This window comes from Struthio camelus, chromosome Z, assembly GCF_040807025.1.
Source record: "Struthio camelus isolate bStrCam1 chromosome Z, bStrCam1.hap1, whole genome shotgun sequence".
NCBI lineage: Eukaryota > Metazoa > Chordata > Aves > Struthioniformes > Struthionidae > Struthio > Struthio camelus.
The window spans coordinates 2,469,830-2,613,508 of record NC_090982.1 but is presented as its reverse complement, the minus strand read 5'-3'; the positions used below and the strand labels follow the sequence as shown (position 1 = coordinate 2,613,508).

General features: G+C 44.1%; 2 protein-coding genes and 1 long non-coding RNA gene across 9 annotated transcripts in view; 2 read left to right on the top strand and 1 right to left on the bottom strand.

Annotated features, from left to right (window-relative positions):
- Window positions 1-23,847: 23,847 nt before the first annotated feature.
- Window positions 23,848-41,275, bottom strand: LOC138064656 (uncharacterized). Of its 2 annotated transcripts, none has more exons than XR_011137896.1 (3): window positions 41,090-41,275; window positions 40,371-40,501; window positions 23,848-25,912 (listed from the first exon to the last, which is right to left on the bottom strand). It is a non-coding gene; the product is annotated as an uncharacterized lncRNA (long non-coding RNA). The 2 variants fall into 2 exon arrangements; XR_011137897.1 differs by lacking the exon at window positions 41,090-41,275 and adding an exon at window positions 40,616-40,728.
- A 60-nt stretch (window positions 41,276-41,335) lies between these two features.
- On the top strand, window positions 41,336-114,427 carry SHB (SH2 domain containing adaptor protein B). 6 transcript variants are annotated; one of them, XR_011137895.1, is made up of 9 exons: window positions 41,602-42,291; window positions 55,086-55,175; window positions 61,940-62,057; window positions 73,216-73,296; window positions 78,527-78,742; window positions 91,570-91,741; window positions 96,217-96,336; window positions 111,677-112,334; window positions 113,277-114,427. XR_011137895.1 is itself a non-coding variant. In XM_068928252.1 (8 exons), exons 1-8 carry the CDS (start codon window positions 41,701-41,703, stop codon window positions 111,858-111,860), a joined length of 1,572 nt encoding a protein of 523 aa, XP_068784353.1. In that variant the 5' UTR covers window positions 41,602-41,700; the 3' UTR covers window positions 111,861-114,427. The 6 variants fall into 6 exon arrangements, 5 of the variants coding, with proteins under 5 accessions (XP_068784356.1, XP_068784353.1, XP_068784355.1 ...); XM_068928252.1 differs by having other exon boundaries at window positions 111,677-114,427; XM_068928254.1 differs by lacking the exon at window positions 55,086-55,175 and having other exon boundaries at window positions 111,677-114,427.
- Window positions 114,428-141,309: 26,882 nt separating this feature from the next.
- IGFBPL1 (insulin like growth factor binding protein like 1) overlaps window positions 141,310-143,679 on the top strand; it is a 23,005-nt gene continuing 20,635 nt past the window's right edge. The window contains exon 1 of the mRNA XM_068927787.1: window positions 141,310-141,802. Coding sequence (XP_068783888.1) covers window positions 141,310-141,802 — 493 coding nt within the window. The remainder of the gene's footprint in view (window positions 141,803-143,679) is intronic.

Below are 143,679 nucleotides of genomic sequence, written 5' to 3'. Positions count from 1 at the left end.
AGAAACACATGCATGAGCTCACTTTTATTTGTACTTCAGCTTACTCTGCAGTTCAGTTTTTCCCCATGGATTATACTTTCCACCATATCCTTTTCTGTCACACAGTGGCTCATTTGCATGCAAGCTCTGTTTCCTACTAGGGCATTGTGTTTTCTGCTGGAAGGGGCACAGAACTGCATTTGTCTTTCAGGACAGATACTTGACACATGGAGCCCCCAAAGAGAATGTGAGGGAATCCAGCTTTATACCCATGAAAGAAATGCAGTTATTCAGTGCCTGGGGCAACTTGGGCATCATCACAGTGCTTGAATGTTTTCTGCACAGTCCTGTGATAATGAACTAACCCAGAACTGCACATACACAGATAGTCACAAAGAACATGAGGCAAACGTCCATCCTATCCTTTCAGTGAGTTCATTGTCTAATCCAGGTCATGGAGTTAACTGAGAAAGGGAAGGAATGTTGTGGAACCTTGACACTGTTTCAAATGGAGTTTTAAAGCAAAGCCTCTGAAAAGGGAAGTCTATTACTCCTGTTTCTTGGCACCTTCTAACTGCAGATTTCTCAAAGAGCACAGCTCGGTGCCAGAGCTGGAATCTGAAAAGAGTTAAGTGTTTAATGACATGGACGTTATTCATAGCTTTTCTGATGAAAATATTGAATGTACTTAAGAGCTTAGGAAAAGTATTTGGAGTCAGATCTGATTTCTTTTCAAATGCTCAGGGCAGACGAAGGCTTCTAAGCTCTGTTATGAACCTTTTGGCCACCTATCAATATCCCGAACGCTGTGGGTTCTTGTGTCTAGGATTAAGTCCTGCAGAACTCGTCCTCAGGGGCACTTAGCAGTCTTCCCCACACATAGCAGGGAGAAGTGGGGTGATGACTCCTCAGTTCAGGATGCTGAATCACCCAAGGCAGAATTCTTTAAAACCATTTGTCTATGATAAAACGCAGTGCCCAGAGGTCCAACATTATCCCTGGTTCAGGTCCTGGAGGACCCACAATACTACACACCTATCTCCTGAGCTGCCATTTTGTTCTGAAAGATGGGGAAGTGCTGTACGTTTTGTTGCGGGAATTTTGATAGTGAGTGACCACAGTGGACGCATGGGGAGAATTTTAGTATGTTTGAAATACCCTCATGGCCATGAGCAAAATGTAGATTAAAAGATTAAAAGGCCAGAAGGTCCCAAGCTGAGCAGCTAGTCTGAGCACTGCTGTATGACACATAGAGCTGCTCCCTGAATTCATTCTTATTTGAAACAATCTCTGAAAAGAAAGCAAACAAACCAGTCGTGTGGTTAAAATGTCAAGGAGGAAAACGTAACAAAGCCATAGGAAGATGGTACTGGTGGTGTAAACACTCCTACACAGTTAAAATGACTTGCTCTTAACTCCAACCAAATTTCTTCATCTTCAATTTTCATGTGCAGATTCACATTCTGTTGTGGTCTTTAAGATATAATGGAGCTCAGCTGTCTTTGTGGTAGGGAAGGTGATTTCTAATTCTCCAGAACGGGTGCACTTTCTGCATAAATAAAAATGAACAAGAATAAATGGGGTATTGCTGTGTCTCACCGCTATTGCACAGCTCTGCTCAGTTCATGTCAAGCACCCTATAACTAGGCTAAATTAAGTTATCCAGACTGATTAAATAATTACTTATTTTGTTTTTATTTGAGAGTCTGATGAATAGCTGAAGCCTATAGCCATTCTTTCCATTAAAAAATGGTAGTGTGGCTTTCATAAAGACAGAAGTAGCTAAACTTTAGACAATTTGATTCCAATAATACTGAAAAATAGCATTGTTCCATAAATGTAATAAACTATAGTGTTTCTTAGATTCTTGTTATTATTTTGATCATCTGGAAATCCTTTTATATTTTATTATTTTTAGAGTGTGTGTCTGTGCGTGTATACATATATATACACACACAGGCATACATGCTCACACATATATAGACAGAGAGAAACATACCTGCCTTTAAATATCTACACACACATACACACGTGTGTCCGTGTTCATCCAAAAAGAGAGGAGCATATATTCCAATATATCCAATTTTTTAGTATTTTCAGTTGCAGTCCTGATTTCATGGGGAAGTTACTGTATGTGTATGTGTAACATGTCTCTGCAGTAGAGGAAGACTCATTTCAAAGACACTTTAAAAAATGTTAACCTATTTGTAATAGTACCTAATGAGATTCTTTTATAATTTTGCTTTTAATACTTAAGCTTAACCCTCCACAAGCTTTGTTGTGTTAAAGGTACAGGAGGGTGACATCCTGTATTAAATTCTTCTGGTGACCTTTTGATCTTGTGATTGTAATGCAGAAAGTAGGCAACTCCTTCTTGATACTTCCTTTGCCATGAAAAGCCGAAGAGAAGTGCCAGTACAAACATAAGGGTTTCTTATAAGACATATAAGAACAGTTGCAGTGGCATTTGTTAATTCTGTGTTACTGATAATCACTTTCCAGAAACACCGCAGCTGCGGTACGCAGCTGCAGAGCCTTGTTCCTAAGGCTCAGCAGCTGTGATGTGGTGTTGCCTGGGGGCTAGGTGGGTTATGCAAGAGCAGTAGCGCATGTTGTAAGCAGTGGTGCATGTTGTGTTTTAGCTCCTGAGGTTACATGGAGCCACTAGAAGAGCCCAGCCTCACATTCCCAGTAAGCCAGGCATGGACAGGAGCATCCGACACAACGAACTGAGTATACATGATTGCTTTCTCTGTCCAGGCTCTTTTGCTCCTTCCTGCAAGCCCTTCTCCAAGGGGCATCACCCAGGAGTGCATGGGGTGTGAAATGGGATGAGGTACGGACAGTGCAACATGACCCTGACAGGTGTCAAGAAAGGCACCGATTGCACTTCTCTTCTTTCCCTTTGCTCTATACTTGCATGAGATATGGCATGCACAGGCATAGGACAGCTGAAGGTCTGTAGGTTGGATTGTAGGTAAAGAGGATCCAACTGGTAGTCCAGAGTGACTGCTCACAGGGAGGGGTGAGGGGGTGGGTGTCTCCTTCCAGTCTTTTGCCAGCACTGGAGGAGGAGAGGGCTGGTGCCAAGGAAGATAGGGATAATGAAGCACAAAGAGCTAGATGATCCATCTTACTGTACTTCACTCCAGTGTATGGTGTAACCAAACACCATATCTTGATGGGCTTCAACAGACAGCATTGGATCCAAATCTTTCTGTGGAAAAGGTAAGAGAAGAAACTGCCAGCAAAGGACCTTCACTGCCCTGGCTCAAAGACTCTTTTACCTCTGTGGAGAGGCAACAGAGTGCCATTGTGCCAGGAGAAACTATAGTAAAACTCCAGTACAAGGCCAGGAGGAAATGTATTTTCCCTCTTGATACCTCATGTGGCTTCTGGGCTGTTATTTTTCTTTCATCATTTCCTGAAGTACTAGAGATATATTTTGCCTTCTCGTATTGTATGATCCCATCTCGGGATCTCCCTGGAGTTTAAGCTAATAATTTCCTGCTGTTGCATGGTCTTAGGATATTTTCTATGTCCTAAATATCTCTGCTGAATTTCCACATTACGGTTTTCTACTGCAAAGCTCAAATTGTAACTGGGTTATGGGAAGGGCTTCATAGACCTTGGTAAAAAGTCGGGGTGGGACAGAGAATTTATGAGGCTTTCTGTGCCAGAGACATGTCACATGTGACAGTCTTATAAACATGGCTGGTTTTACATCTCCCAATAAAATGATGGGGACTGCTCCAGGAGGCGCCCTCCTGGAGTTCTCTGCTCAGTTACAGATTTCTTTCCATGGCTGTTCACTGCATGCTGTGCCCGGTTTCCGTTATGCTGGGCCCATGTATTTTCCTGAGCCTGAGCAGGCTGCAGCTTTGTCTCCTGCAGTCCTCTGCCTAGGGCTAGGCCTTGCATATTACCATTTAATGGAAACAAAAACTGTCACGCTATCTGTGCTAGGCTTGCAGGACAAGTAAGTACTCTCTCCATAGCCTGGTCAGCAGTGTGAGGAACACCATCAGAATATAGCTGCCCTCTTTGGAGCCGTGTGGAACAGATAACCTTATCAAGGCTCTAAAAGCAAGGATTTCTTACGCAGGCTGGTACAGTATGCTGCTCTTTTATCAAAATTATTTGCTCTTGAGAAGCATTTGGGCTGATGCTGGGTCCATCACTGTGGAAGGACACTGGTTCCCTTGTATTAGAGTATCTCCTTCCTTCCTGGGACACAATCTTCCTCCTTCCTGTGCCCATTTTGTCAAATAGGAAGCATGTCTTTGTTGTAACAGCCCATCTACTGCCGAGGCTTCTGAAGAGGATCCTGAGATGTTCTGAGAATCTATCCCGAGAGTTTTCTCCAGGGCTGCAGGTCAGCTTTTCATGCTGCATAGTCTAGCTTTTAGGACACTGCTAGCCTTATTTGGAGTTGTTGGTAGTCTTTAATGACTCCTTTACCAATGGGCAAATATAGTCACTTGCCCCTCCTTAGCTCAAGCAGCAAGGCACAGCACAGAAGAAAAGAAGCAATATCCATATCTGCTAGGTCATTCCTCGTTCCAAACCTGTGGCATACAGCCTACATGGCAAATGTGGAGAAGCTGAGGGAACTGGACTTTTTCAACTTGGAAAAAGGAAAATAAAGTGGAGATCTAATTACTGTCTTCCACTGTCTAAGGAAGGAAGGTCACAAAGAAGACCGAGCCAGACTCTTCTCAAAGGTGCAAATACTTTCCAGAGTGAGAAGAAAAGGAACAATAGGTGTAAGCTGCAGCACAAGATATTCTCAATGTACACCAAGGAAAATGTTTTCCCTGTGGGAGCAATGTAGCTCTGGGACAGAGGCCATACCAGAACCAGGGACAGAATTTCCAGTCCGTCACACAACAAAGCCGGCCATAAGAAAGGGGCCTTTTGTTACAAACCTCCAAGTGAATGTCAATCTCTTGGATATCAGGGTGCAATTGCTACACAACCCAACTTGAAGAATGCTGAAGGGTGAAGTCTTTTTTCAGCCAATCAAATTTTAAGCAGCCAGTCAAACTTTGCCTGGCTCTGATGAAGCCCCTTTCTTTAGAGACAGGCAAGTTATTCATCCCCTGGGAGCCAGATGGGGGAAAAAAAATGCATTGTCTGCTTCTGCGTTGTCTGTTGCTGCATGTAGAGTGCTGAAAGCTGTGCAGGTTTCCACGTAAGTCATCAGTGCTGTGCTGCTCCCTTGCCTCTCCCTGTAAAATAAATCCTCTCTAAACAGGATAATAATGAAAACACTTGAAGGAAGTCACTGCTGAGAATTTTGCCCTTGAGGAATAAGGTGTCTATGCCAAGATACATCTGGGTGAGAGAGGGAAAGAAATCTAACAACAAATTTTCTTGAATGACAGGAGAGGTCTGTCATACTGAGCCTTAACACACAGGTCATGCACAGTTAATACCATTCCTCATGCTGAGCAGCTACTTTGCTCTGTGGTGAGTGGCTTATGCCAGAACAGAAACTGACATGGTCTTCCTCATCTCAATCCTCTAGCACAGCTCGGGCACCTGGGGAAGGTTCAGGATTCAGAAAGTCTGGAGAAAGCAGGGTACACATTCTTCACTAAAGTGCTGATAGTAGAGCAGTTGTCACAGGCAAGAAAACATGAATGAGATGCCTGGGGCTGGGTTTCAGAGATACAAAACCTGGTGGTCTACTTTGTCTACTCTGAGGCTCCACAGACTATGGATGTATCTGGAAGCTGGGACCATGGCAGGAGAGAGAAAACAGAGGAGTGAAACAGGTCTGACCAGCCACACCTAAAAGTACAGAACAAAAGAAGGCTTTTCCTGAGGCCTTCCTCTTGGCACCCCTTGAAAGGGACAGGGAGGCAAGGGGACTGGAGAATATAGCCATGCCAAATCAGGCGTGGGGAAAGTCCACACAAAACACTGGAGGTCTTTAAGACGAATCTCCAGGGATCTGCACTATTCTGGCAATCTCAGGCAAGGTACTGGAGGGACTGAAGAGCTTGCCTGTCTTTGCAAGCATCTTCCCAAAGGCAGTACGCATTCCTCTCAGCTTTAAGACTAGCACCTGAAGTTACACTCTGGAGAGCAGAAAATGTGGAGAATGACAGGATGAATATAAAGAGAAAGAGAACATTGAAGGGAAGAGCAAAAGAAATGAAACAAAGGCAAGTTCTTGTTTTTCAGGGAGATCATCGGAGCATCTCTCCCTGCAACAGAATGAATTCTCTTGCGTGTCATGGAGTGGAGATCACTAATCCTGGTTTTGCTTTCCAGCTGGCTGCTGCCCTGCATCAACACTGAGCTTCCCGTGTGATAGTGGAGCATGATAGGTGGATTGAATTAGTTCTGTGCTGGGGGCTGAAACTGGAAATCAATGCAGTTCATCCATCAAGCCTCAGTACTGCCCCTGCAAGGAAAGTCACCAAGAATGGCAAACTCTGCCATGGCCTCATCCATTCATGGACCAGTTCAGAGAACCTGCCTGGATAGGGAGTCTTGTTACCACAGTAGACTGCTCAGTTTGTGAGACACCCCTAATTTTATGCCTTCAACCTCTCAAAACTTTGCCATGAATTAATGTGACATTCTAGTATGAAACCTGCACAAATGAGTGGCTCAGTCTGGGAGCAACAGAGGGTTCAATCCAGAAATAATCTCACAGATTTACATACTTAGTAAAACTGGGACTCAACAGGACTAGCTGTCACAAATGAGTGAATAGCAGGAATTCTCATTCCTATTGCATGGTATAGCAGAACTCTAGAAATAGTAGAAGGAAGGAGAGGAAACTTTGAACAGTGACAGCCTCTGCTGGATAAGGCTTAAGTGGAGGCAGAGGGCAACATGGGAGGCGGAAGAGAAACTGTATCAGCTGAGATCATTGGAGAATATACTCATGAAATTCCTGGTTACACTCCACTCTCATATGGAGGTGCTGGCAACACCACAATATTTGCTCTCTCCAGTTAATCATCTACCTGGATCTACTCTCATTTCCTCGAATCTTTGATACAACATGACTCATAGAACTAACAGAGACTGAGGAATAAGGGAGAGAACAGCCAAATCTGGCAACACCACTCACCAGACCCCATGCAAACAGACCATGTGGTTGCATAATCCGTTTAAAGACAACTGCTGTGGGAGAGAAGTTCTGCTGCTCTTCTGTGGTGCTTGCAAATTTGATTTCCACAGGCATGAATTCTGAATTCCTGCAGTCTCCAGGGAGGGTAGCAGATGGACTTCCTCCAGGGTACTGGTTTCCTATTCCACAATGCTAGTATGGATTCTAGTGGAGCTACTATTTTGTGCTTCAGGTGCAGAGCCTTGCAGTGTATGTAGCTGGCTGTGGAAGCTAATGACTCCCAAAGTGAAGGGAGTCAGAGAACGGGCCCATGGTCCTTTTGGCTGGGGTAGTCTGGATGTTTTTTGATTAGCACCTGCCACCAAGGACAGACATCCAAGTTGGGACCTGAAGAGCCTGGCAAGAGTGGCTTGGGGGTTCCTTTCTACATTCTTTTACTTTGATCTGGATTTTTCCTGGGGAGGTTTGTGTGAGTAAGAAAATGGCCAGAACTGTATCTGTGGAGTAGCTAAGAACTGGAGGTTTCAGGACCTGCTGAACATTGGCCCCAGCTCCAGCAGTACTGGTTGGCAGATCATTGGATTCCTGATCTTTACCTCTGTTCCAGCATAGTAGGAGAAGGCAGAAGCACCAGATAAAGGCCTAGCACGTGTATCCTCTCCCTAAGACAGTGCTGGAATTAGGGTAGTAGAACTCTTGGCACTTTGCACTGCTCTCAGCATATTTTCTGCTCTGGGCAATCCATCCAGCCATGGACTGATAGGCAGACCAGCCCCTGTGCTAGAGGGTTATCACTGGTTAGTGAAAGACCAAGTACCTCATCAGCTGAAGGGGAAGTACTTACAGGTTGAAGTCACATTGACAGGGAGGTTAAATCAACCTTACTCAGAGGTGAGTAAACAGAAGAGGCTAGGAGTTACCCAGCTGGCTCTAGATCACAAGACGTAACGGCAAATGTGTTGGCAGCGAGTGTGACAAGCCTTGACCTTACCCTTCCTCAGATAGGTCATATACCCTCAGCCGGTAGGCAGGAGGCTTGTTTGCACATTACTTCCAAAGAAAGCACCCGTGAAAAGGTTCCTTTCACTCCACCTCATTTATTTGTAGGCGTATTAAAAGCAAACGAATCACTCCATTCATTCCTCTCGGAATAAGACTGCTGATGCTGCTATTTCAGGAAGGGGTTCATTACCTTAAACCACAGATAATTGTGGCTGATCCAGTGCAAACTGAGAATTGCTCTCTTATTAATTTTCACAGAGAGAAAACTTTGACTGTTATTATTTTGAGAAGCATTTCAGCAGCAAAGATTAAGGCTTGGCTGAAATGCATTTCCCTTAGGAAATTAGTAGCGTACTAACCTCTTCAAAGTAACAGTGGTGCAAGTTCCTGTCTTGACTCTGGCAAACAAAGACATGTAACCTTTACATTAGCATTCCTATTGTTTAGCACTGAGTTGAATGTCTTGGATGCTTTACTCTGGCTTTGTGTCAACTTTGGTGAAGAGAATCAACATCACCACCGCGGCTGAAGATAAGAAGAAACATCATATAATTCACTTGAAGGAAAGGGGTGACCTAGCTTCCGGCAAATTTGATTTACGCTAATTCATTAAGATTTAAGTAACAATGAGTTATCAGCGTCATGTAATACTCTGGATGTGATCTGGACAATAATCATGACGCCTGCTTTGTCAGTTGGGGTGGTGCATTTGATCCTTGCAGCGGTTTGTATCTCAGAGATAGATAATTGTGTGGGAGTGGTTTTACGCCATAGAAGCATATTTGCTCTTTCTGAGGGACTGAAACTCCTCCCAAATAATTTTGCTTGTAGTACATGAGGAAACTCATTTTAGTTTGTCCTCTGTGGGGTAATTCCCTGGTCTCAGTATCAGAAGCAAATGACTGTTAAACACACTAGCCAAAAGCTAGCTTTAAAGTAGGGAAAGAGAGCGGAGGGAGAGGAAGACCAACAATCGAGTGAGGCAGTGATGGACTGAGTTGGCAAGCAAAGGCCGTGGAGTGATGTGAATAGGAGGGAACCTCATAATCAACAAAACTGGACTGGCTGGGCTAAAAGGGGCCCACCGCAAATGTATGCGCATGAATAAGCTTTTGTGCAGAATGCTCTTATATGCTTTTGGGGAAATCAGCATAGGGGTTTCCACTCTGAAGTGCCTGTGCACTAATGTGTAGAACATGAGGGCTAACAGAAGGAATTAGAGGTCTGTGTGCAGCTGCAGGGCTACAATCTCATTGGGATCGCACAGGGATTTGGTGGGATAGATCACACAACTGGAGTGCTGTGATAGAAGGATACAGGCTCCTTAGGAAGGACAGGCTAGGAAGGTGAGGAGGGAGAATTGCACTTCATGTAAGACAGCAGCAGGAATGCATGGAGCTCTGCCTTGCGATGGACGATGAGCCAGCTGAGAGCTTCTGGGTTAGGATTAGTAGGCAGACCAACATCGGTGATGTTGCTGAGGGTGTGTGCTACAGAATGCTTGATTAGGAAAAAGTAGGAGAGGAGGTCTTCTTCAGAAAACTGGAAGAAGACTCACTTTCTCAGGTCCTAGGGGGGCTTTAATCACCTGGATATCTGATGGAGGGACAACACAGCAGAGCATAAGCAATCCAGGACATTTTCTGAGCGCATTGATATAACTCGGGTGATCACAGAACTGATGAGGAGAGGCACTACGCTGGACCTCCTGCTTACAAACAAGAAGGTACTGGATGGGGATGTAAAAGCTGGGGACATCATTAGGTGTGACAATGAGATGATGGGGTTCAGGATCCTAAATAGAGAGAACAAAGCAAGAAATGAGATCATATCTCTGCTCTGTCTTCAGGAAAGCAGACTTTGGCCTATTCAGAGTGCTGCTTGGAAGAATCCCATGGGATATGGCCCTGGAGAGAAAAGCACTCCAGGAGATGTCATTACTTTTTAAGGATCACCTCCTTCAGGCTCAAGAATGGTCCATCTCAAGGTGCAGGAAATAAAGTTGGCAGGAAGCCTGCCTGGATGAACAAGGAGGTCCTAATTAAACTCAGACATTAAAAGGAAGTGTACAAGAGGTGGAAGCAGGGATAGGTGATCCAGGAGGAATATTGAGACAATGTCCAAGCTTGCAGGGATGAGATTCGAAAAGCCAAAGCTCATCCAGAGTTGAATCTTGCAAGGGATATGAAGGGCTACGAGAAAGGCTTCTACAGGTATATCAGCAGCAAAGGGGAAGGCTAAGGAAATTGGGGGTCTGCTGTTAAATGGAGCAGGGGACTTGCTGGAAGTGGACACAGAAAAGGCAGAGATACTGAATGCATTCTTCACCTCAGTCTTTACTGGAAAGACCGGCTTTCAGGAATCCTAGGCCCCTGAGAGCAGATGGAAAGTCTGAAGGAATGACAACTTATCGTTAGTGGAAGAGGATAAGGTTAGGGAACATTTAAACAAACCAGGCATAAACAAGTCCATTAGACCTGACAGGATGCAGCCATGAGTACTGCCTGATTGCATTTCAAGATCACTCTCAGTTATCTTTGAGAGGTCATGGTAACGGGGAGAGTTTCTTGAGGACTGGAAGAAAGCAAATGTCACCCCTGTCTTCAAGAAGGGCAAGAAGGAGGTTCCAGGGAACTGCAGACCAGCCAGCCTCATCTCAGTCCCTGGGAAAATGATGGAGAAACTAGTCCTGGATACCATTTCCATATAGGAAGATTATTGGAGGTAGTCAGAACTGTACACTTCAGGGCAGTCCAAAATGGAAAGTTGCTGCACCATCTAGTCAACTGCTTTGTTGCAAAGGTGGCTAGGAATTCAGTGAATCACTTCATTTCAATTCAATCTGTTGTCTAATATCGGTCGACTGTCTTTTCTATGCAGACCACAGAATACTTGAAGTTGGAAGAGACCTCTGGAGATCATCTGCTCCAATCCCCCGATCAAGCTAGAGCAGATTGCACAAGACCATGTGCAGTGGGGCTTTGAATATCTCCAAGAATGGAGGCTCGCTCTGATCAACCTGTTGCCATGCTTGACCACCCTCACCATAAAAAAGTGTTTTCTTATGTTCAGACAGAATTTCCTGCTGTGCCCGTTGCCTCTTGTCCCGTCACTGGCCACCACTGCGAAGAGTCTGGCCTCATCCTCTTGACACCTTGACATGGGAGCATCAGACATTTGAAAACATTGATTAGATCTCCCCAGATCCTTCTCTTCTCCAGGCTAAACTGTTGCAGCTTTCTCAGCTTCTCTTCATATGAGAGATGCTCCAGTTGTTTAATCATCTTTGTGGCCCTTTCCTGGAATCACTCCAGCAGGTGCTTGTCTCTTGTGTACTGGGGGAGCCCAGAACTCAACACAATACTCTGTTGTGGCCTCACCAGGGTTGAGTAGAAGGGAAGTATCACCTCCCTTGACCAGCTAGCAACACTGTCTCTAATGCAGCCCAAGCTACCACTGGCCTTTGCTGTAAGGGTGCATTATTGGCTCATGTTTGGCTTGTTGTCCATCAGAATCCCTAGATCCTTCTCTGAAAAGCTTACGTCCAGCTGGCTGGCTCCCAGCCTTTAGTGCTGTAAGGAACGATGCACCAAATGACTTTTTCTGAGGGATTTCTTGACCACTCAGGGAATAAATGACTTCAGCGCATTTGGTATGTATACAGGCACAGCCAGCTGCTTCAGTGTTAAAACTATAAGACAACCCTGAGTGTCTTGTTATAGTTGAGATTCCTTAGCTCTTTCCACATGGTAAAGACGAAGGCCAAGGGAATTGAACAGCAGCCCACAGCTCCCTAAGGGTGGTTAAAGGATGACAGGGTCAAAGTCTTCTTGGCAATGTCAGATGATACAACAAGGGTCAATAAGCACAAGGTGCAGCTTGGGCTTTCACGTTAGACACAGAGACAATATTGCTGTCCAGGAAGGTGTTTCGGCCCTGGGAAAGGCCTTTCTTGTTGTCCTTGACATCTCTTGGCAGATTTAATTCCAAATGGGCCTTAGCCTTCCTTGTCGCATCCCTACACACTCTGACAATGGCCCTGTATTCCTCCCAAGTGGCCTGTCCCCTTTCCCACATTCTGTACACTTCCTTCTTCTCTTGGAGTTTTGCCAGGAGTTCCTTGCTCATCCACGCAGCTCTCCTTTGCCAAATTTCTTACTTGGAGGAGTGCACCCGTCTAGAGCCTGGAGGAGGTGATGCTTGAATATTAACCAGCTTTCTTGGACCCCTCTTCCTTCTAGGGCCCTACCCCAGGAGATTACCCTAAGTAGGTCCCTCAAGAGGCCAAAGTTAGCTCTCCTGAAATCCAGGGTTGTGATCCTACTTGTTGCACTGCTCCCTCCTCGTAGGAGCCTGAACTCCACCCTCTCATGGTCACTGCCGCCAAGGCTGCCCCCAACCTTCATGTCTCCAACCAGGCCTTCTTTGTTAGTACAAGGTGCAGCAGCATACCTCTCCTCGTTGGCGTCTCCACCACCTGGGTCAAGAAGTTATCCTCAATGCTCTGCAGGAACATCCTCAAATAATGACCTCTGCCCTTCAGTCCAGCTCAATATCAGAATCCTTGGCTTAGATTCAGTAGGACCAGAGGAAATATTCACCAATAAACTTCAGTGAGTAATTCCCACTGGATCTTGAGAGTGCTGTGAATTCCTTTGTTTTATGGGCTGTGGAGTCAGTTGTTCAGCAATGGCATAACAAATGTCTTTTGCCTATGTCTCTTCTTGCATGAAGGCTCAGCCACTTTGGAGCTCATTGCCATTGGGCCAGGCAGTGAAGTTGATACCTGGGGACATCCTTGTGGGACAGAACAGGGTGCAGTGAGCAGAAGGCATCTTCTTAGGTGGTAACTATGGAAAATAGTGTGGAAAATACGCCCAACGGTACGCTTGTTGCAAAGGCAGATAAACACTCATTATGAGTAGGTGGAAAAGTCCTGTTGTGGAAGATGCACTGCAGTTTTCCCCAACACCATCACACTCTCCATCATCCCTTTTATCACAGCATTCACCCTTCAGGAGACACTGCTCATGTATGGTAGGCGTATGCATCTGAGCTGATGTAGCCCTTCATTTCTGCATAAAAAAATTACTACTCCTCTCATAAAAAGTGAATTTCATTAAGCAGCTCTGCTCTGCCAAGCAGATTGGTTTGTAAACTGAAAAAAGCAATTTTTAGTGAAATCTCAGTGAACTCATAATTCCCCAATCCCCACTGCCCCCTCCCATTCAGACTGCAGTGCCAGACAGAGCTGCACAGACAAGACAAAAGCCACTTGTTTGTCCTTGGCATGTAAGATGAGAGGCTGCTGGAAGCAAATCAGACATACTATTTCACTGGTTGTTTCTCCATATGCCCCACCACAGGCAGGTTATCAGATCTTCCCAGCTAAGGTGCAAGATGATGGTAGATGTTTCTGCAGGAACAGAAAAAAATATATCCAGAAGTAGGACTTCATTGGCTTGTGTACAATGTGGCCTGTCTTGGGAAGAGGCAGCTGGGGGTGGAGTGGTAGGTTCAAGCTCTCTGTGAATCCTCCTCTGTAGGAAGGACAAAGTGTACTGGAGTGCAGAGGGTCTGCTGTCAAAGTAATATGGATCTCTGTCTAGGAAAGCTGGGTGTTCTGTGCTCCACAAGTAGGAGATCGTTAAACAGTTAATCAAGATATTCTGAGCATGGTCAAACTCAGATGGCACATTCAGGCCCACATCCCTGTAGGAGGATGATTCCCTAGACTAGCTAAGGCAGGCCTGGTCACTGCTTTAAACGCTCTACCAATCTTGCACAGGCTAAGGAACCAATCAGTCAAACACATGTCCAATGCACAATGTCCAATAAACTGTGCCTTCAGATAGTTAAAATAATAATTTCGCATTAACCCTGATGATCACTGGACGGCTCAGAGAAAGGCAATGAACGCATGTGGGGGAAGGGGACAGCCTGCATAGGAAAGCAGGGTGTGAGGTCTTGGCAAAGTGTCTAGGGAAAGGTGTCTGCACCTTTGGGTTCTTGCTGGTGTCTTCAGTGCCAGAAGGATTTGATTTGGAAAGATGAAAGTGCATTTTCATTATTTTGCAAACAAAGAAAAGATAAATAAAGCAGAGCATGTAAATAAAATCATCATTGCCAAGGTTGTGGACTGACAGTGGGCATTTGCAGTATGGCACTGCAGGTAACTTACGGCTGAAGAGATCTTTAACACTCCTTGCTGCAAGATGCATGTTTTCTCTTCCCTGCAGAAATCTGATAAACACATTTATTTTTGCAAATTCATAGTGGAAGCACAAATCAGGAATCTTTAGCACCAAACTCTTTTAAAAGTTAAAGAAAAATCTCCTGTCTTCTCCATGTGGGCTGTTATACTCTTTTAGGTGAAATGTGCTTTATCCAGTGCAGCACTTGTCTGCATGCAATCAAATAAGAAATAATAACTGTAGCATGCCTGTAAGCTGACCTTGTCTGTGCTGTGGCCTACATTTTGACAAAAAGTGCTGAAAGCTAATTCTTGACAGATATAGCTCCTGAAAATGATGTGCTTGATTTAAAATGTGAACCCCATGAGCTGATGGTGACCTTTAATCCTTCCTGAATTTAGCCTTTTTTTTAAGGAAAGACTAAGTCCACTTGCAAAGCACTTAGTTCATTTCAGCTGAGCTTGGACACTGAGGTATATGTTAGCTTCAGAACAGCAGGTTTTCTATGAAAGCTGAGAAATACACCTTTTATCATGCAGTACACCAGGTCCCTGACATGCTTTCTGTCAAGAGTTGGGTTTTTTTGGACTGTGGCATAGTAATGTTACTTCCCTAAAATGGAACACAGAAGGCTGTTCTGGAGCAAAGAAACAGGAGGCAGGGTTGCATTGCCAATACAAACAATGTAAATATAATCCCAGATTGAGTTCAATATTTAAATAATGGTACTGGCTTTGGTTTATTGCCCTCAATCTCACAGACTGTCAGCACTGGAAATGAAAGTTGTTCTATTCTAGGAGACAGGGAACAGATCAGGGCAGGGAAGCAAGGAGCTTCCATTCCATCCTCTGAAAGAACTGTTCTTGAAACAGGAACTCTGGCAAAGAGTTCTTCTGATCTGTGAAGGGACCATGCTAAATGGCTAGACAATTACAAGTACTGTTCTGATTAAAGGTGACGGGTGAGTTCTACAGCTTCAAGGTCTTTTATCTGGCCTTAAAGATGTGGGAGGTGTCAAAGCAATTTTGAAGGAACAAACAGTTAAAGATAGTCTTATATGGCACTGAGAATATATGTGAGGGAATTCCAGAGATCGGTTGTGCTGAAACAAGCCAGCTGCCTTGTTTTGATAATCTTGGTTTCTCTTTGGAAGGAGGGCTTACTGCCTTAAAAATAAGAAGAAGAACTGGGGTTATAGAAACAAGCTGAGATTCAATAGTACAATGTGCAGGTCACAAGGACCAGCAGATCTTGGCTTGTCAGTGTAGAAAAATCAAAGCCTTGCAGTCAGGGAGAAGTCTGGCTTCTGTCCACATATATGGTCTCATTATGAGGACAAGCTTTGAGCCTTGACAAGTGTTAATCTGCCCAAATGAGCTGACATGAAAATGCACCTGCTTGGTCATGAAAATGCATTCACCTAATACAGGTTGCTCCTTTTATACAAGTCAGGAACACAATGTATTCAAACCATGGCTAATACAGAGAAAGGGGAACGTCTGTGGCAACCTTTCAGGCATATTTCACTGCAGATTCTGGGCTCAGAAAATTCAATGTGTTTTTTTCCTTATTATTTTTTTTTTAAGAGCCAAAAGCCCATGGAGAGTGCTTCACGTAGCCAAGAACAGCCAAACTGCATTGAAATAAAGATCTTGGCAGCATAGCAACCTGTCCCTTCCAGGGAGCAGTTTTATCTGACTGGAAGAGTACATGATATTTCTCAAATATACACAGCCTTCAGTGATTTGCAGCTCAAGGGCTGCCTGGTCCAGAGGTAGCATCTTTGCTTTTGAGAGTCCTTGGCACCGTTTTCTTTGAGTTTATTCAGTTGGTTTTTGAATCCATGTAAGCTTTAGCACATACAATTAAAAGTTCCAGACCTTTCCTGAAAGTTCTTATCTGAACTTGTTTCTTTGCTCTTTGGAGGAGCAGAATAGACCCCCATCAGTCTGTTCTGCAAGATGAAAGTCTCTAACCTATTCTCTAGTCTGGATTTGTTGGGGGGCTACTTGGAAATCTGGATGGAGAAAACAGAGTATCTTTAGAAAAGATAGAGTATATCCCTGCTTTCCAGAATGGAGATTTCTGAGCTGCAAAGGAGATCTTCAGCAAAGTGAAGTCTGCCCCAAAAGAAGGAATAGCATTTTAAAATACAGGAAACTCCAAACTAGTTGCTACAGGCAGAATAGAAGGAGGGGGCTGGTGCAGATCTCCTGCTTCATTTTTCCTTAGAGGAGCACCACTTAGAGGAGCACCTTAGAGGAGATTCAGAAAAGATTCTGTGCAGCTTTTTCCCTTCCTGGCCTCATTGACCTCGAGCATCAGTCCAGATGAATACTGAAAAAAATCTGTGCTGCAGACAGTGGACACTCTGGATTTAATTACCAGATACCTTTGGAGAGCCATGCAGAAGTACTTGCTACTAACTAGCTTTTGGCCAGCTCTAAAGCAGATGCCTGGAAGTCTAGTGAGAGTAAGGAGCAGATAATGATCTCCACATCACAAAACATAGTTGTTGGCTAAAAGAATGCACTAAGCAGTGCTATTGCAAAGCTAGTTGGAAGTGCTGTCTTCCAGTGGCTGATCCATCTATCACAACAGAAATCCCTAGTCATAGATTGCGAAGGCATGTGTATTCTGCAAAGTCAGATTGTAGGGCATGTGTATTCTGTGGAGTTTGCACTACGTCTGCGGTATATCGTCTATGTACATTAACTGCTACTTGGATTTATCACTGTGAAACTAACACTGTGTTATAGAAGATTATGTGTAGGGATTCTCCAGGGCTCTCTTTCACCTCCCTCTCTTGTGAAGATATTTGTTTATCCCTTCTCAGGGTCTTCACTCCATGGCTTTAGAGCAAAATAGAGATAGTGCTAGGCTCTGCTTCAGCAAGTTGGAGACTAGGGCCTGCTCCACCCCTCTGGAGCCATTAAGCCCCCCACCCCAGTCTACCCCCTAGCAGGGCAGACTGCTAGGGCTGTCTACCCTGCCCCAACACCTGTGTCCTGAATCACTGGCCAGAGAAGGGGAGGGCTGATTTTTTCTTCCCCTGGAGCAAAGGGCCTGCATTGGCTCTGAATGAGATGTGGAGATGGAGGCTGGTGCACAGCAAAGCCAAGCTGGGCTGCATGAACCTGAAATGTGAATATGTGACCCTTCAGGAGTATTAGTGTCTAATTATTTTGGTTTTGTTCAGCATCATGCCTCTTACTACAGAAGGTCCCGGGTCTTGCTACCTCAAGAGCACTATCCCCATGGCCTCCCAGGCAAGCCCATTGATATTAGATGTGCCCGGTGTTCTCCTGTAGGTCTCTTGTTACACCATACAACAATCTACACTCACATCTGCCACGTTCCTGGCACCAGAGAAATCAGAGCAAGGCAGTAAATTAATATCCTCACTGCCAGGAAAGTCTTGGCAATAGTCTGCCATTCTCTCTTGGCTACTAAGGCAGAGCAGGCTGGCATTAGCCACTTCACTTCTCTCCTGTACTCCAGGAACCCAAACCTTGAGCTGGCCCTCCTTTGGCCACAAAGGGATGGCTTACTTTGCCTCTCCTAGCCAGTGAAATTGTAGCGTTTGGGCTGGCTAGCAGCTTTCTCCAGCTTGAACTCCACCTTTCCCCAGTTCCATCAGGTTTGTTGGCCTTTTGAAGTAGCTAAGACTTCAGTAGCCCTGAATAACAGTAAAGTACTTTAGTCTAATTACTCTGGACAGTGGCATGCTGGAGACATTCTCTTTTCCTAAAAACACCAGAGTTCTTACTTCCCTTCATTATCTAAAAGTAACCAAACTGTATAACTCAAAATTCAAGATACAGTTGCATTTATCCATTTGGTCCTGACCATGTCATTTCTCAGCGCCAGATGGCTCTTGTGGCTGATCCTATGCCATGTCTGAAAGAACCATTATTTGAGTTTCTCTGTAGCAAATCAGGCTGGGTGATCAGGATGTCCAAACAGTAGTAGTAACACCAAACAGTGCATGTTCTCACATTTTTAAAGTAGCTACTGAATGTGTTCTTGCAGAACAGCTGCTCAGCTTCTCAGTAGCTGTGAGGAGGGAGGGGCTGCAATGTATAACTCAGCACGTGGCACATTCTCTTTTCTGCAGATTACACAGTCCTTAGGTTTAGGAATACTCATGCAATGGAAATCAGTGTCATGGCTATATCTGCACATTAGAAGGAGATCAACCCAGATTACTAATATGCCGTCTAGCTAATTGTGAACAAATGTAATTGGTGTAGCTCTAATGAAGATATGATACAGATAGGGCAGGCCATCAGCTAGAGACTCCCTAGCCACAGGAAAGATCTGCTCTGGAAAGGAACCAGATACTTAAGGAGAGGACCAAAAGCTTTTGATCTGCCATGAAGAAACCTCTCTAGATTAAGGAAAAAAGGAGATTCCAAATGGCTTTGCCGGACTCTTCTGAGTCATCTACTGTCTTTACTGTTTTGAAGTCAAATGCCCTGTGTATTAAGTGCTGTGTTCCCTTAGCGATCCAAAGAGCAAAAAACCAAAGCAGTTGTCCACCAGCCTTTAATCTGATATTAGTATGTGGTGCTGGAAGCACAGGACTATCCTCCTGCAGAGACACCTTTCTACAGAGAGCCTGAACATAAGGCAGTGGAACTCCATACTGCAATAACATGTAGGGGATAACTCAGTCTCCCTTCCTGGTGCTGTGGTAACCCAGTTCACCTGCACAAAGAAGCCATCTACTCACATCAGATCCCAGCTTATTCAGTGAACATGATGAATCTTTCCTCAGAAATGGTAAAGTGCATTCAACATATGCCAAGGTATTTAATTTTTTTCTTTAATAAGACTGAAACTGAGCAATCTATTTTCAGTCTATTATTCTTCTTTCCTCAGCCAGCAGCAAACAGAATGGAAAAGAAAACAATTTGCATTTCATGTGCGTTGTTTGCTGTGGGATTATTAAAACCCATTTTGAAAACCAAGTACAGGAAAGCCTTAGCTACAGGTGCCTGCTCCTTTTGAGTCCATTTCACACCCCCTGCCTGTGTACATAGGCAGGAGCCGCCCTTGCATGACCAATTGTCTAAACACTTCCACTTTGGGTAGCATGCTGCTGAAGTTTAAGTGCATGTAACCAGCTTGCAGAGCCTGTTTGCCGACTGATAGATCAGAAGATTAAGAATTAATAAGGAAGAAAGAATTCTGGATTAGAGAGGGGAAAATTCCAGTGTAGCAACTGCTCTAATATGAATAAGTATACTGCTCCTGAGAAAAGTACTCAGGAGTTCAGAGGCTTTCATTTGCTGCAGTTCCCCTTTGAGATCATTCTTTCAATCCAGAAATGAAATTTCTTCTTTATGAATAACTGTATGGAAGGGACGATCTGAATACAAGTGAGAGGGACTCATAGCTTTCTCTGACCTATCAATAATCAATGAAATGTGAAAGTGCTCCATTGAAATTATACTGACTGTTTTTACAGCAAGGGCTGAAGGCAGAGGATTAGGGCCTTTTCCCTCGGTACTATGTTTTTTTCCCTCTTACCCTGATCTCTGCCACACACAGGATCTCCAGGATTGGGCTGTTGAGCAGCTCTATAAATTTCCAGTGCCCAGCTTAAGGCACAATTAAAAACTAGTCTGTAGGTAAGTGAAGTGTTTCAGCTAATCTGAATTTTTCTATCAGTCTATGTCTTTAGGGTAGAGCAGTCATTTATGTTTTAATGATAACCTAGATGCCAGACTCACATACTAATTTGGATGCAGAGGATAATCCAGATGCTGGACCATGGGCCTGACTGTCACAGCCCCTAAAGGAGAATTAAAATCACGCAGTGTGCATAAAAGAGTTCATACTGTGAGCTCTGGACCAGAGTGGGAGTAAGGTGTGCCGTTTGGCTTTGATATCTATCCAAACAGTAAGTGACAAGACATTCTCCAGCCAGTACTCAAGGAGAAGGAGTAGATCAAAAACTTATAAAAACTCTGCTCTCTATGCAGATGTATTGTCGTTAGCAAGCTATCTGTCTGCTACTTTGATGTCTGAGTTCCTGTTCAGGACAGTCTCCCACGCAAAATTTTAAAAGACAAGACTTTGTGTTAAGGGAAATGGCTTGATCTTCCAGCACACTGAGCACTTCCAACTGCCTGTGAGGAAAATGAGTCATGCTTTACATTTATGAATAATGACAATGGCCTGGATATTATGGCCCCTCTGTCTTAAGAAAGCACCTTTATACTGAAGCCATCAGAAACCTGTCCATACTGACCATATATCTGGGAATCCCTCCAGACAGAATGGAGATACAGTTCCAACAGCATGTGCTTATTACTAAGGGCAGAATTCAAGCCCATCTGATTCCTAAACGTCAGTTTGGTGGGCAAGAGTAAAGCAATGTGTGGCTGAACTATGTATGTCACGTATATAAAGTATATTGACCATCAGTTCTGCAAGCCGCCCTTGGACTTTAAAGCTGATCATTATCGTCTTATGAACCTCTACCGATAACCAATGTCTTACAGGCCAGGCTGCTACGTGACACCTGTATTAACCCTATTAGCTGTTATATAGATGATGCGTCTTCTTCATTCATAAAGGCCTAAATTCCAGGCACTGGAGATTTCCAAGTGTCCTTACAGGCAAAATTTGGGTTCTATAACCTTTAGCTCTGAACAGAGCGTGGGAGATGGGGAGATCCCACCTCAGATTGGGAGTACAGGGGATTTTGCAGGCTGGTTAGTTAGAATAATGCATTTATTTTCAAACTCAGGATATTTGCATGGAAACTATTAAGACATGGCTATGAAGTGCTGTGTAGTTCCATTCAAATGGGTTACTTTTTGAGCAGTGATGCAGCAAGGAGGAAGGGAAGGCAGTCATATACATTTCAGTGCACATTAGGAACAAATAGGCTGCCACAGGTTCCTGCAGTTACACCTATAGGTCACAAAATTTTGTGATCAGGCAGTCCAACTGCTTGCTTAGACCAGATGCCTCCCCCCATCATTCAGGCAGCTGGTGGTTGTAAAGTCAAAAGTATTTTCAGGACGAGTCCAAACCCTGTGTTAGTACTTTAATTATGCCTGCGTTGTTTTTGTGGGTATCAGCTGGACCAACTTACTTTAAATGAACATAAAATCATCTCTTCCTTAATCTGTATCTATTGGTAGAGTCACGCAGATTCACAAAGCAAATGACTGGGGTTGATCTGAAGAGGGCAACAGAGTGATAACGAGAACATACAATGTTCTGCAGCTGCATTTGTCAAGGGAAACCTTTCCTGGACTACAAATTTTGAAATCTGATAGATAGTAGCATGTCATAAATTCAGCAGCAGTGGGACCAGAAATGCTGTCATATGGGAACTCAGCAGTCACTTTGCATAATGATTTTCAGAGCTGGATTCATTTTGATTACCTATAACATAACGAAGCGTGCTTCTCTGTCAGAAGACCTGTGACAGAGGGAAGGAGAGAGTTAGCTGCCAGAGAGAAGGAGTTTTGCCTTTTATGCTGACAAAGGGGCAACAAATTTGCTTCAAGCTCCCCTCTAAACTGGAACAAAGCTGGTCATAACAAGCCACACTAACTTAGAATCAGCCAAATGCAAACAGGTTCTATCAAATAAACTTTCCCAGTGCTAGAATCGGGGAAGCTCAACCATGTATGGGCACCACATATGGTAAATATATTGCCAAGTCACTCAGGTAAAATAACACATGGGTACCTCAGTCATACCAGTAAACACACATTAGCTTATTGGTCCCTTTTCTTAGACTGCTACTGCTTTCTTCCTAGACGTTTAAAATTGAATCAGTTAAAGCACTAAAATTGAATCAGTTAAAGCTAGTGCTAACAGCAAAGAATGCTGGTAAGTCTAAGTAAGACCTGCGAGTCCTGGTGGACAACAAGTTAAGCATGAGGCAGCAATGTGCCCTTGTGGCCAAGAAGGCCAATGGTCTCCTGGGGTGCATTAGGCAGAGTGTTGCCAGCAGGTGGAGGGAGGTGATCCTGCCCCTCTCCTCAGCCCTGGGGAGGCCTCACCTGGAGTGCAGTGTCCAATTCTGGGCTCCCCAGGACAAGAGAGACATGGTGCTACTGGAGAGAGTCCAGCGGAGGCCTACAAAGATGATCAGGGGACTGGAGCGTCTCTGCTGTGAAGAAAGGCTGAGAGAGCTGGGCCTGTTCAGCCTGGAGAAGAGAAGACTGAGAGGCCATCTCATCAACGTGTACAAGTATCCGAAGGGGGAGCGTCGAGAGGATGAGGCCAGCCTCTTCTCCGTGGTGCCCAGCAACAGGACAAGGGGCACCGGGCAGAAACTGAACCACCGGCAGTTCCACCTGAACCTGAGGAAAAACTTCTTGACTGTGAGGGTGACAGAGCATTGGAACAGGTTGCCCAGAGAGGTCGTGGAGTCTCCTTCGCTGGAGATGTTCAAAACCCGCCTGGATGTGATCCTGGGCAATATGCTCTAGAGGACGCTGCTTGAGCAGGGGGGTTGGACTAGATGATCTCCAGAGGTCCCTTCCAACCTAAACGATTCTGTGATTCTGTGATTCTGTAATATTAAGCTCTGTCACCCCCAATATGTTTTATTGCGTCAGTGTAAAATATAATATGTCACTTCATAAAGAAGTTACAAAAGAGTGATGAATGAATTGGTTTACATACTAAAGGGTCTCCCCTTAAGGCCCCTCCTAGCACAGAGGTGCTAGGAACCTCTGTGTTGGTCCAGAATTGAGGCCCACGCTACACAGCTCTCAAAACAGCTCTCTGTGGTGTGGAAAACAGCCAGGATACCTTCTTTTGTTCGGAGGAAAGGAGGAGCCTGAGACGAAATCCACTGCAGGGTTAGGAATGATACTTTATGGATACACTCATAGCTGCATTTCTTTACAGACTTCATTAAGTGACGAGAAGCCTGGATTAAGCAACTGAATATCTTCAACTAATGAATCTGCTGGTCAGGTATGCCAGGCTATATTAAAGTATATTCGCTAAAAGATCTGCCTGAAACCTGACTAAATTCAAAACTCCTCAGGAAGCGAAAGGATAAGTTAAAATGCAGTGGGCTAGGCTCTTAGCCGATGGGAATTAACACAATCCTTTGATCCCATTCTCTTCCTAAATATATTCATGTTGCCTCCTTATCTACTTTACTGCTAACACACTTGGAGTCCTAGTTCATAATCTCCTCTGGAGCTGTCTACAACTGACAGCAAATGAAGAGACTTGCAAAGAGACAATGAAAAGCAAAATTTGCCCAATTGTCTCCAATCAACAATGAAAAAGGACAATCCAGACTGTTTTCTGGGATTTGTGTCAGATCTGGCCCCCTAGAACAGCTCAGAATGGACAAGACACAGAAAAACTGTACTCTTTTCCCAGTGACTGCCTCAGATGGGGGTCTTTCTTTGTTGTGATTAAGAGATCTTTCACCTCCCCCCCTCCCCCCCCCCCCCCGAACAAGAACAGAACTGTTACAGGCTTGCTACTGATGAGCATATGTGATATCATCATGAAGTGGAAAACTCTCCAAGCAGTTACTGAGCCAGAACTGGCTGCTTTCCTCTCTTTGAAAAATCCCTGCTGTCTTAAGGTGGACAGTTGCCACACACATAGAAAATTAATCCCTCAGTAATTGCAAATCTCTTTGTCCCTGTTCAGAGCACAGGTATCAATCACAGCCATGGGTGGTGAAAGCAGGAAAAAGGGTCAGCAGCAGTTAAAGCATAAGGAGAGTAGGACAGAAGAAGATGCATGGAAGCACTTTCACTATGAGCATTACAACCGTACTATTTCTTGAGCAACTTATTTTTGGCGCTCATAAATGCACAGCCATCACAACAGCATCAGCATCTGCTCTGAACATGTTTTTTCCTGTGTTCTCAGTCACAGGGAGAAGCTTAGTCCTTCAAGGTCTTTGACCTTGAACATGGTGACACAAAGGCTGGGGTTGGTCTCCACACAGATTTTAAGAATCTAGCAGAGCAGCCATATATATCCATATACACAAAACTTCCCTTTTTCCAGGCAGCTGCATTACGACAAATGCCTGGAATAATGTGGAGCCCACACAAACATCCTCCTGAGAGTCACAGATGGAAGAGACAGTTTCTCAGCTATTAATGGCCAGTTTATTTTTCGAAATTTCTGTTCCACCCTGCTCCCCACTTTCAGAAGGTCCATGGGTGATTATCTGAGAAAGCACGAGCGGGGAAATTAGTTGCTGCTCAAGAGCTGCAGTGTGCATGTAGGCTTTTATCTCCTGCTGATAGATGCCTCCACAGAGCCCTGTGTCTCACGGGTGGCAACAGGAAGGGAAGGAATGATCCTACTTCTGTTACGTTTGTGCCTTGAAGGCACTGTTAGCAAAAAGGCACTTGAAGGCACTCTTATACTGTTAGTACTTACAGCTGGAATTTGGCCAAAGCTGTAGCACAACTAACACAATATTCATCCTTTACTGTTTCATTAGGTAATCTTTTTTTTTTTTTTCCTCCCTAAATTGACCAGTTCCCCAAGATGGATGCATGCGCAGAGATTGTTACGAGGTCCTCAGGGGATAATCACTGCCCACTGGTTTCTCCAGGGCCAGACTACGAATATTCTTCAGAACATTGGTGAGCTGTCCCGGCTTCAGTGAAACTGTCCAAAGTCCAAAATGACTGTGTGCAAAGACAGAATCTCTGGCATTTGGGTGAGTTGCATTATTTGAACTGAGAAGTCTGCCATTTGACTGCATTTGAACAATCTCATTCTGTTTAAAGCTCATTTTAAGCTTTCCAAACATGCCAAAATGCAAATTTGCTGCCTTTAGACTACTACTAAGGGTAAGGCCCTTGTAAAATCTCCCATCCTGTAACATGGCCAAGTTTGGAGATCCAAAAGTCAGCAGACGCTGATAAAGCTGAGCAATTAAACTTGTATTGACCCTGGTGAAATGAAATATCTGATAGGAGGGCGCTGGCTCAAGAGATAGGCGTCATTTACTAAAGCACCAGAGCTGCCTTGTTTCCTCTGCAGCATATGCTACGGTGCAAGTCATTTCAACACATTGGAATGTTTTCCTTCTTCTTTGGAAGCAGAATTTCAGGCCTCTGCAATGCCTATGCATCTGTTTTTTTGGGAAGAGTTTGATTACTGTGAAACACTTTGGTCCTGTTTGAATATAGACCATTTTCTTCTTCTCTAGAAGCTAAGATAGAAGAAATTCTGTGACGTATCTAAGTGCAATAAAATACTGTTGTTGAGAGGTTGACAAAGGGCAGTCAGGAGCTACAGAGAAAACTGGCTTGTGTTCCTGCTGGAGTTTCAGGACTTGACAGGAAAGCTGTCAACCAGTGAACTCAGGAGCAGGAGAAAGGCTGCTCAGTCTTTGGCATCAGTGAATCTTTTTGTTTGTGGCTAAAACCACAGGGCAAAATCTTGCCAAATGTCAGGCCATTGCCAGTCAGAACTTGCTTATTCCAAAGTAGTCTCCTGGGCCACATAAAGGACTGTTGTTGGCCATTGCAGATATGAAGCAGCATCTGATCCGGCTTGGCAGGAACAACATTCTTCTCCCTTAGACCCACCACTAGCAGGAAATCAACAACACAATCTGTAGGCCCATCTTCCAACTGTGGCAGGAGAAAGCAGATGTCCAGTGAATCTGAAAAATCAAAATGGAGAAAATTAAGTTCAACTGAAACTGAAAAATGAGTTGGGGAGTGAAAAATGAGAAAATAGAAAATGAGGTGGGAGAAGACCTCTGGAAGTCATGAATCCAGCTGTCTGCTTAAAGCAGGGCTAACACCAGTGACAGAGCAAGACTAGTAACGTAATAAAATACTCAGTTTGTGCTGCAGTGTTAGGCAATGCTAGAAGTAAAGTTGCATGCTCAACACAATTCAATACCTTATTTAAAGGTGTTATCATTCAGCCTTTAATTACAGGATTATGCCCTGTGTTTCCACAGAACTCAGGCTCAATTAGAGCACAACCTGTATGGATTCCATATTGGGAGTCCATGTTCAATATTAAGTTCCTGTCTTTTTTCATACATGAAACCAGGCCTCATCCCCTACACACTGTTCAGACCAGCTCTCAAAACAGGATTATGGGATTCCTCCTATCTTTTGTCCCAGCAGTTGCCACCTGGGCATTTCAAAAGCATCCAGTATATGATCAGCTGGCCAATTGCTGAGGTTGAACTCACTGAGCTATGCATATATTACAGGAATGTAAAAATTTATCAGTGGATGTGTTCATATCCTAGAGTCTTTGAATTTCAGCTCCCCTGCTTTACTTCCTTGCCCTGTTCCTAAAGCAACTGATCACAGCAGGCTGAATATTTCTTATCTTGCAGATCTTTGTGTGTCTCTGCTCTAATTCTCTGCTGAGAAGCTGACTAGAAAAAAAGGGCCATTTCCAAACTGTGCCCAGAGAAAATGGGTCATTATTAATGTATGAAGGAGAATTTCTCTGATATTTTTATTGCAGAGTACAGATGTTGACTTCTGTAAAGTATTATGTCTTCTTCTTCATCACATTGAAAAAGTAATTAGGTATTCTGGGCCTGATGTGAAAACGTTAATGAGGGGAATTTTTTTCAACCTCTTCAGTAAATCTGACAGCTATTTGTGAGTTTCTGAATTGGCAATCACACACTAACAATGCAAGGTCGGACACTTCAAACAAGAGATGTTTCCTTATTAACACAGCTATTTATCCCATAAAAATTAGAAACAAGATGAGAATGGGGGAAAATCGTCTTTCATTCCTTTTTTGTTGTCAGAAGCCTCTAGGATTTCACTTTAAAGCTTTCAGAAATTATACCTCCTGAACAGTTGTTTATGCAAGTGTGATCTTGGATCCAAAATAATGCCATGGCACTACTACCAACAGGATGCACAACAGGTGCCACAGAACAGGAGCCTTGCAGATGACAAGCTGCTTTAGTGGAAGAATCTTCCCTTTTGTTTCTGCACCAATGGACTTAGCAGATGTGATCATGAGTCAAGTGAAAAATCTTCACCTCACTGCTAAAACAAGATGGGAATTTTCCATCCAGATATTTTATGGACAGAATAGCCAATTTCTTCCATGCTGATACTTTCGTGCCCCTTGAGACATGATGGTCTCTCCTCTGGTTGACCATGGTTCATCACTGCCTGGGGCTGGATATAGCCAATATCTAGGTAGATGTAGTTTATCAGCTTGTGCAGTATGGAGGGCTTTGGTGGAAAAAAAAAAAAAAAAACCTCTTAATGACCCATTCTAGAGCCAGTGAAATTTGTCTCTTCCCACCTGTGTTACACGTCCACATTAATGATAACCAACAAACAGTACTGAGCAACTAGCATACCTTCAGTGAATCAACTAAAGTTACAAAATTCAGCCAGCTCCTATGGTGCTCTGGGTTGTCATACAACCTTCTGTCATCCTGTCTGGGGGAATTAGCAGTTGTTGCTTAGCTAAGATTTGCTTGGGCAAAATGAATATTTTAGTGCCAGTTTTCTCTTTCCCGTCTGGAAGTTGGTGTGGAGGTCCTGTTTTCCCATAGTCTGGGTCAACTTTTGATCAGCTCTTTGCTATGATATCCAGTCATAACCCACTACTACAAAAATAGTCACCTAGCTCAAGAAAGAAATTTGATTCTCATGGTGTCCCAACAGCAGATATGTGAAATAAAAATGAGGGATGTGGCTTCACATTTGGAACCTTTCTGTTCATGACTACCACTAATGCAGGCATCTGCTTTTTGTGCTTGCAACTTGGGTTATAAGATGACAAGAAAAAAAGACAATTGATGAAAAGGTTCAGGCATACACGTGTAAACTTTGGAATGTAGTCCCAAGCTAACTTAGTCTAAAAAATCCTGGAAGTTGTCAAATAAAGGCTCCTAGGGGGCTCAGAAAATTTTCCGGTGGGCTCATGAACTGATGAGGAAAGCAGACACCAGGAGCTGGGTGACTTTAGTGCAGTTGCTGCTACCTTCTGAGATGCTGAGTTTGCTGAAGAAGGAAGTCTTCAGTGCCCTACAGTGGAACTGGAAAGCTACATCTCTTATCTTAGAGCAGGAATTTTGCAGACAGTCGGAGAGGGACTGAGATGGAAGATTTCCTTGGAAACTCCCTCCAAACCTTGACTGAGAAAAAGGCTTGCACACACAGCTACCCAGACTGGGTGATGCCAGACATGAAAGGACCAAGAAATGATTTTGAGAGCGCGTGCTTCCCAAGGAAAATGTGAGTGACAGCATTGAAGCTAATACTGCTGAAGGTTGTTTCAGTTTCCCGAGTATCTCAGTTGTGAAGAATGTCATACATACCTGTTCTCAGACAACAGTAGTTTACATTTGTTCAGCACCATTAAAACTAAATGCTTCTACATTTATGTAAAAATTTTATATGGAAATGACTTCTAAAATTGCTACTAAAATATCAAAATACGTGCTATGGAAATGTATTTCAACAATAGTTTTCAGCTTTCTAAAAGAATTTCAGCTAATACTGTGCTAGATACTTATCCCTGGATACTGAAATGTATCCCATAGAGTTACGAGAAAAATAAGAGAAGTATGGGGTACTATATGTGGGCCTAATAGCCCAGCACAGAGGAGGCATGAATCATGTAGAGTGACCATGAGTTAAAGTTGCATCTAGGTGTTACTTATCTGTCTTGATTTCTTTGAGTAACATCCCTATGGTGATTATTACTGTGTAACTACCTGCAAGGGTAACAGTCCCTTAATTGACATATGGAAGGTTTAGGTGGGAAGAGATCTCTGGAGGTCTCCAGTCCAACTCATGCTCCGAGCAGGACTTATCTCAAAACTATGTCATATTGCTCGGCACCTTGTACAGGTGAGTGTTGAGTCTCTCTGAGGATGATACCCTCACTCCTCTAGGCCGTGTCCCAGGGCTGCCCTCAGTCTCATAGGAAAGTGTTCCTTCTAAGGCCTTCTTCCTTTGTTCAGCTTGAACCCACTACCTCTTGTCCTTCTGCTGTGCACTTTCAGAAGAGTCTTATCTGTAACCACTCATTTAGGCAGTCAACAAGCAAGTAGATCTCCCCTTTGCTTTCTCTTCTTCAGGCTGAGCAAGACAAGTTAACTCAGCTTCTCCTCATCTGCCATGTGCTCCAACGCCCCTACCTTAGTCACTCTAAGATAGCTCAAGATAAACCCTTAAAAGAAACAGATAGTTTGCACTTTCCAGATGAATGAAGAAGTGATTATATCCAGAGTAGATATAAGAGTATAATTACTCTAAAGCTAGCTGTGGCTTATGCAGAAGTTGTTTCTTAATAGTTCAAGAAAGACAATCAGATATAAAGCATTAGACAAACAAAACTCATAAAAGTTAATGCTAGCATTTGTCTGCAACAAAACTCTTTCAGCTATTTGTTTTCAGAAAATGCAATTTATACAGAAAATGGCATTCTGACTTTTGCAAATATCCTAAATGTATATTGTAGCATTATGGCTAGAAAAAATCAAAGCGGCCCTGATCTTGTACTGGGAACCTTTCCACTCCAGGCAGGCATTCAGACTACAGACTTCCAGAGGTTCTTTCCTACCACGATTTCTGGGATTATCCCAAGACATTCATAAAGAATGTTCATTTGTGACAGCAGTTCAGTGTTTTTTTCTCCCTGGGATTCATCCACATTTAGATTGTGCAGAACAGAAGCTCTGTAAATTATCAATAATACAAAATCCAGAGAAAAATTTACACATTTGGTTGAAAAGAAATGCTTTTTTGGCAGCAAACTAGGGATATTGTTAAAATGTCCTGGTAATCCTTACAGTAGCATTAACGTCCTTATACCATCAAATGGGATATAATTGATTGTCTGCTTGACTGTTTTCAAGACAACATGTTAAGTACCTTGGGACTGTGACTTTGGTATCAGAAGTGTTATTTGCAGCTGATAACATGCAGGTGAATTTTGAGGGGCATTCTATGTCCCTGATCTATGACAGAAAAGAAAATGACCAAGACTATCTGCTTCCATTAATTGTTTAGTTCTAACTCTGTCATATAGCAAAATCTGTTACGGATAAGCTGCCATTTGATCTTTAATGTTGCATAACAAAAGTTTTCAATCATTTTCCCTTGTCTTCCAAAGGAGTTTCAGAATTACCAGAAGATATTCCATCTTGTCAGCCTTGAATACATGACAATGATGAGGCATGTCCTCACAAGATGATTATCTCTATATTTTTCAATCAAGAGGCTTTAAAAATGTTTCCCAGATTTTGTCAGAGTGCAGAAGCCTGCTGGTTTAAGATCGACCTTCAAATATATTCCAATATTTAAAGATTTAAAGAATTTTGCCAATAAATTTCCGGAAGACCAAAAGTACTGAATTATGTTAAAAGATGTTATGTTCTATTGCCACATGGTAAACTGATGCTTGCAGTAGTTGAGTTGTGTATTTGAAGACAGTGAGAGAAATATACATAATACATAAAACAGCTCTTTACCTTAAATTGTTTCTTAAACGAAGTATTTACTTACTTTTCTTATGTTTTTCTTCTGTTTTATATCCAAAAAAGGAGGTCTCTGAAACTAATGACTATCATTTGCAGATGAAGAAAAAAGCTTAATTTTTTTGCATCTCTCATTATTTTTCTTGAGCTTTTAATTGTTCTATCTTGTTCAGTGATCATCCAAAGCCAAATGGCCTAATACATATTTCATGTTTAAGTACTGAGCTCAGATGCATGATGATCAAATACTGCCAGTCCCCGTCAGATCAGGGTCTCTGAGCAATACAGCTAGCTGTAATTAATTTTTGTTACAATCTCTTACAGGTGTGAGAGGCCCTTCACACCTCAAGACCCTGGTCTCCTCTGTGGCTCTCACATCCTTCTCAAATGGTATCTTTTCCTGATAAGCTACAACCTAGAATTTTGGTGTCTTCAAATCAAGATGCAGCATTTATGCTTTTGAGAGAAAGCAGAACTTTTCTGCTGAAGAAGGCTTGTCTGGGATGGAGAAGGTGTCTGCTGATAATCACTGCATTATTTAGTAAATTCAGTAAATAATCACGGCTTTATTTAGTAAAAAAATAAAAACCAGAAACAAAAGAAATCAGTAAATAGCCATTGCAGAAGTATGGAAACAGCAGACCAGAGGATGAAATTATTGATCACTGTTCTTTAGCCAGCAAATGGCAGATTCAAGGGGGAAAAAAAGGGGAAAAAAAGAAAAAAAAAACAGTTGTGGGTTTTATGTTACCTATTGTTAGGTATCTACAGTCTCAGCACCTTTCTTCAGGCTAGTTGCCCCAGGCTCCCTTTACAACAGGTGCAGAAGGAAAAGGACCTTGAAGGTGTGTAGCCTAATTTGTTGCTTATGTCTTATTTTTTGCTTACTGCCTTAGGCCAAGATGAACTGCTGGCTGGAAGCACCTGTTTCGCTGCACTCACTCTAAATGGAATGCAGGCAACTCATTCACAGCAGACATCCACCACACAGATCTCTGGGCAGAACAGATCTGGGCACACATATCCCTCATCCCACATCTCTAAGGTCTGACGTCTACTCAAAAGGGAAGAGGAATTGCTTGTGGTTCAGACTTCTTGGTAAGATGGAGATATCCTTGCACAGAAGATTTTAGACCAGATTCCTGGCCATTGGTGAACACTGCTCTCAATATTTCCTCTGCTGAGGCTGACTTCTCTAGCTGTGGCCAGGCATCTTCTGATTCTCAGAAATTTAGTCACAGTTCTTCTTAAGGTCACCTTCTGTGGCAGATAATGCTTTCAAATGTTTGTTTTTCAAAGGGATAGGTATATTGTACCTGTATTCTTCCTCTGGAAATACTGAGATGTAAAACAACTTAAAATAGTGATCCCTTATTTTATTGATCAGCTGTGGGTCTGCAATAGTCTCTTTTGGGGCCTATAATTTCAAAATAGCTCATTCAGGAACTTGTTTTGAACTCAACTAACTTCACGCTTTACACTTTTATGATGCCAAGGGCTAAATCTGAATGCAAAGAAAATCAAACTACTGTATCAAAGAAAGGTGGGGCTATAGTAGCTGTAGGTCTTCATTGATGGCACGTGCATTCTTTATTTCACTGCAAACTCTGACATCTTCAGATAATTAATTACTCTTTGTCTACTTGCAGCCATGAAAGATCTAAATGATTGCTAAAAGCAATTTCAACAAAACTCAAATGCATGAGAAAGGGGAATGTGCTGAGTCTTTACGGTCTTAAAAATGAGAGCGTAATTCATAGCAATGTTGATGTTGATGTTGGTACCTTTGACCCCTTACTGTTCTCAGCCTAGCCCTTGAAAATGACCTGTGAGAAATCTAAGGAACACAGTACAGATCTTTGTCTTCCTCTTCCTTTTGATTGTCCACTGAAAATGCCTGAATTTGACAGCATAAAAAGGTTAGCAACAGAGCAAGGATTCTGCCTTGGGTGGTGGTGGAGAGGGATGGAGGGAATCAGAGATGCTGTATTGACTGTTCTTATATTAGAAAAAAATCCCAGAAAACCTGTGAAAAGTCATTAAAAATGACATCTTGGTATTCCACTTTTATCATGGAGGTGCAGGCAAAGCTGCCAAGCCACTGCCAACAACAGATTGATTGCCAGAGGTAGCAGAGCAAGTATAACTTCCTATTGTCTCATAGGAAGCAACGGGAAAGGAGAATGGTCTCTTTCCAGCAGTAACAGCTGCTCTGCTCACTCCTCCCATCACTTCCAGGGGTCAGCAAGCCTCGCTGAGCAGCTTTCTTCTGGTCTATATTCCTCAGGTTATATACCGACAGCGACAGCAGGCCTTCAAACCCAGCATCTTTCTCAGCATGTGGTATTCAATCACAACGTCTTCAGACAATGGTAGAGAAGAGGCAAAACGCACATCCCTCCCACCCCATATTGTGCTAAGGGGGAAGAGAGAACAGCAGGATCTTTATACCAGTCTGCCAAGAGCACTGCAGAAAGCTGGGCTGTACAGTTAGCAGATGCCAGGTCTACACTTTGAAGAAGAGAAGTGGACTGAAAGGAGAGAACGGGAGGGTAGAATTTAATTCCCCTGTTTTGAAATGCATGGTAATACCCATCAACAAGCAGTGTGTTTCTCCATTCAAGGTAATGTTAGCAACAGTTGTGGTTGAATAGCATTGTTTAGGGTGGGTTCAACAAGCTCTACACTCTGGCATTCTTAAATCATATCTGACAGCTTAATTCCTTTATGGAGACAAATAGCAGCATCTGCTCTTCTCCTCTGAGCAGCTAAAGAAAAAAGATCTTAAATTGCTTGCTGGATACTCATACTGAGTGGTGACATGCAGTGACCTCCTGCCCCTTCTCTAAGTATAAGTAACACATTTCAACTGCAGGGATGTGCCAGTCAGTGTGCTGCAGGCCTAGGATGGAAGCACATGGCGTTGGTTCTCCTTACAACCATCTGATAGCAAAACTTTGCTCTCTAGTGACTCAGGAGAGCCATGCTCTCTCTCTCCAAAGATATGTGACACGGTGCTCTATTACCTAGGGACTACCTGTCTTCCTGTTCTTCTGTGTTCTCCAGTTGTTTTATACCCCTCAACAACCATCTGACTAGAGCACGCAATCCTAATTGGAAATAAAGACTCCAGGTTTTTCCTGAAGAACCTGAACTATCTGGGAATGAATTCCAGAGACCCAGAATCTTCCTACCTTCCCTAACTGGACCTGTAAGGTAAATTTGGTGGTAAATATCTTGGAGCTGTTTCAAACCACGTCAAAATCCCACTGAGTTGATTCCATCCCAAATATGTTTGGCCTTTCATCCAGCTGGGTGGACTGACACAGGTTTGCTAGCTTATTGCCCTTTCTTATAGGCCTCTTCCAGCCCAAATGCTCATTATGTGCTAGTATCATATGAATGATGTCTTGAATGGATGATAGCGCATTCCTGCCCCCTCCATTTGCAAATCCTCTTCTAGCTTGATTCAGTATGGGCTACATGTCAGTGAGCTGCTGATTTGCGTGGTCAGACCTCTGCTCATTCAGCTGGCCCAACTAGGTGGGCCAGAATCTGAAGTTCTGCAGATTGTTGTTAACAAAGTAACACTGATGATCTAGTGAAGTCACTGCTACAAGCACATTTGGTCCTCTATACTCAGGTTTTGGGTTGTGGTTTCTTACTCTTGCTGCTGCTATAGCAAAGTGTCTTGGCTACACACGATTGCTCAAGTTTCCATCCTGTTCCTTAACTTAATGAGAACATTCTGAATTTGAATTCTAGCTCCCCAGTCGTCTTATTCTCCCCATGGCTACTCATCTGTGTCATTGCATCAGAACAATTCTCCAGTTCTCCTTCCTTTGAATGTTGAAGGAATAGTCCCTACCCCTCTAACTTCCACCACACTAGAGACTAAGGACTACAGCTATTTATGAAAATGAACACATGAATAAAAACAATAACCAGCTTCATAGTACTACATACATTTTCTGAGGGAGCAGAGATTTGACTGGAGTAATAATGAATACAAATTACAGAGAAGCAGGATAATCTGTTAGTAAAATGTGTCACTGCAAATGATTGCTGTGCCATGATAATGACAGCAAACTGCATTGTGGTGTTACTGCTTACTTTGGGTCACCTCTCTGCCTGCACAGTACTGCACCAGAGGATGTAATGTTATCGCCACTTGGTAGCAAACACCTCTCTATCTGTTTAGGGATGTGGTTCAGGTCAAGGATTGCCCTTTTGCCCTTCCAGCATTCAACCTTTGCAGAGCCAAGTGTCTGGAATTGGAGGAAGAGGTGCCAACAGAGCTGTTTTTGTTTTGTTTTTTTTGTTTTTCTCCAAAATTTTCTGTCTAGGGGAGGTGGGAGTTGGTGAAGCTCATGGAAGAATAGCATAGAGGAATGAAAATAACATTTTTCTTGCCTTATCATAGGCTAATATTTATTACCAGTGGTAGGTAGGAAAATTTCTAAGTATCCACATAAATCACAGCTGTGTTATCATGGAACTGAAGCTTGGATGAAAACTAGCCAGCAACTTTGAGCCACTGTAACTCAGCTCTTGTTTCCGTATCTGTGATTGAAAGGACATACTGTCAGATGCAGGGAAGAGAGTAAACTACAGGGGCCCTCAGTGTCACCCCACAATGGTGCAGAAGAAATATTTTTACAGAGGTTGAATACTGCACAGGAAAACCTGTATACTAATAAGCAAAACATGAGAGAATAATGATCAAGAAAGAGGAATTAGTACGTCAAACAAAAATAAATTGCACAAATTTTTCCAAAGCATTATGAAAAACAGTGGTCTCTTTTTAATGCAACGTCACTGAAGCTGGGAAGTCCTCCCCAGCGTTCTGCACTGAGCAATCCTTGTCATGAGCACACAGGACACTGCTGCAGATGGTCTCACCTACATTTTAACTGAAAAGGTGTTCCAGTATAATTGATGTGGCAGCTTTATAACCCTGAAAAAGACTGTGAAAAAGATTCTGGTAAGTCTTGTAAACGCTATTATTTGGAACAGCTAAAGTATGTTTAAATCTTTTAATGTGAAAACGCGCTGAACCTCTGGGTTGAATGTTATTACATTCACCAGGTTTGGAATTGAAGCCAGGCCTAGCTACTATCAGAGTTCCTTGAAAATGTTAAAATGATGGACAAAAAATAATCAGAGGATAGTATTTAGCCTTTCAAAAGCCTTCTGATATACTTTCTCACATGAGACTATCAAGGAAATGAGGTAACTACAGAGTAGCAGTTAAAGTCCTGTGAGGTATTAAAATCTGGTTAAAAGACTGCAAATGAAGAGAAGGAATAAACGGCCAATTCTCAGCTCAGAAAGAGGTTAATAACATCATGCCTGTGGGATCCATGCTAGGATTGCTGACGTTCACTAATAATTACCTGAAAAAGAGGCTGAATACTGAGCTGGCAAAATATGTGGTCTTAAAATTATGTAGGTTACTTACAGCCAGGGAAGAGCTTGAGGATCTTTCCAGAGGATCTAGGAAAACTGGGTAAGTAAAAAAGCACTGACAAAAGATGTTCAGTCACGTGCAAAGCAATACACTAGGAAGACAGTGTAAAGTAGCGCAACTGCTTTGGGTTTAGGATTAATAGTAACATCTCGGTAGGGGAGCCAACAGGCACATCATCTGCAAAATCTTCCTGTTGTGGCAGTGGAGCTTTGCAGGTCAGAGCATGACCTGCAGCACAGGTACACAGGAGTTTGGCAGCAGATGGAGAGGAGAGCAGCTTCACAGAAGCACAGAATAATTTCCAGAGGCTCTGTCCAAATCTCTAAACTTTGAACAGAGGGTCCCACCCCCTGCTCAAAGCTGGGCCACTGTAAATCTGGATATTCAGGGCCTTCTCCAAGTGAAGTTTGAGCATCTCCAAGGAGGCTCTCACAGCCTCTATGGGCCTCTCTACCCATGCCTGACTTCTCCTTACTGTGCAGAAGGTTCCATCACTTCCAGTGCCAGGAGGCCAGTGGCAGGCCTGGTGGGAAAGATGCAGAGGGAGAAGAGAACAGGTCTGTGCAGAGCAGAAGCAGTCAGAAATGCTGTAGTCACTGCATGTTACAGCAAAAGGCAGGGAGAGGAGCTTTCATCGGGTGACAGAGTTCCCCTTTATCCTGCTGAGGAAAGTCCACAGCTTAGCCAGCTAATGGTGACCAAGGTCCCAGTCAGGTTTTGCAACCCATGCAGAACCCTGTGCTGTTGCAGCTACACCATGGTCAGACCTAATCTAATTGTCCGAAGGCTGGCTGGGATTGTAGGGCACAATTCCAGGCTGCCCATACTCAGAGCGAATCTGTGATGCAGCACATATTGGTCACCCGGGCCAGAGATTTCCAGACTTAGAGGCACCTAAAGATGGAAGCGGATGACAAGAGGGATGCTTATCAACACCTGGGACCCTAATTCCAGCTGGACTTATGAGCTGCTTTTGCAAATTCTGCTTTTCAAAATCTGATCCTGAATAGCCCATAAGATACAAGAAAAGTGAAGTCAAGGGGACAGGGCCCATGCTAGCTAGTGGGGAGAAAGAGACAGTCAGAAGAGCAGAAGAGTCCCTTCTTTCCTGCAGCATGACAATGTGGGGGTATTTCTTGATTTTAAGAAACTAAAACCTAACTGCAGAATAATTACGCCCTCTATCCAGGAGTAAACTAGTTGCTGTAGGAAGTAATTTTGGAGAGCTGAAAATTCTGATCTTTCCAGTAATACCACATTTAATCATACATACGCAAAAGGGAAAACATTCAGAATTTTAATAGGCTATAAGTCACAAACTGGTCTGGAATCACTACCTAAGTATGATGCAACACGCACAGATAGGAATTCATTAGGGATGTCTGAAATATCTGACATTAGTCACCAAGAGAGAAGCACATCAGGAAAGAACATTCCTCTGTTCTGTGATGGCAGTTCTTAACATGTTGAGTGCACTTGATTTTTTTGCCTAGCCCAAGGCCGTAATTACCAGATGTACTGTCCTCCTTCCAAGCCCTGTTGTAGGTATTTCAATGTGAGGAGCTGATCAGTATAAAAAAAAGCAGGACTTGCTTTTTTTGTAGAATAGCTGTAGAGTTAGTTATGGCAGCACTGCTGAAAGTTTATTAATCCAGAAATTCTTTTCCTCTGCTCCTTTTTCTTCTTTATCTTAATTCAAAATGCAGTTAAAATTTATTGCAATATTTATTAAATATGGAAACTAGAAGCATGAGAGGAAACAAATGTCACATAAATTCCAGAGAAGTTGCTCCTTAGCTGCTTTACTTAATTAAATTGATATAATTAGTAGTTTGCACACTTGGTACAAATGAATGAGCGGAGTACAATAATAAACATGTATCAAGTGCCAACTCTTCATTTGGTCCCAGCAGAGATAAGAATCTCAGTATTACTTGTTCTCTAAGTTGGAACAAATTGCAAAGCCTGTCCTGGTGCTTCTACTGGAAGTGGGGCAGGGCCAGAAGCATGTGTTCAGTTCAGATCATAGCATTTTAGGATCTGTTATTTCCCAAAGAAGTTTTAAATTGTCTCTTTCACCACCACCCCTCCATCCCCAAGTGTGGCACAAAGGCATGCCAGAAGTCAACCAATAACTCATAACTCCAGTCAAAGTTCTGAAAGGATGAAGCCTCCAAAGTGCCACGTTGAGATGAGTCAGATCAGGAATTAGCAGTGCTGCAGGTGTGGACATACCCTCTAAGCGTTCTGGGGGTGGGAAGCAGCCTGTGCACATCCAGGGCTGCTGTGCTCTTTGTAAGTTCTGGCTGGTGCAAGCTCAGAGACTGTCATGCTCTGCAGGTAATAGAAACATTCATCTAATTTCTCTGCTTTGCCTGCCTTGCAGATTCCTTTAGTTTCGTTCACATTAGGTATTATTTAGGTTTAGCTTTTCCTGGGGCTATCCAGTCTCCACATCTTCCCCATCCTCCCCACCCTCCCTGAGATTTCATGGGAAGTGGGTAAAGAAAACCTCTTAAATATCAGATAAGCTTCCTTGCATTGGCAGCATTCTGCTCATCTGTCCCCCCCAGGCTGCCTGCCAAGGGGGTGCAGAAATTGTAGTTCCTCATCTTTGCCATAAGGGACAGCTGAGTTTGGGGTACTCAAATGGCCTTCTTGCCCCTCCCATGCCATGTTGTTGGAGGGAGGACAGGCAGAACAGGATTAGGGAGCTGCTAGGCTTCTGAGCAATGAGATCCTTGAAGTCTTAAGAGAAACGCAAACCCATCTTGTTTCAGGTCATAAATCAACCCTTTTGTAAAGGCCTTGAACGTGGCATTCCTGGAAACAGCAACTGCTGGGAGTCTTGCAACCCCCTGAAAGACCATGGTATGGGCCAGGTTAGAAATTGGATATCTGGCAGGGTGGGCCTTAGGCTGGAAGGTTGCTCTGAGAACTAAGGCCAGACATGGTGAACACACTGAGCAGATGGGTGGACAAAACTAAGAATGTAAAAACAGAAAAATTTCTGGTTGCCCAAACTAGCAAAGCAAGGATGTCATGTTCTTCTCCACACCAGCTGAGGGCAATGATGGAGGAAGTCCCCTCAGAAAAGAATTAGAATTAAACCCTATGTTCACAACACGGGGAGGGACGGGTGGCATACAGGTGTGCTTTCAGGAAGTCACCAGAGCATACAGACAGGCTCACCTTGAGCAAGTTTCATAATGATGGACAAAATCAAGCCACTTTGCATTCCAAAGAAGCATCCTACAGATAATGAGTAAAGTTAAAGTTGTCCATAAGACCAGAGAAAACCTGCATGTGACAATCCAATGCACCTTTAATTAGCTTGTGAAGACAATCGGCTTTGTTCAGCCCTCAAAAATCATTACTAGGGAGTGGGTGAATCAGATACATTTACATGTACGCCTCTGTCGCTGGATTTCAGTGATACAAAAGTAGAAGCAGTACACTAGATAGGTGACTTGTAACGACAGACAGGTAAGGGCTTCCGCTCTTCTCCATTCTAACATAAAATGAGAAGATTAAAAAGAGGACCATCTCCCTAAAGATAAAATGTATTAGTGCAAAACGTGACAAGATCCTGACTTCTTCGCTACATTTTCTGAAGACTATATAGCAGTCTTAGCCTGCATAGCAATGGTCTTTCATATCTTCAGAAGGAGATTACATCTCAGTTCTAATTTCAGGCCACCCTTCTGCCCAGGAAGCTTGTTCAGATCATTGCTGTTTGTATTAGGGACGTGTCCATGGCTTCCAATAGAGCTAGGATACCCTTGCGCAGAGTGTTGTCCTGTGTTTGCATGAATGTCCTTGATAAAGCAACAGGAAGCTGTTGCTTTATACAAAAGTATAGATCTGAGTATCCTTTTCACAATTTGGAACGGTTTAAACTGAAGCAATGAAAAAGATGAATTCCAAAAGGAAGAAAGAGGAAAAAAAAAATCTGTCGTTTGCGTTGGTATGAATTCTCACTGGTGGAGGCCTCTCAAAGATGTAAGTGCAAGGCCTTCTCCACCCTTATTTGAAGCTGACTTCCTCCTCTGCAGTGTTTGCAGGACAGAAAAATGAGGAAAGTCTCCCTTCCCAGACCGTATGCACAACTGAAGCACCACCGTCCCAAGTCGCACCTGGGTAGTCCTTTGGTCTGCTTACCTTGTGTGTTGTGGCAGAGGCACAGCAGACAGGCCCAGAGACATCCACCTAGGGACATTCCCCATATGCCCCATTGCATGTCCATCTCAAGTGGTCTCTAAAGTCAGGTCAAACCAGTGCTGAAAGCGGGGCTAAAGATCCAGGAGAGACAAACAAAGCAAGGCAGAAAGCATTTGAGAGAACCCGCTATGACGGATGTTCACTCTTGGGCAGATAAAGACAAAAACAGCAACAGCAATACTAACTGGTCACAACTGTGGCAGGCCAGAAAGCCACATATCTTTTCTGGCAATACACCGGCTTGGCAAGCATGATTCACATAGGCATCATCTCCTCGTCTAATTTACTGTAGCCCTTATCTAGGAATGCAAGCACAAACCAGAGAAAGACATCTACCAAAACAAAATGCAATATCCTGTTTGTTTAGCAGTGACAGTCCTGCCCAGTACAAGTAGGAGACTTCACCCCTCACCTCCAACAGGGCTTCAGTCCAAAACCACCATCCCACCAACATGGAAGTGGATGCACAGGCAGCAATACTGAAAAGGTCAAGGCTTGAACCACACAGGGTCATATCATCCAACGGGGCCGTGCTTTCCTAGAGGGTCCTACATCCCAAGTAACACAGGGAGCCAAGAGCGCCCGTAGCTCCTGCCTGCCCGTGCCCCCACCCCACCGGGTTGCCCTGCCCCGCAGAAGCCAGATCGACGCTTCCTCACTTCCCGCAGAGGCTCGCGGGTGCTACTGCAAGTCCCGAGGGCGGCGATGAACACCGGCGATGAACACGGGTCACCTTGGGAGAGGCGCTCGAACACCGCCGCCCCCCCGCCGCCGGGAAGGGCGCAGCGCTCCGCGCAGCCTCCCTCAGCCCGGCGGGCAGCGGGCCCGGCCCCCGCCCATCTCTCCCCGCCCCCGGCCGCGGCGGTGGGCCGGGCCCCGCATGCAGATACGTCCCCCGCCTCCCCGGTGCGTGCTGAGGTCAGGCCGGGCTGCAGGAGCATGTAAGCGCAGAGGAGCTGCGGCAGGGCGAGGTGGGGGGGGGGGGAAAGAGAGCTGTGCTCGCGAGAGCCCTGCGGCCGCGGAGGAGTGCGGAGCTGCCCCGTCCCATCGGGAAGTTGGAGCCCCGAGCGGAGGCTTTGGGTCTCTAGTGGCCGCAGCAGGGTTGGGTGTGCGCGGGGGGAGGTGGCTGACCCGCCCCGCCGCCCCGCTCCTCCATGCGGGCGGCGGCGGCGGCCCGCGGGGGCGGTGCGCAACGCTGAGCGGCTGCGGCTCGGCGCCGGGGCCCGAGCTGCCGTCCATGGGCGCAGCGTCGTAAGGGCCGGCGGCGACCATGGCCAAATGGCTGAACAAGTACTTCAGCCTGGGCAATAACAAGACCAAGAGTCCCCCGCAGCCTCCGCGGCCCGACTACCGCGAGAAGCGCAACGGTGCCGGCGGCGCGCCCCGCCCCGACGGCCCGCCGCACCTCCACCACCGCCACCACCACACCTCGCCCGGCTTCCAGCACCGCCACCTGTGCGACGACACCAGCGACCTGCTGCGCGCTTACCGCGCCCAGAAGGACCTCGACTTCGAGGACCCCTACAGCGGGCCGGGCTCGTCCCTGCGCAAGCTGCGCGCTATGTGTCGCCCGGACTATTACGCGCCCGAGGATGCGGGCGAGGTGGCCCCGAGGGCTTTCTCCACCTCGTCATGCTGCGCTGCGCCGCCCGCCGCCCCCGCAGCCGGCTCCCCGCACCTGTTTCGCAGCCACAGTGAGCGCCGCCCGGCCACGCCGCCCGACGTCAAGTACATCTCCCCCAAGCACCGGCTCATCAAAGTCGAGAGCAGCGGCAGTGCCGCTGCCGACAGCGCTGGCACGATGCTCAGCAAGGGCTGTGAGCAGCTGGCAACTCCCGTCCCCTGTGCTACGAAAGAGAAAGTAAGTGTGGTTCCCCTCCCCCCCCCCCACCCGGCAAAGCTAGGGAATAGGGCTGGGGCTCTGCCCATCTCCAGAAGGGTTGCTGCTGGTAGGTTGCAAGCTCCTCTTTGAATGGCTCTGGCTCTGGATGGTCTGGCCCTTGTTAACACCACTGGACAGGCAGGATGTGTGCGAGGCTTTGGGGGTGAAGTGACACCTGCTCCTGGCTTTTGAACTTGTCACCCTTCTGGCTGCCTGATGGGGCAGGCTTGCAGGTGTACCTACCAGTGTCCTGGCATACAAGGCACCTGGGTGCACCTGGGTGAAGGAGGGGGTTTGGCTGCTGTGCCGAAACACTTGCTCTGCAGATTGAATCAGTAAGTGCATTCAAGGGTCTTAGCGAAGACTCTGAGAGAGGAAAGTCACTTGCTGCCGTCCTGTTTAGACACCTGATGCAGCCTGAGGTAGCTTTGTCACCTTCTGACAGAGCAGGTTTGCAGGTGTACCCAGCTGTGCTCTGGGGATACAGCATACCCCCAGCTTTACAACTGCCACCGAGGTCCTTGGGTTGATGTGTTCCTGCTAAACAGGGCCTGAGTCTTTGGGGTCTGCTTGTGGAGTGTTGAGGAGCCCCATACTTGCGGGACAAAGTTGTGGCCTCAGCTCTGCTGCAGGGGTTGTAATGTGAATGGGGTGGCCATGTTTAAAAAAAACCAAAAACTCCAAACTGATGCTCTTCTGAGTTAAAAAGGAGAAGAAAACAGGCCTAGGAGGTGTTTGGAGCATGCAATGGGATGTGGAGTTAAGGGACCGAAGGGAGTTATCTTTTCCGTGAACTGCTGGGATTTAAGAGCGCCTTGTATGTGATCCAGGTGGTCACCTACAAGGTTGGGTTCCTCAGTGTTGGTGCTCAGTGGCTGACTAAACTCAGGAGTGCTGAACAGCTTTGGGGGGGTGTTTTCTGTTGCTACCTTTTTCTCAGGGTACTCTGGTATGGATGAGTATGGAGCATTTGACTTGTTTCTGGAATACGCGCTGATTAAAAACTCCTTCAGTGTCACCTTATCTTCCAGGGTGAGAACTGGACCAGTCGAGGAGGACGTAAGGGCTGCTTGGCCTTGCAGTTGTTTTAGTTTGTTCTTAAGCTGCAGGAGTGTTTCCAGTGTGGGGATTTGGATTTTTTTGTTTGCTTTGTTTTGTGTCCTCCTCCCCCCCCCCCCCCCCCAGTCATCCATAGCTTCTTGACAGCTGTCTGCATAGGGTGAGCTGTATACCTGCTCTGTGCTTGCTTCCACACATGCAGGAGATGATCTAATTGAATAAAGCAGGTCTCAAGGTCAGGGAAAAGTCTGTCATAGAGACTCCTTAAAAAGAATTGTATGCAATGTTTGGAAAGGTTTTCTTTCTATGTTAATAATCTGCAAATCTGAACATTCTCCTGCTTATGACAGGCTTCTGGTGACAGATCTAGTGTGGGCACATTCACTCTGGGCAGTAACTGCTTATCTGCTGAGCTTCTTATGTCTTCAGGTAACTGATAAACACACAGGAGAGTTTATGTCAAGAGAATGGCAGGCTGCCCCCTTTATAAGGTGACAGCTTGTCACACGTTTTCACTAATAACTTCTTTGCCTTTTAGTTCAGTGGCAAAAAAGGTGAAGTAGTTGAAAATCCTGTCTTACAGCAGTACAGTGCTTTGCGTGCCTAAGTGTGTTTCCAACTGGCATGTACCTGAAGCAAACTCCATAGCTACTGATCCAGCTGCAAACGTTCTCCTATCTTTTAGTGGTGGTTTTCTACCAGTATTCATAAAATAGTACAGACAGATGCAGTACTGGAAAGCACTGCGCTCAGGAAATTCAGGTTACGGGTAGGGAGCTTTGCAGAGGGAAGGAGCATTACTCATCTTGTAAGCACAGCATGTACCCCGCCACCTCTGTCATTCCTATGATTTATTTTTTTATTATCATGGAAATTAATATTTCTCCAGTTATGTAAGCTGGCATGTGCAACCTCAATGTAAAAGTCACGTCACAGGAATTCTAAGTATTTGCTAAATGTTATCAGTTTAAATGATCTGTGTGTACATGTTTAGGCATGAAGCAAGATTGCATTGATTGGTGACACATTTCCATGACAATTTGATAAATTATATCCTGTCCAGATGCAAATCCAAATAAATTGACTTGTCATGATGATGATACAAGATTAAAACTCTATTTATGTATTGTCCCTCACTGGAAAAGGCTTTCAGAAAAGTAAACTGTTGAAGTCACAATCTCAGGATATATTTTAGTTGTCTATCAATTGTCTGTGTTGAGACCCTGTATCCCCTTTTAAGGAAATACTTTCTACAGCTTCTTACTTTACAGAAAATAACTGCTTGGGGCAGGGTCTTCCAAGTGCAACTACTATTTTTTATTGGGCACTTTTTTTTTTCTTTTGTTAATCACCTTTCAATTTTAGACTTACTGAAGCATTTTTCAAATAGATACTGCATCTGTTGTCAAATGCTCTGGTACAAATCCTGTGACATAATTATCCAGCTCTTCCATTTGTCTTTTTCTAAGTCTATGTGCTGTTCTAAGCCCTTGTTGCAGGTTCTAAAATTTGTTTTGAATGAGTAACCTGTAGCTTTTAGAACAGAGTAATGCAAAAAAAAGATACATAACAGTTATGCCATAGCCAAAACTTGCTGTGTTCTGGAGAGGAAAGTAAGTACATGTGACAGGCAGGAAATGTTAAAATGTCTGAGAAATAAAATCAGCCTTGCACCTCAAAAGGTGAGTGCTATCATGACTCTCTACAGCTGTTCCTAATAAGTGGTAAACTTGGTAAAGTGATGGATGGTAGCTCTTTGATATTCTCATTCCCTTCCCTCCCCTTTTTAAATGAAGCTTTGTGTGGTGTCTTGTGGTGATGGGAGAACAGTGTTGCTGCTGTTTCAAAATACATTTACCTCCATTGGATTTGTCCTTAAACTTCATTCGGCTGAGGAACATGGAGAGGGGTTATGTTTTTTCTGTGTGCATTGAGTCTTTCACTAGTGTTGTTTGTCATGGAAGGAGTGAATGGATCTGATACAAGTGGATGATGCTTGAGGTAATGATTCAGGTAAAATTCAAAACATTTGTTTCAGGTCATGCATGGAGAAGTGGCTGAATTGTGTCTGTTAAGGTTAGAAATCAGTAAGTTCTCCACTAGCTTTCCTTCCCCTAGTACAGAGACACAGTCAAGGGTAAAGCTGGCTAACGTATCTTGAAAAATCTCTTCTCGAGAATGAGTATTGTCATGGATACAGTTTCAACCGGAACTGTAAGAGCCGTGCACTGGTTACTGCTAAGTACTGGTTACTGTTGGCTCAAATGAACATGCCTTTGCTGCATGACAGCCTTTGGAGTACAAGGTACAATTAGGCCAGGTAAGGACGTATTACTCCAGCCTCCCCTTGTTTTACCAGCTTGAAGCATCTCCAGGGCGCATTTTTTGCCCACGCTTCCTGATGTTACAGCACCATTTAGCTTGGGCTGAGAAGCCTGTAACAAATTAAAAATAAATAAAAATTATTTTTACTTTGGGAAGCTATGTTGGTTTGGGGAAAGGGAGAGATTCAAATGACAGGTTAACTGTATGATGAAGAGGAGACAGTCATTGTATACAATACTTTCATGCTCTCAGGAGAGAGATGTGACTAACCCTAGTTTGGAAGTCAGACATTGATGTCGAGCTAGCTTCTTTATTGGAGACAGCTGGTACAGTGGCATTACCTGTCTGTATGTCTCTTGATAGGCGCATAGATGCTTTGGCTGAGTATTTTTACCCACTCTGAAATGTGGAGTGCATACTGCACTCTTTTCTCACAGCAGTGTGGACAGCTTTTGTTAGAAGGCTAGCATGATGGGCCTCCATCTTTTTTTGAACTGAGCTAATGCAAATTTGTTAGTGTACTCATTCATAGCTGTTCCCCCCTACCTGTCCCTCATTGGTAAGTGGCTGGGTGTAGCCAGTCCTTATCAGAACCATCTGTGTGCTGCAGTTTAATGGTGATACCAGGTGACAATGACATCCTCTAATGATAAATAAGTGTTGACACTTGTGTACAATGTGCAGAGACTTTGAGATCATACTGTACTGAGAAAGCCCTGCTGCATGTTAAAGATTCAAATGACACACTGGCGTTTTCCTGTTTGGTTATATCTGTTGATACTTTTAACTTTTATATAAGGAGATAATTGCCTGAATATTAACCTTCTCAGCAATAGAACAAAGAGGAGCTACATGCCTTTCCTTCTGTGCCTTTCCTCCCAGTAGTGGAAATTAGATATTTATTTATTTCTATTTCACAGCCCTGAAATGTAAAGGGAGAGCTTGAGAGGCGAGCCTGGTATGCAATGATGATCGTGTGCAGGGAGAGAATTCCTTTTCTCTTACAATTCTGTCCCTCACTGAGGGAGAGAAGGTGAAGTCAGAAAATTTGATAAAAATGTTTTAAAAAAAAAACATTGAGGAAAAATCTGTGAATAGCATAGCTTAGTCTACTAAGTATGTTAGGAATGAAAGAAAACTTGTTTTTCATATAGGTCTGTCACCATGGAAAGATGATAGTGTTTAATGATCCAAGAACATTCAGTAAATGCTTCTGTGTACTCTAGCATCTCTAATCTTTTCTTTTTTTTTTCTTTTTCTGTTTTTTTTTTTTTGAATATGCAAGGATGGAACAGTGTTCTTCAAATGAATGCAATAACAGAGAAGCATGGTTTTCAACAAATTAGATAAGTAGTTTTTGTTGTGCCTGGCTGTCTGTGTTGGCTGATTAGCTCAGTAATCTGTTAAACTTTTAAGAGATACTGGGCTGGGAGAGAGATCCAGGGCAGCTGCTGGTATGCTGCAATTATAAAGAAAGGACAAATGGGGAAGTACAAATAACTACAGGCTGGTTAATTTAAAGCAGTCCCAGGAAAAAAAGAATAGCTGATTCAGGGAGCAAAGGAGATAAAATAATTGCAGACAACCTGCTGTTGCAGAAAATAGCTCTTATGTGCATGACTCTCTTTTGTGAGATTCCAGGCATAGCTTGCGAAAGTAACCGCAGAGGTAAAATGTATCTGGTATTCAGGAAGCTTTGATTTGTAAACTTAAGAGTACTGACTACAGTTGAACCAAACAAACCCAAATTGGCGACAAGGCCTGCATCTTGAACAGTGACGTGGCTGACATTTGGAACGAATGCCCAAGGGAGAGTGACCGTTGCCAAATATCTCTGAATTTGAATTGGTAGATTTTTTTTTGCTGTCTGTTTTTGGGGGGAGGAAGGTGTTTTTTGTTTACATACTTTAATTAGGTAGATTTGGGGGCTCCAACAATGCTGCTTCTCACAAAGTAGACTGCAAGGGAGATGACTGATAGCCTGGGTTAGAATTTGGGGCAGCAGCCGCTCAATTCCTCCAGTATGGATAATAAGACATTCCTGGCTTCCATTTTTAGTGCTGGCCTGGGAGATGGTTACTGCTGTGGCAGAGGAGTGAGCATAGAGGAGTTTGAAAGACGTGTAGCAGTACATGTAAGACTGGCAGCTGCTGTATTTGTGTAAGAACAAATGTGAAACTTAACATTGACTCAAGGGACAGAAACACGTGATAGGACCACACCACGAGTAGAATGTGTTGAAGCCTTCTTGTGTGACTTTTCCATTTCTGGCATTGTGTGATGCGTGTAAATCCATGAAAGCAGTAATACTTGAGGGGAAGGATGTCCTGTGTGAAGGGATACTTTTATGATTTTTTGAGACTTAAATGCTTTTCTGCCTGTCTCTGGGGCTGAAGAACCTGGCAGATAGTAACCAATGTATTCCATTGCAGCAGCCGCTTAGGATTTAAGAACTGAGATTGCAGCAGACTTGTCCTTTAACAGATGATTGTTTTATAATGAGCAGCATTTTGCTCTAGCTCTGTGCAGCAGAGGTAGAACTGTGCAGCAGTTCTGGATATTTAGTGCAGCAGATGTTGCAAGTTGCAAGATCCTTTTCCACAGGAGAGAGTGTATCTAATGCTGTAGAAAAGAGCTTGGCTGTGAACAGGTGGAGCTGATCCAATGGGAAGGTACATAAATGTGTGGCAGCAACTGTTATCCTGTAAACTGTTCAAGGCAGCATAGTCTCTGGCTTGATTTCCAAAGGTCTGAAGTACAAGGGCTGTGTGTAAATCTTGCACCTCTGCAGGAAGAAAAACTTAGTTTCTGTGGGATCCACCTCAGCAGTGTGCTTCACAGAGATCTTGCTGCTAGCGAAGCTTAGGGGCTAAAGCCATCTGCCTTGAAAGCTTCCCCCCATTCTACATGAAACAAGTACCTTTCATGCATTGCAATACACTATGAAAATGTTGCTTGAGCTCTTCAGGTCTTAGAAAACTGTGCTTATGCGCCGTGGAACAATATTAATATCTGCATATGGTTAAAACCTTTCAGTAAACATTGTGAAGATGCCTTTTAGTAAACATTGTGAAGATGTTTGTCTTATTTTTGTATCTGGAAGGTCCAAACTGCTGTATATGATCATGCAAGTGAGAATAACTTCAGTGTAATTAACAAAATCTTGTAGGTGGTATTTCAGGATGCACTGAGAAGCACTTGAAAGCTGTCTGAGCTGTGTGGGGTTTTCTAGATCCAAATATGCACTTCCTAAAGATCTTGAGCTACAAACAGAACTCAGTGTCTTATTCCTACGTTTAATCCATTGCAGCAGAGTGTCAGGCTACTCCTTTTTACATCTAGTTCCACTGAGACAATCTTGCTCTGTGCTTGTTGTTTGCTTTGGCACAGGGCTCTGGCCCATGAGCAAAAGAGTTAGAGAACGAGGTGCTGGAGACCGCTGACCTTGTGAACCTTCAGGACTGGCCTGGGCGGGGCCATACATGAAGGCAGCAAACTGTTTTCCCTAGCAGTTCATGGTGCTGTATGATAAAGCAGTAGCTAGAAATGCATTCTTCCACATATGCGAGCTGCATATCAAGGGACTATCACAGTATTGAGACTGGGAAGATATTCAGTAATTATGTGGGCCTGTGGAGTCTTAGTGACTGTAGAGCTGTTCTGTGTAATGTGGTCACTGTTTGAAATGATAGGCTGTTGAATTACAAATCTGCCTGGCTTCTGCAGTAGAGAAGTTCTGCAGTGGCGCAGCTTGGACTCATCTCAGCTCTGGGAGTCATCCATATTTTCAGGCTGTTGCAGAGAGAAAGAGATGCAGCCAGGGGAAGACTATGTGGATGGAGTTTGAAGCAATTGCACACTTGTAGATTGAGTGGTGGTCTTCTGGAAGAGGTTATCATGTATATCCTCTTGGAGAAAACACCTGCAAAACACTGAAACAAAGTACCTTGGTTACTGGGTGCTAGTGAAAAGATTGACTTGCCCCTTTTGAACTCAGGTATGCTCATTGAATCGTTTATTGGGAAACTGTAGCTGAAGGCATTCCACACAACCTTGTTCTGAAAAAGGCTGATGCTGCTCTACAAATGTCCATAAGGGAACTGCATAGAGTAGTGGACCTTTGTCCCCATTCATCCTGCGAACTGTGTCTGATGTCTATGGACCATGTTCTGGTCCAATAAGCATGCTGCATGCTTACAGCACTGCTATTTTTTTCAGTTTTCCTCTCTCTTGCTTATCAGAAGAGCATTTGAGACCATGTTTCTGTACTGGGCTATCTTCCCGAAACCAACAGCTCCACACTGCTGCTAGGGACACAGGCTCTGAGCTGTTATGTGCTTAACTTCTGGGCCTGTTACGTTGTACAAAGCGCTTTTTTCCTTTGGACTGAGAGTTTGAGAAATACAGAGTGTTAGGTCTGAGATCGAAAGTTCTACGCGAAAGCTTGAAAGAGAAGGGACAAGATTTTTTTCCTAAAACTGCTTGCTATTTCTGTCTTTCCTTGTATTGTTCGGCTATAATCTGTTGGTTTCACCTCTAACCATAGACACCTTCATCTTAATTTTTGTACCCGTGACCTGCTCCTGGATGACATGAACCTTTGTATCCACAAAGTCAAGTTTTGAAATAGTTATCAAAATAAATTTGGCAATGTCTGAAACAGGCATCCGAGGTTCAGCCTTGCTAACCACTGTTTTCAATTCAATTCTAGCTGGAAAAAAACCCCAAAACCTACTTGTGGCTACAGTGGCCTGCAAGGACTCAGGCTGTTTTTCATTGGAGGTGTGGAGGCCAGTTTAAAGTGAATTGCTTGTTAATATTTGACTCTTAAAAAAAATCACTGTGTTCTGGTTGATGTGGATGAAAAACTTCAGAATTTCTCTGTATCTATAGCTGAATTCCATATGTTGATGCCAAACAGTAACCTGTTTGCAACTCCTAAATCTCTTTTATTTTATGATGTGTTTTTCTTAAGGCCTTATCCTTTGACTCTGTCTCAAAGGCTTTTTTTTCCCCCCTTTTCTTAAATTTTCTCCATGTGACTTTGCAAAAACCCGGATAACTGAATTTCCAGTTATTCTAATCCCAAAGATGTGCAAGCTTTTCACAAGCTTCATTTGCAGGATCACTGAGATGGGTGTCAGCCACTTCCAGTTCATAATGTGGCAGTAGTTTAGGAGCACTGCCGACCGAGCAAGGGCTCTTGCAGCAAGCTGCAGAAGGAGTGTGTGTGGGCAGAATCTGTCTGGAATTCAGATCTTTCTGTTCTTTTGAGAGCCTTTAGGATCTATTTTCATCATTTGTGTTTTAAAAAACTGTAAAATCCAAAACAACAAAAGATAGTCTTAATCTTTAAAGAAGTGTCATAACAGTGATCCTTAAAAACACATTGAGGGTAATATATAAAGTGTGAATGAGATAGAAGTGGGTTCTGAATTTACATTAACACTGGCCATAGCTGTGCTGCAGATTGTGTGGCTAGTTTCTGTGTATGGACCTTATAAAGATTGTTAGATTGTAGCTTGGTGAGTCACAGAAAGTTCATATTATGGAAGACTTTGCATCTGAATGGATCCTGTCAGGTGACGTTTGAGTGGTCTCTTTCTTTAAAGCAAGTGCTACCCTTTCAAATACAGTCTCTGTCTCTAGTTTCAAACAGTATTCAGCCAACAAATTTTGGCCGTTTCTTCCCTGCAATTCTGCTTGCTATGGGTGCAAAAGGAGTAAATACGTGCTTAGTGTGAATCCTGTCAATCAAGGAGAAAGCATTAGTCCACTGAGGTTCAGCTTACTCTGGCAACTGTGATCTGTTGCTACCTCATAACTTACTTGTACTTCAGACTTCATGGACATTGCTCTGCCTTAAGCCTCCGTGTTCTATCATCAGTTTCCAGTGTTCCTGTCTGCTCTCCCATCCCCTGAGATGTCTGCACTACAGAAATAAGCTGGTTAGCCATAGTGCTTGGCATGACTGCCAAGCCAGAGATCTGCAGGAGATCTTGAAGAATGAAGTCCCCCTGCAGGCAGTTTAAAACTTGAAATCCATCTGAGAAGTTTGCTGCATCTAACAGCCATAAATCTCTGGCAAAAGCTGTGCAAAATTACTGAAATTATAGCAGTAACAAAGGGCATGAGCGGCACGATTCTCTAAATCCTGGCAGTTATTTTTCTATTCAGAGAATTGAACAAGTGACTCGGAGATGGATAAGGACCAGAGGCTTCAACCCTGAAGAGACTATCAACTGCCAAATGCTCTAAAGTTGTGGTAGGAAGGCTGAAAGCTACCAAGAGTGCTTATTGCATTCTTTCTCAGGAAGAGACAGGTGTCCTTCATGCTACAGGCTTTCATTTTTCTCCCTCACCATGAAGTTGCACAGGGAAAGTTCCAGTGGGGGACTTGTGGAGGTCTTTGGCTAGGGGCTGAAGCTCCTGACAGTCATGCGTGACACCACTCTGCAAATCACTAGAGAAGGTTGGATGGTTGATTTGGCCCATACTTCATTGTGATGCTATGCGTATTGAAAGGTGAATGGATGATCATCATAGCATGATTCAGCATTCACTGACTTGCACAGGTGTTGCTGACAGATTTCCAGCTGACATTCAGAGATGCATGGGAGGGCACATGTGTGCTGTTGTGTTGGTCTTGCTCCACTGGTGGTGAGTGCTTGATGATGTGGGACACTGAAGTCATTTTAGCTGCTGATCTGGCATGGAGGAACAGATTCAGAAATATGCAGTGCAGGGAGGAGAAATCAAGTGTAGGGGAAATCTGTGTTAGAGCCCTGAGCTGTGGTGTAGGGGGGTGGGTTTATCCTATGACTGTTCTTCTCTAGCTGAGTACAGACTAAGTGCTGAGCTCTAACGCATGTCTGGGTCTTGGAACAGACACGAGTAAAGCAGCAGAGTGAAGGAGATGCTGAACCTCAACTGGGGAGTTTGGGAGTGACTTTCCACCTAGGATAATGCAACGCTGTGAGCCCTGAGCTGTGCAGAGGTACAAGCTAACTGTATAAAGTTTGCCATCAGCATTATGTTTTGGGGAAAATTCTGTGTGGGGCTGTGCTTGCTTGCTTTTTGGCGCTGAGTGTGGAGAAGCCAGATGTTGCTGGCGGACTTGGACTTTCTTGACGTACCCAGGTTGCTATATTGTTCTTCCAGTTATGGCATAGCATCGTAGAGTGGCTCTGCTATAGCTTCTCCAGGATTGCTGTCACTCTGGAGTTTGCAGAGCATCTTCTGTGTTAGAGAAGTCCACATGCTAGTGCTGCTGCAGGGAAGGAGGAAGAGAACAGGAGCTGCTTCTGATGGCAGCTGGAGGTAAGACTGAAATACCCTGATTTCAGAAGTTGCCAGCTGTGTGCAGACCACTGGCCAGGACAGCAGAATGCTGACTGTGCTCCTCTCAGCCAGAGTGGTAGGCTGGGACTGCTTACCTGAGCTTCCCTGAGCAGGCAGAAGGGTCCCCCTGCCCTTCCCGAGCTCTCTAGTGCAGAAGCAGGAGCCGTGTGGCTCTATAGCTGCTCAGCAAGTTGTTGCCTTGTCTTTGAGAGGTCAGGTGGGGTTGAGGATTGCCCCTGGAAGCATCACTGCCTGTGGTAGCCATCCAGGTCCTAGCAGTGGAATGCCTTTTGCCAGCTTGCCTTTTTGAAGTGTGTTTTGCAGTTGCTCTGCAAAAATTCACTGCTTTATCTGTCTCTGTTGACTTCTGTCAGAGTGTATGCTCCGAAATGCCTGCTAGGGAAGAGGGTGGAAAACTCTATTATTGTTATGTGTCTTTGGCAATTCTATAGTGACGATTTTGGCCTGGTTCCAGCAGCTGACAGCTGCATGGGAACAGCAGTGAATCCTGCATGCTGTAGTCACAGCGTAGATTTCTGTAGATTTTCGTGTCAGGACTCATGTAGATTTTCATGGGGACCCTGGAGCATTCCCTGCTAAAACTCAGCTTGCACCCAGAAACAGGCATTGGTTGACCAAAAGTATTAGATGAATGAATAATCGTAGTAATGAGATACGTCCCTATGAATACACTTTTGTTCATCATTGTGCTTTTATGTTGAGCTAGGAATTCTAATTAAAGTCTGCAGACTGATAAAATTAATAAATGACAAGACAAGAAGGTATAGCATTTAACCTCAGAAGGTAGCAGCACAATCTGCAGAAGGCTAAAAGTAGCCTCTATGTAATGAAAGAGGGGGGGGGAAAAAAAAAAGATATCTACCTAAAGTGAATGTAGTGTTGGAGTATGCACAGATAGCAAAAGAAAGCAGGAGAAAAGGGTCAAAACGCAAAAATTGCACCTGATCGCGCTCAGATTTATTGGCTTACTGTATGGGTTCCAATTTTAAATGCAAGTGAAAAAATGCCTGGTGGATATCACATATTGCCTACAGAAGGATTTTTTTCTAAATTATTGAGCTAGGTGCAGAGCAGGAATCCGAGGAGATGTGTAGGGCTGTCAGTCAGTATTGCACTTGTATGTCTTCTGTCTCCACTGCACCTGAAATACCTGTGAATGGAATCTAAATGCATACTTAATCACATCCTCTGATGTACACATCTTCCTTCTGATCTCAGGCTGTTGCTGTGTTATACCAGTTACACTCATCTGTTTCATTTACATAGATTTTTGCCTCAAATTTAGTATTTCTTGTTACATATGTTGAAAAGATTTGTTGAAAAGATTTGTAAGCTTTTGAAATCTACATAATATGGGAGTGGAGGTGTATGTGTGTATATATATGTGTATAATACATATGCGTACTGCTCAAAGGCTGTGGAATTCCTATTCTTGCAGACTTTCAGTACTGAAGAACCTGGTCTAGCCTTGTCATTAGCCCTGCTTTAAGCAGGAGGGTGGTTTAAATATCTTCAGGGGTCTCATTGAACTTAAGGCTTTTTGTGACTCTGAAGTTCAGAAACTGCCATGGTGCCTGAGCATTGCCAACAGACTTTTATTTGTGTTAATATTGTGTATTCCTATAAGGATATTAATTCAGGATCTAAGGTATAGCTCTGTCAAGCTGGAGTCTCTTTCCTATTCCATACAGGAATCTTTGCATTAAGTGACTGTGAAGTTAATCAGACACTTTCTTCTGAAAAGGCAAAGGGGAACGAGTAGGGTTAGTTCAGGTCAAGTGCATGTGCGTGCAGTTGGGCATGGCTTGGTGAGTCAATGAGTGGGAGTGAAATTGTGAAGACACTAAAGCAGGGCTGAATGGTGGTGTTGATCAGCAGGAAGGAGAGGACTGTACCTACCTCCATAGAGAGTCTTCTGAATTTTCAAGTGGGTATATGCAGCAGATACCAGAGTTAAATACACGCACGCTAAAATACTGAGACCCTAGACATAGAATTGTGTAATGCTCTTTTCTGTCTGTTTCTAGATTTGGGCCACCATAAATCCAGCTTGCTTATTGTTATGTGACAGCCCAGATCTTATCTCTATCTGCAGCCCCCCCTCCAAAACTGCTCAGGTAAGGGAAAAGGTCTGCCTTGCAATTATTTACCCATCCAACTGTTGCAAACAAACTCTGTTAGCATTAAGACTGTTCTAATGTAAAATGTACGTGGAAGCGAAACCTTCTGTAGACAGAATAAAGTTAAGCAGTTTGTGGTTTAAAGGGCTTTTTAACTCTAAAGCAAAGGTAGGTGCAGTAACTCATGTAAGAACTTTTGTTGGGACTTAAGTAAATGGCTTTTAGCCTGGTGACTATGGAAGACTAGAAAGGAAAATGTGAATTAAGGTTCTTAGTGATTTCCCCCCCGCCCCCCTCCCCCCCCCCCCCCCAAATAATCTAACTTTAAAGGCGAGGCAGATGTTCTAATGAACAAATAGGTGGATGGTAATGGCTGTGGGACTTGTGGCCAGACTAATTGTCTGACATGCAGCAGTTTTGGAAAGTCAGCTAGTTTCCAAAAAGCAGAGAAGGCCAGGCTCTTTTCGATTGTATAAGCACATTTTGATAATGAGGAAGTAGCAAAGTATGTACAACTGTTCTTGGGGAGCAGCAAGAGCAGGGCTGCTCCACAAGGAATCACAAGCCAGGAACTAAGGCTAATCACAGCACAGGCCAGGCAGTGAGCTCACCAACAGGGCAAGTCCCTTGAGGTCTGAGCACAGCCGGGTTGGTCATAGTGATGGGGACTTAAGGCAAAGTGATGTATGTTATCAGCAATGTTAATAAGTGTCACATGATGGAAAGATCGTGGATTTGATCTCCATGATAGACTTTATGGTGTCAAGAAATATGAATTCTGAATAGAAGTTAGAAAAACCTGAATAGCAGCTCTGAGAAAAAACTTATTGTGGACTGTAGATGATTCATGTGTTTGCAGATCTTGCAAGTCATGTCTGGAAAACTATTTATGTATATTTTTATGCCAGCCTGATTCAAATGCAGGATATGGCATGTATAATAATGTTACTGAACCTTCTAAAAAGCTATTTCCAAGTTCACACTTTGAACTGAAATTATCCAAAAAAAAAAAAAACCCAGCAGCAACAAAACAGAAACAAACCTCCCCCAAACCAGGATTCTGGTTGGTTGATATCAGTCAGCACCAATACATTTTTGGATTCCAGTTAAACCTCTATTGTCTGTGGGGGGAGTGTTTTGGTTTTGGTGTTTTTTTTGTTTGTTTGTTTCATTTTTTGCTTATTGTATGAGGATGGTACTGGTGACAGGATTTCAAAAGTTGTGTGGGAATGTGGGAGACTTGACGGTGACTTGGGTAGCTTTCTATTCTCAACAAAGTGTAACGCACTTTAAACTTATTTCACCAAGTTTTCTGGTAAAAAGAGACAGGTAACACGAACTTTGTAAGATCTGCAGATTTGGGTTCTTTTTGCTGACTGTGACGGAATGTCAGCGTGCCAGCAGGTGGACTGTCTGCCTCTTTTTGCATGATGCTAGGATAAGCTGTGATGACAAGACTTAAGTACACTGGCCTGCTAGTCACAACATGAAGACCTTTTGGTTTCTCCTTATTTTTCTTGATTGTTGACTGTGTATGCTAAGTGAAACCATTGAAATGTTCCCGTAATTCATGCCTTCACCACTGAACAATGTGCAACTCAAGTCAGGAATTTACGGTTGGATATCTTAAAAAGTTCCTCTGGCATTTTTTCTGCGGCTGTAAAACTGTCATAAGCAGGCTCACAGCGAACAGGGGTACCTTATAGCTCCGCAGTGCGACAGCAACATTGTTCGTTTCTGTTCTGTCCTGTCCTGTGTAGCTGTCTGTGGGACATATAGCTAACTGAGTAAGAGAGCACATCAGTGTGTTTAAAGGAAAACCTTGCACACAGGGGGATGGGCAAAGCTGGTATTATTGGCTGAAGTCAGTTTACTGGTCTGGTTTGCAGCAGCACATCTCTGCTGAGGGAACTGAAACCCTTCTCCTGTGATGGGCATGAAACAGGGACCAAACTCCAATCTGTGTAGTTGAGGAATTGGCTTGGTAGCTTTTCTTTTTTAAGAGATGACGTGTGGTTAGCTCTTCTGTAGTTATGTGGTGTTAGCGATAGTATTTGGTGCAGCTTCAAAGATGTTACAGAAACTTTGGTAGAACTGCTAGCTTTCACGGAATTTGTAAGCAAGACTCTTTTTTCAGGTGGCTAAGTAACAACCCAGATCTGCCACATGCTCACCTTTACTACCAAAACAGCTTTCCTGGTGGTGTTTATGGTCTTCTAAATGCTACACAGTTTAAAAGTACTGCAGACGGCAAGAGCCTTTAGCACTTCTTAAACATGCAGACTACACTGTTATGAAGTGCAAGATGACTTTCCAGTTTTTTTGTATGCAGTTTGATCACCGGCTGAAACTAAATGCTTGGAAAGAAGGAGCAGCTGCAGCAGACAGGTAGGAATGTTATACACATTTTAAGGAAAGATGACTTGTTATTTAGCATGTCAACTGCAGAAATCTTGCAAGGAATATGACCTGTCACCTCTTGGCTTTGCTTTGCTGTTCTAGTAGTGAAGCAGCACAGCAGCTCTCTTTAAAGCAGAGTTCACAGTCTCTGCGTTCAAAAGAGTTTTGTAAGAACCAGTGAGGCATTAAAAACTACTTAAGCCGGGAATCCCTTTTCTTGTGCTCCTGTTACGAGAAAACAGGACAAAAGCAGCATGATGTGGGTGCACGGAGTGGGTTATTTACCTGCTCTGGTGCCGTAGAATGGGTTTCTGTAGGACAGGAATCAGCAGTCTGGATTGCAGGACAGCACAGTCCACTCTAACAATCTTGCCTTCTCTGAAGAGATAAAAACGTAGGTCTTTGATAGTAGCCCTTGGCAAATGCAGCCTTGTGAGACATGAATTTGGACTAGGTACAGCAGCCTGAAGCCTCCTGAGTATTCCCTAATAGCTGTGATTCCTTGTAACAGGAGTAGCCCATGTGAAAGGTGGCTGGATCTAGCCTAGGGAAGAGGCAAATTAACTGTGTCCTGCTCCAAGGTCTGCCCCTTTGTGTGGATTCCCTTTCTCGCTCTAAGGTCTGCCCTTTTGCGTGAATTCCCTTTCTAGCCAACAGTTACTTTTCCTCGGCATGTTGTGACCCCTTTAATCATATCTGGGGTGAATGTGGAAGAACCTGGGTAGCCTGAAAAGCTGAGACATCTAGGAGTGGCGCATTGGTGGACAGTGGATGGCATCTACTTCCTTCTTCTGTCCTGTGTTTGCCAGTCAGTTTGCCAGTCAGCGAAGGATCCATTTGGAATCCAGTGGAACAAGTTTAGCCATTTGCCTTGGAAGTGCACTTAACCCAACATGTGGGAAGGGCACTGCATGCAGACCTCACGCTAGGATCTCCTGTACTTGGCTGTGGCCTTTGGACCAAGGAAAACAAACAGCTGACTGAAACCAATTCGCTGGGCAATGGCAGAAAGGTTCTTGGGGAAGACCCACAACACTTACCTGGAGCACTGGCAAGTCCCAGTGAGCAGGGAGGCGCTGTGATTATCATATGGAGAGGCCTAGTCATGATTAGCAAAACCCCATTGCAGCACCTATAAGACATATCCTTGGTGAACAGGCTCATGAATAGGCTAGCCAGGTAAGGGTGGCTAGCCTGTACTTTGTGAAGTTGACATGAGGGGGCACAACAGCAATGTATTCATACCCAGTGACAGGCCCTACAAATGTCTGGTTTACTCTGTGTATCATGACTGGACAACTCTTGGGCTCAGAACCTCGTAGTTAATCAAAGCACTTTGTTGCAGTGACAAAGTCTGCACAGGTTACCTGAATAACTGGAGCATGTTCTGTCTAGTTCACTGTTGGCATCACTGAGAAAGCGTAGTTCAAAAGTTGCCTGTCATGTCAAAAGTGTTTGTCATATCAGTGTTTATTTTTTTGCAGCCCAGAGGATGCTTGCATGCTCTGGAGATGTGGCTTCAGATGGGTGGCCAGCTAGCTGCTTGGATTTGTCTTTGAAGCTGCCTTTGGTAGGGACATGTTCTGGCACCAGGCTCGTGAGGGGGCAATAGGTCTGTGCAGTGATGCTTGCTGGCAGGTCCTACTCAGGAGTCAGCTTCTCCTAGCATTAGTGCTGCAAAATGCACATTCCCTCAATTGTGATGTGCTGTGAGGCCGCCGGCTGCTTCTTAACCACGGACAAACACAAACCTAATGGAGATAGGCTTGCAATATGAGCTTGTTAAGGCAAAGGTCACTTATGGGATGAGGGTGTGAAAACTTGCATAGTGGGACCTCCTTTTCTGCCTGGGATCTCTGCAAACAGTAGAAATAGTCTTCCATAATGGGACTGTGAAAATGAGTTTAGATATTTACAGTAGGCATGTTACATTAGAACTAATGAACGTTTGAGGCTTTCAAGCCTTTTTGAGTGAAGGCTTCTTTTTTGAAGAAGTGGAAAAGCTTGAGACTTCTCAGAAGTGGGGAATTTGCAGGTGTCAGCAAGTATAGAAGAAATCCAATGATAGCATTTGTCAGCTGCTTTATCTAGGCTGAGAATTTGAAAATTTTAATGTAAATGGAAATGCTAACAGTTACCTGGGAAGCTTTCTGGCAGTTCAGAGCTGTAGAGCTACCTTTTATTAGGAAATAAAGATATAAAGCTCCAGGAAGGGAAGCAGATTGTTATTTCTGCCTGAATGAGTTTGGAAAAGAGAGCTTGGGGTTGGTGGGGTGTTGTGAGTGGAGGGGTTTGATCAATCTGACAAATGTGTTAGGTGACCTGTTTGGAAACACAGTATGATGAGCAGTACAGAATTTCATAGTGATTGTGATATTATTATGCATCTGGAGGGGAGGAGTTTGTACCCAATGTCTGAGCGAAGGGAGACTTTCGTTCCAGGGAATAGCATAGCTAGAAGATTTCCAGACTTTAACCTGCTACAGATTCAAAGACTAAGAATCTGTCCAAAGAATATGGATCTTCTAGTAGGTTTCTGTCCTTCTACAAATCATTTAGTTCTGCTGTTAGAAAGCAGTGTTTGTTTTGTTAGACGACTACTGAACAGCGAGTTAGTCATTTTAGTCCTTTTGTTAGGTATCGTGACCTCTTATGTTACCATTAAGTTTAAGGCAAATCAGTCTTTGATTTATCCTGTTTGGTAGCATTTTGTATGTATAATTTCTCTCCTAGTGTATTTTTGGCAAATGGAGAAGAACAAATATCAAATAACTATACACGTTGGGCCGTTTTCTCTTTCATGTTTTAGTACAGTTGTGCTAAAGACTGACAACTGTTAGGTGTAACCATCTGTAGTAGGAGAGCGGCAGGGAGCTTATGATGCAGCCCTGTCAAGAACTGATGGACGGTATCAGAAAACTAAACCAATAGCAGTTCAGCTACAGGGCTTTTGGAGATAAACCTGTTCTTGTGACTAGGAGAAATTGGTGTTGCATGATGCACTTTGTTGTCTTTGTGTTAAGTGTGTACAGCCACTGATACTTCTCTGACAGTATGGTTGATTGCTACTTGGGTATGTGTTGCCAGAGACAGAGGGAGGGAGCGATTTTCCTTTGATTTAGCTGTTATTCACAATAATGAGACAATCATTTCAATTGTTATGTGAAAGAAAGGATTATTTTTTGTCCCTCTATTGTCCTCATCAGTCTGATGGTTTCCTGTTGAAGGGAAGCTTTTAAGCACTTTAAATTATGAGTGGAGGAAAACACCCTTGATCTATAATTAAAACATCATCCCAAGATAGTGTGGGATTACAGTTGTTAACCTGTGACCGTAGGACAATGAAGGCTTGCTCTGACATTTTAGGTCTGTATGTTCTGTGAAGACAAATGCAACTTCCTGGGGCTCCTCCCAACCTGAATTTTTCTGTGATTCCGTGCGCATCGTGATTTGAAGAAATGGGACAGAAGTTTCCTTCTGCTTTCTCTTCTTCAGGCTCTTTGGTTGCCTGTGGTGCTCTTCGGCCTGTTCTGTATTGCATCTCTGCATCTCTAGAAACCAAGATTATCTCAGCCTGTTCAGTCATATGATGATTTTTCATGGGGCAATGGAAGGTGGTAATGCAGGGTAAGAGGTGAGCTTTTCTGTTCTTCAGTATTTCTGGTCTCCTAATGGAGGAAGGGAACTTATTCTTCTGAGATCATTTATTCACTACCTTTTATTGTCTAGTTTCACTAAACACAGGTAAGTGCAATGCTCCTTCAAGGGAAAGGATAGCACAGGCTGATCCAAGAAAATAAGCTTTAAGCAAAATCTTGTTTTGTGGCTTGTTGCTTTCCAAGAAAGAATTAAAATTATACATTTTTTTTTATTGATGCAGTGAAAGGAACAGCCTATGAGTATCTCATTGGAGAATTTTACCATTATTTTCTGTTGTAGCTTATCTAAAAAGGTAGAGACAATTTGCAAATGAAAGCATGCTTTTTTTGCCAAAGACAGACAAACAAAGACAAACTACCCAGGATGGAATATGCTGAGTAATTAGATCTTTGTCATTTGCCAGTCACAAGTATTGCATATTTTGTGCTACTCGGAAAACTTTCTGAAATAAAGACTGCCTTTGTGAAGTCTCTGGTTTGATGAACAGGAGCAAGCATACTTTTATTTCAGCACCAGTAAGTAGCTGATGTATGGCAGCTGTGAGTTTGTCTGAACCCAGATTGCACTTTGAAGATGGGATAGGATGCAGCTATGTGAAACTTTGGATTGTTTGTTTCTTTGTTTGTTTTTGGTGTGTGGCTTCCTTCTGGTTCACAGATCTCAGTGGCAGTTCCAGTAACAATTACTTTCCTGTCTTTCAGGTCTTGATACCAGATGACTACTCAGATCCGTTTGATGCCAAAAGTGAGTTGAACAAAATGGGGAAAGGGGAGAACACTGGCTATATGGAACCCTATGAAGCCCAGAGAATAATGACTGGTAAGAGAAGAGAATTGCGCATGTGCGTATGTGAAGTTTAATTGCATGGCAGTTCCCATGCAAATTACAACAAGGACAGAAATGTCCTTGGGCGGGTGGACCTGTGTTTTTGAAGATGCTCAGTCAGTAGTAAATGCCATGTAGGACTGTGTCTGCCTTGGCACCTAAATAGTCCTCTGGATCTAGCAGTTGAGTATAGATGGCTTGGACTGTGCTGGAGGAAGATGACAGTGAGAGCTGGAGTGTGCATGGCCCTGCTTGGCAGTGGGAAGGCTGTCACCTGTGTACATAGCAGGGATGGCTGAAGCGTAACACTGTACTGGTTCACTTTAAAGCAATTAGTCTGTTTGCTTGTGACCTTATTTCTCCATCTAATTTCAGCTTCTTAGTCCTCCCTGTAGTGGAGGAGGGCTGCAAAGCTACGTCATCATGTTGCTTTCTTCCTTGATTCTCTGGTGCTCTGTTCTTCTGTATCTGTGGACAAAACAGGACCTTTTTGGATGCCTTTAAGCCTTTAACTGCTATTCTTTGTAGCCTGCTTCCTTTGTTGTCATGTAGGGAGGTGGCTTATGGCAGTAGTGTTCTAAGAATTTGGACTGCTGAACACCCCTTGTCCTCTCATTATATGAGATGTATAATGTAATTATTATCCATGCTTTTTCCTCATATGATCTGCATCCATTTCCTACACATTAGCTTTGCAGTCCGCAAGCTTTTCTGGGGGCCTGGGGCCATATCTTCTGTGCATTTACAAATATTTGACTCAGGCGGCGCATACCTTTGTGCAGGATAAGTGGTGCATTTCTCAGATGTACAGTAGGTCCTTTTATTCTCACTATGTGCTGAAGATCACAATTAGTCCTTCTGTTGTGCCCAGTTAAGTTGTTTGTATGCTTCTCTTTTCTCTCAGGGACTCCTGCTTTGGCCCCTCAGGAAAGAGTAATCAGTGGGTGAAGATAAGGCAGTCCAAGGCAGGTGTTCCTACTTTTCTTTTTTTAAAGACCAAGTCTGAAGAAAGGCATAGGAAATGACCTGTAGACTACCTTGTTTGGAAGCTTTCAGTATCTTATAGAGGGATTGGGGGCGCTAATTTCTTGTTGGTGTAAATCTCATCTTGGCTGAGGAATCTTTTGAGTAATGTGTTGGTTTGAATGGATTCTCGCTACTTACACAGCTATGATGAAAGCATTTTTTTCCGCAGGAGAAATGTATAGTGAGCACTTGTAATTTTAGCTTTGAAGTTGACGGTGCCTTGATTTCCTTCTCCCTGTATTTAGGTCAAGAGCTTATTCTATCTCCTTTTCCGGAGGTAGCCATAATAAATAGGAGGATAAATAGGAGGTGGACAATACTGGGTGGATTAGCAGTTAATTTGTGTAGCCTTGCAATGACAAAACACTTGTCTACAACCCTCTTGGTCAAATTGTTTGGTGTAGCTAAAGTGCTGGCAAATCTGCTATGCACATAAATAAAAGCAGAAATATATATTATAAAGCGGATGTGAGGAGCTCTCAGATGATAAAAGTAACTTCAACACTGAGATTTAATTGAATATATTGATACAGCAAGTATGTTGAGTATGCCTTTGAGCTGGTAGAAGATGCTTGATAATCCCTGAAGATGCTTAGTGCTCTGACATCTGGGCATTTGGTTTCCTATCATCTTGCCCTCATGCTGATGAAAATAGAGAAAGTCTTCTGATGAACCTCAGTGCGATTAAGTTCTGTTCGCTCCCCTTAGTACTTTATTTGACAAATTAGAAACTATCCAAAAAGATGCCTTTTGTGTTGTCTCCCCACCCCAAGATTATCTGGTTTGCAATTCCCATGTGAATTCTGTTATCTAACTTCTGCAGAGTAGCCTTTCTAAAGGAAGCATTTGGACTTAGTTTGCCTTGGTCTCGAAATGTTTGCTGCTTTGCTTGTGATGTTTGTTTGCTGTGCTGTCTGATGGGCAAAAGTGTGTTATCCGGCTGTCCATTTAACCTCAGCTCATCTGGTGAAGTTCTTTTGTATTAGGACTGTATTTAGGATGGGTTAATCCCAGACTGGAATCTGCTTTCAACAGCAAAATACACTTTGGAGGAGAAAAAGAAAACAAAATGTTGGGGGGGGGGGCGCTTTGCCAGCTTTCAGAGCTAATCTCCATACTTTATTACAATTTCAATCTTTTTGTTTAAAAGCTGTAGAGACAGTATTAAAAATGCAGAGCACAGATATGGGGGGTACAAGCCTCTCTTGTAGATTGATAGTGAGGAATGTGCCGCATTTAAGACTTGCTACCCTTTCTTTCTAAGCAAGTTTTAAGGTATCTTGTTATAATCAACGATGTATAATCATTACAAAAAGCAAAGAGGTGTGCTTCTGCAGGAACTTAGGTATCAGCTCACACACTTTATCGGCACGGATTCAGCAAAGGGCCGTCATGCTTGACCAATCGGATAGCCTTCTCGGATGGAATGACTGGCTGGGTAGATGAGGGCAGAGCAGTGGACGTTGTCTGCGTGGGCTGCAGCAAGGCTTTGGCCACTGTCTCCCATCACATCCTCCTCGTAGGTAAGCTCAGGGAGCGTGGGTTGGATGAGTGGCCGGTGAGGTGGATTGAGAGCCGGCTGGATGGCCGAGCTCAGAGGGTTGTGGTCAGTGGTGCAGAGTCTAGCAGGAGGCTTGTAGCTAGCGGTGTCCGCCAGGAGTCAGTCCTGGGTCCAGTCTTGCTTGATGTATTGCTCGATGGCCTGGAGGAAGGCACAGAGTGCACCCTCAGCAAGTGTGCTGATGCAACTAAACTGGGGGGAGTGGCTGACACAGCAGAAGACTGTGCGGCCATTTGGAGGGACCTGGGCGGAGGGGAGCGTCCTGAAGTTCCACAAAGGCAAGTGCAAGGTCCTGCACTTGGGGAGGAATAAACCCACGCACCAGTAGCGGTTGGGGGTTGACCTGCTGGAAAGCAGCTCTGCCGAGAAGGAGCTGGGAGTGCTGGTGGACAGCAAGTTAAGCAAGAGGCAGCAATGCGCTCTTGTGGCGTTCTTGGCCCTTGTGGCCAAGAAGGCCAATGGTATGCTGGGGTGCATGAGGAAGAGTGTTGTGCCAGCAGGTCGAGGGAGGTGGTGATCCTGCCCCTGTCCTCAGCCCTGGGGAGGCCTCACCTGGAGTGCAGGGTCCAATTCTGGGCTCCCCAGTATAAGAGAGATGTGGCCCTTGGTTGGACTTGCGCCAGTAGGTCCTATGAAGGACCACTGAAATGATTAAGGGGCTGGAGCATCTGTCATACAAGGAAGGGCTGTGAGACCTGCCTTTCTGTTTAGCTTGGACTATTTAGCTTGGAGGAGAAGACTCTGGGAGGATGTTATCAATGCGTTTAAATATCTGTAAAGAGGATGGGGCTAGACTCTTCTCGTTGGTGGCCAGTGATAGGATGAGAGGCAATAGGCACAAACTGAAACACAGGAAGTCTGTACGTGAGGAAAAACCTTTTCAGCATGAGGGTAGCTGAGCACTGGAACAGGTTTCCTAGAAAGGTTGTGGAGTCTCTATCAGTGGAGATGTTCAGAAGGAACCTGGATAGGGTTCTGGGCAACATGCTGTAGGTGACCTTACTTGAGCAGGGGATTAAACTAGATGATCTTTAAAGGTCCCTTCCAACCTCAACCATTCTGTGAATCTGTGTTGTAGAATTTGCCTGTGCAGGAGGATATGTGGCATTCAAGGAGGCTTCTGCTTTTTCTATGTGTATTGAGTATGTGGCATTCAAGGAGGCTTCTGCTTTTTCTATGAGTATTAGAACGAGTTATGTAAAAAAAAAAAAAAAAAAAAAAAAAATTAAATAAATAAATAATTAAAACCTATTTGGCATTATCCCTGGAAAGTACAGTTCTGTAGACTGCAATTCCTTGTGATTTCATCATTGTCCCATCCAGGTATGGAAAGGACAAGCGGCAGTAGACAAACTGAAATGAGACGTTACAACTGAATGTAAGGAAAAACTTTCTCACCATAAGGACAGTCAAGTGGTGGAACAGGTTGCCCAGAGAGGCTGTATTAGTCCCTATCCTTGGATCTTTTCAAGACTGGACTGAACATCTAGTGCCTGAGCACTTGATCTGACCCCATAGCTGACCCTGCTTGGAGCAAGAAATTGAACAAGCTATCTTCCTAAGGTCTCTTCCAGCCTGACTTGTCCTATGATCCTGTAATTCAGCTGGAGCTTTCTGCAAAGGCTGAGATAATCAGCATGTACGAGGCTGCACATGAGAATCCGTGCCTGTTTGGTCTCAGTCCGTTTCCAGCTTTACCACTGTGACAGTATGCTCCCTATGCTGACCTTTCTCAACTGAATCACTGCTCCTGAGGCATAAAGAAGCACCCTGATGAAGTATAGCTTGAGTACATTAATAAATATCAGTGTTATGGAAGTAACAGACATTGGACAGAGAACATGCAAGCTGAAAGCAGTGAGTGTGGTTTCTGACGGCTGTTCACCACCTTTTCCTGGAATGAAGGGAGCGAGGCTGGACAGATGGGCTTGCAGGCTGGACGAGGCCTGCATATGTGTGGCTGGACTGTGTTGGCAGGAGTTCAGACTGCTGTCTAGCTGGAAATGTGCTGTGAATTCTAGGTGGATGGAACCACTGCTAATATCATGATGAAAACTCTGAGATTCTGCCCTTTCCCAAGATGGCAGTGCTAAAGTTAGTATCTCATTCGGATTCTTTTTAAACTAGTGAGAATTTTTTCTCAGAAGTACTTTCTTAATCTTCCTTTCATGTAATACTCCTTAATGCTTTTTTTTTTGTCTATACTTTACAGAAAAGTTAAGCTAATTCGAAGTAGATTTCTTAAGTGACTTCAATGAAACAGTAAGGCAAGTTGGCACAGCAGGTACTAGCTAACCACATGATGAAATGAAACGTAGTGCTGCTTAGAGGGAGGAAGAAACCTCTTCAGCTGTAATATTTTGTCATTTTTGCTGTGCTTAGCTTGCTGATGAACAGGTAAATTTTTTGTATGCTGACTTTGCATCCAAACTCAGAAGATCTGTAGTGGCACAACATGAGTGAAATCTCAAGCAATGCAGTGTGTTTCTGACATCAGCTATATTTTGATAGCTGCTGTTTCTCCTGGGTTTTTTTATTTGTTTTTGTAAGCCAAACCAGAGGAGGTTTTTTCATATTCTTGAATCTTCCACCTTCATTTATTTTTTGACAGTTCTAGGTCTGCTTGCCATAGAGGTTGAACAGCGTCTCATACCAGCTTACCAATCTTTTAATGGGGCTTCACTGCAGTGTCATAAAATGGGCTTAAAATGTCAATGGTAACTGCTCAGAAACCCAGCTTGTTTTGCGTGGCCTGCGTTTTACGGAGACTCGGAGACTAGCAACGCGATGTTTGGCTTCTTAACTTCTCTTGTTTCTGGCTATGAAGAGCTGAAAGGAGGAGCTCAAGTACCTACGGAAACTCAGGTGTTGCGTAAAATGATGAGGCTAATCTCTGCAGGAGGTTAGCCTGCCCTCTCTGTCTGGGGGCAGATAAGCCTCTTCCAGTTTTAGTCTGTGTTGGCATGCAGGCTGATGTGTGCATTTCTTTTTGTCACCCCTTCCCAAGCAAAGAGCTCACAAGCTTCCAGTCTGTGCTTGCTGTTGGACTGTGGTGGGTTACCATGGATTTCTTAAGCAGTGTCAACACTTGAAAGAAGAGGCTGCAAATGAGGCTTGGGTGGATTTAAGCTAGCTCGTGGTTCTGCCATACGTTTCATTGTATGGCCATGGCTTGGAAGGGGAGAGTTAGCATATAGCTCAGCTATGTGCAGCATAAAGTAGGCAAGCAAAACTGGTGCTACTGCAGGTCAACTTGCCTGGAGAAAATCTGGACTTGTTTTGAGATCAGAGTTGTGCTCATCTTCTGTAATTTAGAAAGCTGTGTGAAGAAGCAGTATATATATATTTTTTGGCTCTGGTCTCTGGTGCGGTGGTAGCTCCCCTGTGGTCTGTCGACTGTTTAAACTTGGCTGGGGTGGACTTCAAAGCAAAGAAGTTTGATGGAACAGCTGAGCTGAGCCCTTCTGAGCTTTTTCTAGACAAGTCCAGGAGCAACTGTTACAGCTGTAGTGCAGCCTCAAGTGGGTGAAGAGTTGTGTGTGTTGCTGTCTCAAATGAAATAGTAAGGAAAGAGAACAGAAAATGAAAAAATGTGATGTCTTTCAGATTTACCATTGCTTTTGTGTGTAGGACTGAGTATTGCCCTATCTGTTCCTTCTTCTGGCTTGTCAGATGCTCCCAATATTGCAGCATCTGCACTAACACTGAGAAGACTTGGCATCATATAGAACAGATTAACAGACAGCCTCTCGTAATCCCCTTTTAAGGCTTTTTCTTTATCTGTCTTAAAAATCAAAATGAAACACTTTCACAGCGACAAACCCATCTTTCCATGCTTGTCTCTTCAGATGTGATTTTGTGCAAACATTCTGAAAATATTTGCATGCTCTCTGGTCTAGTGATCTAGTGGAGCATATTGGAAGAACTGGAAAAGCTACCACTGAGTGTTGACTCAGTTACATGCAGCAAGATCATGACTAGAATAAATTTCTATGATGTGATATTTTCTGACCTGACCTAACTGGAGAATATCAGATGTTACTATTCACGATTTCTAATGCTTTTGTTGGAAGGAGCATATGGGAAGTAAGAAGAACTGATGCAGTGTTTGCTGGATTGTGCTTTAGTTTTCTTAAGAACACAATCTGTTCTTAATGCTGTTCTGCTGAATGCTAACCAGTTTCATTTGCTGGTATTAGATTTTTGTGTAAGCACATATGCTGATAAAAGATGACATGATATACTTTGATAAAACATTCCTAAAGCATATCAGTAGCTCCATAAATTCAAATGCGACTTTAGGTTCTATGCTATTTTATGAAAGTGCTGCCCCTGAGGGGAAAAAAAAATACTTGGCTAGCAGATTATAAGTGAGCTTTGGACTAAAAATTAGCCTCAGGTTAGGATTTGCCTGTGCAGTATAACAAATACAGACAAATCTGCAAAGAAATGCTATCATTCACAGGCTAGATGCTTCCTCTGAAGTGCAGTTCACACTTCCCTGTTGCTTTTGACTGTGTAGCCATATTGGAGAAATCTACTGCAGGAGTCTTGAGCATCAGTCCTTCTCCCTACTTGAACTTGGGGTGGACTTCAAAGCAAAGAAGTTTGATGGAAGAGCTGCAAGGAAGAGGCGCTCTTACAGTGCGTAGCAGCTTAAGAGTATGGGAATCCAGGGTTTTTTTTGAACCTAAGTCTCTCTTTAGCTGTATGGCACGTGAATTTTTGGATGGACTAGTCTTCAATCTCACCATTCAACACTCCTGAAAGGAAAGTTCGAGAGAACCTACGAACACACCAGTTGTTTGTTCTTCAGTTGCATCTCATGATTCAACTGGCTGTAGCAGCAACCAGAATTGACTGCTGGCCAAGCCACAGTAAATGTACAAAATCTTGATTTTTTCCGAGCAAAAAGAGCATCTCTGCTCCTCGTCTTGGTCTTTCTGGGGAATGTGTAAGGAGTGGCTGGGCTAAGAAGCATCAAAACTCCTCCAAAGAGGAAAAGTCTGCAGAAATCGTGAATTTTAAGACAGAAGTCATAATGTTTAATGACTGCTCATTTAACAGAAAACAGGCTGTTGAGGGGAAGAGCTATGTAGAATGACCTTCAAGCAACCAAAGACATTAAAAAGATTTCAACTTCTTTCATTTTTTTTCCTTCTCTCTTGAAAGAAGTCTGTCTGCAAGGCTGGATTCATTAGGTCATGTCCTTTGGAAGCAGTGGCGCTATTCTTCTAATCCACCAGAATGTAGGCTTTTTTCCTCTGTGTGTTTCTGAATGTTGTGATGTTCCCTCCCCACTGCTAACCCTCTGTCCTTCTCGTTCTCCAGCCTCCTCTTACCCCCCCCCCCAAAAAAAAAAAAAAAAGACTGCACTTCTTGTCTCCTCTGGCAGAGTGTTTCATTTGTTTGTTTTCTTTCTTTTAGCACATACTTTTTGTGGAAATTATGAATGGCTTTTGTTTCTGGTTTACTGATACTTATCATACAGGGACCTCTCCTTTCCTGCCCAGTATTCTTTCTGTATCTGAATTGTTGGAATCTGAAGTTGCTTTGGATGCTGTTCCCTGAGGTAATGAGTCAAGCCTGGAGTTTGGTAGGGGTTTCTGTCATGATGCAGGCTGTTTGGGGCTGTTACTTTTCATATGAGGAGGTCATGCCAAGTTCTGAAACTGAGGCAGGGGAACAAATATCTGTTGTTCATTCCTGGAAGCTGGCTCACATCTGAGTCATGTGGCCTCAGTTCAGAAGGAAAAAGGAGGGGAAAAAAGGCATCCTATCCAGCTTTTCCTGCAGAGAAATCTGTAATTGCGAGCGCTGTGAGGCAGTTGTTGTGATCTCGGAACAGCCTTCCTTGCTCTTAGGATGAGGTTATTGGTGCTCTCCTGTGCCCAGTGGATGGGGGGGGATCCAGATGGACCTGAAAGCAGAGCAGAAAGCAGTTGGACTTCTGGTGGTCTAAAGTGAATTTTGATTAGAGATTGAACTTGGCTTCTGTCGTCTGTCAGTCGTGAACAGACTCACACAGACACCATGATAAGTCTGCAGCATGAATTGTAAAATGTTGCCGGGTCATCTTGCCAAGATTTGCATGCAAAGAGGCAGTATCAGTGAAGGTGGAATAAGTGAGCAGTTGTCTAAGCTTTTCTGGGCTGTTTAGGAGAGGGAAGGTAAACAGATTCATCGAGAACAAATTTTTCTTGTTCTTGTATCAAGCTGATCTTTGCAGTAGCATCTGTGCTATGCCTCTGGCAAACTGGCAGGTTATTGGTTGATGTGTAGCCTGCCTAAACACTCTCTGCACTTAATAGGGTCACTTGCCAGATAAATGGCTGAAAACCTCAAGAGCATGTAGAGGGAAGAGCTTTCGGCCAGTTCGACCAGAACTGTTCCTGGATAGCAAATGGAGAGCACAAGGGAGAGTGAGATGGACTGAGACTTCCTAAGTTTCTTTTGGCTCCCACTGATAACTGTAGGTCTTCAGTGACTGGCTGAAGACCAGTGGCTATTGTCCACAAACAAGCCTTGATCTGAAGTCATGTTTCCAGGTACCCTTTTTTTTCCCCTTCTTTTGTTCTTAATATGGAGTTGTTCTGGCTATCTAAGCACTGTCTGTGGAAAGCCAGTGTGAATTAGCAAGTGCTCCGAGCACCTTGCAGACAGTCCTTCTGGAGCTTTTGAATGTAAAATGTGAATCAGCATTTCAAAAGCTGTGTTGTTCGTAACTCCACACTGTCTATTCTAGTTGTAGATTTATTAGCCTGTACATTGACTGCTGGAATGCTTCCCCCCCCCCCCCCCCCAGCATTGTGTTCGTACAGCAGAACAAATAATGGGATCTAGAAAAGGATTGTTGGTTTTTGTGCTTGCTTTAGTTAAACATTCAGACCCTTCTGAAGATAAATGTTTAGTTTATCTGTGCACCTTGAGGACCTGAAAGCAGGAAGATCTGTAATTTCCAGATAAAGCCACTTCAGTGCTCGGATCCTGGCAGCTGGAATTGTCTAATATGTTTGAGTGGAGCAAATATTCTCCCAAGTTTTACATGTTATATAGCTGTTGGCTGGTTGCTCTCTTGAGTGTGTTAGCAGGAAGGTAAATCCAGGCCACTAGGATTGGAGCTGTTTTAAGTGCCAGCTCTGGAAGGGGATTTGAGTTTTATCAGTGGAGGCATATCTAGAGGGGGGCTGTACTCTGAATCTAGAGAGGGATTAAGAAATCCTTAAAGCTGATGGCTGTGTTCTGTTCCAGCACAATGTTACAATTATTTGTATAAACCAGTTGATGATCTGCTGGCTCATCTTCAGATGGTTATGTAAGTGATGAAAGTGAATCGCATTCACTTGTGACTTTGCAAATTCTTATACTTTCATTCAGGTGCTTCTACCAACTACCACTGGTTGGAGGTAGGAGCGCTACAAAGTATTTCATCCAGTGCTATAGCAAAGATGGTGATGCTTTATCCACCAGTATGAGCACAAACTCTTCCTTGAGCTTTCTACTGTTAAATGGAGGTGGGCGTAGCTGAGAACGCTGTGCAGAATCCCAGTAGTGGAATTCTGTCCTAGTGCCCAAAGTTTTATTCCTAGGCTTGGGAATGCAAAGAGTTTTGAGAGCCCTTGTACTTTGCTTGAAAAACAGTTTCAGTGGAAGCCTTTCAGAGATCAGCATTATATGGCAATACTGTTTCCAGCACGTTGCTTTCATAGTCAGATCTATCTCACTTGGACAGGAATTTGGTCATAGGGAAAGCAATTGAGCTGGTAGGACTGTCACTGTAAATTCTGCACGAGTCCTGAAATCTATGGCAGAGATGGATCTGTTTTATCTTATTTACACCTGATATATGTGGGTCAATACACTTTGGAATCTGACACACTAATGAATCAAAATAGCTTATTAATGCTGCAGTTGGTTTTTCTGTAATTTAATGTGTCTGTATCTAATTACCTTACAAGTCTCTCTGTTTCTTGTTGGAGCATATGGAAATTACTGTCTGTTATCGAAGTGAAAAAGAGATCTCTATGCCTGTGTTATCACAGATGTTGTGAACTCAGTGTGTAAAATGTTGAAAAGCTTTCACTGTAGAACAGTAAAAGTTGAGGAAAAAAAAAAAGTGGGATTCATGTGATTTACTGCTTTGCCTCTTGCAGACTTAAATCAGTGCAACTCAACATGACTTTGGCCAAAGACTTGGAACCCTGTCTGCTGCTGCCACTTCTGTCCGTTTTCACACAGCAGTAAGAACTGCAGGGAAGTTCTTTACTTCCGCTTGAGCGGGAGATTCCCTTTTCTGTATACTGGCTGCAGGCAGGCAAGGTGTGTTCCTACTATTATACAGGAATGTGCTCTTCTGAATGCCTTCACTGCCCAGCTGAATCTCTGGCTTGTGTTCCTGTCTGGCAAGAGAAGAGAAGCACTCTTACCAGTGCTTAACTTCAGGGAACCTTTCTATATGTTATGTTCCTCACTTGGGTCTTACAGGAGGACTTCTACATTTTGTTTTTGTCGTATTTCATTGAAAGAAATGTTACAAAATGGAAATTTTCTTCTTGTTTTCCGCAGAAATTAAAAGTCTTAGAGTGCTTCCAAGGGCTGTGTTACTCTGTGAAGTGGCCTGTCAGATGAAGTTCAGTTTACTGCCAGGTGATTCTTACGGAAACGTTTGGCTCAGAGGTTTTTTTGTTATTTGTTTGTTTGTTTTACTTTGTCAGAACTTTTATTTGGAATGTGATTACATTATTTGACCCCTTGTTACTGGATGCTTTAGTTTGAGGTGAAGAAAATGTCCTTTGTCTCCTGTATATTGTAGAAGAATCTAGTTGTTCTATTGTCTGTTGCATCCTCTCAGACAGAAAGCATGCCCAGCTCTTGGATTTTGTGAGCATGCAGGACTGTCCTCAAAGTTTCCTTTTTTTGTCTTTGTAGATGTGCTGTTTTCTTCATGGCATTTCCCCTAAATATCTCTGAGCTCCCCTCAGGGGTGCCTAAGAAATACAGGGCATCTATGATTAATGATATTGGGTTATATAATGATATCGGTGGATTGAGAACTGGCTGGATGGCTGAGCGCAGAGGGTTGTGGTGAATGGCGCAGAGTCCAGTTGGAGGCCTGTGGCTAGTGGTGTCCCCCAGGGGTCAGTCCTGGGCCCAGTCTTGTTCAATATATTCATCAATGACCTGGAGGAAGGCACAGAGTGCACCCTCAGCAAGTTTGCTGATGCAACTAAACTGGGGGGAGTGGCTGACACAGCAGAAGACTGTGCTGCCATTCGGAGGGACCTGGACAGGCTGGAGAGGTGGGCGGAGGGGAACGTCCTGAAGTTCAACAAAGGCAAGGGCAAGGTTCTGCACCTGGGGAGGAATAAACCCACGCACCAGTAGCGGTTGGGGGTTGACCTGCTGGAAAGCAGCTCTGCCGAGAAGGAGCTGGGAGTGCTGGTGGACAACAAGTTAAACATGAGGCAGCAGTGTGGCCTTGTGGCCAAGAAGGCCAATGGTATGCTGGGGTGCATGAGGCAGAGTGTTGCCAGCAGGTGGAGGGAGGTGATCCTGCCCCCTGTCCTCAGCCCTGGGGAGGCCTCACCTGGAGTACAGTGTCCAATTCTGGGCTCCGCAATACAAGAGAGACATGGTGCTACTGGAGAGAGTCCAGCAGAGGGCTACAAAGATGATCAGGGGACTGGAGCACCTCTCCTCTGAAGAAAGGCTGAGAGAGCTGGGCCTGTTCAGCCTGGAGAAGAGAAGACTGAGAGGCCATCTCATCAACGTGTATAAGTATCCGAAGGGGGAGCGTCGAGAGGATGAGGCCAGCCTCTTCTCCGTGGTGCCCAGCAACAGGACAAGGGGCACCGGGCAGAAACTGAACCACCGGCAGTTCCACCTGAACCTGAGGAAAAACTTCTTGACTGTGAGGGTGACAGAGCATTGGAACAGGTTGCCCAGAGAGGTCGTGGAGTCTCCTTGGCTGGAGATGTTCAAAACCCGCCTGGATGTGATCCTGGGCAATATGCTCTAGAGGACGCTGCTTGAGCAGGGGGGTTGGACTAGATGATCTCCAACCTAAACGATTCTGTGATTCTGTTATTTAAAACCATTAAAATGGTTAGTGTGGCTACCATGGGGTTATCTGCTCATCCTGTGGAGCTGTCGGTCTGTTCTGTATGTGGGTATCTGTTCGAATTGCTCAGCAGATGGAAAGAATGTCAAGGTCAGTCTTGTATCTCATAATCTTATGCTTCCAGGTGTCTCAGTTTCTGTACCTTGCTGGTCAGTTTCTCAGTTTCACATAGGAGCCCAGACTCCTGGAGCCTTATTCTGTCATAACTGCTAGTTTGAGAGAATAAGAATTATTTGTGTGTCTCTTCTAGCCTGATAGTAAAATAACATCTTTGGAAACTGTGGTTGCTTCTTCTTCCATTAGCTAGTTAGCTTAATAAGCATAAATCTATAAAAATGCCCTTTGCTTTATGAGAAGCGAGAGTTTAAAGGACAAAAGTAACAAATCAGAACTTCTAGTCATTCAAATGTAAACGGAGAGTGGTCTGTAAAAAACCTTTTGCTCCTTTTTTTTTCAATGTATTTTTCATTGCCCTTGTGGCCTTTACAGTGAAAAGACTCTTGGCCTTCAAAGCCAGGCTTTAAAAAAAAAAAAAAAAAAAAAAAGAAAAAGCAGAATACACACACACACGCATGCACTTACCCTTACCCTCCCTAGTTTCAATCTTTTCCTATAAAAACTTTTCTCCTTCAGGATCGAAAATCTGTCATTTTACTGTCTGACCACAGGGCATTAAATAGTAGCCTATCGCCTTCTATTTTAAAGGTCATTTTTTCTGCGCAGTCTGATGCTTTTTACGCATGAAGGTAAAAGAAGAGAGCTGATCATCAGCTCCTGTATGGAATTATATTCACACACCAGGAGCCAGTGTTGTAGCTGTATTTGGCATTGAAAAGTAGCAAATTTTTCTTGTAAAATCTCTGCTTGGGTAGGACTATGGCTTCTCTTCCTTGGGAATACGCGCTTCCTTGTATAGCAGTGGTTGACTTCACAGTCCTGAAAGACAGACACATGCTGCATTTGTGACTTAGAGGAAATGAGATGCTTTTTTCACGCAGGAGAATTCAAGGAAGTACTAATAGTCCATAGCTGAGTATCAGCTGCGGGTTCTTAATTAGCTGTTTCTTAATGTAGCATAGTGTGTTTGAGCAGAATTCTTTTAGAAAGACAACTGAAACACAAGAACGGCATTTTATTTTTGGTGAGCTGAAAGTACTTTTTTCAAGCAAGCTGGATACCCTTGATTGTATTGCAAAGGTAGGAATGTTGTTGTTATTCATGACTAGGAATTATCCAGACCTTTATTACTTGTATTTTCATCATTGGTTTTGCTGTAGATTTCTTCAGATTTGCTGTATCTGTAATATATAAACTTACTGTGTTTTTCTAAACAGTAAGGACATTGTCCTATTGTAGATTTTTCACAGTATTTTTGAAGTGGTTTTGAGCCAGTGTACTGGCTTGTACACTTGTACTGGCTAGTACACTTCAGTGTACTATTCTTGCTGGTAGATGAATTGATGAGTGTGTTTTAGGGTTATGGAAAGGACTTCTGTAAAACTTTACTTCATTTGTAGGTTAAAAAAAATCCTCTTTGCTTTTCCATAAGCCTTTCTTTCTCTCTATCTTTCTTTCTTTATCCTTTTTTTTTTTTTTTTAATTAACTGTGGCATTTGCTGCAACTAATGACTTTTCTGTATACCAATCAGGATAATGGTTTCACATCCTGCTGCTTGCTTCCTTTTAGGGTAGTGTATCCAACTGATGGTTCCTGTATGGGACAACTGTTTTGTCTTGCTGGGAAACTGTTTACAATTCTGCCCACTTAAAATGAGGAAGAGCTAATGGGCCAGAATTTTTATGCCTGCTACAGAGTTTACCTTGCGACTTTGAACTTTTTTAGGATAGACCAGAGTGAAGATTGAAATATTCCTTGATTATGTCTTTTTTAAGATATGAAAATGTATTGGTTGAATTCTGGGTGTTTTCAGCTTGCTGCAGGAAACATCTCATAAACCTGAGTTCTTGAATACACTTCACAGGCTGGAGCATGGAGCCATGGTAGCAGTGCAAAGCTATGAAATACTTTAAGCAGTATGACATATCTATTCACAATTCTTTGTGCATGGCAACACAGACTTTTCACAAAAGATGAACACTTATCTGGCAGTTGTCAAAATCCATTTCCTGCTCGGCCTTTGTCCATCAGCGCAGTACTCATTTGCAGACTGTTATCTATTGAGTGTAGAAAAAATGAACTATAAACTGGCAGAGTGAAGTTTGCAAGGACGTTGTAAAAGTTGGTTTGCAGCCTACCTGTGAGTTAGATTGCCCCACACTGGAGAATGAATGCTGGAGGAACATGTTATGTGGGATGCAAGGTGAGAGTTACAAGTGATGCAACTTGCCCAAATCTAACTCCCTATAAAGTTTCAGTATGCTGTATGCCTGAAGACTTGCAAGAGTTTTCTATAGCCTAAATGCAAATTACCTAGCATGCAAGTGAGAACTAAATTAATCACTAGAGCTTGAAAACCCTCTTTTGTATTGTTTCTGCATAGCATTGACATGTGCGATAATTGACAGAATGGGAAGAGCTCCCTAGAGGTGTCCAGCCCGGTCTCACTCTGATGGGTTGAATGCTCACCGCAGTAGATCGAGCGGCCCTGACTTTGTCTAGCCAAAGCTTGTAAACCTCAAAGAATGAGGACCCGCTCCACCACCGCCTCCCTGGCAACCTGTCCCTAGCAAAACTGTTCCCCCAATGTCCCACCCGGATCCCTCACCCTGCATCTTGCCCCTGTTGCTCCTTATTGCGTTGCCTGGCACGGCTGAGAAGGACTGGGCTCTGATTGCCCTTCAGGTAGTGCAGGACGCTGTTAGATTTCCCCCTTAGCCTCTTCCTCATCAGACTAACCAAACCCAGCTCCCTCTGCCTCCCTCTGCCTCTCCACATCAGCCGAGCACCTCAGGCTGCTGCCTAGCTGGTGATGGCCCCTTTCTCGTTTTATCAACTGTGTGGAGGGTGGTGTGGGCAAACTGGACACAGTAGTCTAGTGGGTGCAGCCTCCTTGGGGGCAAGGAGAGGGCATGGTGGCTTCCCTCTCTATTTGCTGACTGTGTTCCGCCAAACGCAGCTTGGTTTGTGTTTTATCTTACTTGTGATGACAGTGCATTTGCTCCTTTCTGCTGAGCTTCAACATGTCTGTTTTTTGACAAAGTCAGTGTTAATTTAAATATATATTATGTGCTCCTTAGTACTGAAATAATGTGAGCTAAGGTCTAGTTACCACTGTGTGTCTTGCATTTTCTTAATTTAACCCCAGTTCATTTTCTGTTGATATTTTGTCTTCTCTAGGGGTAACTGCAAATAATTTTATGTCAGCATGTGTAAGTATTGTGGGATTTGTTTTTTGTTCTTGGTATCTTTGAGTTGCAGTTCCGCACTACCGCTTCTTGAAGACTTAACTGCATACATCAACATCACTGTTCTCCGAATTTATGTGCGGTTGCCTGTGAGTGCACTTTACACACACAGGCTGATAAGTACAGCTTGCTCCCTGTAATCTGGCTCTGTGCAAACTGGGGTATGTTGGCGGCGGCACAAAAGTGTGCTGCAGTTGTTTTTTTTTAGGTAGAGCAAACTGTTGCTTGCAGGCAGTTACTAAATGCAGAGATGCATTTGTAGTAGCTTGTCATCTGTAGTATAATTACAGGGATATTATTAAGTGCATGGAAGTTAAACTAAAATTAACAACTGCAATGATAAGGCATGGTCAGTAGTGACACTGTTGCAATTTTCTTTTTTACCGACAGAATTTCAGAGGCAGGAGAACATGAATTCCCATCAAAAAAGCATGCAGCTCTATGAAACACCCTATGAACCAGGAGGCAGTGGTGTGGAATCGGATTCTGAAAGTATGGTGAGTCAGCGTTTACGAGAAAGCAAGTTGCCACAGGATGATGACAGGCCCGCGGATGAGTATGATCAGCCGTGGGAATGGAGCAAAGTCACCATCCCAGCCCTGACAGGTAGGATTCCTAAATCCCAGTTAGAAAATTCTCTCTCGTGCATGTAGCATATGTACTGGTCCTTAGGAGAAGTTGAATATTGCTGCTTTTGGGGGGAGGAGAAAAGACAAGAAAGCTCTGAAAAGCAAATGTGGGTAGTCTCAAATGTTCACCTGCTATAGACATATGGAACACTCCTTTTTTTTGGTGCTTCAGCTGGACTCTTGTAGGCTTGCTCATCGCTTGATTCATGTTAGTACCCCCTTACCCCCTGTTTTAATGGACATGATACCTCTGGTGTTGATTGCTCTGTGGCTGTATGACAAGAGAGATGTTTTGCAACGTCCTTGAAGTAGTGAGCTGCTTCCTAAAGGAGCTGGATTAAAAAGTAGCTGTGTAGCATGCATGCAGTAACATGCCTCGACTCAGTGTTGTTTCTTGGTGTTTGTCAGGAGTGTTGTCTCCATTCTAATTGGAGCATCTCTCTAGATGTGTAGAATTTGTTCTCAGATGAATCCTTTTGAACTGCTGAAGGTCTTCTGCATCAGAACTTATCAGTCAAGGAAATCTCACATCAAACTGTTTGGCATCTCTGTGAACACCTGTGCTTCGTGGTGGTGTTGGTTATGGTCTACTCCTTCTTTCTCCCTGCTGCTGTATTGCAGCAAATTGCTGAGTGGGCTTTACTTGGCAGTGATGTGATTCTGGAGGCTGAGTTTTTTTTTCCTTGGTAGAACCACTGTGTCCCTAGCAAAGCTCAGCTGAGTCTGTTCCAGGAAGCTCTTGTGGGATGTTGCTCTGCCATCTCCCTCTTGTTGACATTTTCTGTTTAAAAGCTGTGTCTGGAAACAGGGTTGTTCCCTTTGGATGTCAGCTTGGCAGAAAGCTTGGGGAAGGTAGGCCAGAAGGAGAGCTGTGTGCAGTCACGATTCTGGGAGTGAGGAAAGAGATGTGGCTGTAAATGCAGGCAAGAAAGGGTCTTGGGAGCAATGATTAGGAATTGCCAGCGTGAATTTACCGTGTAGTAAATCCTGCTTGGTAAATCTCAGTGCTTTCTGTGCTGAAAGTACTAGACTTGTTGGTGCAGTTGGTGTATCTAGATGGATTTCAGCCTTCAACATGTGCTGCTGGAACACCCTTGTTTTCCAGTTTGGAATGTTACAATTTAGGTGAGTGAAAACCTGGCAGCTTTTCTGGACTCACAGGGTAGTGCTTAGTGATTCATACTCCTCCTGGAGGCTGGTTACAGGTATGACACCTCAAGGGTCTGTCCTGGGACCCTTCCTGTTTAACATTTCTGTCAGTGAGCTGGAGAAGGAGAGGTAACATACCTCATCAAATTTGCAATGGTATCAAACTGGGGGTATATGGCTGACTTTCAGAGGGACTAGGAGAGGCTGGAGAAATGGCCTGACAGCAACCTCATGAAATCCAATCAGTACGAATGCAAAGACCTGCCTCTGATACACACTAACATGAAGTACATTAAGTGAAAATGATTTCCCCACATGGACGTTGGCTTTGTGCTGAGACAGGAGTCCCTGTGGCTGTGACAACACACAGCAAGTAGGACACCTGGTGCAGAGAAACTCGCATGGAAAAAGGAGGCATGTGCTGCTCCTCCATTTGAAAGAGACGTGTTTGCCACTAACCAGGCTGATGTGGCTGTAGTCTTTGGGTGCTGTAGAAAAGGCCAGTTCTAGAGTGATACAGAGCTCTAGAAACTTACTCTCTCAGCAGTGGAGAACTATTACAGTATGGAAGACATTTGGCAAGTAACACTGATATGTTAGAAACAAAATATTTCGCACCTTGTCAGATGCGTGTAGATGTAGTCACTGCTGTGACTTTAAAACCAAACAAACAAACAAAAAAAAGGCCTTACCCCTGCTTTCCTGAGATGACAAAATTTTTGCATGGCCATTCAACCTGAGCATAGGAGAAGCATATCAGATTAACACAGAGCTCCTAGTAGATCATTGTGGAATAGCTTTCACTGTGCAGAAGAGATTTCAGGTTATCTGCATTGCATTTTGACTGTTGTACAGTGATTGTTCAGCATCTCCATGTTCTTGAGGAAATGTTTTGTTTCAGACAGTAAGCAGACCCATAAAAGCTGCGAGAAAAATGGTGATGCACAGCCTTGCTGCAGTGTTAATACTTAGCACAAAACACATGTATTTTATTTGTCTTCTGGTATGTAACTGAAGTGTGAAACGGAGAGCAAGCTCATACAGAAGAAGAAAACGCTGCTTAAGAGACTGTAAATTTTTGATTCTAAGTATATACTTGAGTAACACAAAAACAGCCAAGTGAAATATTACCCAGCTTCCTAAAGAAACTTATTTCTTAATTGAGTATAATCCCAAGAAAGGGAAGCCTGAAGAATTTTTATTTTTAGACAGTTTCTGGAGTTCTCGGCAAGAGGAATTTGTGGACCTCTTGAGAAGAGTTTAAGTGCCTTGCCGGTTATAGGCATCTCTGGGATCAAGCTATATTAATTTTGCAAAATAAAAATACTTGTCTGTGTACAACAGTGGATGTTTGTGTTGTGACTTGCTTTTAAAGGACATATTGGTGAAATAACTTTCTGAAGTTAGGACAAAGCTTTAATACTGTGGGTTGGCTTCCTTTCCAGTGTCATTCCATGGCCTTTAATTCAAATGCACTTGGTCCAAATATTCTTTTAGGTTCCAAAAACTGAATGCTATGGACTTCAGCTACTTTCAATTCAAATCACTTTGTGAAGGTGTTCACTTGAACACTAGGAAAAAGTCATGCTGCTTCTTCCTCGTGTGTAGACAGCCGAGCAGTTTCAGACATGTAGCACAGTCTGGACTAGTAGGTAGTTTGGGGTGGGGATGTTTAGGTCCCTGCATAGCAATGCAAGCGCACTCAGCTCTGACCACATGAGTATTCTATTAAAAAGACTGTGCAAGTGAGGATTGCTTATTTAAATACCCGGGACGTTATGAAGATTAGGAACATCTAGCTTTTGATGAGTGCCGGAAGGAGACAGTAAATCCTGAGAGTCTGATTTCACAGAGCAGGTCATCAGGTGGAGTGATGAAGCATCTTGATAAGAAAGGAAGATGCTAAGGAATTATTTGACCGTACAGGTCACTTTCAGCTCCTTTTGATTTAAATCAGCAACTTTAGAATTTGTTCCTGCCAGAATATTGTTTGTTCAAGTCTTGAAGTAATGAATGGCAGAAAATTGATCTTTGAAGTGTTACTAGTAGATAACATGACATATTACTAGGATGATTTCATCATCTGTTATCCTTTCTGAGCAAGCTCAGGTGTACCTGAGAGAAACTGCACAAACAGAGACTGGTATCTGTAAGAAACTCATTCCCATTATTGTACCAGCAAATCAGTCACTTTGAGGGTGTGCATGCCGATGTCTTGGGAATCTTTTGGATGTAATTTGTAAAGGATGCACAATATCTGCACTGGGGGAGATGAATATTTTTCACGTCTTAGGGACTGATAGTTAAGGTGAGTATTTGCATTGCCTTTTAATCTTTTTAATGCAGAGTGTTGTATTATCTTTTTTAAAAGACTGTTCATCAATCAGTCAAATAAGTAAGTTCAAGCCTATCAGCCTCCCCTCCCTGCCTGGCAAGGTGATGGAACAGCTCATGCTGGAGGTCCTCGCTAAGCATGTGGAGGACAAGAGGGTGATGCGGAGTAGGCAGCACGGATTCAGCAAAGGGCCATCATGCTTGACCAATCGGATAGCCTTCTCGGATGGAATGACTGGCTGGGTAGATGAGGGCAGAGCAGTGGATGTTGTCTGCGTGGGCTGCAGCAAGGCTTTGGCCACTGTCTCCCATCACATCCTCCTCGTAGGTAAGCTCAGGGAGCGTGGGTTGGATGAGTGGCCGGTGAGGTGGATTGAGAGCCGGCTGGATGGCCGAGCTCAGAGGGTTGTGGTCAGTGGTGCAGAGTCTAGCAGGAGGCTTGTAGCTAGCGGTGTCCGCCAGGAGTCAGTCCTGGGTCCAGTCTTGCTTGATGTATTGCTCGATGGCCTGGAGGAAGGCACAGAGTGCACCCTCAGCAAGTGTGCTGATGCAACTAAACTGGGGGGAGTGGCTGACACAGCAGAAGACTGTGCGGCCATTTGGAGGGACCTGGGCGGAGGGGAGCGTCCTGAAGTTCCACAAAGGCAAGTGCAAGGTCCTGCACCTGGGGAGGAATAAACCCACGCACCAGTAGCGGTTGGGGGTTGACCTGCTGGAAAGCAGCTCTGCCGAGAAGGAGCTGGGAGTGCTGGTGGACAGCAAGTTAAGCAAGAGGCAGCAATGCGCTCTTGTGGCGTTCTTGGCCCTTGTGGCCAAGAAGGCCAATGGTATGCTGGGGTGCATGAGGAAGAGTGTTGTGCCAGCAGGTCGAGGGAGGTGGTGATCCTGCCCCTGTCCTCAGCCCTGGGGAGGCCTCACCTGGAGTGCAGGGTCCAATTCTGGGCTCCCCAGTATAAGAGAGACATGGCACTACTGGAGAGAGTCCAGCGGAGGGCTACAAAGATGATGAAGGGACTGGAGCATGTCTGCTGTGAGGAGAGGCTGAAAGAGCTGGGGCTGCTCAGCCTGGAGAAGAGAAGACGGAGAGGCAAGCTGCTCAACGTGTCCAAGTATCTGAAGGGGGAGCGTCGAGAGGATGAGGCCAGTCTCTTCAGGACAAGAGGCAATGGGCATAAACTGAAACACAGTCAGTTCCACCTGAACCTGAGGAAAAACTTCTTGACTGTGAGGGTGACAGAGGCACAGGTTGCCCAGAGAGGTCGTGGAGTCTCCTTCGCTGGAGATGTTCAAAACCCGCCTGGATGTGATCCTGGGCAATATGCTCTAGAGGACGCTGCTTGAGCAGGGAGGTTGGACTAGATGATCTCCAGAGGTCCCTTCCAACCTTGGCCTTTCTGTGATTCTGTAAAGTGATTCTGTGGATATTTATCTGTGGTAGTGCTGCCTCTTTCAATCACATAAGGTCTTACCTAAGAAATACCATGTTCGTGTGTTTTGTAAACCTGAATTTGTCAGTGAAAAATTAACTTCCATTTTTTTGGGTGTTTTTTCCAAGTGTTTTTGTGTGTGTATATTTGTAATTGCTAAATTCCCTGGGTCAGCCTTATGGATGTTGGCACAACAGTAGCTTTCCTCTCATCGTTTGTAACTTTTGTGTTGCAAAACTACTGTTTAAAGTTCTGGCATGAGGAGGAGTTCTGGCATTATTCTGACCTGTTCAACTGAAAACGTGAAGTTTCAACATCTGTCTGCATCACTATTAACATAAAATTGCCTTTCAGCAAATTCAAGAACAAAACAGGAAGAAAAGCTTCTGCGTACTTCTCTGGGCAGCTCTGTCTCTTCCATCTAATAGCAGACTACTCTTATTGTGAGGATCTCTTTATTCAGAATTAAATTAAAACGTTCTGAAAATTCTGTATGTACTTATGTGAAATGAACTCCATTCTATTTTCCTGCACTGCAGTCAAATTGCAATTGTGTGCAAAGATAACAAGTTTGAGTTCTCTAGCACTTTTTGGAGAAGCTGATCTGATGTATTGTTGCATGATGTTTGACTGTCTTGTACTTTAAAAGATGAAGTCTTTCTCTCCACCACTCAAAAAAAACCAAACACTTGCTCCCAGGATTGCTGTGTAAATCAGCTCTTTCTCCATGTAGTGTAGTTAGGAGATGATGTACTACTGCCTGACAGCCTACCAGGGCAATGAAAGCAGCACTTCTACTCTCCTTCATATGAAGTTCTGGCTTTACGAGCATTCTGGTTTGTTGGTTTGTGAACAGGATGGGCTATTCTTGTGGGACTGCTTACATCATAAAGGTGATTCACTGATTGTAATGAGTGAGGCATCTGCTTTGGAACAGCTTAGGAAGAAGTGTGCTTTCTAAACTCTACCCAAGTAAATGTTTACCCTGCAGGTGAACCTTGAAGCATTATGCTTCCTTTGCACTTGTTAGACCATATATGGAATATTGCATCCAGTTGTGGGTGCCCCAGTACAACACAGACATTTATAAAACAGGACAAATTCAGCAGTGGGCCATAAAGGTAGTAAAGGGGCTCAAGCACATGCATGCTGAGGGAACTGGGTTTGTTTAGCCTGGAGAAGAAAAGGCTTTGGGAGGATCTACTAGCAGCTTTCCAATACCTGTGAGGAGGTCTTCATGAAGTCAGACTCGGATTCTTCACAGATGCAAGTGCCTGGTGGAAGATGAGAGGCAACAGGCATTAATTGAAGCAGGAAAGGTTCTGAATGGTTATAGGGGAGGAAAAAATCCCCATGAGGACAGTTAAACATTGGAACAAATTTCACAGAGAGGTTTTGCAGTCTCCATTCTTGAATATTTTCATTTTGGGTGAAGGGAAGACTGGATAAAGCCCTGAGCGACTTAGTCTGTTCTCAAAGCTGACTCTGCCTTGAGCAGGAGGCCTAACTAGAGTCCTCCCAAGGTCCCTTTCCACTTGAATTATTCTGTGATTTTGCAATGCTGTGTGCCATGATATTGCGACACTACAGAAATGGGAATGACTATTCTCCACAGAGTTCTACAGAGTTGCTATTCTGCAAACAGCCTGCTATGAATTACACTTTCCCTTTGTTTCTGATCTGATCCCCTAATAAGCAGGTGGAGATGGGCTTGACACAAATGTGTTTCTCATATAGCACAGTGAAGTAGAGTTGTGTGGATCTGTTGTGAAAGTGACTCTGCCTGTCTACTTCATTTGCTGTACATCTTTAGTTTGGGGTAGTTTTGGGTTTATTTCCAGCCTAAGCTGTTTTCTGTAATATCTACCCTGACAAATATAGGTGGGAGGAGGGGAGACATGGGTAAACATGAAGGAACTACTTAAAAAGAAAACTCTTGCTCAGTGTCTCCGTTCGTCTTATTAGGCTCCTAGGGAAGAGGACGTTAGGGAAAATTGATTTCTGCTTTCGAGCAGTATAGTTTGCTCTGGCATGTCCACTTTTAATAATTTTGGAGGTTGTGACTCAGTCACTTTCCGTTAAGCATATGCTATACTTTTTTTGGAAGCTAGATCTAAGCCACCATCCAGTTCTGCTGGATGCTGCATTGGCAAAAGAAATCTCTCTCCCTAAAGAATGTGAACTCCAACACGGAAGCCTAACCTGCTTGTGTAGCTTCTGCTAGGACACAGCTCTGCTGCTGAGCCCTGCAATGATGGAAGCAGGCTTGCGTTCAGACTTGCCTAAGCTGAATCATCACCTTTGCTGGGGCAATTAAAATGCTTGCAGGACTTTTTCTGGGAGGCTGTCTGGCTATGAGACTACTGCTTGTGATGTGGGATGCCTACTGTGTGTCAAGATAGGCTAATCAATTTGGCCATACTCAAAAGAGAGGCATATCACTAGGTTTGCACAGTGGCACAGTTGTTCTGTTACAGTGCTGGGAATTAATCTGGCAGCTGTGTCTGAAAGCTTCTGCTTTGGGTGTCTGCTGTGCTGTGGTCCTTTTTCTGGCGCAGATACTGCTGCCCTAACTAGGCTCTGTCTCCTGCCAGGTGAACCTGCCTACACTGCAGAGTAGTCCCTGGTAATCCTGTTTTACAGTCAGTGTGTCTGCTGCCTTGAGCTGCCCCCAGGATTCGAGGCAGCTCTACGTTGTCACAAGCTGTGGGTTTGCATTGGGTGTTCAGTGCTCTCTGCAGTGGCTTTCTAGGGAATTTGTGTTCTCCCTGTCCCTTCCTCATCCATGTCTGTATCTTGCCCTTCTTCCCTTCTTCTGCTTGTGGTCTTATCTTCCTCTCCCCTTTCTCATGTACCCCAGACGTGCCTAGTCTCTCTCATCCATCTTTCTCCTCCCTAACGCCTGGTCCCACACCCTTGCCTCTTTACATCTCTTTGGGATTTGCTTTTTCTTGTGTTCCAGCCCTTAATCCCTGCCACCCAAGACCCTCTCCTATTTTCCTTGTGTTTATTTCTGCCTACAAGAAAGGAGCCTGGTTCATCTGCATCCTTCCATCACCCTGGGCTAGGCCAGATCTCATAGATCTCTGTCAGCAGCAGCCATGGGAGGCTGAGGCATGAGGGCAGTTACAGCCCCTCAGACTGCACAGAAGGGAGGCAGGGGGACATGCCTGAATAAATGACCCTTAAATCTTTAAAAATGAAGTTCTTTAGGGATATATGCATCTCTGCAGTTTTTTTTCTGTGGTGTAGCCTATGGCTGAGGTTTTGCATTGTGAGTTGAGTTTTTCCTTGCATTTTAGCTTTGATAATTTTTCAAAGGCAAAGAATAATATCAGACCTACTGTGAGCTTCCCACACAAGGGTGGTGATTGTGTGCTGCCCAGAGGTCGTTTTTCTTCCAAAGTGAACCAGACATCTGAAACAGAAACTTCATTGTTTGGCAACACTGAAATACAAGCTAAATATTTTTACAGTACAGTTCTATGGGACCAGGGCATTTCTGTCGCCAGTGAGATCACACTTGTGTGCAGCTTTAATTGCACCTAGTTGAGACAGTTTTCTCAACTAGGAATACAATAGCCACAAAAATGACACTATTGATTTTAAAAGTAATCGTCACCAAGAATCATGTACACTCTCATGGAAATCCTACACCTCGTTCTGTATGTGTTATGCCTATCATATGAAGTGGCTGAGTTTTATTTCACTGAAAAAAGGGAATAAATTGATTATTTTCTACCACATTTATTTTCATTCACAACTCACTTGGCCCTTGTGAAATCTTTGGGCTTTGTAATCGTGTTCACACCCCTTTTTGGGAGGAGGTCTGTTATCAGGTGAATTATGAAACAGTATTTATTTGGGTATTGATTTTGAAAAAGGAAAGCTGTTTTTTGTTTCAATTCTTTCTTCATCTTTAAGTTTTTAATTTATCTGCATGTGCCTGTAAAGCAATTTGGCATAATCCTTCCAATAGTAGACTTTGATTTGCCTGTGTAATTTTCTTTTAAGGGATTATGTACTTTTCTTTTATGAAGATACACTCAGTTAAAACATGGCTTTTAAAAGTGACGAAGTAAAAGGAAATTTAATTGAAAGTACTGTGATATGTTTGAATAGGCTCACATATAGGCTCACATATAGGCTCACATTGGCATGCTGAGTTCTGTTTTGCAGTACTAGGAGGGTAAACTTTTTTTTTTTTTTGAGGCAAGTCAGCTATCTATGATTGGATCTGTCATTCAGGACAACCTAGTATGTCTGATAACAGGTTATTTGTTACAGATGAATGTGTCACGTGATTGGCTGCAAGCATAAATTCAAGCTACTTTCTAACCGGTGCTCATTGTAATTAATCTAAGCCTGGGCAATATCAATGTTTAAACAAGGTAACAGGAGCTACAACTTGTAAGTCTGAAGCAATGAAATGTATGCAGTGTGGAAGTTCTGCCCTTCTGCTGTTGTGTCTGATGTGCTTTTCTGACGTTTTTTGGGTGCTGTTGTTCTTCAGTGTAGCTTGCTAAACTCGTCCTATGGTTTTCTGTTATATTTTAACTGAGGTGGATTTCTCTGAAGAGCACAGCCTTGGCCTATGTGGTAATAGAAATGCTAGCAATGGGCAAATCTCACTTTACTGGTTCCAACTACCGCTGCTGGAAGGAGGTTGTGAACTTAAAGGTGACCTCTACTAAAACTTTTCTACTTTGAGATCCCTCTGGAGGGCTAGCAGAAATTTGGTGTGAAGTGCAGACATGATGAGCCTTGTAAATGTTTTTGATTGATTGGGTAGCCGACCTGGGAGACAAACTGAAATAGCCAGAAACACCAAGAATTATTGTGTAGTCAATTATTCACACAAGTCTGAACAAAACATTTGCTCCCCTGCAATGATTTCAAGACTTACTGCTGAAGCAGTGTTTATCAAACCTTGTTTCTATTCTGCAGATAGGCAGATGGGAAAGAGGCTGAAGGTGTGCATGACCTGTGGTGTCTGCTCAGGCTGAAGGCATTTTACCCACAGTGTGGCTCCCAAGAACAGCATAGAGCTGGTCTGCTGGTGTCATGTTGACACTTGCAGATCAGGAAGAGCATAGCCTTCCTCAGGAATAGTTGCTGTTAATGGCACTGTGGAAAGATGTGGCTCTGCTCCATGGAATGCAGCATGTTGCCTGTTTACGGCTTGAGTTCCTTCACAAGTAGATTTGGTTTTGTTTTGTTGGAGGCTGTATGGTGATGCAAGCAGGAAGGAAATAACAGCTAAAGCTGGTATGTATTCTTTGAAGGCTTTTATAGGATGAAGACAGCTCTTGTTAGACCGCCTGCTGAGCTCGGCAAACTGGTTTGGTTTGAAGGACTGAGAGCCTAGCTAAACGACAGGAACAAAGTATTTTTCTGGTACATAAGTCTGTCTGGAAGGGGAGATGGCAACCCTGGAGAGCCCATTCAAGAACATCAGGCTGACACTGGCACTTGAATATATGAGCCTTGATTCTAGGCTGACACATAGGGTAAGAGAAATATGTGTGAAATTTGTAAAGCCCATATCAATACTACTTTATAAAATAAATATCCCTCTGCTATGAAGGGGACCAGATGGCGCATTCATGGTCACTGCTCTCTCCTTGGCCTCCTTGAGGGAGGAACTGCAGATATCAAACTTGGCCACCTCTGCTGGGTGCAGGTGCTGGTGCACAGAAAGCTGGTGCCCAGGGCCTGGGAGACTTGAAACAGGGGAGTGCTGGCGTGTAACCCCCAGTGAGTTGTGGCACCAGCTGCAGGGTGAGGGAAGGCAGGAAGCATGGAGAAAGAGGAGGGCATGTAGCCAGTTCCACAACTGTATGGCCGCATAAACAGAAATGCCATGTCAATAAGAAGCTTTCCACGACAGCTGCCTGGAGCTGAGGTGCTGAACCTTTGCTGTAGGCGTTGCAGCTTTTGATGGGATGGACTTTAGAGTGATCTAAGATTAGTCCTGAGAAGTGTCACGTGGGTTCGTGCCTGACTTTGAGTGTCAGGCTTGCTAGTTTTAGTCTGCTATCCCTTTCAGGCTATTTCTTCCTGCCAGTTTAATTCACACAGACACACACACCAAAAAAACCCAAACCAAACCAAAACAAAAAAAAACCCAAAAAACAGGAGTCCAGAGACATGTCTGAGCTTTTCAGAGAAATAAAACATTCAGAAGTATCTAAAATTTAACTTTGTCTGTGCTACTTTTGACCATCACAATATTGTAAGGATATTGCATTTTACAATTGGAGTTATGGGTTTGTTTGTTTTGTGAACTAAATGTTTTTGGTATCTGAAAGATGTTGCTCAGTAGCCGAAGACATTAAGTTCACCAGTATTCATGAAGTTCCCAAATTATAGTGCCAGGTGTTTTCCTTGCAGCTGAAATAAGTGCTGTGTGTATGTTTCAGTGGCAAGTACACACATATCCTCTTTTTTCTTGTTCAGCTAATCAGCTTTCGTTATCCAGTAATTAAGTTAAATCTGAATTTCCATTTTCAAAATATAACCTTTGTATTTCTGCCGCGTAAACTTCAGAATAAGTTTGAATACATTTGCCCCACTTTGGCAATAATTTCTACTGACTTAACTAATTAGAGGAACAATCCACAACTGTCCTAAATCTCCTAACCTAGAAAAAAAAAAACCCAAAACTCTCAAACTCTTAAAACTCCTTCCCCATCCAATACACCTCTCTTCTGCGTGCATTGTGTTATTGAAGACTACAGCCATCTTCCTGTTGCATAGAGCTGCTTTAAGCCAGTAAGTCCTACCAGCCACATGCCTGACTGGCTGTATGTCATAAGTTGAGCTCTAAATGATGAGATCCCTAGCATGCTGTTGCAGGGATGCCGTTTAAGCATCCTTATAACATTTTTTTTTTCCCCTAGCTTTGCTGCTGATGGCTCTGTCTGTGTGCAGGTGTCTTGTAGCATTTGCCTCTTTACAGCAGTGACATTTGTTTTACATGGTCCTTGCTAGATAACCTGAAAAGCAGTAATCCGTCAGCAGCTGGGAATGTTACTTTTTGGTGATGAAGAAATAAAGCGAAAATACAGGGAGAGACTTGTGAAGATGGTGCGGGTAGCTCTTGTAACTGCTTCTGCCAATATTCTCTCCTTTGCTGAAGTGAAATTATGAATGCTTAGAATCTGTAAGTGTAGTTTTAATAGGCATGAGGATGCAGGTCTTGTTAGTATGTACTTTGCTACAGACTATGCTGTGTTCTGAGAAATTACAACTCTACTTATAAGCCATATTGCTTTCCTTGGAATAATAGAATTTGTGAGAGAAACTGATAAATGACATTTTTCCTTTTCATCAGTCTTTATACCCTTGCATTTCAAGACAAAAAAAGGCTTGTGCCAGCACTGTGTAAGTGGATACTTTTTTTTTTTTTTAAATCATTGCTGCTTGCTAGCATTTTTGATGTGGCTAGATGGGTGTTTTTACAGCCAGGTCACTGTTCCATACAGCTGAGGCAAGCTGGATTCTTGGTGCTCTCACCTGTTTATTGTCTTAATTATGCCAGGTGAAACAACTGAAAAGCTGTCTTTGATACTGTGAGGGGCAGTTCAACAGTATCATGTTGCGAGAAGAGAATATCAAAAGTGTTAAGATAAGCACTGGTCATTTTACTTGTGTTTGGAAGTATGTGGATTACATTAGTGAGTTTTGGAAAGGCAAGAGTTTTGAGACTGTACTGTGGACTGTTAAATACACCATCTGTGGAGGATGTGCAATTTTGTAGATAAACCACTAGATTTCATGCCAGTGGATGCATGTTTGTTTTCTCTGGAAAGTGTGAATGCTGAATGCTGCAGCTATTTTGGTCCTTGTTAACCTTACTTGCCTGGAGAAGTAACTATTGTGTATCTTGCAGCCCAGTTTAATGGAGGTGAGAAACGGCAGGCATCTCCTTCTCCCTCAAATGACCGACGCAGGCAGTTACGAGCACCCGGAGGAAGCTTTAAACCCGTCAAACATGGCAGTCCAGAATTTTGTGGAATCCTTGGAGAGAGAATAGATCCAACTATTCCACTGGAAAGACAGATGTAAGTAAGCCCAGTAATTGCTCTCTCCCTCTTTGCCCCCCGCTTTCAGGAGCAGCAGATGTCCTCCATCCTGCTGTCCAGCCCCTCTTCCTCTATATCCCCTGTGTTAATGCTCGCAAAAAGTTATTCTTATTAATTCTGCAAAGCTTAAGTAATTTCTTAAATAGGAACCTCTTTGAACTCACCTTGGAGATGGTAAATTTTATCTGCCAAGTCACATATGGCTTATTCCACTTTTATCTATGTTATTTCATTACTTTGGGGAAAGTAGGTGTGTATCACATACATCTGAAGTGTGCTTTAGAGCTTAATGAATTCCATATATTTATGGTTGTGTAGCATACTTCTGGTATCTCACATGTGCTAGCTGTAACACTGCTCTAGGGAGAGATTGATGAGACCGCTTACAGAGCTTTCAGAAGAGAGGCGGTTATTTCCACTGTGGTGTTACCGAACTCAGGATGGTATGTAGAGGTGGCTTTGTCAGCTCCAAATTCAAGCTATGGGGGAATTCTCTTGAGTGAATGTCTGTTATCCAAAAGGGTGACCTCTGTCCTGCCTCCCCTGACCCATTTGGATAGGCTGGTTTGTGTGCCACTGTCGTATACCATACGAAAGGTGCAGCATCAAACATGGGACTGGAATCCCATCTAATCCAAAAGAAAGGAGGAAAAAAAACCACCTTATCATGGTATAGTTTGTGATAGTTGGACTGTTATTTGTGGCCACTGATGAGTCCAAGAAATTCACACAGTAGGATGAGGGAACTGTCTTGAATCCATCAAAGTGGTTCTACTCCAGACCATAATGTTGTAAGTTAGATGGAAAATCTCTTTTCATAGAAGAGAGAGGGCATAACTTAGCATGCAGTTGAATGCTCTCTGAGTGGAAAAACTTTGTCCTTGAGTGGTAGAGTTAGTGGTGAATCCTGTCACACCTCAAATCCTCAATACGAGAGAATACTTGTGTCTGTCAGTTGTAGGTGAGGGAGGGATGGAGGTTCCAGAAGTTCCTTTTCCTTTGGCACTCTGTTTTTACATTCAGCACTCAGGCTCTTAAGCTTGAGAGGGAGAATAATATCACCCACATGGTATCATGTTCCACCTCATTAACCACAGCCAAAGCTTTGAGGCACCTGCTCATTGACAGCGGGTAGATGCATCTCCAACACAGGGAACAGCACCCTCTTTTGTGAAATCACTCACTGAATGTACTGCAGATAAGTGATTAAAATGCTAAATGTTTGTCTATAAAGTTTGGTCTTCAGACGTGACTAGTTCTAGCCCAAAAATACGTTTAAAATACTGCAAAAAGTTGAGCATACGATAACTAACTTTTGACTCTCATATAGGTTATTGTGTAGTTCACTCTTTTAGTATATCTGCTGAACGTTTTTGGTAACCTGTTTAATCCATAGGGCACTCTAATGTTCATATTTAGTCCTTAATTTGCAGTAGTCACAGTAGGCATGTTGATCACTGCAATTTAAAACTAAAGACTGCAGATGTAGCCCACTGCAATAATTAAAGGAGATAAAACTATTCATACTGGATTCTTTTTGGTTCTTATTTATGCAGGATCAATTGTGAAACGACTGTGCAATTAACAATGTATCAGAAAATGGAATAGCTTGGATTTATTGTACTGTAGATTAATCATACTCATCTGAACTGATCACGTTTTAGTAGTGAGAGCTCTCCGCAGCATCTACCAAGCTAGTCCCTTGTTCTTTCTCTCTACAGATATGGTCCCTGTTTTAGTGGAGAGCAGGATCTGGAGGAAACATGTTAATTAAGAAGTAAATTAGCAAAGTGTAGGCTAGGAACTTTCCCAAACAGACTGAAATACCAAGGTATGATAATATATCAAGCAATGAGTTGGCTGTGATTAAGGAATCCCTGTCTGTGAACTTAGTAGCTCATGGACACAGGGAAATTGAATGAAAATGTTCCACTTCTTCAAAGTAACAATGAAAAAAGAAAAGTGTGCTCTACTTTGTTCCCTGCATCTTGTGGAAAGTGAATCCCTCCCAGCCTTATATGCAAAATCTAGTGACTTCGTGTTTTGTTGTGACCAGTTCAGAAACAGATCAATGTTGTGCGTGTTATGAGCTATGATAACTGATTGCACCTACTTCATAACTGGTGCAGCTGTCCAGTCTTCAGTGGAGCTGTGGCCACTGAGAGCTGAAATCTGACCATTGACAAAATCAGGGACATCAAGAAGAATGTCTACAAGTCACAGGTCAGGATGCTTTCGATTAATCTTGGGAGGAGATTGTGATAAAGGTAGAAGTACATTGTTCTCGATTTGTATTTTGTGCCTGTATTTTTCCCAGCTATCTTAGAAGAAATGAAAATGTTCATGTTCTTATGTCTAACACTTTTTCACTGGTATGTTTCTGAAGTATCATTTCACTCTTCTGTGAACATATTCTTGACATTTGAGTCTTAACCTTTCTGTACGAGTATCTGTATGTTTACATTTAAAGAATAGACATGCCCAAGGAGAAAAGCTGCAATACAGTTGAAACAGCAGATTAGTCAAGAACTTTAAGCTGATTATAGCACCATGCTTATCTCTCTTGATACTTGGAACATGAACAGTCTGACTGTTTCTTCTCCACTGGCATGTGATGCACAAAGAATTATACTTCTGAATACTCACATTTACTCTTAGCTGTAGCCAGAAGAGGTTCTGTGAGTCATTTTTCAGATCAGATGTTCTCCGTCAGCAGTCCTCTATACTTTGTTGTTCTTCTCCCAACTCTATTTTTGAAAGTCAGTAGTTTTGTTTCTTGGAACCAACTTGATGCTCTTTGTCCATGAGCCTGAGTCTGTCCACTGGGGAACGCCAGGCCCAAAGAATAGATGAAATACTTCCGTTTGAATCTTGGGTTTCAGGACAGCGCCCTAGTTTTGGCTGGGCTTTTGTTTCATTTTGGTTTTATTTGCCACTTTCCTTGAGAGAACAGAAAGAGAAATGATTTATAGCAATAGGAATAATTTTAGATTCTTTCCCAGTTCCATTTTCTGATTGACTCTTATTAATTTAGCCTTCTTCTCTTATGCTCAGAATGCAATCTAGGCTTTAAATTACTTATTGAGAAATACCCTTCAGCAGTAAGTTGCTGATGGGAGAAGAGGGATCATTGTCTAAAAGCGATCATGCTTGTGCATCCTTCATTGCCGCTTGTGATGTGACTGAGCAGTCACAGCATCCCTTTATCTTGAGTATACGATAGTTTAACCTTTCTGTTTGCTTTCTCTAATGCAGACTCTGGCTGCAACAAGAGCAGGCACATGATAAATTTTTAATTTGATCACCATTTTTGTTTGGTGCATTCGCCAGATTCGACAACAGAGCTGATGTTAGCACAAGGTAGTTAAGAGCGTGACTCCTGTGAAAGGAATCTCTCTGATATTCACTTAGCTTTTAGGTAGAGCAGCTCCCTTCTTGGAGGAGGTTAGCAGGGAAATAAATGTAGAATAAATGTAAGGAAACAGTTTTGCACACGCCAGTCATGGTTCCTGGCACTGACTGGCAGAGAGCATTTCTGATGTATGCATCCTAAGCTGACAGAGTAGCATCTTCTCATGCTTTGAAGTGCAGCTGGCAGCTGCAGGAAGGGGGAGATTTCCCTTAGAGATGTGATTGATTCAGTGCAGTGCCGGGCACATTATGTGGCTGGGGAAAGTTGGGGGAAGGATCTGCTGTTCTTCAAAGCCGTTTATTACTGGATTGCAATACCAGCATACTTGATTACCGCATTACTTGATGCGGTGCAGCGTGTGTTGAAGAGATTCTTTACTTGCAATGGTCAGTTTAATGAAGGGTCTTCCTTTTCTCCTGAGTTTCTTTTTTCCCAGCGTAGAAGTGCTTTCAGAATTGGTCTGCCTTTTCCACAGATTTCCTCAAGGATTTTTTACTAAAAGCACTCTGGAATTTTCCCAACTGTATTCAGAAAGTGTCTTTGTCTTTGGTCTTCACACTGAGGAAACAGATACCCTTCTTTATGGTTTTCTCCTTTCTTAAAGATTTTTTTGCAAATCTTTTCCCGTATTAATTGTTTGTATTCTTCAGAAGTGGTTTTGTTTGCCTTCTGTTGAAATGCTGTTGTAGTATGAGGAAACAATAGAGTAAGTGTGTATACTGGGGGATCTGGTACTTGCAAGTTAGAGGTTACAATGTGCTGCTCTTGATGAGAATTTATTACATAAATATTTACATCAATCCTGTCACATGTTGTCCTGATCTAAACTTTTCCCTTCAGCAGAAAGGAATTACAAGCTGTCCCAAGCTTAATGTTAACTTCAGATAAGGCAAGCAATGTGCTTTTTATTCTTAAGATGTTAGATTTTTAAATATCGTTTAAATTTCATTTAAATGTCATTTATTCATACCTTAAAGGAAAAAAGTGGCGAAAGCGGTATCGGTTGGAATACTCATGTCTAAATCTCTCTGCTTTTTCCTAGATGGTATCATGGAGCAATCAGTCGGACAGATGCAGAAAATCTGTTACGTTTATGTAAAGAGTGTAGCTACCTTGTAAGAAATAGTCAAACAAGCAAGCACGACTATTCTCTTTCACTGAAGTAAGTACCTGTCAATAAAACATATAAATGTAATTTTTAAGCCATAACTTTTGTGCTGCAAGAAGAGAAAATGAGCCAGTCTGTTGCACCAGTTCAGTTCAGTAAAGCACCTAGAGGATTCGAGACTGGCCTGCATGATGTATAGTGATAATCCCTGATTTGGGATCTGATAAGAGATTTTCAGTCTTCCTTTGGGGCTCATTTAACAAAATAAACTTGGAGTTTACTGTGCATCTGATTTGAAATGCTACTGCTGCTTCTGCTTTTATTTCAGCTTTAGCAACTGTATAGTTTGGGATTTTATTCTTTTTTAAAAGGCTCTTCGGTCATGGAAGGAAAGAAGCTTTGTGTGGTTTACTGTGGTAGAAGTGGGCAGCGTTGTTACTGGTTCTTGCCAGGATCAAGGCTGAAAGATCTTCAGAATTAGGAAACGAGTCTTGTTGCAGTGTTTTAGTGCCACTTTTAACTCGTGTCACTTACTGATGAGGGTACGTTACAAACTTCAGCTTCAACATACGCTCACTTGCATTTCCAGCAGAGGAAGTTTCCAGGTTCCGAGGTTTTCTATGCATGAGAACAAGACTTTTGGCCTTGGTAGTGGGTATACAGGTGTAACGAGGATTGTTTCTGTGCTTTTTGTTTTCTGGGATAGGATCTGATGTGGAAAAGCCCTGTGACACAGGCCCACTTGCCTTGTTTACTGTTGTTACTGTTGACGGTCTGGCTTTTACACTGTTTCTTCACGGAGCTGTGCTAGAGGCACGTTTTTTCCTCTGGGATGATGGTAACACTTTCAAAAACAGCTCTAACGTGCACATGCAAAGAGGCGTTTGTACATTCTCCGGTTCACTAGAAATAAAGGGCCACATCTTTCCTGGCTTAGCCTAATGGTCTAAATAGTAGATTTCCGATTGCTTTCATATCCCTACTTTGGGTCGAGCAGGAGTGCATCTGTTACCCAGTTTTAGGATGTGGTCTGAAAGTATTTTTCTTAAGCGCTAAAACAGTTATTAAAATACAGATTTCTCTGTTACTGTTGTTGTGATCTCTCTGTAATACAGATGTCTGCCTTGAACAACTGGAACACTCTTGTTTTAGAAACTACGTTCAGCCCCTGTTGTCCCTTTTGTCATTTGATCTGTGCATTCTCTGATGTCATGTTCCTCCAGTTATTTGAAAACATTGGGGCATATATTATCAGCCATTCAGATATAAGTAGGCTTAAATTTTCCTTTTCATATTCTGGAAGTCTTGATATATGACTTCTGTTATTAAATCATACCATAGAACTACACTTAATTCTTATATCAGCCATGTGATTTTTGTTATCTAACCAGAGCACACCTTTAGGAAAAAAGCTAAGAAAGCTCACTTTCTGTGCATCTGCTGCAGTAGTTAATTACCCTTTCTCTGCACCACCTACATCTTTATTTCTTCTTAATTCTTAATAAATAAATAAATGCACATCTGAATGCTGGCCCTTGCGGGCCCTTTTGCCTGTTACATTAGTGAGATTTCCAACCCAGATTTCCTGGTAGTACTTATTTTAAATGTCCTGCAACTTGCTCTATGGTAAGGTAGTTAAATAGACTGACCTTCTCCCATATAGTTATCAAAACCAGAGCTGACTCTATGCTCTTGATGCAGTCTGTTAATTCTATGCGTCAGCGCCGTGTGATGTTCATTATTCTCCTGTGGCCCCTGCAGCGCTCACATAATCCTCTTGTGCATGGTATCACGCTCAGAATTCATGTCCTGTTCATTAGTCAGTGATGGTTATGTTCTTTGGGGTTTTTTTGTTTTTGTTTTTTAAGAGGAGCTCACCAGCGTTCTTTCTCCCAAAGTATCCAGCTGATGTTGTGTTGCTTAACCACAGTTTAGTTACCGTACAAACCCACTTGCTCAGCTAGCAACCAATTTCTATTTTATTTGGCATCTCAAGGACTATTATCACTTGCAAACTGCTCACAAAGTTCATGTCTGGTACCAGTGTTTTGTCACATCTGATTCTTACTCACTGCCATCTGGCTCTCCACCCCTTCTCCTCACATTTAGGACATGCCATGTAGAATTTATTGTTGTTTTCTAATACTATGTTGATGAGGATGGTTTTCCAAGTAAAGTAGGGTTAGAGGGGTTTTTTTTTTTTTTGATAATGGAGTAATGTTGTTCTTTAAGCTCAAATAGCTAAGTTTTTGGATAACTCTCTTGTTTCATGCACAATCCTTGTCTGAAAAATTTCCTCACAATCAGCCTAATTTATGACTACTTAGCTGCGGGAAAAGAGCCCCTGTTAAAGGGCCAAAGGCATGGTACTCTTTGGGGCTGTGATCCCTTTGCTCAGGGGAACATGATCAGTCTGCAGTGAGGTTGATTTGTGTCTACACATCCTTAACTTTAGGTCAGCAAGAAATCTCTTCATTAATTTCGTTGCCATGTAATCTTATATTCTTATTAGTATTTATCTTGCTGAACCTCCTGCTTCCTTCATCCTTTGTTGAAATGTGAAACACAATATATTACTCATTTCTAAAATAGGCAGTTTTCACCCTTTTCCATCTCTATTATTGAACTTCATATGCATTTGGCACTAGCTATGTGTTTCCTTTTCAGTATTTGTTGTTGGCCTTGTTGCAGGCTTTAATCTGAAATTCATTTTGCGCGCATGTTTTTTGCCTATTGCATTATTTTATATTTCCCTAGCAAGCCCATCTCTGGGCGTTGCTGCAAATACATACTTTTCTGGATAATCCTCCCAAATGATTGAAGAGTGAAATCCCTCAAGACTGAGGTGAAGTGACTGTCATGTGCTCCTTGTGTACTTTATGTCCCAGTGGGTTTCTAGCTTAAGTAGCCCTATCCCTTCTCCAGTGTGATGGTAATGGAGATTTCAAGCATGTGTGTCTTTCCACAGTTCTCTTGACTTCAGTGAATAGGCTAAGAGGTCTACCTGGGAGGCTCCTGGTGTTCAGGTGGTTTTGCCCTCTTTCCAGTGCTTCATTTTCAATGGCATTTATGTGAGACCATCAGTTTCACTTCTCTCTTTCACCAGCATGGGGGTATGGCTTGAATAGAAGAGATGCTCGAAACAAGGTGTGTGTGTAGAGTAGTCGAGGGGTTAACCAGACACAGTAGTAGCCAGCCATCCCCTCCTCAGATTATAGTGAGAATGTGTATAACTTAGTACTCGGTAGTGATTCTGTTGCAAGGAGTAAAGTTACTTCTGTTTGCAGAAAAGAGCCCCTGAAACATTCAAGTGCAGAGCAAAGATATTGACTGCTGTCACTGGCAGGCAGATAATTTCCATCACAATTGGTAAGATGTGATAAGATACTGGACTTGATGTTATAGGAAGAAGACATAACGAGAGTGCAGGCGTTGGGTTGCTGGCGTGATCATGGTTGGGCTTGTGTGTGGGTGCCCCACTGCAGCGTCTTCAGTAATGTCAGCCAGTTAAGCGTCTCTTTGTAATAATGTGCTTGTCCTACCACCACCACACTGGCATGGCCCTGTGTCACTGTACTATTCCAATGCCCCTCTTTCTGGGTTGGGCTGCATAGCATGAGAAAAAATGGCTTTGTTCGCTTTTCCTTTGACTGGCAGACTCAAATGTACTTGAGGGCTTCTGTGTGTTTGAGACATCTGTAAAGGCTTTGGGATGCTGCTGTTAATACAAATTGAATGTCCACAGTCAAATGTTCAGAACAGGCCCTCTCAGTAACAAACATCTATGTTATTTTACTTCTGCATTTGTGACATATGAAATGGAAAGTAGTAGCTGCAGCGCATCTATATAGATGTACAGTATTTATGGGGGATACCTGTTAATTTTCCATTTAATTTTGTTAATTCTCACCAGCCAAATGTTATTTACGCTTGTTATAAACTTGCAACATTGTCACTTGTTTCATTAACCTAACATAATGGCATTATGATACGGTTTTTGCGTCCTAGCTTTGGAGTTGATAGATGCTCACAGCTATCAATGTAACATCTCTCAGCTTCCCCACCTCTGTCACATCGCCTTGCGTCTCTCTGCTTTTTTTTTCCTGTCTTGCGCCTTTAAAATGATTCTTTTCCTAAGAACATGCCTACTGCTTATAAAGGAAGGGTATTGCCAGGGTAGATGACCGAACCCTCAGTGAGCTATGTGGTTGTATGGCAAACTGAATGGGGCCATAAGGCCTGTATGTGTGGTGGTCATATGTAAGCTAAGTCACTCTTAACAACAATTCATATCTTTTGTTAAGCTTCAAAAGTCGGGATTGTTGCCTTAAGAGAGGACTTTCATGCGAGGAGCTGGGAAATTCTGAGGTACAGGGGAAAAGGGAGTGCCACCCCATAGCTGGGCATGATAAAACAGTTTCTTATCACGTGTTGGTATGAGGCAAATGTTTGCCAGCCAAACTGGAGTAGTTAACGTTGCAGCAGAAGAGCTGGGAGATGCAGTAGATTGTTTCTTTATAGTCCAGCTGGATTGGATGTTTCCATCAGGGACACTAGAGCTGCTTCTGGGTCCCTCTGTTTTCTAATTTGACCACCTTGAAAGGTAACTGCAGGTAGAGAGCGAGCCCTGGAGCAGTGGATATGGGTCTCTGCTATGGCCGTACTTTGGACATAGGAGAGCAGTGGTGAAGATCCTACACAAGGCTGGAGTGATGGGCCATCCAGGCTTGCTTTGGCAGCATGCTGGATTAGCCTCCTAAGGCAAATGATTATTAAATATATTCTTAATTATCTAATCAAGTGTAATGTATGTATATATGTTGTGTATGGTTTTTTTGTTGTTGTATATAGTAAATTTGAGGAGCGATTGCTTCACTGTTCAGGCACGTCAGTAAAAATTATAACTGGAAGCCGTAAAGAAATGTTTTCGAATGATTGCAATCACTTTTCCCTTCTTAATTGGTGCGCTCGGAAGAGCACGCGGTTGCCTGTAGCCGGCATCCTCCCGTTAGGCTGATCATCTTTACTGTAGTTATTTGCACCCTCTTTGACGTTGGTTTAGCTGGTGCAAGTGTGCTTGGGAAGCTGTATGTAACCACACTTAACTTTGTGGTGTTACTTTTGCTCTGTTTTGTGCAGTATTTAAATTTTTTATAGCAATTCTTGAGCAAGGAACACACTAAACCTTCAGGGTGGGGGCAAATAAACTATTAGTGAAATGCAACCCTATGTTGTTTTGGGTCCTCCCTCCCCCCCCCCAAAAAAAAAAAAACAATCGATGGAGTCCACAGTGTTTCCATTTCATTCTTGGGCTGGTGCCTTTCCATCATTAGCCATCATAACATGTAGGCAGGCATAATTCCCAGAGGCTTTGATAGCAGACAGGTATGTTGTGTGTGAGCAGGAGGAGGAGGCAGATAAGTGGTGACATCCCTGGGGTCAGGCAATGCATCAGCAACAGGAGCAGAAGCAAAATGGCATGTTAGGCACTGTCCATGATCCAATGATGTATGGAGGAGTAGTAAGCCTCCAGCTGACTCTCTTAGTGAACTGGAGGGTTGATGAATACACTTCAGCTTGTGCAAGGTAGGGGCAGGCAAAACATCTGCATACCCAGAGGAGTGGCCCTATGAAATTTGTTAATTTTGGGTGTTTGTAAAAATCAAGGAGTGTACACATATATCTCTTGGATATTTTGATAACAGCTGTGGGAAAATATTGAGGAAAGGGTGGATTTACTCTCTTATACATGCACATGAGTGAAATACAGTTCTCCCTTGTTTTGTGTGGACAAATGACTGTAAAACATGAGCTCCTGGCAAATTCTCTAATCTGTAGTGAGAGCAAACTCTGCATATGAATGTGGATGATTTATAACGTTATGTGTCAGGGGGCTGAGTGGAAAAAGGCAATGAACACCGAGATTAAGTAAGTTTTTGGAACTATACTATGCAGTCTTGCTGCAAATCATGTAAACAATGTAGGCACATTCTAGGGCAAATAATAAAACAGTCTGTTGTGTAATAGTGCATAAATCAGTCACATTAGAGAACAGGTCATATGAAAGAGTAGAAAGATCAAGATTTAATTTACAGGAAAAAAAAATCACCCTGTGGAAACAGGTTGTCCAAAAAATTGATAGAATACTGGCCACAAGTGCATTGTTATCCAAAGATCAAATTAGAAAGAGCTGAAACTGACCTTTCTGAATTGCATTTCTAAGCTTCTTAAGTGTGGCAGGATCCAAAGGCATTTTTCATATTACTGTTTGGGAGCATTACCTTTTTCCATTTTAGTTTATTAAGCTAAATCTTCCAGTATCTAATTGACTTGATACTGAAATCCAGTGAGTTACTGGAAAAGTGAGTTACTTTTGTTTTTTATGGTTACATTGTTTGATTTAGGAGTCTGGGGGTTCTTATTATTATTGTTTAAGCAAAAGTTATTCTATTCGGTTATAGAAATGCTGAAACATGTGACTGGTACGTCAGTGTACTGTGCAATTGCTTTGTGGGGTGTGAGGTAAGCTCTGGTAGTTGTGTAGCTCTGTGTCTTTAAGATTATACTGGGGTGGAAATTGCAGCATCTGAATGTTGCACACGTGCCCCAGGCATTCATATTCATCATTGCCTTTTAGGTGTGTTTGTGTTTCTGGGAGACTTTTGTCAGCATGTGCGAGCCAGCATTTGTTCAATTCAGTGCAATACATTCTGATTCTGGGAAAAAGGAACAGCGACACCCTGATTTTGTGTTGAGATTAAGTGTTAGCAATTTAAAGTCTATTCTTTAGCTTCATGCGGCAGATTTTTTAAAGCATTAGCACTGCTCTGTTTTTGGTGCGTTTTTTCTTGTTTTGTTTTTAACCTAATCAGTGTTTTCACTGGAATGTTTCCCTTATAGCTGAAGACTAGCTTTAAGTTTCCCAAAGCACAGCTATGTCTAACAGTGAGAATCTACACAAATATTACCTTTGAAAAGCTAATATTAAAAGTTGGTAGCAGTTATGCAATTCCATTTAAAACAATGGACATGTCTCTAAACATCCTCTTTTCCAAAATCAGGAAAGCTTCTGCATTCCATGGAGTTCAAGAGGGCCAGACAGGTTTAGCTTGCATGGAGAATTTGCACGAGGAGTTTGTCGTCTTGCTCCATTTCCAAAAAATGGCAGTACAATGAGCGTGAAGCACACACAAAAGTTGTTTTACTATCAAGTCAAAAGGCTTTTGACACTGTCTCCCCATCACATCCTCGTAGGTAAGCTCAGGAAGTGTGGGCTAGATGAGTGGCCGGTGAGGTGGATTGAGAGCCGGCTGGATGGCCGAGCTCAGAGGGTTGTGGTCAGTGGTGCAGAGTCTAGCAGGAGGCTTGTAGCTAGCGGTGTCCGCCAGGAGTCAGTCCTGGGTCCAGTCTTGCTTGATGTATTGCTCGATGGCCTGGAGGAAGGCACAGAGTGCACCCTCAGCAAGTGTGCTGATGCAACTAAACTGGGGGGAGTGGCTGACACAGCAGAAGACTGTGCGGCCATTTGGAGGGACCTGGACAGGCTGGAGAGCTGGGCAGAGGGGAACGTCCTGAAGTTCAACAAAGGCAAGTGCAAGGTCCTGCACCTGGGGAGGAATAAACCCACGCACCAGTAGCGGTTGGGGGTTGACCTGCTGGAAAGCAGCTCTGCCGAGAAGGAGCTGGGAGTGCTGGTGGACAACAAGTTAAACATGAGGCAGCAGTGTGGCCTTGTGGCCAAGAAGGCCAATGGTATGCTGGGGTGCATGAGGCAGAGTGTTGCCAGCAGGTGGAGGGAGGTGATCCTGCCCCCTGTCCTCAGCCCTGGGGAGGCCTCACCTGGAGTACAGTGTCCAATTCTGGGCTCCGCAATACAAGAGAGACATGGTGCTACTGGAGAGAGTCCAGCAGAGGGCTACAAAGATGATGAAGGGACTGGAGCACCTCTCCTCTGAAGAAAGGCTGAGAGAGCTGGGCCTGTTCAGCCTGGAGAAGAGAAGACTGAGAGGCCATCTCATCAACGTGTATAAGTATCTGAAGGGGGAGCGTCGAGAGGATGAGGCCAGCCTCTTCTCCGTGGTGCCCAGCAACAGGACAAGGGGCACCGGGCAGAAACTGAACCACCGGCAGTTCCACCTGAACCTGAGGAAAAACTTCTTGACTGTGAGGGTGACAGAGCATTGGAACAGGTTGCCCAGAGAGGTCGTGGAGTCTCCTTGGCTGGAGATGTTCAAAACCCGCCTGGATGTGATCCTGGGCAATATGCTCTAGAGGACGCTGGCTGAGCAGGGGGGTTGGACTAGATGATCTCCAGAGGTCCCTTCCAACCTAAACGAATCTGTGATTCTGTGCATCTGAAGGTGAAAGCATTCATCAGGGCGGTTTAACTTGCTTATGTCAACACCTATGATTTCAACTTAGCATTATTTACCCAGTAACAATTCACTGTGTAAGAACTGGCTGCCTCTGGAGGCTGGCTTAAGAAATGGTCTTTATGATCTACAGATTCATATGTTGCTCATCTCGGTAATAAACAAGAAATTCTTTTTGATGACAAATGCACAAGGCAAAAAGCATCCTTCCACGGGATTGTGTGTTGAGGTCCAGAGAGCTGGTCCTCCTTTCTGTAGCAGAAGAGATTTACCTGCCAGAACAGAAAGTTCCTGAAGACTTTGAGGGGCAGCTGTGCCCTCTCTTGCAGCTCAACCAGCAGCCCTGCATTGCTCTGGCCTTCTGCAGCTGGCGACACTTTAACTTGTGTTGCTCTTGTCTGGATTCCTTCCCTGGATGGAAGCCCACTCGTAGATGTCTGGCCCACTCATACTCTCTTGCTGTTTACTTAAACCCAATTGGTAACAGCATGAGACCAGGTAAAACCTGGAGATCCTACTCCTGGAAATGGTGGTGTAGCCAGGACCCCCAAGCTCTGGCTGCAATCTCCTTATATTATATCTATTCTTCACTAGCAAGCATGGTGGTGAAAGACGTGGAGTTGAATGTGCAGAGGGAGAAAGAAATCCGTCTTTCACTTGCAAGTGTGTTTCAGGTGTTCAGCAATGACTTTATTGCAGATTAGACTCAGTGGGGTCCCTTGCTAAATTTGACGGTAAAAAAGCACATCAGTTACTATAGTATATTACATTTCAGTCTTGCATGATGATGATCAACCACCTGCTGGGTTTTGACCTACTGCCTCTGCATTAGGAGTTAAAAGAAAGTGATCACTTCCCTGTAGAGCACTTGATGAGGCTGCATTTGTAACTACTTTGAGGGCCCGCCGTACCAAAGAGAAGTCAACAAACAGGAGCCAAGTCCAGAGCAGGACCATGAAGATGGTCTGGGGCTTGGAGCACGTGAAAAGTGAGGGGAGGCTGAGGGAACTGGGCCTGTTCAGCCTGGAGAAGAGAAGGTGGAGGAGGCGGGAATGAAATTGCAGCCATCCACTGCCTGAACAGGACAATTACAGAGAAGACAGAGCCTGACTTTTCTCAGAGGTGCTCAGTGAGCCAACAAGCACAAGCTGCAACAAGGGGAGTTCCCACTGAGCTTAAGGAAAAACGTCTCCACCATGAGAGTGGTGCAGCCCTGGGACCAGGCCCAGAGAAGTAAGGCAACTGTATCTTCGCAGGTTTTCCAAAGCCCTCAGGACTCACCCAAAAGCTGTGTCAGGTTGCTGCTTGGAGCAGGTGATAGGACTGGACACCTCCAGAGGTCCATTCCCATCTAGAGCCTTCTAGAATGCTGAGAGTCCTGATTGTTATAGTAGTGAAGAATTTAATAAAAATTAGCAGTGATTATTGTTAATTACTATAACAGCAACTAACAAGAAGAATAATCATCCTTTAAAATCCTGTCAATGAGTCTAATGTTTTGATGGCATAGTGGTAAAACTTACTTCTTTCTGATCTGCCTTAGTGAAGGGTTTCAAATTTGAAACCGAGTTGCATGGGCTGTTCTGTCACAGAGATGAAAGGTGACTGCTTTATGTAGAGACGGAAGAGGCAAGGGCCTATACATTTTGTCTTGGCTAGAGCCTTTGTTACTATGCATTTTTATACTCTTCCTTTCCACAAAACTATTTAGCGTGTGTGAGGACAGCTGGCAGATTTTGACAGAGTACTTAATAAGCCTGTAGGAAAGTGAATATCCACTCATGTGAATGTTCCTCAAGTATACACCTTTTTGACAAGTGGTAATGGCTCCTTTTCTCTAGAGTGAATGATGGGTGTTTCCAGAATTAGTACTACTGCCAAATGCATGCTCATTCTCTATAATAAAGGTTTCCAGCCTGATAGCCTGATGGGTAGCACTCCAGGCTTTTGATCCTCCTGAAATATTCTCCAATGTTTAAATTCATCCCAAAACCCTAATATACAACTACTCTTGCATTCTTTGTTTATTTACAATTTTTTGAGATTGCTGTGGCCACAGGAGACATGTAGAATACGCAACTCCACACAGAGATTTCTCAGAAGCCTTGAGACACACTGCCACAATTGCATGATTTTTGAACTTCTTGGCTTCTGACAGTTAAAGTCAGAACCTAGTATTCTGGTTTTTTAACTTTTCCAGTCAGGACCTCTGTCTTCCCAAGGCTGTTTGCTGTGGCATGCACCAGGCCTGCACTTCATATCCTGGCTCAATTTTTAAGTCTGTGGAAATTTTGCTATTTTTATTACTCCACAAGTCAACTAAATGTGCAAAGTATGAGGTAAAAAAGGTAATGTGTTTTCTGCTTGGTAAGTCAGATAATTTCTCCACGATCATAGCTTCTGGGGGGAGAACAAAGCTGAGTTCAAAGAGGAGGTGGTGTCCTGTCTGGGTGTCCTGTCACCCATGGATTGCTTACTGACATCCTGATCCTAAATGGCAGAGGAGACTGTAACAAGCAAAGATTTTGGCCACTTAGAAAAATGCAGAATTGGTCTGTAGAACAAGTCCTGCTTTCCAAAATTAAGAACATAGACTTTGGGCATGTGCCAGTTTTTGGATTAGTGCTGGCTTTTGTACCTCTTAGTTGATGTAAAATACTTACCATCTTGCAAAGTAACAGTTGTAATATTGTAAGAAACCACTGGTTCCTTCCTGTGAATCAAATTTGTAAAGAGGAAGGAGGATTTTTCATGGCTCTCTAAATAAGCAATTTAATCAAAGCATTTTAAAATGTGTATCTAGTCTGCTGACAGTTGAGACAGGAGTGATAGAGGTGTTTGCAGACAGCAAGGACTCTATCACTTCCACAGAATACCCTGAGATTTCATGTAATCCAAGCCTGGCACAGCAGAATGGTCTTTATGTGTGGCGCAAGGGGTTATTGCGTTACCCCTTGCTAACGGAGAGAGACGGTGTTTACTGCTCATGGAGAGAGTGGCTGTCAGATAGGGAATAACATACTGTTGTGTGTACTGTGCTTGAAAAGAGCAGAGCTGAGACAGAAAAAGTAGTGGACAGGTCAGCCTCTGAATGTCTCCAAGAAAGGATTTTTCTAAGTAATCAGTCATCTGAGGTAGGAACAGGATTACATTTTTCAGATGAGATTTGAGATGAGATTTTTTTTTGTTGTTGCTGTGGGTTGGCATGAAATATTGTAGGTTTTGTGAGATGTTACAACATAGAACATAAAATAAATTTTTGAAATTGAAAATCGTTTCAGAATGGAAAAACAAAACAGCATGTGGTTCCAAAATAGCTTTTTTTTTTTTTTAAATCTTATTGCAATGTTTTTGCTTTTTTTTCCCCCTTGCCCAAGTGACATTTTATCAACGTGGATGCCTTGATGCCGAAAATGTGTTCTGACAAAGCAGCACTTTTTTAAGCAAAAGCAGTGCAGGGAGGACTTTTCTGTTTATGAACATGAGTGATGTTTCAAAGCCAATAACTTCTTCTGTGAAAAAAAAAATTGGGTTTAATATCTAGTTACTATTTCTTGAATGTTCTTGTACCATACTGCAAGCGCACAATCAAAGCAAGCATAGTCTGATGAACAATCCCTTTCCCATCTTCATTGGATTTTGAAAACTGAAGGGAAATATATGGAAGAGCTGAAATTCAGAGTTGTTTGGTTTTAGGGTTGTGCTTCAAAACATTTTAGACAAGGTGTGACTGTTAGTCATATATCGAGTATTGGGTCTGTATAAACATCTGTACTTGAAAGTTCAGAAGCAGTTAGTGCAGGGATTAGCAGTTAGGAATTCTCCTAGACTTCATTTGAAACTCACAGGAATGGTTGAAATAAGAAAAGGAAGGAGTGAATATTGCCTCTGTTGAATCCACTATTTTCCCTCAGTTAAGCAAATGCTTGGGAAAGAATTACTGCAATGTTTAAGAAATCATAGGGTTATTTAGAAGTCACATACTAACAATAGCATCTGACTTAAATAGGTCAGGTCCCAGCAGCTTGTCTTGCAAAATTATTGTATTTGCTCTCTTCAGGTACAGGCGTCCATCACTGTTCCTGTATGTGAATTTGGGCTTCCCTTTACTCCCTGCCCTTTGGAAATCTTGAGCCCAGAATCACAGAATCATTTACGTTGGAAGGGACCTCTGGAGATCATCTAGTCCAACCCCCCTGCTCAGCCAGCGTCCTCTAGAGCATATTGCCCAGGATCACATCCAGGCGGGTTTTGAACATCTCCAGCGAAGGAGACTCCACGACCTCTCTGGGCAACCTGTTCCAATGCTCTGTCACCCTCACAGTCAAGAAGTTTTTCCTCAGGTTCAGGTGGAACTGCCGGTGGTTCAGTTTCTGCCCGGTGCCTCTTGACCTGTTGCTGGGCACCACGGAGAAGAGGCTGGCCTCATCCTCTCGACGCTCCCCCTTCAGATACTTATACACATTGATGAGATGGCCTCTCAGTCTTCTCTTCTCCAGGCTGAACAGGCCCAGCTCTCGCAGTCTTTCTTCATAAGAGGTTTTTCCTTAAGCTCAGTGGGAACTCCCCTTGTTGCAGCTTGTGCTTGTTGGCTCACTGAGCACCTCTGAGAAAAGTCAGGCTCTGTCTTCTCTGTAATTGTCCTGTTCAGGCAGTGGATGGCTGCAATTTCATTCCCGCCTCCTCCACCTTCTCTTCTCCAGGCTGAACAGGCCCAGTTCCCTCAGCCTCCCCTCACTTTTCACGTGCTCCAAGCCCCAGACCATCTTCATGGTCCTGCTCTGGACTTGCTCCTGTTTGTTGACTTCTCTTTGGTACTGGAGTTACAGTATCCACATGCAGTCTCACCAGTGCTCTGTAGGCTGCAGATGGCCTTCATTGCTGCAAAGTGTTGCTGAATCGTGTTCTGCACCATAGCAGGGTTTCTCTTCAATGAAAACAGTCAGCCCCCAGCCTGTATTGTTACATGGGATCATTCTGCCCTAAGGGCAGAAACTTTATATTTGTGCTGATTGAACACCAAAGCTCCTGTTGTAACTTTTAGGTCACGTTGCTCTTCATTCATCTTTATGTTTTGTTTGTCCTCCCAAAAGGTTGGCCTGTCATGATATAGAAAGATGCTTCCCCTTTGTTTGCTGAGCCCTGGTAGCCAAAGATATCAACTGCTAAAGGCTCAGTGAGCATGTGCTGTCCAAACCTATGTATCCACACTGCTCGATACTAAGGAAGGAACAGCTGTCTGGCATGAATTCATAGCTCATAGCAGTTTACTTACATTATATACATCTTCTTCCTTGCTGTTTTAAAAGGTGCCTGTATATCTGCCCTTGCTGCCTTAAAAGTCTGAGAAATTTAGCAGATTATTCTCCAATTCTTGCCAGACTCTCGAAATTAGAAGGCACCTGTGATCCCACTACTTTAATGGCAGACTCATAAAGTACTTCATAGCAAAATGGATGCATAATGAACTGAAGGAAGGGAGCAATGTATCTTGCTTCATGATGAAGTATTTAGCGGTGTCACCTTGGCTTAAAGAAACTCATTTAAAGAGCAATTATACTTTGAAAGATAATTTTTTCTGTTAAAAAAAAGAGAAGGAAATTTAAATCAAGATTTCAAACTTGCAGAGCTATAATTACAAGGTCTGCAGTGATTTCTGCTCATCTGAAAGGGTCTCGTCATCAGAGATTTGCTCAACATGTCTGAAAACTATGAGTCTGCTCATTCTCCAGGCACTTCCAGAAGGAACACTGTCTGCTAAATAGAAAATGGCAGATTTTAGAAAAACTGCTTTCAATACAGCAAGATTTATATTTTCCTGTTGCAGCTCACTGTGTCCTCTTAAACTAGGTTTCCTTGTGGATATAAATCCTTTCCAGTTGTAACATGTTTGTTCTTGCTCCTGGAAACTCTTGGAAGAGATGAGGATTTGGAGCTAGAATGTTAGAGATTGGGCAGTGAGCAAGTTGTGAAAATTTTCTAGGCTTCATTTAACATCCTAAAGTGTGGAGCTGTCCTCCGTTCTTATTTCATCATGGCTAAACTGTACGATGTGCAAGTCTGCCAGACAAAAGAAAGCAGAGACTGAAGTGTCACTGTTGGGAATAGGTGGGGGGGTCAGCTCTACCACCTGCTGTACTGTACGGGGGTGAGGGTGGTACCTAGCAGAGTAGCTTATGTTGCCCAGCTTGCTCTTGGCGAGGCAGGAGCAGACAGCACATTTTCTGTGCTGCCCTTCTCTTCCTTCTGTTATTCCCTCGAGGAGGCAGCGTGCCATGCAGAGAGGCAGGTGACAAAGGGACTGCCTGTTTCTGGTGTGGAAGTCACAGGCTGACTGGGGAGGCTGTCGTCTAGCAGCCTTTGCTCAGCATAGTGCAGGAGAGGACCTTTCTTCTGGTGTTTCAAAGTCTCTGTGCCATTGATCTTGGGAGTGGGCTCATCTGAGTTGCAGAGATGTATTCCCAGCTAAAGTTACCTCATCTTTCAGGATATGGCCCTGTTCTGGGCAGTTGCTGCCAGGGTGGGATGGTCTGCCCTGAGGACTCCCCAGCAGCAGTGGAGACCTTGCTTCACATCAGTGAGCCTTATGGCGGCCTGCATGTTGCTCTGTGAGGAGGGACTTGGGCCTCTGAAAGGCCAAAAGCATTGACTGCCTAAGGTGATGATTGGATGAAGTGAAAAGGGAAGATTCATTGCAAAATTTGGGGCGGGGGAGAAGCAGTTGTTCTCTGGCATGGCTTGATCAGCTGCAGGGTGAGGTAGCCTTGCGCCTGGGTCCAGCAGAAAAAGGCTGAATTGCCAGAGGGTGTAAGTAAGCGGTGAAAACAAAATCCTAGGTTAGGTTCCATTCATTTCAGGCTGTCCGTGGGCATGCAAAGCTAAGTCACTGACCTATCAAAGTATTCTCACCCTTTCACCCAGAAACGTCTTCTACCTTTCTCTGAATCGTGAAGTAAAGGCTGTTGTAGTGCTGCCTCCCTTCCCACACACAGGCATAAGCTAACTCTTGGCTTTCCTTGCAGGAGCAGTCAAGGTTTTATGCACATGAAACTGATGAAAACCAAAGAGAAATACATCCTGGGTCAGAATAGTCCTCCCTTTGACACTGTTCCTGAAGTCATCCACTACTACACTACAAGAAAGCTGCCCATCAAAGGAGCAGAACACTTGTCACTTCTCTACCCTGTGGCTGTGAGGACTCTATAATACTCCAGTCTTACTCCTTCCTGTGGATGGGAGGTGAGAGGTAATCTGGGATGCACAGATTCCATTCCCAGAATTCAGCACGTCAGTCTGTGATGGAGAGTGGCTGCCTTTAGTCTTGGGCACGGGGACTCTCTGCAAGAGTTCTGTGCGGGACTGTGTGTATGGGGCTCTTACACTACAGTGTGCCCATAGAACTGTGCTTCTACTTAAGAGAAAGGAATCCTGTTTTAGTACAGGGAGAACAGATAACCTTCCCAGAGCGTCTCTGTGAATGAAAGTATTTTCTAACATAAAGTTCTTCTGTGGGTTAAAAAGAATCAACAACTTCTCATCACTAAAGCACCAGCAACGTTCATTCTTTTGCTATCCTGAGAAACTTCTGCATGTGAAAATGTAATCTGACTCTGAGGGACGCTATTCCAACAAAATACTGAAGTGTATTCTTGGTGGACCTGAGAAGGAGCTGCTTAGCAGGCAAGTCCCTGTGGTTCTGTGTGGTCACTCAGCTTGGTATGTCTTTTTTCTGCACTTTCTGGGGTAGTCAAACAATGCAAAGTCCTCTTAGGCACACAATCCTAACAAATAATTTTGTGAGAGCAAATCATTGTCAATTATTTATGAATAGGGAATGTAATTAAAATAGTGGTTTAATATATATTTTTATCTTTTCTGGTACAATAATAAATCTAAGGGTTACTGTCTTCATTTGCAAGTTTCATTCATAGGTGCAGGTGGATAGTTAAGAATGAATCATTTTAATGTGTAGGTTAGTATTTATGCATGAGGGTGGTTGAAGGCTTTTACAAGGCTTTTGCAGGCAAAATCTTCACTTGCTCATTTCATCTGGGCCAAACAATTGTCCCGCTGAGGCAGCAGACTTAGATTGTGTGTCACACTGCCTTTGCACAAGCTGGCTTTTCCAGCTGTATAAATGAGATGTGCAGTATGTAGTGGAGCAGAAACTAGGTTCTCTGATGTAAATGATATTCTTAGAACATGATGCCTTGACACACGCCTTCTGGCATGTTCATTTCCCCCATGAGGAGAAGCTCCATGCTATACTTCAATCACTGTTGGCCCGAAGCACTGCAGAAATTACCCTACCTCAGTCCTCCCGGCTCAGTGCCCACCCACTTCAGAGATAATTGGTATGTGTTCCATGTGTTTGTTGAAGGCGATAAGTGAAAAACTGTAATTGTGCAGAAATGTTGCAAAGGAGGAATCAATAGCCTGGTAGTCCTGACCTTGTGTGACCCGCCTGTATGTCTAGAGTAGTCATCAGCTATTGGAGTAGCAGATAGGTTACATGCAATTTACATATTTTACAGATTGCAGTAGGCCTGTGAAATTGCCTGTTACTTAATTCAGCTTTCTTTCCTACTCTTCCCTTCTATGTTTGCTCTGAAATAAGTGCAGATCTGAAAAATGTAATGGAAAAATTTACTTAATACCTATAAAGTCATGCTTCTGTCTAATCCGATGAGAACCTCAAGGATCTTCCATATAATGCCATCGGTGGTGAATGTTCTGCTGCCTGCCTTTTAAGGCTGTCTTGCCCTGCATATGAATTTGCTGTGAGTCCTTCCATCTAGCACATCCAGTTTGAATGGGAGCTGATCACACGTAGATGAAGAGCCCACAGTCATTCTGTATAGCAACAGCGGCGAGTCAGATGCTTCCATCTCACCCGGCATTCAAACAAAGTTGCACTGAAGGAGGTTCTTAACTGGTTTTCTGAGAGAAGGGTGGTACAGAGGAATTAACAAAGAGGCAACATTCCTCTCCAAATGAAACCAAACACCATTTTTTAATGTACTTGCCATACCTGCACCTTGTATTTCCCTAATGTCTTCCCAGAACTCTCATGTCTCCTCAGAAGGTCACCCAAGTGGCAAAAGCATACAGGCACTTGTAACGGTGTGTGTTCTTTTGTCCCCAAAGTATGCGTGTGTGAAGTTGGCAGAATTTGCAAAGATGAAGAATCAGATTGTATGTGTTGCTGTCCGATTCTTTGCGGCCTCTAGCAACTCTCTTAGGCCTCCTGGGACAGAAAGATGTCATGTTACCTGCTGTGCGTGTTGAAGCAAATTTCTGAGAGTATGGCATTGTTGCTGTTCTACAGCCTGTTTTTCTCCTGCAAAGGAAAGCTAAGCCCCTGCTCTCTCTGCAACTGGCCGCAGAGATCAAGAATCCTGTAAACTAGGACCTTGCCAGGCGTCCTGAGTACTTTTGTCTTTAGCTCATGGAGAGGACTGTTGTACTGCATCTTTCTTGATGTGGGCCTGATCCTGTCAAATGAAGCCAGCATCTGCCGTTTTTATTGCAGGTTGGGTTTGAGACCCCTTGCTGCCTTCAAATCAGGTCAATACATATCATACAGGTGTGTATACAGTTTGTTGCACCTCCAAGTATGAGACTAAGATTCTTGGTTCAGCAAAAGGAAATCATCTCAGAAAATGGTGGTTGTCAGTGCTGGGTTTTAAAATTATTTTTCAAAAAAGAGTTTTAGAAAGAAAGTTCTCAGTAACTGCAGCATAAATAAAACCAAGATTTTGTTTGCACTGTAATGTTGTCTTTGTTTATTTAAGTGATTGTATGATATTTTTCCAGTGAAGGAATTCTCTTCTGAGACTTTTTCGTGTACAGTGAAAAATGTGGTGTGTTGCAGTGTGCAGTATTGCTTATGGCTGGAAGACCCCATAGCGATCATGCCTATGAAAATCCCATTAAAAGTTTATTTTAAAAAATTATAAACTTCTCCCTTTTCTTCCTCTAATTGTGGAGATTTCCTCTTTGTTGATATGTAGTTACATTGTCTTGAACAGCTAACAGTTGAAGTGGTTTTTGAGAACAATTTGTGTTTGTGTGACTTAACTGTGCAACATTAGCAGCTCTACAATGAAAATAGTCATTAGGCTATAGTCTTTTCTGTAGTCCAGAAAATCAGGTGTCTCTGTTCTGTTCTGCCTTGAGTAATTCCTGGGGTTATATGCCCCTTGCAAGGCCTCCACCAAGACACGGTAAGTGTGTGTCTGACTGACACTGCTACCCTCTTGCTTAAGATTCTTAAAGAATATCTAATTATTGCTATTAACAGCATAACACTGATTAATTGTTTTTTGCAGATTTTTATAAGAGATATAAATTACAGTCTGCCATTTTTTCTGAGTATTTCTTGGCACAGTGAAAGTCCCTGAGCTGTGAACATCTGTGGGACAGAGGGGAGGAATTAAGTGGCCTTGGCTACACCTCACATCTCCTGCCCTTATTGGAAAAATCCTTGAGATTTGTTGAAGAACAGTCAAAGTACAGTATTCACCATGGATTTTGTATTTGGGAGTGTGTATTCTCTGTCTGTGAAATCAGGTCATTAGAGCCAGGATGCAAAGTTGGGTGGTAGGGTTCTCTTAAGTGCGCAGGTACAAAACCCATCTCCAGCTTCTCAGAGAGTGTGGCCTGAGTGCAGGCTCTAAGGAGAGCCTGTTGCTGCTTGGAAGCTGACACATTTGTGTGCTGCTCTTCCCTATCCTGGCAAGGGTCAGAATTTGCCCCTTCTCTTGCAGTCATGTGAGACAAAGTTCAGGTCCTGAGCACAAACACTGGGCAGCAACACTGGTGGGGGTAAAAACACTGTCTTTCATCCAAGCTCTGCCTGCGTATTCATTTGGTCAGCATTGCTAAGTGCCATGGAGAGGTTTGGTTTAGGGGAAAAGTTAGGGAAATAGTTTTTTACTGAACAATGAGTATAAGGTGCCAATCACCCTGTCCTTTTTGTAACCCCGGTTAGCCTGCAGACCCCCCCCCCCCCCCCCCCCACTGCCACAATCTAAGATCATTAGCGGAGGGCTAACACGTAACCTAGCGGCCCGTACTGGTCAGTCACGTAGAATATTCCAGAAGGAAGGCACTCGTCTGCAAACACATCTACATTAAGACTAGGGATCGAAACTGGACCGCTAAGAGTGGGGGTCTAGACTAACCAATCGCTTGCCTGCGGTCCCAAAGCGGGCTAGGGATAAAAGGGGCACACGCGAGCCCAGCAGTGGCTTTTGCGGCGGCGGCGGAGCGAAGAAGAGAGCTGAGTTCACTGAAGAAGCGGCGGTGGCGGTGAAGAAGCCGCCGAGAGCTGAAATCACTGAAGCGGCGGGGAAGAAGCCGCCCCGGCGGCCTTGTCCAAGGCTCCACGACGCCAGGCAGCCTTGGCCAAGGCTCCCCCCGCCCCACCGAGGGAAGCTCTCCGCCCCAGCAGGCTGCGGGCAGCCAGCGCCGCCGTGCCCCCCGATCCGGGACGCGGGGTCGGGCAGCTGGGGATCCCCCACCGCCACCGGCACCAGCGGGCCCGTGAGTACAACGGCCCCCTCCCCTCGGGGAGCGGTAACCGAAGCTGCACGCCGGCTGGCCTGCGGCCTGCTGGCCTTTTAGAGGGCGCATGGCGGCGGCGGGCTGCGCCCGCTGGGGCCTGCTGAGGAGCCCTGGGGCTGGAAGCGGCACCCCCGCCCCGGGCGCGACCCGCTTGTCCTTTCACCCCCTGTGGCTTTTGGTGTAAGAAGTAGGTGTCTTTTCTCTTACCAGTTTGAGCTCATGTATGTACTTGTAAATATTGTAATTGTTCCTGTTTCATGTTGTGTGTGGAGCCGAATGTGTAGTTACTGATTCATTAATTGTATATTGTTACTATTGTTGTTGTTATTAGTTGTTATTAGAGCATCAGGATGCTCTGTGGTGGGCTCTGCTGCCCCTCCTGGGCCTCTTAGGACTTCTCCAGATCTGCTGAATGAAAAGTAAAAAGTGTAGCAGGCAAGGTAGCAATGGCAAATTTGGAGCGAGTAGTTTTGTTTTGGTTTTTTTCCCCCTGTTCCCTCATTGTGAGCAGTCTAGAATTTTTCCAGTTTATTCATTATTCAGAGTTATTCTTATACCAGTGGACATTTCTGCTTAGTCTACAGCTGACACACAAAAAAATCAGATTTTTGAGGGGAAGGTAGGTAATAAGATATATTTCCTTGTAGTGATATGAGATCACCTTTATTTCCTTAGATTAATTCCCAAATATCTTGTTCTTAAATAATCTGCAAATAGGTCTCTGTGCACACAAAATTCCCCACTTTCTTCATTATTCTTGGTGAACTGGAGTTATATAGTATCTTTAAAAAGTTGTCACAGTCTAAAAGGCTAAAATGAAAATTCACATTACTATTCACTGGTGCAGAATGAAGCAGTTTCTAAGTCCTGCTTACACTCTGTTCTCATCTGAATTGGAGACGACAAGCCAAACAGTGAGAAGATGGCACGACTGTGATATTGATACAATTCCAGAGTATCCTTGTTCTAGCGGACTAACTGAAAATATTCTCTACTGAGAGAAGCTTGTTAGTACTGTTTAGCTTAAACTTTTCCAAAGGAAAATGTATACCAAATGTGTACCAGGCTCACTTCCACAACCTTTTTTGATGCAGGTAGTCTGTATTTCTGTTTTAGGCCCTTTCCATTCCTGTTTCCTTTCTGTGGACCACTTGTAGATTGGAATGATTATGTTTGACTCTGAGCTGAATATTGTTGCACTGTTGTGTGTGGGTTATTGCTTTTCTTCACTATATTTTCTACTGCAGAGTTCTCTGTGATTATCAAGCTCTGATGTGCAATGTGCAGAATTCCTGTTGACTTCAGCTGTGGTTAAGAGCACTGAAATAGCTCTTGCAAAGCGCTGCAGAATGAAGAGCTGCTCAAATACTATTCATTCTCTAGCTGGCTGAACAGTCACCGTGTTACTGAGTTTTTAGGATTTGCACCTGAAGGATTTCTGTGAGATGCATAGTAACAATTTCTTAGATTTAGAAAAATCACCTTTATTTATGTACTGATTTATAGGCAAGACCAAAGGGATAAATGTTTTCTAAATGAGTACAAGTGCCAAGATAAATATTTATGATATCCTGGAGGGCCCAAAACAGAACAATGGAGGATAGAAAGGCTAAGCGCTTATTTAACTGGATAAAGAGCATGCTTTCCTAAAGAGCCTTAATTCGTATTTATACAAGACTAAACGTATACTTATGTAAACCTGAATTTGCAGCTGACTTGCAGAATGAAATGTTTTGCACTCAGTTTGAGCCTTTTGGGAAAAGCAGATCAGAGTGAATGTAGTCACAATGTTGTTTAAGCAGAAATGAATTTTTTACATTCCAAAAAGAAGCAAGAAACACAGCCATGAGGCTGACATTTTTGGGTAGGAGGGAAGATCTTTATCTCATGATGATCATCCCAATAAAATCTGGTTGCAGAGCAACTTCTGGATTATGGCTACATTGCAGGATGTGTGTGAGAGCAAGGCAAAGTGCTAGAGGTTTTCTTTCCTACTGTAGATCCTAGGCGGTGAATATGTTCATTTTACCATAGTGCCTCCTTCACTTTCTCTCTGGTAGCACTTGAAGAGTTAATTTGCCCATAAGTGAAAGGAAGGACTTCTGCTGGAAAGCCCAATTGTTAATTCCACGCAATCCCGTATCTTTCATTCATTTTCAGTAAAGGTTTCTTCATGCACTGGATGAGAAGGCTTCATCATTGTAGTCCTCCAGATGGCATTTAATCCTAATTTTTATGCGATGAGAAAGAAAAAACTCAGATACACTTGGCATAGTCTGTTCTTAGTGTAGTCATTTGACTATTTAGGGGTCAATGTATTGAAGAGCAGAGTCAGACAGAGCAGAGAGAAGCTGAAAGAGACAGCATCAATGCAGTGAGTTAAAAACGCACCTGAGTTTGACGGTTACCATGTAACATGATGGTGTTAGCAGAGATGGAAGAAGGAGTGGTGTGAAAGAACAAGGGGAACACCAATGCCTATGTATATTTTCCATCTTGGTTACTGAAATCCTGTGCCCTTGGTGGGGTATCAGGGCTGCCCTGAGCCGTCAAAGCAGGAAAGTTTATCTAAAAAGGCAACAGTGACAGCAGAAAAATATGTTACAAGCTTCAATGCTTTATTGAAACAGAGGATTGCAGTACAAATTCTCCGTTGTGAGAATAGAAGCAGTTCTCTTACTGCTGTTCACTTGGTTCAGCAGTTCTCTCATTTTTTTCCTGTCAACTATCTCTTTTCTTTTTTAATTGTTTGAGCCCATCCATACAGCCAGAATTTTCTGTGCTGTAACTGTAATTCTGGATCTGGAGTAATGCAACTAAATCAACTCGGAAGACTCGCTTTTAATTTACAGGACTAACTGGGACCTAAATGTCACTTTTTTGGGTGTTTTTTGTGCATGTATGATCACATTTCAGTGAAGAATACAATGCTACTTTGTAATGGCCCTCTAACAATTATCTGGAGGTAGATATATCACTCTACCTTCACCTTGTTCTTCCTTCCTGTTTGCAGGGAAGGCTTGATGAAGCCAGATAAAACTTTATTGCTGCACTGATAACATCAGAAATAATATTTTTGTGCGTCATCAATTAGTCCTATCTTTTAGAACAGTTTGAGTGAACTGAGGTTGCTCATCTGTTAGCCCTTTCTGGGAAGCTGGAAGAATAGGAGGGGAGAAAGTCCTCCAGCAGCTGTGGCTTTGTACAGTGTCATTTTTCCTGACATGATATTTCCCAATTTTAATTTTAAGGTTCTTTTTTTTAATTACAGTAATGAAAGCATTTTCTTCTGAAAAGAGAGCTTTCCTCTGCAATTAAAACAAATGGCTTCCTATATTTTGTTTATATTTGATGTCTGTAAAGGGAGGTAGTTCCCAGTCAAGTTCCACATTCAGAGGAGAACATTCAGCATATGAGAGGCTCAACAAGGAACTACTGACCTTGAACTTTGGCTCCTTTTGTGTCTCCTGAACTTGTCTTTAGTTGTGCTTGTCTTTTCTGATGTCATTGCATTAGTTTCAAGCCATCCTGATTCCACTCTGCAAATGAGAGTGGAATGATACATTTAGTTAGTTTTAAAAATGTCAAACTGAACCAAAATCATGCAAATCAGAGTCAATTCCTTTTTGTTTTGTTTCTTCTATTTTCTTTTCCAGAACTAGCTGGTGCTGAAGGTGTGATCAGTGCTGGAACAGAGCCTTTCCGCACACCCTCAGTCATGCTGCACATTGGCTCATGGAATTATTATTATACGCAGCTGTATATATTGCCTTTGTTGTAACAACATTTTGCAAATTCTATAGCCTTCCCGAAATTTCATTATTTTGGAGTCACAGAATCTGAGGAGCTGCTGTGATTTTGTTTTTTGTTTTTGTTTTTCAGTGTGGAGTCTTGTAGAGGATTGCGGGCTGCTAATGTGTGAATCCTTCCTTCCCAGTTTACATTCTTCAGTTTACTTCATGTGGCCACCCAGTGGCTGAACAGGGAGGCTGTTGCACGTGCAAACCAAAGCTTTTACTGTGTACTAACATAGTAAAACCTGCTTTTACTATGTATTAACAAAGTCCAGAGAAATTACAACACAGACTTCTTTTCTTAATTTAAGCTTAGGGTTAAATTAATGTTTCTCACATTCCATTTTTTTTTTTAATTTTGAGTTTTCTTATTACTGAATCCTAGTATTTCGGTAATTTGGTATTTCAACAACAGCAACAGAGACAATTGAAACTCTGCTTAGCTTGCTTGTAGTTGTTTTAGTTTTTATATTTAATCTCCCTGCCTGTATTTCTTCTTTTCTTCCTTCATCTTAATTTCTGGTTCCTCCTTCTTTTTGCCATAAATGCGAAAAGCCAAACTCTAAATGCCAAATAATTTGTTTTCAGTTTTGGAAAAAAAAAAAAAGAAAGAAAATTGCTCAGAAGGGAAAATGAAAAGTTTGGCTTTTAATTTATTTCCTCTTTTCCAGACCAGACTATCTTGGTCTGGCCTGGCTTGGCCCATCTGGTCGAAGTGGGGCCAGTCAGACAGCCCCTTCCCCTGGGTGAGACTCCCCAGGGTCATTGGAGGGGCTGAGGTACAGCTCTACTCAGAATCTCTGGTACCCAACTGTTTGGGGTGGGGCAGGATGCTTCTGAACTTTGTGCTGGGAACACACCTGCTCCATGGTTCAGAGTTCAGCAGGGTCATCATGCAGCCCCGGGTCGAGCTGGATGCTGGGATGCAGACCCAAGACTACCTGCAGCACCAGGCAGCAGTAGGAACTGCTGCACAGGAAAACAGTAAGGATCCTCAACTAAAGTCATGAGTATGTTGGGTTGGAGGGAGGAGATCCCAGTCGTGTGGGCTGTGGAGAGGGGCTCTGGATCCTGGAAGCCTACATCTCCTACTGGCCACTACCTCCTGCTCAACCCTAATTGCTAGGCGCCACTGCTTTTGCACCACCAGAGGAACATAGGTTTCTTGGATTCCTCACCAGTCCCTAGATGCTGCTACTTTTGCAGAGCCATGTGGAACCCAATTCTTTAGATATCAAACTCCATACTCTCACTCCTAGATCTTACAGCCTCCCTCCCCTGCTCAGCACAGGAAGGGACCAAGGTATCTGGGATCCCCTGCCCCCAAACTCTAACTGCTTAATACTCCTGGTAGAAAAGGAACACACCTGTCCGGTAATTCCCCCTGTAGAAAATCCTCAACCCTCCTCTCCCTCACTTCCCAGAGAGAAACCGGGTGGTTAGGACTACATCTTTCTAACCCCCAGACCTGTTGTGTTCTCACTGCTGGAAAGAACCTAGCTGTCTAGGAACACCTACCCTATGGAGAGAGCTTGCTCTCTGGCACACAACCCCCCTGCACTGTTTCTACGTGGATGTAAAGCCCTTCTTGGAATAGATCTGTGGGTGTGTGCCAGTGTATTAAGCAATCCTGTGCTGCTCTTTGGCGCTTACGAGACCACACCTGGAGTGCAGTGTCCAGCTTTAGTCTCCCCAGCACAGGACAGATCTGGACACACTGGGACGAGCCCAGCATAGGATCGTCTAGATCTAGGTGGCTGGGGGCACAGGGCATCCAAGGAGTGACAGAAGGTTCTAGGTGCCAACTATTTGCCTTCCTCACTCTCCATTGGATCTTGAACTCCAGAAGAAACACTGATCCCTGCAGCCCAGCTGGCCACTATCACCTCCCCAACCACTTCTGCCTGGGGGAGAAGTAGCAGGTCTAGCTGTATATCACCCTTTTGTGGCCTGGCCAGCACCAACACCAAGACACTGTACCCAGCACCGTCCACAAACGTCCAGGATGGCTCACATTCCTCCACCTTTCCCTGCCTTCCAGCACCTCTTGATGAAGTTACAGTCCCAAGGAGAACCACACTCAGGGGTCTGGACTGCTTCTTCCTCCGGCTGCTTCAAGAAGGCCTTGTCCCCTTCGTCACTCTCATTGACTGCTCTGCAAGATGCTTCCAGTGGAAACTCACCCTTCCCAGCATCTCCTCTGAGCCTGATCCACAGGCAAGCAGCTGGCATCTTACCCCTTCACCAGAAGAGCCCCACATGAGCAAGCTGCTCCTGCATAGAAATGCCACCCCCGCCTTGACTTTCCTCAAGAGCATCTCTCAGTCCACCCGTGGGAGCACTTCACTGTGTCAGCAGGAAGGCATGAGGGCATTGTACCTCCTCTGTCTTTCCCAGGAAGCAGGCATATATTTGTGTGTACTCTTGAGCAGTGGGCCTCTTTGGTAGTCCTTCAAGGGCTCTTTTGCTCCCCTCACCCAGCCCTACATCTTTCCCATCCCTTGCTTCCTGTTGCTCACCCACTGCAGGCTGCGGTCCTGGCCTGCAGCAGACCGAGCCCAACTCTGCTCACCGTGGTGGCCAATCTGCATGTCGGCATGCTTTTGCCCTATTTTGTCAGACACATCCTGCCCCTCTCTACGCAAGTAGTTTCCCTGGGCTCCCATGCCTGACTTCTGTGACCCTCTCCCCCCTCCCCCCAGCCCAAGTGCCCAGGGACCCTCTCTCTGGAAAGTGAGAAAGCACACCTGGCTGTACCAAAGTGGGAATGGAGGTTATCTTACTAAGTATTCAACCTGCAGGCCAGATGAAAGCCAACCTGAAAGCCAACTCCTACAGGGATGGGGTGGTGGATGCTCTCAGAAGGCCAGCAGGCCCTCAGTGAGCATGGCCAGGATTTCTCCCATCAACTCCACCAGGCAGGTGCAGCTCTGCTCTAGTAGCACCTACAGCATCACATGGTAGAAGAGCTCCTGCTCTACCAAGAGGCACAGAGCACCATGGTGCATAGCATGAAGCCATCAACTAGCTCCGGGTGCACAAGGAGCAGACAGAGTCTCCTGAGAAACAGTAGAGAGGTGGGAGACAGGGCAGGGCAGGTGCATCCCTACCCCATCTTGCCCCAGGGCCTTCATACGGACTGGAGGGGGCCATTCAGGGAACCCGTGAACTGGCCTCCAGGCACTTCTCACCACTCGCTCTTGGACAGGGTTGCAAATGAGCCTCCACAAGCCTAGGAAGAAACACCCTCAGGAATTTCCCAGCTGCAAAGCCCACAGCCACCAAGCAGTACCTGAACAGTCCAAGGCCCACGAGCCCTGCCAGCTGAAGCAAGCATCCACCCATCCCATTCATTGCACAGCAGCCCAGACACAGGCCCCAGGGGACAGGAAACAGAAGGGGCAGCTCACTGCAGTCAGGTAGTGACACCACATATCTTTGCTAGTATCTCCCTCTGGTGCAGATCAACAGAGTGGGGACACTTGTTAGGTCCTGTGACACAGTTGGGACAGCTGGGGCTGACACCAAGGTGGAAGCACTTCTTGGGGCGACATGTTGCCCCCCCCACCTCCACCTTGCACAGGAACACAGCCCCAGCATCAGCCAGGCACTGCACAGACCCCTCTCCCTAGTGAGAGGGCTGGGGCAGGTGCTAATGGCTGGATTAGACGATCTAATATCGTCTTGGCTAGTCATTCTTGCAGGTCATCTCCATCTCCTCCAGGTGGTGGAGATGCCAACGAGGAGAGATGCAATGCTAGACCTTCTACTAGCAAACAGAGGAGATCTGGTTGGAGACGTGAAGGTTGGGGGCAGCCTTGGCGGCAGTGACCATGAAGTAGTGGAGTTCAGGATCCTACAAGGAGGAAGCAGGGCAATAAGTAAGATCGCAACCCTGGACTTCAGGAGAGCTAACTTTGGCCTCTTGAGGAACTTACTTGGAGGAATCTCCTGGGGTAGGGCCCTAGAAGGAAGAGGGTATCCAGGAGATGCTGGTTAATATACAAGCATCACCTCCTCCAGGCTCAAGACGGGTGCATCCCTCTGAGTAAGAAGTCGAGCAAAGGAGGCCTTTGCGTGCTTGCATGGATGAGCAAGGAACTCCTGGCAAAAACTCCAAGAGAAGAAGGAAGTCTACGGAATGTGGGAAAGGGGACAGGCCACTTAGGAGGAATATAGGGCCATATAGGTCAGAGTATGCGGGGATGCGAGGAGGAAGGCTAAGGCCCATTTGGAATTAAATCTGTCAAGGGATGTCAAGGACAACAAGAAAGGCTTCTTCAAATACATCAAGAGCCAAAGGAAGGCTAGGGAAAACATGGGCCCACTGCTGAGTGGGGCGGGGCGGGTGCCCTGGTGACAAAGGATACAGAGAAAGCAGAGCTACTGAATGCCTTCTTTGTTTCAGTCTTTACTGCTAAGGCCAGTCCTCAGGAATTCCAGACCCTGGAGACAATCTAGAAAGCCTGGAGAAAGGAAGACTCCCCCTTGGTGGAGGAGGATCGGGTTCGAGAACCTTTGGGCAAACGTGACGCCCACAAATCCACGGGCCCCGATGGGATGCAGCCACGAGTGCTGAGGGAGCTGGCGGATGTTATCGCTAGGCCACTCTCCATCATCTTGGAAAGGTCCTGGAGAACAGGAGAGGTGCCTGAGGCCTGGAAGAAAGTCAGTGTCACCGCAGTCTTCCGAAAGGGCAAGAAGGAGGAGCCAGGAAACTCCAGGCCTGTCAGCCTCCCCTCCCTGCCTGGCAAGGTGATGGAACAGCTCCTCCTGGAGGTCCTCGCTAAGCATGTGGAGGACAAGAGGGTGATGCGGAGTAGGCAGCACGGATTCAGCAAAGGGCCGTCATGCTTGACCAATCAGATAGCCTTCTCGGATGGAATGACTGGCTGGGTAGATGAGGGCAGAGCAGTGGACGTTGTCTGCATGGGCTTCAGCAAGGCTTTGGCCACTGTCTCCCATCACATCCTCCTCATCGGTAAACTCAGGGAGCGTGGGTTGGATGAGTGGCCGGTGAGGTGGATTGAGAACTGGCGGGTTAGATGAGTGGCCAGAGAGGTGGATCGAGAGCCGGCTGGATGGCCGAGCTCAGAGGGTTGTGGTCAGTGGCGCAGAGTCTAGCAGGAGGCTTGTAGCTAGCAATGTCCCTGCTCAACGTATTCCTCGATGGCCTGGAGGAAGGCACAGAGTGCACCCTCAGTAGGTTTGCTGATGCAACTGAACTGGGAGGAGTGGCTGACACCCCAGGAGGCTGTGCGGCCATTCGGAGGGACCTGGACGGGCTGGAGAGCTGGGCGGAGGGGAACGTCCTGAAGTTCAACAAAGGCAAGTGCAAGGTCCTGCACCTCGGGAGGAATAACCCCATGCACCAGTAGCGGTTGGGGGTTGACCTGCTGGAAAGCAGCTCTGTGGATTCATGGTGGACAACAAGTTAAGCATGAGCCAGCAATGACCCTTGTGGCCAAGAAGGCCAATGGTATGCTGGGGTGCATGAGGCAGAGTGTTGCTAGCAGCTCGAGGGAGGTGCTCCTGCCCCTCTCCTCAGCCCTGGGGAGGCCTCACCTGGAGTACTGTGTCCAATCCTGGGCTCCGCAATACAAGAGAGACATGGCGCTACTGGAGAGAGTCCAGCGGAGGGCTACAAAGATGATGAAGGGACTGGAGCATCTCTGCTGTGAAGCAAGGCTGAGAGAGCTGGGCCTGTTCAGTCTGGAGAAGAGAAGACTGAGAGGCGATCTCATCAACGTGTATAAGTATCCGAAGGGGGAGTGTCGAGAGGATGAGGCCAGCCTCTTCTCGTGGTGCCCAGCAACAGGTCAAGAGGCACCGGGCAGAAACTGAACCACCGGCAGTTCCACCTGAACCTGAGGAAAAACTTCTTGACTGTGAGGGTGACAGAGCATTGGAACAGGTTGCCCAGAGAGGTCGTGGAGTCTCCTTGGCTGGAGATGTTCAAAACCCGCCTGGATGTGATCCTGGGCAAATATGCTCTAGAGGACGCTGCTTGAGCAGGGGGGTTGGACTAGATGATCTCCAGAGGTCCCTTCCAACCTTGGCCTTTTTGCCATTCAGCGATTCACAGCCAGTGTTTAAACATGCATCCTTAGGAAGTTCTTCCATTGAAATGTCCATTGGATTTTTCTGTGTCAGGATTTTCAGCTGCTTTTTCACCCTCTATTCATTCTTTGTTTTAGATAAATTTAAATCAACTGTTAAATTGGGAAAATAATCTCTTTTTACAGGGCATTTAGGGACAGGTCTACAGCACTGGTCTCACCACAGGTCCCAGGGACTTCACTGAGACTTCACTGGCTGGTCCCTTCCATTTCAGTAATGATGATACATTACAACTGTTTTCCCTATCTTTTAACAAGTTATTATTAATTTATGGGGAAACCTCAACTTTGGGTCACTCTTCTCTGAGTGCTAAAAGAATTGCAATAGGTTTACAAGGCATGATTTTTTCTTTAAAAAAGTCATATTCACTTAACAATGAGCTCCAGGAATATAGTCCACGTTGTGATTTCTGCAGATTTATCTAGCCAGACTTACTTAGTATACAGATCTGGTCGTGGGAATTAGTCATGTGTTACCAGTTTGTTGTCAGATCATTCCTTCAGTATGAGATCATGCCTCTGGCTTTCCACGCTGAGCAGGGCCCTTGGGTGCCACCTCATCCAATGTGAGCAAAGGAGCTCAGAATTTTCCACCTCTTAAGCACTGAGCTGATGTACCTCAACACCTCTCCTCACAGTTTGGACATTCTAAATGCCCTTAACGATAAGGTACACTCAAGCCTAAATTACTATGAAAGTGAGACACAGGCTTCTAAATCGCTTGTGTGTTTTTAACACAGTACCAGAGCTCCATTAGTCAACTGTTAATGTGCAGACCTCTAGCAATTCTAGCTTCACACTTTCACCAAAATAAAGACCTTCATGTCTTGGAGGGCAACCAGATAGTTACCTCTGCCTTCAGTTACTGCAGGTTCTGGCCTACACATTTACTGCCTTTCTAAATTGTTTTACTGGCTTTTACAGTTAGAAGCAGATGACTGAAATAGAGGACCATGTGACCATAAACTTGCATCTGGCCTGAGGGAAACAAGAGGCAGTAGCTGGTCCTGCAACTCAATGGAAAGACTTGAAAGAGTCACATCTGAGATGAAGTTTAAACCCTACAATGCCAGCTTTTTAGGTGAGGCCATATGGCAGTGACAGCCAGAATAGCTCTTATACCAAGGAGTATCTGCTCTCAGTGTATTACAGCGGGGGAAATTAGTCTTCTAAATCTCCGTCCTATTTTTCCCAGCTTTGATCTATGCTGAATCCAATGATTGCTCCACAAAATCTAGTATTTCCCATGGGAAAAAAGTCTGCATTCCTTACTCATTGTGTACATGTCTTGATACCACCACCTCATCTTGTAGCGCTACATTATTGAACATACAGTAAACTAAGGAGAAGCAGCCTATTAGAAATCTTCTCTTCTACAGCCCAGTCTTTTCCAGCTTTCTGCCTGCGTCTTCCTGACATTTGATAGGAATAGAACTACTGACAGCACATATGAGTACCCAGGTAAAGAGTATGTCTTCGTTTCTCATCTTTACCTCACAGCATTAGGAAGGCCATATCCCCAGCAGAGTTAGCAATTCATTCAATTTGCAGGGTTACCCTGCTCCCACGCTGGTGCTGCAGGAGAATGCTGTAACCCACATGCAGCTGAGCATGTATTCTCAGTACGTACATTTACACTCACACACAGGATAAACATGGCCACCTATAAACGACCAACACAGAGAAAGAGCAGTGCCTTTACAGGCACTGACATAAATACAGCCCCCCACTCAAACAGGCATGAACACAGATAGCCCCATCCTATTCCTTCTTTCTGGCTGATCAGACTTGAAGTTTGCTAGTGGAACATACACACACCCAACTCACAGGCACACTTACGTTTGCAGGCCCCTAAAACGTGGTACCAGAGTCCAAGTCAATCCGGTATCCAAGGCCAAACCCTGGGCCCTTTATCCAGTCTCCAGTCCCATCCTTGGTACTTTACGGATGCTAATCTCCCTTTACTCACTGACTAGCCCAACTTGAAGTTTGCTGGCAGAACATAAACATACACTCACCAATATTTTCTCATGTGCTGTTCAATTAGCTTATCCGCAGGCCAGGATCTAGTCATCTGCCTGCACACCTTAATACACTGTAGATCTAACTCCTAGATCTACAGCAGGCATGTCTTCACAATTTTGTTGGCGTCAGGGCACTAAGTGACCAGCCTCACCTGGGACCTCCAGCCTCACCCTCTGCCTGGCCCAAGGGCTCAGGCCCTAGCTTTCAGTCCTTGCCTAAGTTTCGTCATAGGTATACCTGTCTCCGGTCCTGTCTCTGGCTCTACCTGCTACATTGTAGGTAGCTTGTCTTCTGGATGGACCACTTGTACATGCATTGTAGCTTGCCTTCAACCCTGACTTAGGCCCTGTTTACCCATGTTGTAGTCCCCTCTCTGGTCCTGCCTCTAGGCCAATCTCCTTTTGCTCCTGACTGGACTCCCTGGACCTGGTTTGTCACTTGTCTTGCCTGGAAGAGTAACTGAACCATACTACCATCACCTGGCTCTGCTCACCATGTTCAGACCTTGGGGGATTAAGCCCTCCTGATGTGGGCACTTCAGGGATCACCACTGACTGGGGTCACCATTGGCTGCTTCCCTTTGGAAGCAGCTAGCCCTTGTTGCTCCCTCACACCTGGGACTGGAGGATAACCCACTCCCATGTACTGCAGTTCTGTTCACATCACAGACTGGCCTCACCGTATATGAACTGGCTTCTTTTCAGATACAATTAAACAAAAGCCACACTCGAAGATCACAACGCTGTCTAGCCACTAATAGGTATACAGTCCAAGGATTGGGCTATAGCTAGTCCAAAAAAAAAAAAAAAAAACACCTCTGAAATACGTGTTTTATGAGTATCAGAATTCAGCACTGTATCACTTGTTTGTATTCTTGCTGCAATGCATTTTCAAGTCTTTTTCAATCTAAATTTATTCCTCTATCATTGCTGAAGACAGAAGATTAATTGAAAGTTTTATTTATTCCTTCTATCCCATGAGACAGTGAATTCTTGGGCAAACATATCTAGTTCAAGCTATTGCTAACTGTTAAAGCATCCTGGAAAAAAATAGTAAAGAAGAGACACCAGAAAGCATTTTTCTCCAGGACTCAATGCATTTAGCACTTCAATACCGTGAGAAACTTTAATCTTTCCAAGGGAATAAGAAACACTTGTTCCTAGAAAACTGGGCATTTTTTTAAGCTAGTGGCTCTAATGCCTTTAAAGATATAAGGAATAAACGGTTAGCTGGAATGGAAGTACTAGCCCTTTCCAGTCCTTCTTCCTGAAAGGAATCCAGAGGGTGTGTATAGTATCTTACAGTGTTATTTGTATCCTGCTGCTCACTGAGTGGGCCTTGTGGGGTCATGGAGAGGAGGGAGCAGTCTGCAGAAGCAACCACTTCCTATGTGTCACTGTTCCAAGAATAACCTACTGCCTCTGGATCCTCCTGCAGCAAGTGGGGAGCTGAGGCAATACAGCTTCAGCAGAAGGACAAGAGGTGTAGGTGCTATGAGGACTGGGAGGGGAGCCCAGCTTCTCTGTCAGGGTCCCATCCACAGATCAGGGGTCCAAAAAGTGCAGGGTCTGGAACAGTACTCTTACTAGCAAAAACACACTACAGGGCAAAGCTGTGGTTCAGTGAATGTGCGTATGCCCTGAGTGAGATGAATTCAGTAACATTCCCCCATTTCACCATAGCAACATCATTCTGGTCCATTGCCTTCCCTTTGCAGTGGCATCTTGAGGTACTGGGATTTTCCTGCTAGTGTCTCTCATACAACTCGTTACCAAGACATTCATCTTATGCTTGCTCAGAATCATGAATTAAACAAGAGCCACAGGTGCATTCACGCAGGGTTTAAAGACCAGCGAATTTTTAGTGGTTCACAGACCCATGGGCAACAGACATCAGAGACGTCAGTAATGCAGGTATTGTTATACCTCAGACCACACTCAGGAAGACAAAGCCCAAATGTCAGGCATCACTAGCCCTGTAGAGCAAAGCCACCTAGAGGTTTCTTCACTGATGTTTCTTCACATCTCTTCACTGATGTTTCTTCCAAGCAGCACTGCACTATTACTCTCACAGAGCAAGTCGAGGGCAGCCTAGTGTAACAACTAGGGCAAGCCCTGTGTATCTAGAGTAAGGGTAACATACCAGCAAATGGCAGGTATTCTTACCTAATTGTAGACAGTGGAAAGCAAAGTAAAAACTGGTTTCCACTAGATGGCAGGCTGTCTCCAGCAAGGGACAGTTCATCCTGCCTGTTGTGGAGCCTGTGACAGGGAAAAAGAGGTAGACACAAAACACAATACTACCCTTTTCTCTGTTCATGTTGCCACCAGGATTCCCCACTGTCCTGCAGATCAGGTGATGTATAATATCTCTGCATAAAGAGACCAGTAGGTTATCTAAGCTCGCTGACCTTCTGTAGAGTGGTTAAGCATTTCTGTGTGTGGTATTAATTACTGCCAGGAGCTGATGAGCTGTGAGAAAGCGGTTAAAACCACAAACAAGCCAGGAGCTAGGAGGGGCTTACACAGATACTCTGCTTTACCTGAGAGCTCAAGCATGGACTTATGCCCTTCCAAAAATGAAGCCAGAAACCTATAGGTATGGAGGCTGATGCAACCCAGTAGACTTGACCACATCTGCGCATATCACTAAAAGTTAGCATGCGGGGAAGCATGTTAAAACAATCATAATTAAGACTGCGCTTTGTAGAAGATGGTAGCTCTGAGTCACAGCACAATCTCACTCTGCTGGATCAAATACATGCAGAAAACACTGATGGAATAAACGTTGTTCTAGCATTTTTTTTCTGTGGACCACATATGGTCTTTCCATGCTGTGGAAAGCAGTGCTATTGTGTGATACTATACCACAACAGGTATTTGAATATGTGAACATCTAACCATGGGCTTAGCTAATTCAACAGAAATTCTATAAATGCTGACGCTTGATTCAGTACTATGCTGTACTGCCAGTGCTTCTGCAAAATACAAATCCAGGACTCAAGGCTTTGTTTCTTATCTGTTCAAGTCATAGAAATTAGCGTTCATAGTATCTCTACTTTTAAATAGTGGAGAGGACAAATGGGGGAGAGTGACACATTGAAATTCACAAAGACTTTGGACTTTGAACTTTGGAGAAGTGCTCATCATGAGCAGACCCTGCAGCGACCTCACTGGAGACAGGAACATGTGTGCAGAGAGTATGTGCAAACCATATGTACCAAACCACAAAATGTTGCAACACCTGAAAGGATATTCTGCCATACAGGGAGGCCACATATGCCATGAGATTCTCACTCTTTAAGGATCGGATCAAGAGTGAGAGTCAAAAACCTAGTTCGGAGGCTCCTCAAGGATTTTCAGTGACAGGATAAGAACTCAGTGCCGAGGACAGCTGGCAGATTCGTTTTATACAGCTGTATCCTGCTATCCTAATGCAACAGAGAGGGGTCCCTGCTTGAGCAGGGAGGTTGGACTAGATGATCTCCAGAGGTCCCTTCCAACCTGAACGATTCTGTGATTCACAGAATTCACAATCTTGTTCACAATGCTGTGATTCTGTGATTCTTTTGGCCCTCGGAGCTTCTGTGGTAGGCTGGGCAGATAGTGAGCTGTGAGTACCTGGCAGCTCATCACAGCCTTTCAGGGCTTTTTTTTTTCATTCACCTTTATAGTATTTAAGTGCTTCATGGTTGTTACTTTTCTAGACAATTGCTCGTCACTGTATGGATGCAGGACTGGAGATACTATGGGTTTACTTGTCCATTGCATTGGGGCAGATCTGGTTGGAGCATGCATTAGTCCATCAGTATTTGAAGAGCTTCCCAATACAACCAAGTCTATCCACTGCAAGGCTGAATGAAATGGATCCCAGCCATGGCACTGTGAAGCCCAGAGGTGAGTGCTGTGGAGCAGCTGGAGTTCGCACTAAGTGTAGTGTAGAAAAAGAGAAAGGAGCTTTAAACTCCAGCTGTTTCACATTTGCTATATGCTTGTAAAAATGGTTTGATTGTTTCCTGCTGTCAGCCTAATCAGCAATGCTCTTTAACTAGAGCTGAAACTGATCATGGCTGTATGGCCATGATTGCTGAGAGCAGTAGCTCTGGTGTCTACATCAGTTTCACAGCCCACCACAGCCTACCACCAGACCACAAGTGCAGAAAACAAGACACATGAAGTGATTTTGGGGAAATGTTTTTCTAAATGCTTTGAGCTCTGCAGAAAAGACAGGGAGAGGATCCAGTTCTCCTGGGGAGCTCTTCACTGCCATAACTTATTCATAACTTACTTTGCTGGCCATACCTTGCTAGCTTGCAACACATGAGGAAAGTTCTTCCACACCATAGTCTCTTTCCTTATTTGTTTGTATTCTCCACAGGCTCTCTCCAGGCATATTCCATCTGCTGGTTTCTTACGTGAGGGGTTCCATTGAGCCCAAAGAATTGCAACCCTTTCAAACTCATCCTATACACATATTTGCAATGGCATGTCTTTCCTTAGCATGCAAAATTTCTGTGCAGGTAGCCTAGATTCTAAGCAGTGTTGAAATCTCTTCTGTAGAGGACCAAGGGCAAGGTACAGACAGTGAATGTCAATTCAGAAGAACTCTGTTTTCTGTTTTCTGTTTTCAAGGACAGAAAAAAACCAGGCATGATCAGGACAATCAGAGGGACTATTTTTACATCATTTGGAGTGGATAAATCAGTATTCCATTTGCTTCTAAATTTTCAAAGAGAAACCTACTCTTAGAATTATTAACCCACTGATGATGGGCTGGAAGCCAGCTTTCACACAGATCTAGCTGCAGGGTCAGTGGCAGCAAAACTGGACCTTTTGACCAGGAAATCTGTATATCAAGTCCCCATCCTGTCAGCATCCTGCAGAACTTCACAGTGAGTAGGAATGTGTTGTTAAAGATGGTGGGCTCCATATGCTCCAGAGCGCATGATCCTGCATCCCAGCATATCCCCAAATCCTTAGGGATACTTACAGATGCATCAGGCCCTTAGGCAGGCTTGAGAACCTCTGACAAGATACAGTCATTGAAAATGAAATTAGCACCAGATATGCCAGCCAGCATCATTAAAAACAGGGGTAGCTGAATAGCTCAGTCTCTGCAGTTCTCTGACAGGAGACCCCCAGCTTGTCCCAGGGTGCCAGTACAGTGCACTTGGTCCAGCACATCAAAAGGCCACCACTGAATAATAATCAGCACAGGACCGGTTGTTAGCAATCTGCTTGCTAATACGTACACACACAATGAGGCAGCAGACTCCTGGAGGCCAGCTCACTGAAAATTCCTTCTCTGAGCCAGGGATTAGCCAGGTCATTCCTAGGAAATGAACGGCTGTGGAGCTTAGATGCACCAGGAACTGAGCTGCATTTACATGGCAGGAGCTGGCATGTAGCTCTGGAAAATGAAGCATGGGGCACTCCAGCCCAGAGGCATTCAGAGAGGTCCAATCGTCTAAGATATCTCTTTAGACGATTGGTTTCTGCAGAGATTGGACCAGAGGATGAAGAATTTGGCTTGATTTCAGGAAGGAAGCTGTTACCAGGAAAAACTGCAAGATAGAGCAGACAGTAATAGGCCTTGTTGAAGCGTATGGGGAAAGTAAACATGGGGTTTGTTTCCTTTTGTTGAGTATAGAAGTGGATATAAACAGAAACCTCAGACGTGGGGATATTTGGTTGTACTTTTTCTTTTAGGTTTTATCCTGAGCACAGGTGAACTCCCACTGACATCAGCGAGTAGGGAAGAGGGCCGTATTCCCGTGCCATATCATACAATAGAAGACTGACCCTTTACATGTCAAAATGCTTGCAAAAGAGAAAGTAAAAGTTGTGAGAGGGTAGGTTCTAGTTGCCTTAGGAGGAACACCCAGAAGAAATTAAAGAGCATGCAACTCTTAGAAGGGAAAACTTGCAACAAAAGCTGTTGATACCATCAGTGGGACAAGGCACAGGCAAAAAAACCACAGCAACAAATGCAAATTCATCGGAGTGTGTTTGGCTTACAAGGCATTTGGGAATTACCTTGTTGAACTATTTTAGATTTCACGTACTTCTATCTTGAGAGGGAGAATGCCCAGAATATCAGTTAAAGCTGAATGAATGTGAAAACATGTCACTTGCTGGAAAAACATAGAGACCAGTGTTACCAATATTCAAACCTGGAAAGCCTGCACACCACAGCGAGACCTGTGCCTCAGATAGGAAAGAGTTAGGGTCAGTCCTTAGAAACACCACATACTTTCTAGTGAGTGAATACATGTTTCTGGTTTACCTGTTTTATGGCCTGGAAAAGAGACATCATCTTGCAGTTTGTACTATGAGCATCACAAAGTGCTGTACTGTAGGTTATATTTGGTCTTTACAGAGGAATCAGATATGGTGTGAGAAGCACAGCTGGAATATAGCTATCATCATTGTATTTTACACAGCAAAGGAGTAACTTAGTCAGAGAGAAGACTCACATATTTTTATACATTTTATTAGCTAAATATTACCAAATACAAAATGATAGCCTTTGTACAATTTCAAGGATACAGCTATTTCTTGAGCATTTATTAAAAGTAAATCAGGAAGCTGTCTTATCGTCCGTGGTAGTATAGAACTATGGCTTCCTAATCAAATTTTGACCTTCAAATTATCAGACTGCTAGCCGTACCAGCTAGATCTAAGTCTGAGATGGAAATCCAAAAACTGTTAAAGAAAAAATGTGGAATTTCCTTGCAGGTGATGGTATGGGGGCAGTATTTTCATTTGCACTCACAGATGCTTTCCCTACAATCGTCTGCTCTCTTCACTTTACTTATACACAGGTGGACATCTGGAAGCAGCTGCCCCAGAATTCACCAAAACACGGCTCGTTCTGGGACATGACATATACCAGTCTGAATGCCCTACAAGAGACAGGTGGTGCAATGTGAATTGAGCAGCTCAGAGTGACAGTAGTTGGTTGGGTTGCTTGGAGAGGATATTTATTTCCACCTGCTCCTAATCTAAGAAAAGGACTTAGAGAAGGAATATTTGATGCTTTTAGCAGGCTGCCACCACATCATAGCTCTGCCACTCTTTCCCCTATTTCTCCGTCTGCATGCTTTTTAGTGGAAAACACCTGACTCTTATGAAAAACAGGCTTTATTCATCTGCAGAGCTAAGCTGCCCATCAGCATGACCCTTGCCTATGATTTATGTAGAAATGAATCTAGTATACTGCTGAGCAGCTTGATGTAGGGTCATAAACATCCTATTCCCCTTTCCAAAAAACACGCACTGTTCAGAAGAAGACTATTTATTGCTGTCCTCCCTGTGAGCTCATTAACAATAAACTCTCAATGTAGTTTAGATTGTCTTGCTAGACACTCACATCATCCTACTAAATTCACATACCTAGCTATCACTAAGACCTGCAACCACTTGAATTCTGATCCTGTGTCTGAGCTGACTGATAAATCTTCTGGAGATCTTCAGGATGGAAAGGTGTATTAAATAAAGAGACATGCTGCTTAACTGCACTCCTCAATCCAAAGATCATCCTTTTCCTATAAGGCAGCTCAATACAACAAACGAAAGTTCCTGATTTCCCTGGGCAATGCAAAAGATGAGAGATACAAGTTACCAAGTGTATTTGTTGAGAAGAGAGGTGAGTCTGTTGCTGGAAGAGTCTGTCAGGGCCTCTCCTTTCCTGCATGGCTGCTGTCAACCACATATAAAAGCTATAAAGACTATATGAGAACTGTGAGCATACAGTACAGAGTTTGGAAGGGGTGCAGTCAAACAGAGGTTACGCAGTCACAGCAGTCATAAAAATTGAGCAGGTCCCTTTTTATCCAAGCATCTACAGCCTGACTCACAAGTGCTGCCATATGTGCAAGTAGAGCTAAATTTACACAGATAGCCATCTCACTCACACAGTGTTGACTCTACAGGGTTGATGAAGGGGGCTTGATGCCTTTTTGGAGGAAGCTATATTAGCAGTTATGCAACTTCATAGACACCTCTGAGCACAGACGTGTGATAGCAGTCACAGATTCCTGGAAGCGCTGGTGGAGGTGAGCTCTGGAAGTCTCCAGTCCAACCTCCCGCTCAGAGCAAGGCTATCCCCAGCATTAGGTCAGAGAAGTCCTATCTTTGTCTAGCCAAATCTTGGAAACCTGCATTCATAGAATCCCAGGCGTCCTTGTGGGAAGAGCCCTCTGGAGGTTTCCTGCCCAGCCTCCCACTTAGAGGGGGTCGAGCACCCACAGCACTACATAGAGTAGCCCTAGCTTTGTCTAGCCAAGGCTTGTGGACTTCAAAGGACAGAGACCCCCCTCGCCCACACTTCCCTGGTGACCTGTTCCAGGGCTGCACCACCCTACAGGGCAAAATGTTCCCCCGTTGTCCCACCTGGACCTCCCAAGCTGCATCTTGTAGCTGTAAGCTCACAAGTAGCTGTGAGCTTTTCTTAGATTCCTGGTGGCCTCCTCTTCATCAGACTAACCAAGCCCAGCTCCCCCTGCCTCCTCTTGCTGCGTGTGTGTCCCAGGCTCCTATCCATCCTGGTAGCCCTGTGCTGGTCCCTCTGTACCTTGCTCTTATACGCCATGCCCAGATTGAACATGCTATTACAGATGCAGTCTCACCAGCAAGGAACAGAGAGGTTAGTAACTTCCCTTGATTAGCTGGCCGTGCTCTTCCCATAGCCCTGTGTGCAGATTACCTTATGGTGACCACTACAACCTCAGGTCCTCTCAGCAGGACTGCTGCTCAGATAAATGCAGGATCCCCCAGGCTGTGGCCCAACCTGTAACACTATTTGGTGCTGTCCCACCCCATTACAGACATTTTTCCTTGTTGTGTTGTACAAGCTGTTTCTTGGCCCAGTCTTCAGGTTTACAGAGATCCTTCAGGCCTGAAGCTCCTGGAAAATTTAAGGACCCCATCTTTGTCTTACAAAGCATTCTGGCTCTCTGACAAACTATGCACAGCATGTGAAGGAAAAGTGGATGTGCATAGGGACCTGGGTGAGAGCCATGCCTCAAAATTGCACCACAGTTTGGCCAGTAGCCAGCAGGAGCAACACTTAGTAGACCATGGCACAGAAATAGTTCAGAGCTGGGGTGGACTCTCACAGTTGTCAAGCAATTGCTGAGCTGATCTTTAAAACACAAATGAATAACTTGTTAACCTTTTATAATATATTTATAAAAAGATCTATTGTGTGAAATGCAATTTCTTTTAAGCATATTCCAGAAGGCTGAATTACACATGACCATTTGACAAATCTGTCTTACGCGTTCCCTTCCGCTGGAAATCTTGTAAACAGAAAGGTGGATCTGTGGTCAGGCCTCTTCTGAAAAAGAAAGCCTAAAGACTGCAGCTCTTTACTTGTATCATTAGGTCAACTGTTACAGTAAAAATACAAGTTGCAGTTCTGAGCTAGCTGTTTCAAATGCTGAATGTGCGTGAGGAGTATTTTGTCAGCCCTCTCCTTTACAAACACTCTTCTCTAGTCTGGCACATCAACAAAGGGTTCTGTGTACTGTGGCTTCTTTCTCTTGATCTGAGTGACAGCCTAGTGGTCATATGCAGATGAAGGAGTTCCTGGGGAAAGAATCACTCCCACAAGAATAAGCGAAGGTATGTCATCACATCCACAACATTATTTTAGTTCAGTAATCGGTCTCTCATTCTTAGGCAAGGAAGAGGGATTTAAAAAAATGCAGAATATTTTACAAAACCATTCAAAACATGAAGAAAAATAAATGGATTTGTAGTCCAAGGAATAGTTAGACACTTCTTACAGTCCAATCTGACCTCCATATGCCATGTAAGGGCATGATTTCACACAAGCACATTCACAACGAGCAATTATAATATGGGTATGATATAAAGCCTCCTGCTTCTTTGTCTGGTGCATTTTCCACACCAGGATGAACTTCTGCTCAGTATGCATGTATAATTACCATTAGAAGTAATAGAGGAACATGAAAGCATCAAAGGAAAAAGGCTACAGCTCATCAGCCTTCAAGAGACACAGCATGGGGGAGATGCAATAGTAGCGTATAAAATCCAGAGTGACTTGGAAAAAGCAAACAAGGAACAGTTGTTCACGGTCTCTTCCAATGTGAAATCCCTGGAGCGTCAAAGGAAAGTAGCAGGTGTCAGGCTCCCGATAAACAAAGAAGACAATTCTTTTACAGGATATTCTTTTATGAAATACTTAAAAAATAGACTATGGAACTCCTTTTTGGAGGATTGCTATTGATGATGAAAAAATCTCTATAATTTTAAAAACAAGTATGTAAATTCATGGAATCAAAAAAAAAAGATCCTTCAAGGGCTAAAGCATCAAGCTGAGAGAATATAAGAGGAGCAGTAAAAACATTTGCTTTGCTCTTCCAGTCTTCCTTGGGTAAATGTCTGTTGGACACAGCTGTAGGCAAGAGGCTGAGCCATTTTTAAGCTTTTATAAAAATCAAAGTGCTGAAAGTACTTGGTAATTTGCAATATACAGCTCTCTTCTAACACTTCAATACCTTGTGAAAGGAGGTTTATACTTCTACAGAACCAATACATATCTATTTTTATTCTCTAGAGAATTTACGTGTTAAAGGTGTACACAATAACTTGTAGTTTAAGAAAAAAATGGCAGTGATATTTCACCTGTGTATGTGTGTGTGTGTGTGTGTGTGTGTGTGCATGTATACTTTACAATTATCTTTGAGATAACATGTAGCATACTAATTAAATGCCTGACAAAATGTCTTGAAAATCTGTTTGTGTTGTGGATTTAAGTCAATCTGGAAGTCATAAGGCATGTTCATTTTATACTGTAATTACACCTTGAGGCATAATGAAGTATTCAGTGCATAACTGAAACAATACTTAGGAACAAACGTAGAATAGGAGTCATCTGCCTTGATTCAAACACTAGTATTATGTAGAGAGGTACCATTTATTAACAAATAATAATAGTAAAAATATTATTTATTGCATGATAACTGCGGGGAAACCTTTCTTTTTTGTGTAATCAGCACACATTACAGTCTGTAAAAAAATTTCATCATATACCAAAGATGTGGACTCCAAAGGTAAAATTCAGAATAACCAAAGTAAGTGTGAAACATCCTTATAAATCCACTCTGTGAAAAAGTAAATAATATGATTATTTCTTCACCACACGTAAAATGTAAATATGAGCAACAAAAGGCTGCAAACTCAGCTTCTTAGTGAACAGGAGGCACACATCTGCCTGTTATCATAAATGCTGCTAAATGCTAGATTTTGCCATATTTCTTGCTTCCCAGGAATTCTCATTTTGCCCTAATAGGCTAATGATATCTGCACAGTGCCAGAAAGCATCATGCACAGCTGTAGGAGCAGATGGACCTGATGATGATGCTACTTGGGCTAGTTCTGTATTGCTCGGTTTTTTTTCTCAACAAGCTTTGTTCTGATGCATTTAGAGCTGGCTTAAGAGGGCTTTATTTTCTGCAAGAAGACAGAAATGCATGTGTGTGGTTGTGTAGGGTGGCTGAATGGATTTGTGCAAGTCTAATATAAAAAAAGTAAGATATCTATAGAAAAGTTCAGTACAGTAAAAAAACACAGGTGAAAAGTGTGTATGAACACATCTGAGAGATGTATGAAAGAAAAGAGATATTGGAGAAGTCTAAGGGGGAGGAGGTGTGTGACAGTGGATGATGTGTTAGGAAGTACAAGATGTGTGCCAGGTGAAAGTATGAGGTATATATGTGCAGAGAAGAGAAAGTTTAGAAACAAAGGTGCATCATAACAGGTGAAGAGGAAGAGAGGATTGATGTGAAGGCAGTAAGGATTGATAGGGCTATGAATGTGTAAGAGCAGGATGGAGAATGCGGTGTTTGAAGAAAATAACGTGCCCAGGGCGGACAAGCAGATAGCTCTAAGTGGGGGAAGAGGTAGGTCTGAGAGAAGATCACATAGCTCTGTTTGTGCACATGTGTCTGTGTGTGGAAGATGGCTTGAATTATGGTACATGCTTTGGTGGACAGTTTCATGGAGCAGGGGGAAGACTACAAAGAACTTTGCACCCGTAGTGGAACCGTGCAGACTGATGTGTCTGTGTGGGTAGAGGGTGTTCAGGGAAGCCCTGTGCATGCTGTGTCCAGGTTACATGGAGCTCTGTGTATAAGTAGAGGATGTGCATGTAGTTGATTGTGTGCATCTTGAAAACGATTATACACAGGGAAAGAGCATGCTGATGTATGTGGGTGTTTGTGCATGAGTAGACAGCAAATAGGTGTATGCACGTGTGCAGAGAGGTGCAGAGAGTTCTCTCTCTCTCTCTCTCTCTCTCTCCCCCTGTGTGTGTGTGTGTGTGTGTGTGTGTGTGTGTGTGTGTGTGTGTGTGTGTGTGTCTCTAAGCTGTACAGAGCTGTCTATATATACAGGAAAGCTGCACCTATCTCCGTGTTTTGGGGGCAATTGCACAGATCTGTATACTAATCAGTGTGTCTAGGGGAAGACTGTACAGAGTTCTCTGTGGGTGCATTTGCGCCCATAAGGGGTGCAAGGGTCTCTGTGTGTGTAAGGGGTGCATGGGTCTCCAAGTGTGTGTGCACAAGTGTAGGAGGTGCACGGCTCTCTGAGTGTGCGTGTGTAAGAAGTGAATGGCTCTTCAGTGTGTGTGTATGTGTTTAAGGGCTGCACAGGTCTCTGAGCGTGTGTGCACATGTGTAAGAGTGCCAGGGTCTCTGTCTGTGTATAACAGTTGCACAGGTCTCTGACTGTCTCTCTGTGTGTACAAGGGGTGCACGGGTCTCTGAGTGTGTTGTAAGGGATGCACGGTCCCTGAGTGTGCGTGTGTGTGCAAGGGGTGCTTGTGTCTCTGAATGTGTGTGTGCATGTGTAAGGGGTGCACGGGTCTCTGTGTGTGTACAAGGGTTGCACGGGTTCCGGAGTGTGTGTGTGCATGTGTAAGGGGGGGGTGCGAGTCTCTGCGTGTGTAAGGGGTGCACGGATCCCTAAGTGCGGGGTAGGAGGGCGGGCGTGGTGCCCGGTGGGGTGTGGCCTGGGGGGCTGCGTCCCTCCCCCGACGACGCTGTCAAAAAGCAGCCCCGCAGCCGGCGACTCTGCGGTGCCGGCGGAGGCCGACCGGCGGCGGCGGCGTGCCCGCACCATGCCGGCTCCCCGGGAGCCGCGCCGCGCCGCGCTGCTGCCGCCGCCGCCGCTGCTGCTGCTGCCGCTGCTGCTGCCGCTGCTGCAGTCGGCGCTGCTGCCGGCGGCCGGGGCGGGCGGGTGCGCGCCCTGCGAGCCGGGGCGCTGCCCGCCGGCGCGCTGCGCCGCACCCGAGCTGGCGGCGCCGGACGAGTGCGGCTGTTGCGAGCGGTGCCTGGGCGCCGAGGGCGAGCCGTGTGGCGGGCGCGGCGCCGACGGGGCGCGGGGGCCGCGCTGCGGGCCGGGGCTGGTGTGCGTGAGCCGCTGGCGCCCCAGCGGCGGTGCTGGGGGGCTGGAGGGCACGGGACTGTGCGTGTGCAAGGAGGACGGTGCCGTGTGCGGCTCCGATGGGCGCTCCTACCGCAGCGTCTGCGCCCTGCACCTCCGCAGCTGGGTGTCCCTGCATGGTGGCGGCGAGCGCGTCCGCAAAGCGCATGATGGCGAGTGCAAGCTGGGTGAGTGTCTCTTCTCCGCCACCTCCCAACCTCCCCGACTGTGCACGGTGCTCCACGTTCTCCGCTGCGCCTGTCCCAAGCCCCTTGCGTGCACCTCGCGGGCGCTTTGCACGGAAAGGCGGGGGTAGAGGGTCCAACAGTGCGCCCAGGGCGCCTTTCCCGCGGACGCCTCCTCGGGTGTAAGCGCTGGGCAGACTGCAAGAGAGAAGTGCCCCACTGTGGGGAAGGGGACTACGGCCGGGCTGGGAGAGCGCGCCTCCGCGGTGTAAGGCGCTGCGCTGCGTGGGGAGCGCAGCCCGCCCCTCTGGGGAAGCGCGCACGGTCCCGAGGCAGGGCTAGGACCGAGAGGAGCGTCCCCTTGGCTGGTGGGATCAAGAAAAGGCCCCGGCACGGCTTGGTGTGGCTGGCTGCGCAGCACAAAGCAGCAGTTGATGCTGGGACAGGGCCAACAGCTGAGAGTTTTCCCAAGAAGCTCTTCTTCCTTTGTCAGCAACATTTCCCAACGGCCTTTCCTCTTTCTTGAGCCCTTCCCGGGCTCATGCTGTCTTCTCCAGATGCAAGGAAGGAAAAAAACAAAAGCAGAAACAAAAATACCAATATGTTTCTGAACACTGTCCTGGTTGCTCGCTGGATAGCGTCTTCTCCGTGGGAGCCACTACTTTAGTACACTTCTGTCCTCCAGAGGGCAAATATCACCTCTAGACCAGAAAGCACTGCAGTTCCAGGTTAGATATGCTCATGTCCAGTATTAGAAACATGCAACGCTGCCAATTGGATAGTTTGTACAAATTAATGCAGTTAGTATTTCAAATAAATTTGCCTGTGCCAGAGACAGTGCCCTACAAATGAATTAAACTGGGAAATAGAAGCAGGTACCTTAAGAGCTCTGAGAGAGGGGAAAAAAGACAATTTTTTCCTTTCCCAGGTTGCTTTCTTTAACTATATCTTGCAATTTGTACACTTTTTTTTTCTATATCTGAATAACTGGAAACTTTAATTCTGCAAATAAGTGCATTTAGCAGCTCATCCTACAAAGCTTTAAACACATGTGTTATTTCAAGAAGTAGTGTATTTTGCCAGGAAGCTCAGTCCTTAAAGCCTAGCATATAGCATCTTTTCTTAGCAGATTCTTAACATACAGTTACACACTACTCAGCATGTTAAATATCCCATGAAATTAGCTCTCTGAGATAATTCTGCCCTCCTTTCTCCTGCTAAATTCAGTTGCACACCTACTCAGGCAAATCCTATATTTTGTGCAAAATCCAGTGTGCAGAGGAAGTCTCTTGCTACCTTCTGTGTATTTAGTTATTAGCATTCTGTAACCCATTTTGCTGCCCAAATGCTCAAGAGAGATAGGGTTGTGCTGCATGCAGGTGTATTTGTGGAACACGGACTATAATGATGTGGTCTAAGACCCTTGCTTGGACACTGTGCACATGGTTCCTGTTGCAAAATAAAATTAATCCTTTCTCATCATCCTGTGCTCTCCACTAGCTCTACTGGTCTGAACCAGCAGGACCCAGCCGTTGGTCTCTGTTTTGCTGTGCCTTTTGCAGGCTTATCACTCACACGGCACCTGCACCTCCTGGCTGCTAGGGCCAGTTCATGTTTTCCTGCATCTTCTTTCCTTTGTTTCAATCGTGATAAAAATGCACCCGAACATAGGGGCACTTATGTATAAGTAAATACCTCATTATATGATAACCGAGGGGCACTAATTTATACAGCTCTAATCAGAGGGGTAATTTTTAGCAGTCCTCCCGGGACAGGGGTGGAAGCCTGGATAACAGCTGTTTCCTTTGCTATTTGTGATCAAAATACCCTTTCTGATTTGTTTATTTTTAATGAGCTTCCCTGAAGCCTCCACTGGGGGT

Excerpts from the sequence above, each read along its gene's own strand:
- SHB (XM_068928252.1), top strand. The coding sequence starts at position 41,701 with ATGGCCAAATGGCTGAACAAGTACTTCAGCCTGGGCAATAACAAGACC. Across the intron at positions 55,176-61,939 it reads CCCCCTCCAAAACTGCTCAG|GTCTTGATACCAGATGACTA; the intron begins GTAAGGGAAAAG and ends CCTGTCTTTCAG. Across the intron at positions 91,742-96,216 it reads ATTCCACTGGAAAGACAGAT|ATGGTATCATGGAGCAATCA; the intron begins GTAAGTAAGCCC and ends GCTTTTTCCTAG.